At 48.6% G+C, this 128,560-nt stretch overlaps 5 protein-coding genes across 9 annotated transcripts in view; 1 reads left to right on the top strand and 4 right to left on the bottom strand.

Annotated features, from left to right (window-relative positions):
* Positions 1–10,744, bottom strand: part of LOC117056085 (zinc finger protein OZF-like) — a 12,639-nt gene extending 1,895 nt beyond the window's left edge. Inside the window, exons 1-3 of the mRNA XM_033166151.1 lie at positions 10,660–10,744; positions 6,617–6,774; positions 5,611–5,737 (exon numbers count right to left, since the gene is read on the bottom strand). Of these exons, the coding sequence (XP_033022042.1) occupies positions 5,611–5,737; positions 6,617–6,640 (151 nt within the window). The 5' untranslated portion in view covers positions 6,641–6,774; positions 10,660–10,744. The remainder of the gene's footprint in view (positions 1–5,610; positions 5,738–6,616; positions 6,775–10,659) is intronic.
* Positions 10,745–28,329: 17,585 nt separating this feature from the next.
* Positions 28,330–42,168, bottom strand: LOC117056087. Of its 5 annotated transcripts, XM_033166153.1 has the most exons (15): positions 41,924–42,168; positions 38,301–38,369; positions 37,962–38,030; positions 37,148–37,222; positions 35,838–35,906; positions 35,499–35,567; positions 34,683–34,757; positions 33,373–33,441; positions 33,034–33,102; positions 31,666–31,734; positions 31,312–31,395; positions 30,338–30,412; positions 29,813–29,881; positions 29,462–29,542; positions 28,330–28,578 (listed from the first exon to the last, which is right to left on the bottom strand). In XM_033166153.1, exons 1-15 carry the CDS (start codon positions 41,984–41,986, stop codon positions 28,345–28,347), a joined length of 1,239 nt encoding a protein of 412 aa, XP_033022044.1. In that variant the 5' UTR covers positions 41,987–42,168; the 3' UTR covers positions 28,330–28,344. The 5 variants fall into 5 exon arrangements, with proteins under 5 accessions (XP_033022044.1, XP_033022047.1, XP_033022049.1 ...); XM_033166156.1 differs by lacking the exons at positions 29,813–29,881; positions 30,338–30,412; positions 31,312–31,395; XM_033166158.1 differs by lacking the exons at positions 30,338–30,412; positions 31,312–31,395; positions 31,666–31,734.
* Positions 42,169–50,022: 7,854 nt separating this feature from the next.
* On the bottom strand, positions 50,023–69,089 carry LOC117055460 (protein KRBA1-like). Its single transcript, XM_033164996.1, has 14 exons — positions 69,002–69,089; positions 68,654–68,818; positions 68,328–68,489; positions 66,655–66,828; positions 65,770–65,928; positions 65,370–65,534; positions 63,235–63,465; positions 60,839–61,126; positions 59,463–59,639; positions 56,490–56,654; positions 55,236–55,418; positions 53,541–53,846; positions 52,324–52,467; positions 50,023–51,290 (listed from the first exon to the last, which is right to left on the bottom strand). Exons 1-14 carry the CDS (start codon positions 69,087–69,089, stop codon positions 50,317–50,319), a joined length of 3,381 nt encoding a protein of 1,126 aa, XP_033020887.1. The 3' UTR covers positions 50,023–50,316.
* A 2,144-nt stretch (positions 69,090–71,233) lies between these two features.
* On the bottom strand, positions 71,234–111,311 carry KRBA1 (KRAB-A domain containing 1). Its single transcript, XM_033166054.1, has 14 exons — positions 111,103–111,311; positions 110,859–110,991; positions 89,344–89,497; positions 87,569–87,673; positions 86,186–86,275; positions 85,205–85,357; positions 84,030–84,173; positions 82,115–82,288; positions 79,505–79,711; positions 78,090–78,311; positions 77,098–77,271; positions 75,172–75,291; positions 71,936–72,091; positions 71,234–71,490 (listed from the first exon to the last, which is right to left on the bottom strand). The coding sequence occupies exons 1-14, from the start codon at positions 111,309–111,311 to the stop codon at positions 71,234–71,236; spliced, it is 2,298 nt and encodes a 765-aa protein (XP_033021945.1).
* A 1,549-nt stretch (positions 111,312–112,860) lies between these two features.
* LOC117055886 (zinc finger protein 398-like) lies at positions 112,861–125,513 on the top strand. Its single transcript, XM_033165804.1, has 6 exons — positions 112,861–112,957; positions 114,689–115,075; positions 120,140–120,266; positions 121,246–121,359; positions 122,551–122,664; positions 124,023–125,513. The coding sequence occupies exons 1-6, from the start codon at positions 112,934–112,936 to the stop codon at positions 125,387–125,389; spliced, it is 2,133 nt and encodes a 710-aa protein (XP_033021695.1). The 5' UTR covers positions 112,861–112,933; the 3' UTR covers positions 125,390–125,513.
* Positions 125,514–128,560: the final 3,047 nt, after the last annotated feature.

Raw genomic sequence — 128,560 nt, 5'->3', positions numbered from 1 at the left:
GGCAATTTCAAAAGTCTATATAGGAGCTTGCGTGCCTTTGTTGGGGGTCTTTTGCTTGCAAGACACCCTGCTGCAGCAGTTTCTAATAAAGGGAGAACGCCTTGCTTTGGGAGATTCTGTATTGTCTCTATTTTATTCATAAGTGCTCTTGAGAGGAGGGGAGCCCTACAAAGGCTCTCCCCCGGGTTCGTGGACTCCCTTCTGGGGTTGAACCTAATTTTTATAACAGAACTGACTCCCTCGGGAGGCAATCAGACTCTCCTTCCTTGGATGATTTTAGGCAATGGCAACCAGGGATTATTTAGCAGTGATTCCTGCACTGCAGGGGGTGGACTTGATGATCCTTGGCAGTCCCTTCCAACTCTACAATTCTGCGAGAGGCACAGGGAGCTTGCAGGAGAACCAGCCCAGATCTCTGTGAAATGGGAAACCCTAGAATTGCAGATTCCATCTGGTCTAACCCCCCAAAATGCAGGAATCGCAGATGAAGAATCCCTGACAGGTGGGCAGCCAAACTCCGAGGAAAGAGAGTCCGTCACCTTCCCCCGTCGAAAAGGTCAACTTGCCGTGCCCAGCCTCACGGGGTTGTTCCAACATGGAACAGACAATAAAAGTCGGGTTTCTTCAAGGAGAGAAAGCGGGAGATCACGGGTTCTGCGTGTAATCCCGGGTTCAAATTCCCTGGTCCTGCATGGGGTAACTGTGGCCCTGAAGGACCAGGTGCGCAGCCTGGGAGTCATTTTGGACTCCCAGCTGTCCATGGAGGCGCAGGTTAATTCTGTGTCCAGGGCAGCTGTCTACCAGCTCCATCGGGTACGCAGGCTGAGACCCTACCTGCCCGCAGACTGTCTCGCCAGAGTGGTGCATGCTCTGGTAATCTCCCGCTTGGGCTACTGCAATGCGCTCTACGTGGGGCTACCTTTGAAGGTGACCCGGAAACTGCAACTACTCCAGAATGCGGCAGCTAGGCTGGTGACTGGGAGTGGCCGCCGGGACCACATAACACCGGTCCTGAGAGATCTTCATTGGCTCCCAGTACGTTTCCGAGCACAATTCAAAGTGTTGGTGCTGACCTTGAAAGCCCTAAACGGCCAGCTCCGAGGGCCTTCTGAGGTCCAGCTCCGAGGGCCTTCTGGCGGTTCCCTCCCTGCGAGAAGCAAAGCTACAGGGAACCAGGCGGAGGGCCTTCTCGGTAGTGGCGCCCGCCCTGTGGAACGCCCTCCCATCACAGGTCAAGGAGATAAACAACTACCTGACATTCAGAAAAAACCTGAAGGCAGCCCTTTTCAGGGAAGTTTTTAATGTGTGATATTTTTGTATCTGATTTTTGTTGGAAGCCGCCCAGAGTGGCTGGGGAAATCCAGCCAGATGGGTGGGGTACAAATAATAAATATTATTATTATTATTATTATTATTAAAAGCTGACTGCAAGATCTCAGGTGGCCAGTGATTTGGACTTCCAGTTATGGAAGACCCCAGAAACGATACTGTTACGAGGTTGTCTGGGAAACGTATGTGAAGGGTCCAGTTTCAGAGATGCGAAGGGCGGCAATATGAGAAGAGGGGCTTCTCCGGGGTGGCCCCCGGCTTGTGGAATGCTCTCGCCAGGGAAGCACGGCTGGCGCCACTGTTGCCTGCTTTTAGGCAAAAGCATTTTGTATTTAGCTAGGCTGAGGGTAGCTGTGTACGCTCCTCTTGGAAGCGGGCTACACGGGCTGTTGTTTTCCACCTGCCCAGGTTCAAGGTGTTACTCTTAGGGCATAAAGCCCAAGAAACCTTGGGGCCAGTTTGCCTGCGAAATCGCCTCACCCCACACGCAGAACGGGCACTGCCAAAGGTGCCACACAATACCCGCTCTCCCTTTGGAAGAAATCAATCTTTTGGTGCAACGACACTTTGGAACTCCCTGCCTATTGATAACAGGCACCGTTGAGCTACTCTTTGGCACCTGCTAAAAACATTTTTCATTTAGATGAGCCTGCCCAGACATGCAGAATGTTAATTTACATTTTTAATCTGCTTTCAGTTTTTGAATGTTTCAAAGTGTTGCTTTTACTGATAAAATATTGTTTTATTCTCATTGTGATGCGTTTTGAGGTTGTTTGTTGTTTTTTTACAATCAGGTGGTGTAGAAACATAATAAACACACACATACCGTATTTTTCGCTGCACCTCGTTTTTAGAGGAGGAAACAAGAAAAAAAATATTTTTCTGGTTTTCCTCCTCTAAAAGCCCTGTTTTTTTGAGGATCAGCTAAACGTTTTGCAGCTTTTTTGCAAAGGGAAAAGCCCTGTTTTTTTGAGGATCAGCTAAAAGTTTTGCAGCTTTTTTGCAAAGGGGGAAAAGCAAAGCTCCTTTTGCAAAGGGGGAAAAGCAAAGAGGAAAAGCTCCATTTTTTATGGGGTTCAACTCACATTTCTGCAGCTTCTAAAGGAAAGGGAGCCTTTTCTACAGTTTCCAGACAGATAATCTAATCAACCAGTCCCATGTCGCTGGGGAAACAAACAACCTCCCTCTGCAGCACATTCAACAATTGGGAGGGTGGGGCTGAAAGGGAGCCGGGACTCTTATCTCTCTCCCGATCTCTTGCTGATCAGCTGCTGAGCGGGGCCCTTTCAACACCCCTTTTTCTCTTTGTAAAATAAAAATCATGACCCTCTTTTGGCCCCTGGGCAATTCAGCTCCAGGGACCACCATTCGCTCCGTAAGACGCACAGGTATTTCCCCCTAATTTTTAGGAGGAAAAAAGTGCATCTTATGGAGCGAAAAATATGGTGTATATATATATATATATATATATATATATATATATATATATATATATATATATGCAGTATTTATTATATTTATATACATAAATATAAGTATGTAGACAGACAGACCGATAGATATAGGTGATGGTAGATAAATAGAAAGATCCGCTTCTCTCTCAGCGGAGCCCTGTAAAGGGATCCTCCCCTTGCTAGGAAGAAGCGAGAAATATTCCCAGTGAACCAGCACCGACAAGTTACATTCCCCGGAGAACAGCATGTACGGAGCACGTTATGTCAGCAAAATGCCCTGGTTCTTGTCCAAAGGATCGCTGCGGCTTGGACCACACCTTAAGAACAAGGTGGGAGCCCCGCCCAGAGAGCACACATCTTAGGAACATTAGGTTGAGGTCTCTCTAACCGCAAGTGAAGAAACCGCTGATCTTAGAAGGAGATTCTGACTAAACCTCAGGAAGAACTTTCTGACGACGGCAAGAGCCGTTCAACAGTGGAAAGGTCTCCTTTAGAATCATAGAATCATCGAATCCTAGAGTTGGAAGAGACCCCAAGGGCCATCCAGTCCAACCCCCTGCCAAGCAGGAAACACCATCAAAGCATTCCTGACAGATGGCTGTCAAGCCTCGCTTAAAGACCTCCAAAGAAGGAGACTCCACCACACTCCTTGGCAGCAAATTCCACTGTCCAACAGCTCTTACTGTCAGGAAGTTCTTCCTAATGTTTAGGTGGAATCTTCTTTCTTGTAGTTTGAATCCATTGCCCCGTGTCCGCTTCTCTGGAGCAGCAGAAAACAACCTTTCTCCCTCCTCTATATGACATCCTTTGATATATTTGAACATGGCTATCATATCACCCCTTAAGCTTCTCTTCTCCAGGCTAAACATACCCAGCTCCCTAAGCCGTTCCTCATAAGGCATCGTTTCCAGGCCTTGGACCATTTTGGTTGCCCTCCTCTGGACACCTTCCAGCTTGTCAGTATCCTTCTTGAACTGTGGTGCCCAGAACTGGACACAGTATTCCAGGTGAGGTCTGACCAGAGCGGAATACAATGGTACTATTACTTCCCTTGATCTTTAGAAGGTGGTAGACCAGCGGTCCCCAAACTAAGGTCCACGGACCGGATACGGCCCGAGGGACTCAGTTATTTGGCCCACGGCAACCCCCGCCGCCCGCTCTTACCGGCACAGCGCGGCGCAGCTGCCCACTTCCAGGTCGGCGGAGCACCGGAAATAGTTTGTGTGCATGAGCAAACGTCAATTCCGGCGCACTTCCGGGTCTGAGGAGGCCAGTGCGCATGCGCAAAAGCTATTTCCGGTGCTCCACCGACCTGGAAGTGCGCCAGAAATAGCGTGCACGCACGCGTATGGGCACGCGCTCCCCCACCCTCCGGCCCGCCGCACGACGGTGCTGGAGGAGCCGGCCCAAGGCCTGGTAAGTTTGCTGACCCCTGTGGTAGACTCTCCTTCCTTGGAGGTTTTTAAGCAGAGGGTGGGTGGCCATCTGCCATGGATGCTTTAGCTGAGGTTCCTGCATTGCAGGGGGTTGGACTAGATGACCCCTGGGGTTCCTTCCAACTCTACAATTCTATGATTCTATGCTCATTTGAAGCTGCTGCTAGGAGCTGTGGCTAAAGCAGATACGGGAGCAAATTCCTCTTTCCCCCACTTAGCCCCCTCTCCATCCCAGTTGGCAAGTTCTGTCGGAAACTCACAGGCAGCAATTTTTGAGCGCAAACCACTTTCAAAACAGAGCTGGGCCCGAAAAATGCAGGCAGCTTTGAATAATAAAATTGTAAAGCTGGAAGAGGCAGGCAAGAGGCGGGAAAGCAAAGAGAAACACGACCCATGTCTCCCTTAATCAGGAAGAGAATTTTGGGGAGATTTTAAGGAGTTTTACGCCTAGGCCAAAATGGGCAACCCAGCCAGACGGGCAGGGTATAAATGGTAAATATATTACCATTTATATTATTATTATTATTATTATTATTATTATTATTATTATTCTCTCTGTACTGGAAGATTTAGGAATGGTTGTTGTATATGAGCTGCAATGGGGGGGCATTTACGGAAACTCATAGAAATCCTTGTCTTAAGGAGATTTTAAGTAAACATTGGATGGCCAGATGTCAGGGGTTCTTTAGCTGTGACTCCTGCATCGCAGGGGGTTGGACTAGAGAAGCTTTGGAGGTCCCTTCTGATTCATTCAATGGTTTTATGTATAGTGCTTAGATCTGGGCATGCTGACCGGCTCGTGCTAGAAAGTGGAGATGCTAAAGGGAGAGACATACCACCGCAATGGAGACCCTGGTGCTTGTTGGATTAAATCTGGATTAACTCCCAGGCTTCGGCCAAACTCCCAGAGACCCTCTCTTGCCGTCTTCGCTGCCATCAAAGTCCGGGATCTGCAAGGCAGCCTCAGCGAAGACCACAAACCCTCACAAGCTATATTGCCCCAAGCAGCTGGAGAAGCGAATATTATCTCCTGCCTCGCGTTTGTTGCTGAGGGCCTTTCTCATACGTTAACTACGTATACAGCAGCCTCCATTTCTATTTGGACTACAATTCCCATTGTGCTGGCTGGGGCTGATGGGATTTGTATTCCCGGACATCTGAAAGGTGCCAGGTTGGAGCAAGCCGACAGCGCCAATATCGGCGGCTGTGCCTTCACTCCTGCGCCTTAAAAGGGGAAGTTTTAGATGCCCGGTGTCTTGTTGTGCTTTTAGATTTGTGGGGAGCCGCCCAGAGTGGCTTCCGACAGATTATTATTACCCATACAGAATTTCCCCCGTGTTCTGCCCCGCAGATAAGGACACCCGGGAACCCGCCATGAAAGGGGCATTTACCCAGAGAGATGAGCATTCGGTAGTTTTCCATCATCATCTCCCAGTGCAGCTCCCTCTGCCAGTCCTCCAGCACCTCCCATTCTTCGGGGGAGAACGAGACGGCAACGTCCTCGAACGTCACCATGTCCTGCAAAGACAAAGGCGGTCAGAGCGGCTCCGGAAGCCTCCGGGGTCAAGCCATTCCTTGCCAGGCCACCTGCCAGCTAATTCCAAGCTAATTCCCCCCCGGTTCCGTTGATTAAAGAGAGATCCGCATTGTCTACATTTGTTCCAGGTAAAGTACCGTATTTTTCGCTCCATAGGGCGCACCTCGTTTTTAGAGGAGGAAACAAGAAAAAAAGTATTTTTTCTGGTTTTCCTCCTCTAAAAGCCCTGTTTTTCTGAGGATCAGCTAAAAGTTTTGCAGCTTTTTTGCAAAGGGAAAAGCCCTGTTTTTTTGAGGATCAGCTAAATGTTTTGCAGCTTTTTTGCAAAGGGAAAAACCCTGTTTTTTGAGGATCAGCTAAACGTTTTGCAGCTTTTTTTGCAAAGGGGGAAAAGCAAAGCTCCTTTTGCAAAGGGGGAAAAGCAAAGAGGAAAAGCCCCGTTTTTATGGGGTTCAACTCACATTTCTGCAGCTTCTAAAGGAAAGGGAGCCTTTTCTACAGTTTCCAGACAGACAATCTAATCAGCCATTCACATGTCGCTGGGGAAACAAACAACCTCCCTCTGCAGCACATTCAACAATGGAGGACGGGGCTGAAAGGGAGCCGGGACTCTCATCTCTCTCCCCATCTCTTGCTGATCAGCTGCTCAGCGGGGTCCTTTCAACACCCCCTTTTCTCTTTGTAAAGTAAAAAGCATGATCCTCTTTTGGCCCCTGGGCAATTCAGCTCCAGGGACCACCATTCGCCCCATAAGACGCACAGATATCTCCCCTTACTTTTTAGGAGGAAAAAAGTACGTCTTATGGAGCGAAAAATACGGTGCCCCTCCAGGACGTTGCCAGGCCCCCACAGTTCCTCACCTGAATCACGACGTCTTCTGCCATGATGCTAGGTCCCTCTGAGGGCCGGATCCGGGAACAGGTGCGAAGCTGACCTATTGCTGAAGGACACTCCTGACACCCCCAGTTTGCTCAGCAACCAAAACTTGGGGAGCAGACTTCAGTGCAGATCAACAGATCTGGGGGGTCAGAAAAGAGAGGCATGAAGAGGCATGATAAGCAGCTGGGAAAGGAGAAGAGGAGGTTTTTTTTGGGGGGTGTACATAGGCGCTGTGGGTTAAACCAGAGCCTAGGGCTTGCCGATCAGAAGGTCGGCGGTTCGAATCCCCGCGATGGGGTGAGCTCCCGTTGCTCGGTCCCTGCTCCTGCCAACCTAGCAGTTCGAAAGCACATCAAAGTGCAAGTAGATAAATAGGTACCGCTCCGGTCGGGAAGGTAAACGGCGTTTCCGTGCGCTGCTCTGGTTCGCCAGAAGCGGCTTAGTCATGATGGCCACATGACCCGGAAGCTGTACGCCGGCTCCCTCAGCCAATAAAGTGAGATGAGCGCCACAACCCCAGAGTCGTCTGCAACTGGACCTAACGGTCAGGGGTCCCTTTACCTTTACATATTTATTTTAATAATTTTATAAGCTATATGACTTTGTTGCTCAATTCAATCCTATTATTATTATTATTATTATTATTATTATTATTATTATTAATACCATACCTTCTTCCCTGACAAGACTCAAGGCAGGTTATGTATGCAAACATCTAAAAACATCTGGGGGGGGGACATTTAAAAGCAAGTAAACTTTGTTGGAAGTAAAACAAAATGCATGTATAAACTCTGTTAAAACCACACAGATAATTGCATGGCACCAGCCCAATCATAGGATTGTAGAGTTGGAAGGAAGCCAAGGGTCATCTAGTCCAACCCCCCGCAATGCAGGAATCTTTCACCCCATGTGGGGCTCGAACCCACGACCCTGAGATTAAGAGACTGAACTATTAAAAGCAGTCGGTTCCCCAAGGCCTGTTGGAACAAGGAGGTCTTCACCTGCCGGCAGAAGGACCGCAAAGATGGAGCCTGATAGTTCCTATTCTGCCTGCCCCAACCTGGTCCTGGCTGATGGGAGTTGTAGTCCGCAGCAGGCCGTGCAAATCCGGGTTAAATCATCCGAGCGAATTCACCGAACTTGCTAAACCTTTCCTATCCGGTTGCAATGTCGAGAAGCTCCCTAGCTTCACACCGAACGGAGGAAGGGGTTAAAAGAAACTGCAGACGTTGCAGAAAAGAAAGGTAATAATTGCTGGGACCCAACTTTCCTGCTCAACTGGCTGTCTTTCCTCTCCTACACCCTCCAGGACTTGGGAAGCTGCCTAAAAAGGAAGTCAGGACGTTTTGCCCAGATAATCTCCTCTGTTTTTGGCTGGTGGGGGGGCTCTCCAGGGGAGGGGCTGTAGCCCAGCGGCAGAGCACCTGCTTGGCATGCAGAAGGTCCCAGGTCCAGTCCCTGAAAAAGATTCCCAGGGGGCACTGGGAGAGATAACCCCTCCTGCAAACCCAGAGAGATGCTGCCAGTCAGTGCAGACAGCTCTGGGCTCAATGGACCCAACTGTCTGCCGGCAGAAGGCGGCTTCCGTTGCTCCTACAGGTTGCAGAAAGGGTCTTTCGCATCATTTGCTACCTGCTGCGTCCTACCTGGAGACATCAGGGGGCTGAACGTGGGAGATGGAGCAAGCTTTCTTCCTGCTGCTCCTGGGGGTGGGACCCGAACCGGGGGATTCTCAACCGACGAACTCAACATCTCTGACCGTAAGAGCCATTCGACGGTGGAGAGGGCTCCCACAGAAGGTGGCGGACTCTCCTGCCTTTTTAAACAGAGGTTGGACGGCCATTCGCCTGGGATTCTTTAGCTGCGAATACTGCATTGCAGGGGGTTGGACTGGATGACCCCTGGGGGACCCCCTAATACTCTACAGTTCTATAGTTCTAAAGGCAGGAGCTGCAAGCTGCCTCCCTTGACTGCCCAGGTCGCTTGCCGCTCCTGACCTGGGCACACACGCACCCCCCTTCCTTGCCCATCCTGAGGGGGTGGCACATCCCCATCTCCCTTCCCCCTGCACCAGTGGCCTCTTGCAAGCCCTGGAGGCCCCAGAAACATACAATTGCAGAGTTGGCAGGGTCCCCCAAAGGTCCTCTAGTCCAACCCCCTGCAATGCAGAGGCTTCCGAAGCCCTGGCTCTGGGTGCAAAGGCAGGGAGGCTGGTGGGACGCAGATGGAGAGACACCCACCTGCTCTCCCCCCCCCCCAGCCTTTGATGGACTGAAACAGGTTCTTTCTCCACTTAGTCTGTTTCATAGAATCATCGAATCCTAGAGTTGGAAGAGACCCCAAGGGCCATCCAGTCCAACCCCCTGCCAAGCAGGAAACACCATCAAAGCATTCCTGACGGACGGCTGTCAAGCCTCCGCTTAAAGACCTCCAAAGAAGGAGACTCCACCACACTCCTTGGCAGCAAATTCCACTGTCCAACAGCTCTTACTGTCAGGAAGTTCTTCCTAATGTTTAGGTGGAATCTTCTTTCTTGTAGTTTGAATCCATTGCCCCGTGTCCGCTTCTCTGGAGCAGCAGAAAACAACCTTTCTCCCTCCTCTATATGACATCCTTTGATATATTTGAACATGGCTATCATATCACCCCTTAACCTTCTCTTCTCCAGGCTAAACATACCCAGCTCCCTAAGCCGTTCCTCATAAGGCATCGTTTCCAGGCCTTTGACCATTTTGGTTGCCCTCCTCTGGACACGTTCCAGCTTGTCAGTATCCTTCTTGAACTGTGGTGCCCAGAACTGGACACAGTATTCCAGGTGAGGTCTGACCAGAGCGGAATACAGTGGTACTATTACTTCCCTTGATCTAGATGCTATACTCCTATTGATGCAGCCCAGAATTACATTGGCTTTTTTAGCTGCTGCATCACACTGTTGACTCATGTCAAGTTTATGGTCTACCAAGACTCCTAGATGCTTTTCACATGTACTGCTCTCAAGCCAGGTGTCACCCATCCTGTATTTGTGCCTTTCATTTTTTTTTTGCCCAAGTGTAGTACTTTACATTTCTCCCTGTTAAAATTCATCTTGTTTGCTTTGGCCCAGTTCTCTAATCTGTTAAGGTCATTTTGAAGTGTGATCCTGTCCTCTGGGGTATTAGCCACCCCTCCTAATTTGGTGTCATCTGCAAACTTTCCCAAGTTTCCAGCGGATGTTATGGGGGTGGAGTTAGTTTTTTTGGGGGGGCTGTATGTGCAATATACTGCAGGTTGTTCTTCCGAAAATGTTAATGTTTAGTGCATCATTTGAGACACACACACACACACACCCGTGCAGCGTAATGTATTTACGATTATTGCTATAAACCCTTGGAGACCTTTTTGCAACACAGGCAACTCATAAATGAGCGGATATGGTACCAAATATCTGTGACTCCTGTGATGAGCTGTGATTCCTGCACTAAATTGGGGGGGGGGGGTTATTTTTGGACTAGATGACTCTGAAAGGTAAGGAATCTCTCCCTTCCATCTCTGCATCCCTGCGATTCCACAAAATAATAAAAGATGCAAGAAATAACCCTGGTTAACAAAATAGTAGCAATAGGCTGAAACGGTGGCATTCGAATTCCTCGAAATGGCAAATGCACTTAGCAATGAATGCCAACGACAAAGGACTGGGACAGTCTGTGAAATAATAAGGTGACCCCATGAAAGGGTGAAGGGAGCAAGAAAGAGGAAGAATAAATAAAACAGAAGCAGACTAGAAAGGGCGGCAGCGAACACGAATTCCTCGAAATGTCAAATGCACCAGCAGCAGAAATAATGAAGCAACAGAGTAACAGCTGCCACACCAGTTCTATGGAATAATAATGAATGCAAACATTAATAATAATAATAATAATAATAATAATAATAATATGCTCCATCTGTTCCAGTTGGGGGAGGGGGCCCAGAATATTGGGGGGCCTTTCTTCCTCCCCCTCCCTTCTTCCTCCCCCTCCCACCTCCCTGGCCCCCCAAAACTCACCCTCCGGCCCCAGAGCCACCTCCAGCTTGAGCTCCCTTTGTTTTCTCCCAGCTCAATGCTTGGCAGTCCTCCCACGTCCTCTCTCTCTCCCCCTCTCTCTATGGTACCCCCCTTCCTCTCGTGTCACTTCCTCTCTTGCCTCTCTAGGAAGTTGCCCTCCCTCATTTTAACCCAAAGAGCACCCCATCGCTGCAGGCACCAAGGGAAGGCTGGAGAGATCACCCAAGGGCGCCCTCTGCTGGGCTGCAGGGAGAGGGCAGCCGGCCTCATCCAGGTGTGCTCCAGTTGCCTCAGGCGGCAAAATGATGTGATCCTTTTTTTATTCGTAATTTTTTTTTGGGGGGGGGGGGTGTTTCAAAGTGGCTTGCAGCGTTCGGATGCGCAAATAAGTTCAAAACCTGCATTACAGAGAACCGGCACATTTGCAACACTTTCAGCAGCAGTTTCTCAAACTTTTTCCTTTTTTTGAATTTTTATTTATTTATTGAAGTTTTCACAATACAGTAAAAGAAACAAACTCATCTCCAGGAAAGAAAGAAACTAAAGAAAGGAGGAACAGTTTGGAAAACGTTTACTGAATATATGGGTGAAAATTATTGTGTATATTTAAAAACGCTGGCGGCACTGAGATAAATTCAACAGTGTAGATACATGTTTGTAGTAACGGAATACTGAATGGTTTAGCTTATGTAAAATATGCAGGGATGTATGGTATGTAAATTGAACCACGGAAAGAGAGGAAGGGAAGGTGTCGATTTAAGAGTGTTTAAATGAATATTCTAAAATATTGAAAATTTTAATAAAAGCTATATATAGAAAAGAAAGAAGCAAAACAGGTGGCAAATACTTTTTATTTCATTTTTATATGGGCAAGTGTCGGGATTCCAGAGAAGGAGAGCAACTCGAGAGCAAGCAGATCCCTTGCTTAAGCCCAGTTGCTGGATTCTCCAAGGCTTCTCTCATTCTGCAGAAAAGAATCCAGAGACTTTTAAGAAGGACGGCAAATTGCCCACGAATACACCGTTGCTCACGTAGCATCCACAATGCCTTCACCGCCAGCCCCAGGTGACCTTCAGGTGGCTTGGAAATGTTGCATGTTCTTCTTTTTGCCTTTTCTTATCATTTGCGGCAACCATTCATTGGCCTTTTGCTGCTCACCGTCCTCTGTGACGTTGTGATGGCTAAACGGCACCTCCAGAGAATCGGAGCCCCTACTCTTCCGGCTGCTTCTTGGTTTCTTGCTGGAGCTGCCCTGTGCCAGGAGACAGGAAGGCATGAGGAAATTTATTTATTACTTACATATTTAGAACACTTTGTTCCCTGCTCTCCAGCCAGAGTGACTTATGTACAATCGAAACAACACAATCCTTACTTTCAGGATCACAATCTGGGGGGGGGGGGAATATATACCGTATTTTTTGCTCCATAAGACGCACTTTTTCCCTCCTGAAAAGTAAGGGGACATATCTGTGCGTCTTATGGAGCGAATGGTGGTCCCTGGAGCTGAATTGCACAGGGGCCAAAAGAGGATCATGCTTTTTATTTTACAAAGAGAAAAGGGGGTGTTGAAAGGACCCCGGTCAGCAGCTGATCAGCAAGAGATCGGGAGAGAGATAAGAGTTCCGGCTCCCTTTCAGCCCCGCCCCCTTGCCCAGGCCTCCATTGTTGAATGTGCTGCAGAGGGAGGTTGTTTGTTTCCCCAGGACATGTGACTGGCTGATTAGATTATCTGTCTGGAAACTGTAAAAAGGGCTCCCTTTCCTTTAGAAGCTGCAGAAATGTGAGTTGAACCCCATAAAAACGGGGCTTTTCCTCTTTGCTTTTCCCCCTTTGCAAAAGGAGCTTTGCTTTTCCCCCTTTGCAAAAAAAAAGCTGCAAAACTTTTAGCTGATCCTCAAACAAACAGGGCTTTTAGAGGAGGAAAATCAGAAAAATATTTTTTTCCCCTTGTTTCCTCCTCTAAAAACGAGGTGCGCCCTATGGAGCGAAAAATATGGTACATGGCACACAAGGGGAAAGGGACTTGGAGGGAAGAGGACTTACATCACAGGAGCCTACACAACACACAAACACTGTTGTGTATGTACAGGTGAAATTCGAAAAATTAGAATATCGTGGAAAGGTTCATTTCTTGCAGTAATTCACCTTAAAAGGTGAAACTAATAGATGAGATAGACGCCTGACATGCAAAGCGAGATACGTCAAGCCTTTATTTGTTATAATTGTGATGATTGTGGCGTACAGCTGATGAGAACCCCAAATTAACAATCTCAACTTGGGGGTTTTCATCAGCTGTGCACCATAATCACCACAATTATAACAAGCAAAGGCTTGACATATCTCGCTTTGCATGTCATGAGTCTATCTCATATATTAAACTCCATTGGCTAATGAAAACAATTGCTTACATAAATGGACTTTTCCACAATATTCTAATTTTTCGAGTTTCACCTGTAGGTTTTATTCTATTTGCTTTTTATCTTATATTTTGGAAATGTACATCCAGGTTGTTGTTTTTCCTTTCCATTTTTGGGGGGGCCCAAGTGAGTGGGACCCTAAGCTATAGCTTGTTTAGCTTATACGTAATTCCGGCACTGCCGTAATCTAACCTCTATCTTAACAGAGCATAGATAGCAGGATTACCTCTCTGCTTCCTGTGCGGCTGGGGAACAGAGTCCTGTTGCACCCCCAGCCAAGATCCCTGTTTTTGTTTGCTCCTCTCTCGCGGCGGACTTTTTCTTCTCTCTCTTTTACTGGAGCGCTCTGTGAGGGAGGAAAGGAGAGGGCAGAGTTGGAGACACTGGCGGAGGAACGGGGGCAGCGGGGGGGGGGCACACCGCCCCCGACACCATCGGAGAGGGGGGTACCATCGTGGCCGCCCCCTGGGACATGCGCCGCGCACCCCCCCCCCACTGCCTCGGGTGCCACGCCCCCAGGACGCATGCCACGTCCCCAGGATGCATGCCACGCCCCAGGATGCATGCCACGCCCCAGGATGCATGCCACGCCCCCAGGACGCATGCCACGCCCCCAGGATGCATGCCACGCCCCAGGATGCATGCCACGCCCCCAGGACGCATGCCACGCCCCAGGATGCATGCCACGCCCCCAGGACGCATGCCACGCCCCCAGGATGCATGCCACGCCCCCAGGATGCATGTCACGCCCCCAGGATGCATGTCACGCCCCCAGGATGCATGTCACGCCCCCAGGACACATGCCACGCCCCCGTGGACTGCATGCCACGCCCCCAGGACGCATGCCACGCCCCCAGGACGCATGCCACGCCCCAGGATGCATGCCACGCCCCCAGGACGCATGCCACGCCCCCAGGATGCATGCCACGCCCCAGGATGCATGCCACGCCCCCAGGATGCATGCCACGCCCCAGGATGCATGCCACGCCCCCAGGACGCATGCCACGCCCCCAGGATGCATGCCACGCCCCCAGGATGCATGTCACGCCCCCAGGATGCATGTCACGCCCCCAGGATGCATGTCACGCCCCCAGGACACATGCCACGCCCCCGTGGACTGCATGCCACGCCCTCGATGCCCATGATTTACATCATAAGAGCCTACACAACACAAAACACTGTTGCTGGATGTAGGTTTTAATTTAATTTGCTTTTATCTTGTATTTTGGAAATGTACCTCTATTTTGAAAACCCAAAGGAGGTCCCGGTGCTTAAAACCCTAAATTAATTATTTCCCAATTTTTTGGGAATTATAGGGACAGAACTACCTAAACTGTATAGGAACTTGATTCATGTACCAGAGACGAATGGTTGATGAAGATGATGGACTACGACGAAATGGCAAAATCGACGGGGGAAATAAGAAACCAGGAAGAGAAAAATTTTAAGAAAGAACTAGCTGTACCCGGCCACGCGTTGCTGTGGCTCATTTGGTACTGGAAGGAGACCCCGTTTTCAGCCTGCCTCCGCACAGCTTCTCCCGTTGAACTCCCACCTGCCTCCATCAAAACTGCTGCCTCCGTCCCCCCCCCCGCGCACACGACCAATGAAATTACCGCGTGCTGCTTTTGCGTCCAGCAGATGGTGCCGTTTTTGCCAAAAATCGAGTTTTTACCTGCCACAGGTGTGACATTTATGTAATATTTTTACATAAAAACACGGCAGGAATGGAACCCAACGTTGTGTCAAAATTTCAAAGCGATCGGTCAAGGACTTTCTGAGATCTTAGATTAGTAACAAACGAACATTTACGTTTTTATTTATATAGATGGGGAAAATTTAGAATGTATTTAAGAGAACACTGTAAAGAACTAAAAAACCTTGGCAGGATTTGAGTAATGCTTGTAATGTACAAAAAAAAACCCTATGGTAAAAATAGATTATTTTTTCTTTTTAAAAATAGAGAAAATAAGATACTGTAAGCTTTGGGGGGGGGGGAGAAATTGATAATGGTAACCGTGGAAGGATGGAGGGGAGTAGAAGGATTCAGGGAATCATAAATGATGATGTGGATGTTTAACGTTTGAATTTAAATTTGTTATGTAAAATTTAATAAAAATATATTTTAATTAAAAAAGAAACTTATTCATGTATGCGACTATAGCTGCAAGAATGTTACTTGCCCCAAAATGGAAAGAAGTCCCATCAAAGGAAGAATGGATACAAAAACTTATGGAATATGCAGAAATGGCGAAACCTAACGGAAGAATAAGAAATCAAGATAACATTTTGTTTTGTTTTTTTATAAAAGAATGGAAATGGTTTGTTGAATATTTACAGGAAAATTGCAAACAGACAAAAACATTGGCAGGGTTATTGTCATAACCTAAAGTTTTATAAGAGTATATATTTAAAGAAGATGAATGAATGAACAAATTAAGTTAATTCGGATAGGCAAAAGATATTAAATATAAATTTAAGGAACCGCAGAAAGAGGGGGAAGGAAGTTTGGAAATGTCGAAATGATTGCAAAAGGAGCGAAGTGTATGAGATCGAGTGAAATATAGAAACTTGAAAAGAAGAAATAAACAAAAAAAAATTGCCATCAGAAAATTAAAATAGAATATAAGAAGATAGAATTGTGATTTTTTGTATTTTTTGTATTACTGTTAGGAATAAGGCGATAGATATAAGAGTTTAGATTAAGATTAATTGTAAAAGAAGATTTAAAGGAGTTACAAAATTACTACTACTACTACTACTACTACATTTGAAATGAACGCAGAAGAGAGGGCGTGAGGAAGTCCCCCAAATAAGATTTTAAATTAGATTAAAACAGTTAAATAATTGTTTCTTTTTTCTTTTTTGCTTTTTGTAGGTGTGTTTTTATGTATTCGTTTCATTTTTCAGTTTGGTATTTTGTAGGTGTATTGTGTTGTGTATGTATTTTTTCTTGCATGTTGTTTAAAATACCAATAAATTCTTATAAAAAAAATTAAAATAAAACCCTAAATTAATGGAGTGTCCTGTATACTAAAAGAGCACTTCCGCCCTTACAGACCAGTGGGTTATGGTTCTTCTACGGCTCCATAGTTTGCAAAAATTGAGCCGTGGGGCTTGTGAGGCTCAGCTGAGGAATTTACTACCTAAGGCAGGAGATGGAGATGGGAGATTATCAGTCTGCAAAACTCTCAGTCTCCCTCCCTCTCTCTCTCTCTCTCCAGGCATCTTCCTTTGGATGCAGCTTCAGAGGGAGCCGGCCGAGACAAAACATGTTTTGGAGCCTGTCCGATATGCAGGATTGCGACTGGACCCTGTCCGCATTGTGGCCGCGATCCCTGGGCTCATCTGTTCCTGGCTAGCCATCATGGATTACCAAGAGGATATTCCCTTCAGGAGCCAGATTAAGCCCTGGAGAGGACAGAGTGTCCCGGGGGGGTGTGTGTCCAGGGGGGGGCCTGCCCCGTCTGAGCATCTCGGCACGGAGAGGGCTGTGGCTCGGCGGGAGGGCGGGTGCCGTGCATGCAGAAGGCCACAGGTTTCGAGAAAAGCCTTTGGCCGTTTCGGTTGGGTGAAAAGGCGGGCAAGAGGGGACGGGATAGAAGTTTGCAAAAAATTATTTGGAGGAAGATTGGAAAGAATTTAAAATTTATTTGGAAAAGTCTTGCAATATTTAGTATCGCCTAAGGAAGTAGATAGAACTTGGGTGGTGCTGTGGGTTAAACCACAGAGCCTAGGGCTTGCTGATCAGAAGGTTGGTGGTTTGAATCCCCGTTTGAAGGTGTACGCCGGCTCCCTCGGCCAGTAAAGCGAGATGAGAAGAAGAAGAGGAAGAAGAGTTTGGATTTGATATCCCGCTTTATCACTACCCGAAGGAGTCTCAAAGCGGCTCACATTCTCCCTTCCCTTCCTCCCCTACAACAAACACTCTGTGAGGTGAGTGGGGCTGAGAGACTTCAGAGAAGTGTGACTGGTCCAAGGTCACCCAGCAGCTGCATGTGGAGGAGAGGAGATGCGAACCCGGTTCCCCAGATTACGAGTCCACCGCTCTTAACCACTACACCACACTGGCTCTCCAGTGTGAGCGCCGCAACCCCGGAGTCGTCTGCGACTGGACCATAGTTGCCAACTGAGCCCCCTTTGGCCTGATCCAGCTGCGTCTTGTTATGTTCTCGTGCCAATCCCCAACACCCCCAGGTAGGGCTCGGAGAGACCCAAACCCCAAACCCTGGAGAGCAATTGCTCCCAGTCAGTGTAGACAATACTGGGCACGATGGACTACTGGTCTGACTCAGGATGAGACATCTCTGACGTCACGCAACAGCCCAGACACTCACCAAGTTCGTCATGAGGCCTCTGCTGAGGGCGGAGAGGCTGCCAGTTCGGTAAGCGGTCATTCTGCTTCTCTGGCGCTGGGTTGTCCTGGGAATCCGCAGCGTTTCCAGGTCTCTCTTCCCGGGGTCGTCCTGCAAGATCAACAGGAAATAGCAGTGGTGTCAAAGGGTCTCTGATTAGGATTTCAGCATCGTTGGGTATGGAGAACCTAAGGAAAGCCTGGCTGCTGGATCAGGGTCCCAATCCTGTTCTTGCACCCTGTTCTCTCAGCGGGCAGCCAGATTCCTTGGGGGGGGGGAGCTTCCCCACCCAGTGCCGGATTTGCGTATAAGCTGAACAAGCTCTAGCTTAGGGCCCCACTCTCTTGGCGGCCCCCCAAAAAATTGAAGCGAAGAAAACCCCTGGGTGTACATTTCCAAAATATAAGATAAAAAACAAATACAGTACTGTAAAATAAAACCTGCATACAGCAACAGTATTTTGTGTTGTGTAGGCTCCTATGATGTATGTAATATCACTGGTTTGCTATTATAATTTCATATTCTAGCAAGTTTCTAGAGACTAGATCAGGGGTCCCCAAACTAAGGCCCGGGGGCTGGATCCGGCCCAATCACTTTCTAAATCCGGCCCGCGGACGGTCCAGGAATCAGCGTGTTTTTACATGAGTAGAATGTGTGCTTTTATTTAAAATGCATCTCTGAGTTATCTGTGGGGCATAGGAATTCGTTCTTTTTTTTTCCTTCAGAATATAGTCCAGCCCCCCACAAGGTCTGAGGGACAGTGGACCGGCCCCCTGCTGAAAAAATTTGCTGACCCCTGGACTAGATTATGAGTCTTTGTAAATTGTGTTTCTTAAAGAACTTTTGTTGTTGCCAAATGCCAATGCGTTTGCATTATTAAGTTTGTCGTGAATAAAAAAATCATTTTCAGTTGGTACATTTGTTAGGACAACTAGAATGTCATGAAAGACGCTTGCCATCTTTCCAGCTCTCCACAAAGTTGGCGCATGGTTTTGTGGGTCAACGGGGACTCTGGTGGCACCTGAAACACGGAGGGTGGCAGCCAACCAACTCATTCCCATGCGTGCCAAAATTGACACCTGCACAGCAGAACATCTCCTGCTCTCCCCCCCCCCCCGCCTTAAAAGGTAAAGGGACCCCTGACCGTTAGGTCCAGTCACCTAAATTTGTGGATTATTGGAAAGAAAATTGCTGTCAACTAAATACGTTGGTAGGATTGCAAGAAGCTTTGTAAGTTATGTTATAAAAAAAAACCATTGCAGAGATGGGATTTTAGTGATATATTTGGATGTTATGATTTTAAGCAGTGGTTAAGTAGTGAAAATATAGAAATTAGTAATGAATGTAAGAAAATCACTTGGAAGGTTTGAAGGAAGTCTTGACCCTAAAAAGCCAAAATGTAATGGAAATGTTATAGGGGAAATGTAATGGAAATTACTATCGTATTATTGTAAAATGAATGAAAATGATTTGGCAAAAAAAAAAAAAATATTGAAGATACTCCCCCCCCAAACAAACATTACATCTTGTTGTTGTTTAGTTGTTTATTCGTGTCTGACTCTTCATGATCCCATGGACCAGAGCATGCCAGGCATGCCTGTCTTCCACTGCCTCCTGCAGTTTGGTCAGACTCATAGAATCCTAGAATCCTAGAATCCTAGAGTTGGAAGAGACCCCAAGGGCCATCCAGTCCAGCCCCCTGCCAAGCAGGAAACACCATCGAAGCATTCCTGACAGATGGCTGTCAAGCCTCCGCTTAAAGACCTCCAAAGAAGGAGACTCCACCACACTCCTTGGCAGCAAATCCCACTGCCGAACAGCTCTCACTGTCAGGAAGTTCTTCCTCATGTTTAGGTGGAATCTTCTTTCTTGTAGTTTGAATCCATTGCCCCGTAGCAGAAAACAACCTTTCTCCCTCCTCTAGATGACATCCTTTTATATATTTGAACATGGCTATCATATCACCCCTTAACCTTCTCTTCTCCAGGCTAAACATACCCAGCTCCCTAAGCCGTTCCTCATAAGGCATTGTTTCCAGGCCTTGGACCATTTTGGTTGCCCTCCTCTGGACACGTTCCAGCTTGTCAGTATCCTTCTTGAACTGTGGTGCCCAGAACTGGACACGGTATTCCAAGTGAGGTCTGACCAGAGCAGAATATAGTGGTACTATTACTTCCCTTGATCTAGATGCTATACTCCTATTGATGCAGCCCAGAATTGCATTGGCTTTTTTAGCTGCTGCATCACACTGTTCATGTTGGGAGCTTCGAGAACATATTACCTGTAAAAATACTACGGTATGTCATGCGGCCTCATAAATACCGAATGATCCCAAACATCTCATACCCTCCAACACTTATCTGATGATAAATAGGGCTGTCCTATTCAATAATAATAAAAATAAATAATATTTGTACCCCACTCATCTGGCTAGGCTTCCCCAGCCTCTCTGGGCTGCTTCCAACATATATAAAAACATAATTAAACCTGAAACCTTAAAAGGCTTCCCTATACTGGGCTGCTTTCAGATGTCTTCTAAAGGTTATATAGTTGCTTATATCCTTGGCTCGGGGGTCGCACAACTCCACACACACTAAAATTTTACTGATGAAAATACTGGTGAAACTCGAAAAATTAGAATATCATGGAAAAGTCCATTTATGTAAGCAATTGTTTTCATTAGCTACTGGAGTTTAATATATGAGATAGACTCATGACATGCAAAGCGAGATATGCCAAGCCTTTGCTTGCTATAATTGTGATGATTATGGCGCACAGCTGATGAAAACCCCAAAGTTGAGATTTTTAATTTGGGGTTCTCATCAGCTGTACGCCATAATCATCACAATTATAACAAATAAAGGCTTGACATATCTCGCTTTGCATGTCATGAGTCTATCTCATATATTAGTTTCACCTTTTAAGTTGAATTACTGAAAAAAACGAACCTTTCCACAATATTCTAATTTTTCGAGTTTCACCCGTAGGGATGTCCTCAGGAACAGCGGGACATTCCTGGATCAAATCAAAAACCGGGACGGCTTCTGTAAATCCGGGCTTGTCCCTGGGAAATAGGGGCACTTGGAGGGTCTAACATCCGCCCCCCCCCCCACATCAAACCAGAAACTCCACAAGCACGGTTCAACTCCCAGAACTGGAACCAGCTTTCTTCATAAGCGACGAGACGGGGAAAGAGGTCTGTGGGACCACCGGACACATGGAAAAACCCTTTCACCCCACGGAGTACAAACCTCTGTCTCTGGAATAGCATTGGGGGACTCTGCCCCATATCCCCCATCAGAGAAAGTCACAAGAGCCAAGGTGACAGCTAGGCTCCAGGACAGCCAGGGCCCCATCTCCGAGGGTCCCGCGAAGAGGGTCTCTCCCAGGATGCTTGCTCCGACTCCTCTTGCTGATTTATGTCCCCCTGTAGCAGTCAGGAGGGGATGACTCACGGAGGCGGCGCCAGTTGTTAAACATTAGCCAATGCAGCAGAGAGAAATCCTGATGGTGTTGATGCTCCACTGGGGTTTTTCCATTTGACCCCACACCTGGGCCAGGTGATGGGCCAGGAAAACTTGGAACATGGGAGCAGGGTGGTGAGGAAGGGGCTTAAAGGGTTAAAGGTGGTGGACCCTCCTTCTTTTTAAGCAAAGGTTGGGTGACCTCTGTCAGGTAAGCTTGAGCTGAGATTCCTGCATTACAGGGGGGTGGACTAGAGGACCCTTGGGGGTCCCTTCCAACTCAAAATTTATCACTCTAAGACATACCCTCCAGCATTCCTCTGATTGTAAATAGGGACATTTCTCACGCCCCACAAACTGATCCTTCTTGTCTCCCCATTTTTCGTCATCGTCCCTCGCCCCTGCCCCAGAACATTTCATTTCAGAAAGCATTTTTTAGGGAAGGTTTTAATGTCTGAAGTTTTATTCTGTTTTTAGTGTTCTGTTGGGAGCCGCCCAGAGTGGCTGGGGAGGCCCAGCCGGATGGGTGGGGTATGAATAATAATAATAATAATAATAATAATAATAATAATAATAATATTTTTAAAAGGCTCATTGTGCTCCAATCTGCTCCCCCTTCCTTCCTGCCCAGGGTGGCCCTACCCTGTGCCTGCCCCTCAAAGCCCTGGTTATTATGTACACCAATAAGAAATAACCCAAGAACTCAGGCCAATACAGTGGTACCTCGGGTTAAGTACTTAATTCGTTCTGGAGGTCCGTTCTTAACCTGAAACTGTTCTTAACCTGAAGCACCACTTTAGCTAATGGGACCTCCCACTGCCGCTGCACCATCAGAGCACGATTTCTGTTCTTATCCTGAAGCAAAGTTCTTAATCTGAAGCGTTATTTCTGGGTTAGCAGAGTCTGTAACCTGAAGCGTCTGTAACCAGAGGTACCACTGTAGTGAGAATAATCCCTACTACCAAGCCAAATATAAATAGCAAAAACAGAAATACATGTTGCCATACAGTTGTTATAATAAACTTAAAGCTACAAAGACATTCACAAAATAAGTATTTTGACACAATATATCTGAAATATACTCGGAGTCAAGTGTGAATTTCATGCTCTTTATTCAGCTCATAGTAGCAAGGAATGAGTGTTTCCCCAAAACGTCTGCTATATGTACATTATTTTACACAATAGGCCCCACGTGATTGGCTAATTCTGGGCTACTCCTCTAGGCCAATCAGGTTGCGGATTCACTTCCTCCAGGAGCCGGATTGGCTGCTCTTACAGGCCAATCAGGTCGCTGATTCACTTCCACCTGGAGCTGGATAGGGTGGCTCCTGCGGACCAATCAGACTGCTGCATTCTGGATCCTATTGTTCTGGGATTCAGCTCAGTACATAACAATATGGATGCAGCGTTCACTCTCAGCTCTAAGACACGCAGAGAACAATTGGGTACACGCCGACCTCCTTAAACTTAGGTGAGGAACCATATCACTCTATGCTGTTTTATGATTTTCAATCTCAATTCATGTAGCTAGTATATATATGCATTTTCCTGCAGTGTTTAATCCTTCCAGCTGATGAAGGTAGAGACACCGAAACAGGGTCCTGTCCTGGCTTCTGACTTCTGGCTTTGTATTGTTATGGAAAAATCCCAGGTGTGGAACTGCCCAGCCACCTGGCCCTTAGGGATAGGCCCACTGGTTTCTGCGGAGTTAAATAAAAGAAGTCCAGCCACTGGAGCAAGGACAAGACAGGGTTTATTGCGCAATAGGTTACAGTCAAACTGCACACCCAGAACAGTGTTACAAGAACTTTTAAAACTCCTATCATATCCCAGAATACAGTTTGGAAACATCATCACTACATCATCACTACATCACGAAAGGGAAGGGTCATACATGATTGGCATATAGGAAAGACAGGAAAAACAAGATTAGCATATGGGGGAAACAGAGCAATATCAGGGAGATAGCCCTGAGAAGTGTGAATGGGTGTTAAGTATTGGCAAGGATACCTTGAGCACTTATCTGGGAGAGAACAATGGGATTCTGGTTGAGGGATATTAGCCTGAAACACCCAGAGATTACCTGCTGAGGCATTTCCCTGTGTACGTGGTCTCTCGCCTACTGGATCATGGCAGAGAGATGGGTCCCCTTAAGGGCATCACTCCATACCCCAAATGAGTTTACTCAGGAGAAGACTTTGCTTAGGTGACCCCCCCCCCCCCATAATTTCCGTAACATTGCTTTGTTGTTCAGTTGTTCATTCTTGTCCGACTCTTGGTGACCCCCTGGACCAGAGCACGCCAGGCACCCCTATCCTCCACTGCCTCCCGCAGTTTGGCCAAACTCATGTTAGTAGCTTCATGAACACTGTCCAACCATCTCATCCTCTGTCATCCCCTTCTCCTTGTGCCCTCCCTCTTTCCCAACACCAGGGTCCCATGGACTGCAAGATGATCAAACCTATCCATTCTTAAAGAAATCAGCCCTGAGCGCTCACTGGAAGGACAGATCCTGAAGTTGAGGCTCCAGTACTTTGGCCACCTCATGAGAAGAGAAGACTCCCTAGAAAAGACCCTGATGTTGGGAAAGATGGAGGGCACAAGGAGAAGGGGACGACAGAGGATGAGATGGTAGGACAGTGTTCTCGAAGCTACTAACATGAGTTTGGCCAAACTGCGGGAGGCAGTGAAGGATAGGCGTGCCTGGCGTGCTCTGGTCCATGGGGTCACAAAGAGTCGGACACGACTGAATGACTGAATAACAACAACAACTGTATGGCTACACGTATTTCTGTTTTTGCTTTTTATATTTGGCTTGCTAGTAGGGTTTATTCTCACTATTGAATGCTACTTTGGCCCGAGTTCTTGGGTTGTTTCTTATTGGTGCCCCTCAAAGCTGGCACGTCATGTGGGGCTGGGCCTCACTGGCCGCCGGCGAGATCTCCTCTCCTCAGCCGTTGTCCAGCAGCCACTACGAGTGGCCCAAGGAAGGAGATCGGCAGCAGCAGCCATGGAGAGGCTAAACAAGGCTCCTTTGCTCCTCTGCTGCCATTTCTTCAGACAAACACTGACTCATCCTCCTGCCTGGTTGCCAGAGGCGTCTTAGCCATTGAGCCTACTGGCGCAAGGCGCCAGGGCACCATGGCCTGGAGGGTGCCTCCGCCCTCCTGCCCCACCAGCAGCGCTGCCCTCGCCCACCTCTTCTCGGGCTGCGGATGCAGGGAGGCACGGCAGCCAGGGCTCCCTGGACGGCAGCGCTGCGCCCCAACCGGGCTCTTGAGCAACGGCCATCGACTGTGGTGTGGGGGGCTCCTAGAGGGTTCTTCCCGGGGGACACTGTGTACGTCCGGAACTATGGGCCCGGACAGGGTTGGGTCCCAGGTACCATTGCCCGCTGTACAGGTCCGGTCTCCTACGAGGTAGGGTTGGAGGGGGGTCTGGTTTGGAAGAGACACCTTGACCAGATCAGAACCAGGACACCTCCGAACAGGGAACTTCAAGCGGAACCAGAGGACAGAGAAATGGGTACTTTGGGAGAATCTGTGCCCAGGCCAGGGTGGGAACCAGATGGGTTGCAGGTGACCGAGTTACCCCAGCAAGGTGACTTCAGGCCGGAGTCCTCAATGGTGCCATTGGCCATGACCCCTTCAGAGCTGGCCTCCCCACTTAGACCGCAGGTACCGGAGGAACCTCCTGGGTCACCCATTCGGGCACAGGAACCACGACGGTCCCAGCGGGAGCGGAAAAGGCCAGCACACTTTGATGACTATGTTTGTTCCTTTTGTTAGGAAGTTGGGGGGAGGAGTGTTATGTATTGGGTTTAACACATGTTATGATTCTAACCAAGCGTAGAAGCATAGGTGGACGAAAGTTCTAAGGGCAAGAACTGTCAACTGCCAACTGGCAGTTCTTGTTGGGGCTTTCAGAGTGTGCCCGCTGTGCCTGGCCCTGCCCGGTGGAGCATGAGTTCGCCATCCCCTCCGGCTGCCCGCTGCGCCTGTCCCTGCCCGGCGGAGTGTGAGTTCGCCATCCCCGCCCACCGTGCCGTGCCCTCCAGCTGCCCGTCGCGCCTGGCCCTGCCCGGCGGAGCGCAAGGGGCGCTGGAGGGATGTACTTAAGATGGCCCTGCCGGCCACAGTGCTGGGGGGGGGGAATAGGGACATTCCGGGGTCAAGTCAGAAGCTGGGATGGCTTCCGTAATTCCGAGACCGTCCCTGGGAAATGGGGACACGTGGAGGGTCTGCTCTCAGAGCTCAATTACTCTGAGGGGGTTAGGTGAAGACAAGGAAACATTTCCTTGTGGGTCCCAGCAAGGCCAGAAGCCTTGCACACCTTACGAAGGACAGCACTGGAAAATTTGGAGATGGGAAAAGGATTTCTGCACATTTGAAAGGGATTCTGTGTCTCGGTTCAAATGTTGCTTCTGAAACTGCAGGTTGGGTACGCTTGTCTGTAAACACGAAGCTGGATCAAATTTCTCCCCCTTCCCTAGCTGGGGTTAAGCCCCATGGAATTCCATAAGACCTACTTCTGAGTAAACACGGATAGGATTACAGTGGGCACTTGGTTCTTAAACGCCTTGGTACTCAAACAACTTGGAGCCCAAACACTGGAAACCTGGAAGTACCGGTAAGTGTTCCGGTTTGCGAACTTTTCCCCAGAAGCCGAACGTGCTCCGTTTTGTGTGTTACGCTTCCGATTTGAGTGCCACACTTCCGTTTGGAGTGTTATGCTAAGATCTGCCTGTTTTTGATATTTATTTTGTGTTTTTGCGCCTTTTTCTTTTCGTTTTTGTGACTGTGCGGAACCCGGTTCAGCTACTGATCGATGGATGGATTGTGTGACTGCAGTACATTGTTTATTGCTTTCATTTTACGAATCAGTGGTCTCGTTGGATAGTAAAATTCATGTTAAATTGCTGTTTTAGGGGTTGTTTTTAAAAGTCTGGAACGGATTAATCCGTTTTGCATTCCTTTCTATGGGAAAGTGAGTCTTGGTTTTGGAACGCTTTGGTTTTGGAACAGACTTCTGGAACGAGTTTGTAAGCCAAGTTACCACTGTATGCTGTAAATCCCCTCACCCCGGCATGTTCCAAAATTCCAGAATCCTCCTCCCCATCTGCTATTCTATTTTTTTAAAAAATAAAATATTGAAATTACTGATTATTTATTGCATGTTTTGTTAATTAACTAATAGACTTCTTACATGTCAAAATGTCTTCCAAGTATACAATCAGTGATAACACATAATTTGAAAGGGACACTGAAATACTTCCAGCAACATGTTTAGCTGCGATTCCTGTGTGACAGGGGGTTGGACTAGATGACCCTTGGTGTCCCCTCCACCTCTATGATTCTATGATTCCAGCTCATCCCGTGTCAGGTCTGGGTGGGGGGCTCAGGCTTTGGGAGGCAGAGTATCTTCTTCGCTGGAATCTCCCTCGGACTCCGAGTGGCTTCCGATCCAAGTCTCATTTGTGCTCCCCTGGGCAGGCGGGGCCACGATCATCAGCCCCGAGTAACAGCCCCGGCAGACAGCCCGGGTACCCGAGCGCTGCTTCCCCCTGGCCCGCGCTGGGGCGGCCCCCCTCGCGGACCTCTTTGTCCTGGCTTTGAACATCCACTCCTGCAGGGAAAGGGGAAATAGGGAGGTGGGAGACCCCCCAGCAAACTTTACACCCACCCCTGCACCCACCCAACCGCTTTGATCGGCGGAAAACAACTACAGGTTTCACTTCACACCTGTTCCACACCTGAAAGCAGCACGGAGCCTTTGGAACTCCCTGCCTCTTGATGCCAACCAAGCACCTTCGCCGTGCTCTTTTTGAGACCCGCTTAAAACATTCTTCCTTGGACAAGCCTGTCCGGAGGCTTAGAAAGTCAGTGTTTGTATAAATGGAAACAAGAAGAATTACCGACAGAAGAAAGAATGGCAGAGGAAGTTAATGGACTACGCAGAATTGGATAAGATGACAGGAAGAGTTTGAAACCGACAGGACCAGAGGTTCTTAGAAGATTGGAAGAAATGTGAGAATTTTTTGGGGGGGGGAATTGTAAACAACAAAATTACGATAGTGGGTTTGCAGGAAGTTCTGTAAGGTGGACTATATGAAATGTTACAGGAAAAAATTAGGAAGATGATAATTGGTTCTAAATTATTAAAAGTAATAGTGAAACTATGAAATTACAAGATTAAGATATGAAAATTGGAAGTCTTTAGACATGGTTGAGGGAAGTCCAAAAAATATTGTATAAGATATGAAGGAATGTTAAACGATGTTTGGAAAATATATATATAGTCAGTGCTTGTTTCAGCCTTCTTTTAGTATTTAACTTTTTGCATGTTTTCAACTCCCATCGTGGATTTGTAATCTTTATCTTTTGTAAACTGCTGTTTTTATTTTAAAAAATTCAAGCAATATATAATTTCTACCAAACAAACAAGCAGACAAACAAACCCAGTACGGAATCTGCGGAGACGATGAGCATGATGGGAAAGCCTGAGCTCAATAGTTTCATATGATTTATTAAATCATTGGGGAAATTACTGAGAGGGCACTAAGAGGCAAGGGGGTGGCACTGGGGCACAGGAGGTGTAAATGACCATTGGGTTTTAAAAGAGGATGGAGGAGGTACCTATTGGGATATGTGGTGGAATTGTAACGTACCAGTAATAAAAAAATTCTGGGAAATGATATATAATGAAATGAAAAAAATGTTTAAATTAACCTTTGTTAAAAAAAACCCAGAAGTTTTTCTATTAGGAATTTTAGGTACTGAGATCCCAAAAGATCAAAAGACACTGTTCATGTATGTTACAACAGCCACTCGGATGTTGCTAGTCCAGAGATGGAAGGAAGAGACAGCCCTGACCAGAGAAGAATGGCAAACCAAGTGGACGGACTCTGCCGAAATGGCAACATTAACTGGGAAGCTCAGGGACCAAGACGACAATAAATTTAAAAAAGAATGGGAAATGCTTATAACGTATATACAGAATTATTGCAAACAGGTTAAAACATTAGGAGGGTTCTAAATAAACTTGTGATGTATCAGAAAGAATAGATAACTTAGGAAGATGAGAATGATTGATATGAAGTTAAAAATAGAATTAAGAGGGCCCACGGAGGGGATGGGGGGGGGGAAAAGTCAGGAGATTCAGAGAAATCTCAATGTGTGGAATGTGGATGATCTTTTGATGTAAATTTATCTCTCTCTCTCTCTTTATTTTTGAAAATCTAACTAAAAAATTATAACAAAAAATAAATAAAAGAGGGTGGAGGAGAGGCCTGTCAACGGCCACTAGCCACAAGGGCCATGCGTTGCCTCCATCGTCAGAGGCAGAGGTGCTTCTGAAATACCTGTGCCTAGGAAGTGCGCCACAAACACAGGGCTGGATGAGTCCCTACTCTCTCCTGCAGCCTCTGGAAGGCTCAGATTTGACATCCCCTCAACCTGGAATAATCCCCTTCCTTGCCTTCATTCCCAAAAGGACTCCTCTTCCACCCGTGAATGAGAGCCTTGCCAAGCTGGCCAAACATCTCTTAGGCTGGACTCCCCACAAGACAGGGGTTCCTTCTCCCACCCCCCACCCCAGGCCCAGACATACCTGCAACCTTCGCTCCAGGGGTGGCAAGGTGGACAGCTCAACCACAAAGTGACCTGGGTCTTCCTGCACAGGGACCTGCAATGCAGGACGGTATAATGCTTAGGCCAAGTGGAGGGATGGGGGGGGGGAAGAGAGCATTTCCGGAGAGACTTCCCCCCCCCCAGCTGTCCATCTTCTGTCCTTGGAGTGGCAAACCAGCTGTGGGTTAAGACGCAAAGCCAGAAGCAGCTGGCTGTGCAGAGCGCTGATTGGCTAGCCTGGGTGGCAGTCACACAGCCATTCCCCGCCCACAGGGGATATTTTCCAAAACCCCATTTAAAACCCTGAAGAACTGTCATTTGAGAAAGAGGTATGAGCATCTGCACAGAATGGAATCTTTCCAACCATTGCAGTGCTACCTTGGTTCTCAACAACTTGGAACCCAAGCACTGCAAACCCAGAAGTAAGCGTTTCGGTTTGAGAACATTTTTCGGAAGCCGAACATTCTCCGTTTTGAGTGTTACGCGGAGGTCTGCCTCTTTTTGATATTTGTTTTGTGTTTTTTGCGCCTTTTTCTTTTCGTTTTTGTGACTGTGTGGAACCCGGTTTAGCTACTGATTGATTGATGGATTGTGTGACTGCAGTACATTGATTACTGCTTTCATTTCATGGGTCAATGGGTCTCGTTGGATAGTAAAATCCATGTCAAATTGCTGTTTTAGAGATTGTTTTTAAAAGCCTGGAACGGATTAATCTGTTTTGCATTGCTTTTATGGGAAATGCACCTTGCTTTTGGAACGCTTTGGTTTTGGAACGGACTGCCGGAACGGATTAAGTTTGAGAACCAGTTTACCACTGTATTTCTATGGTTCTTCCTTCATTTACCTTTTCAAACCTGCTAGCTGCCCGTCTGTCTCTGTGTCCACAGAGGGGCAGCTCAGGGAAAACTCAGCACCTCTCCTCCTCCCTTTGGGCTTACCGGATTAAGAGCTGAGTAACAACCAGATCTGGAACAATACGTCCGCCTTGCTGGTGAATCTGTTTCTCCCTGCACCTGCACCTTTTCACGGAGGGGAAAAGACCATCAAAGTGCTGTCCCACAGCCAGCCCATCGCTCAGGCAGGAACAGGCAGGGGGAAATCTCCGCGCTGGAGCCAAAACAGAGCCAGGGACAGGCAATGTTTCCAGGCCACCTTCTTGGGCTGCCGGATTGTGAAGCTGACCCAGCGGATATCAAGGGTGCTTTTACTGGCAAGGGAGTGAGGGATCTCCGGACAAGGCCGGGGGGCTCCCTCTGCCCACCTTCCAGCCCCCACAGCCCCAGACATACGTGGAGGCTTGGCTCCCCGCCTGGCATGATGGACTCCTCCACCGATCGGACGTTTCTCTTGGAAGCCTCCTGCGGAAGGAATGGGATTTGGAATGCCATACAATTGCACAGGGGTGCGGGTGGAGCTGTGGGTTAAACCACAGAGCCCTAGGGCTTGCTGATCAGAAGGTTGGCGGTTCAAATCCCCACGGAAGGGTGAGCTCCCGTTGCTCGATCCCAGCTCCTGCCTACCTAGCAGTTCGAAAGCACGTCAAAGTGCAAGTAGATAAATAGGTACCACTCCAGCGGGAAGGTAAACGGCGTTTCCGTGCGCTGCTCTGGTTCGCCAGAGGCGCCTTAGTCATGCTGGCCACATGACCCGGAAGCTGTATGCTGGCTCCCCTTCTTTCCTTCATTCTCACAAGGACTCCTCTTCCACCCGTGCATGAAAGCCTTGCCAAGCTGGGCAAACATCTCTTAGGCTGGACTCCCCACAAGACAGGGGTTCCTTCTCCCAACTCTCCCCCCCCCCAGGCCCAGACGTACCTGCTGGCTTTGCTCCAGGGGTGGCCAGGTGGGCAACCCAATCCCAATGTGATCTCGGTCTTCCTCCACAGGGCCCTGCAATGCAGGATGGTATAATGCTTAGGCCAAGTGGAGGGATGGGGGGGGGGGAGAGCATTTCCTGAGAGACTCCCCCCCCCCCAGCTGTCCATCTTCTGTCCTTGGAGTGGCAAACCAGCTGTGGGTTAAGACGCAAAGCCAGAAGCAGCTGGCTGTGCAGAGCGCTGATTGGCTAGCCTGGGTGGCAGTCACATTGCCATTCCCCGCCCACAGGGGATATTTTCCAAAACCCCAATTAAAACCCTGAAGAACTGTCATTTGAGAAAGAGGTATGAGCATCTGCACAGAATGGAATCTTTCCAACCATTGCAGTGCTACCTTGGTTCTCAAACGCCTTGGTTCTCAAACAACTTGGAACCCAAGCACTGCAAACCCGGAAGTAAGCTTTTCGGTTTGAGAACATTTTTCCTGAAGCCGAACATTCTCCGTTTTGAGAGTTACGCTGAGATCTGCCTGTTTTTGATATTTGTTTTGTGTTTTTGCGCCTTTTTCTTTTCGTTTTTGTGACTGTGTGGAACCCGGTTTAGCTACTGATTGATTGATGGATTGTGTGACTGCAGTACATTGATTATTGCTTTCATTTCATGGGTCAATGGGTCTCGTTGGATAGTAAAATCCATGTTAAATTGCTGTTTTAGGGGTGGTTTTTTTAAAGTCTGGAACGGATTAATCCGTTTTGCAATGCTTTTATGAGAAATGCACCTTGCTTTTGGAACGCTTTGGTTTTGGAACGGACATCCGGAATGGATTAAGTTTGAGAACCAAGGTGCCACTGTATCTCTATGGCTCTTCGTTCATTTACCTTTTCAAACCTGCTAGCTGCCCGTCTGTCTCTGTGTCCACAGAGGGGCAGCTCAGAGAAAACTCAGCACCTCTCCTCCTCCCTTTGGGCTTACCTGATTAAAAACTGAGAAACAACCAGGTCTGAAACAGCGCCACCACGGAAGAACCATTGCGGATGAACCTGTTTCTCCCTGCACCTGTCCATGGAGGGAAAAAGACCATCAAAGTGCTGTCCCACAGCCAGCCCATCGCTCAGGCAGGAACAGGCAGAGAGAAATCTCCGCGCTGGAGCCAAAACAGAGTCAGGGACAGGCAATGTTTCCAGGCCATCTTCTTGGGCTGCCGGATTGTGAAGCTGACCCAGTGGATATCAAGGGTGCTTTTGATGGCAAGGGAGTGAGGGGTCTCCGGACAAGGCCGGGGGGCTCCCTCTGCCCACCTTCCAGCCCCCACAGCCCCAGACATACGTGGAGGCTTGGCTCCTGGCCTGGCATTATGGACTCCTCCACCGATCGGACGTTTCTCTTGGAATCCTCCTGCGGAAGGAATGGGATTTGGAATGCCATACAATCGCAGAGGAGTGCGGGTGGAGCTGTGGGTTAAACCACAGAGCCCTAGGGCTGGCTGATCAGAAGGTCGGCGGTTCGAATCCCCGCGGCAGGGTGAGCTCCCGTTGCTCGGTCCCAGCTCCTGCCAACCTAGCAGTTTGAAAGCACGCCAAAGTGCAAGTAGATAAATAGGTACCACTCTGGCGGGAAGGTAGACAGCGTTTCCGTGCGCTGCTCTGGTTCGCCAGAAGCGCCTTAGTCATGCTGGCCACATGACCCGGAAGCTGTATGCCGCCTCCCTTGGCCAATAAAGCGAGATGAGCGCTGCCACCCCAGAGTCAGACACGACTGGACCTAATGGTCAGGGGTCCCTTTACCTTTACCTTTACAGTTGCACAACAGGGCATTGCATTTCAACAATGTATAATGCTGAGACGAAGATCCCAAGCGGAGAAAATGAAACTTTTCCCGAGCGGCTCCACCAGTCCTCCATCTCCTCTCCTTTGAGGGATGGCCCTGCTGTGGATTCACAATCTCTTGAGACACAAACCCAGAAGCCACTGGCTCCCCCTGCGTCAAGGAGAATTTGGCAGCGCCGAGGGCTGATTGTCTAGCCTTGGTTGCCGTCAGACAAAGCTGTGCGGCATCCGAGGCAGGGATTCAGTCTGGGCGGCAGGCACACCAACTTGCCCCCACATTTGAAAGCAGCACGGACCCTACGGAACTCTCTGCCTCTTGACGCCAACCAAGCACCTTCGCCGTGCTCTTTTTGAGACCTGCTTAAAACATTCTTGCTTGGACAAGCCTGTCTGGATGCTTAGAAAGTCAGTGTTTGTTTCAGCCTGTTTTATGATGTAACTTTCCACATGTTTTCAACTCCCATAGTGGATTTGTTATTTAATCTATTGTTTCATTTTTTGTAAACCGCTTTTAATATATATATTAAAAACAGGCCAAAAACATCTGGAGGGCCGAGTTTGAGGAAGCCTGCGTTAGATCGTAAAAATCATGTGAAATTGCTGTTTTAGTGGTGGTTTTTAAAAGCCTGGAACGGATTACTCCGTTTTGCATTGCTTTCTATGGGAATAGGCGCCCTGCTTTTGGAACGCTTTGGATTTGGAACAGACTTCCGGAACAGATTAAGTTTGAGAACCAATTTACCACTGTATCTCTATGCCTCTTCCTTCATTTACCTTTTCAAACCTGCTAGCTGCCAATCTGTCTCTGTGTCCACAGAGGGGCAGCTAAGAGAAAACTCAGCACCTCTCTTCCTCCCTTTGTGCTTACCAGTTCAAGAGCTGTGAAACAACCAGGACAGAGCCTCCGCCTTGGGGGTGAACCTGTTTCTCCCTGCACCTGTTCAGGGAGGGAAAAAGACCATCAAAGTGCTGTCCCACAGCCAGCCCATCGCTCAGGCAGGAACAGGAAGGGGGAAATCTCCGCGCTGGAGCCAAAACAGAGTCAGGGACAGGCAATGTTTCCAGGCCATCTTCTTGGGCTGCCGGATTGTGAAGCTGACCCAGTGGATATCAAGGGTGCTTTTACTGGCAAGGGAGTGAGGGGTCTCCGGACAAGGCCGGGGGGCTCCCTCTGCCCACCTTCCAGCCCCCACAGCCCCGGACATACCTGGAGGCTTGGCTCCCGGGCTGGCAAGATGGACTCCTCCACCGATTGGACATTTCTCTTGGGAGCCTCCTGCGGAAGGAATGGAATTTGGAATGCCATACAATTGCACAGGGGTGCGGGTGGAGCTGTGGGTTAAACCACAGAGCCTAGGGCTTGCTGATCAGAAGGTTGGCGGTTCGAATCCCCGCAATGATGGGGTGAGCTCCCGTTGCTCGGTCCCAGCTCCTGCCAACCTAGCAGTTCAAAAGCACGTCAAAGTGCAAGTAGATAAATAGGTACTGCTCCGGCGGGAAGATAAACGGCGTTTCTGTGCGCTGCTCTGGTTCGCCAGAGGCGGCATAGTCATGCTGGCCACATGACCCGGAAGCTGTATGCCGGCTCCCTTGGCCAGTAACGCAAGATGAGCGCTGCAACCCCAGAGTCAGACACGACTGGACCTAATGGTCAGGGGTCCCTTTACCTTTACCTTTACAGTTTCAACACTGTATAATGCTGAGACGAAGATCCCAAGGGGAGAAAATGAAACTTTTTTCCGAGCGACTCCACAAGTCCTCCATCTCCTCTCCTTGGAGGGATGGCCCTGTTGTGGATTCACAATCTCTTGAGACACAAACCCAGAAGCCACTGGCTCCCCCTGCGTCAAGGAGAATTTGGCAGCGCCGAGGGCTGATTGTCTAGCCTTGGTTGCCGTCAGACAAAGCTGTGCGGCATCCGAGGCAGGGATTCAGTCTGGGCGGCCGGCACACCAACATGCCCCCACATTTGAAAGCAGCATGGACCCTACGGAACTCCCTGCCTCTTGACGCTAACCAAGCACCTTCGATGTGCTCTTTTAGAGACCTGCTTAAAACATTCTTGCTGAACTCAATAGTTTCATATGATTTATTAAATTATGGGCAGTGGGATTACTTGGGGAGTAGCACTTAGAGGCAAGGAGGTGGCACTGGGGCACAGGAGGTGTTAATGACCATTGGCCATTAAAAGATAGTGGAGGAGAAGCCTATCGACAGCCAGGAGCCACAAAGACCATGTTTTGCCCGCATAGTCGGAGGCAGAGATGCTTCTGAAATACCTGGGCCCAGGAAGTGTGCCACAAACAGAGGGCTGGATGAGTCCCTACTCTCTCCCGCAGCCTCTGGAAGGCTCAGATTTGCCATCCCCTCAACCTGGAATAATCCCCTTCCTTGCCTTCATTCCCACAAGGACTCCTCTTCCACCCGTGAACGAGAGCCTTGCCTAAGCATCTCTTAGGCTGGACTCCCCACAATACAGGGGTTCCTTCTCCCAACTCCCCCCAGGCCCAGACATACCTGCTGGCTTCGCTCAAGGGCTGGCAAGGTGGGCACCTTAATCTCAATGCGACCTGCATCTTCCTGCCCAGGGCTCTGCAATGCAAGACGGTATAATGCTTAGGTCAAATGGAGGGGTGGGGGGAAAGGAGCATTTCCTGAGAGAGACACCCCCCCCCCCCAGCTTTCCATCTTCTGAGAGCCAGTGTGGTGTAGTGGTTAAGAGCGGAACACTCATAATCTGGTGAACCGGGTTCGATTCCCCGCTCCTCCACATCCAGCTGCTGGGTGAACTTGGGCTAGTCACACTTCTCTGGAGTCCCTCAGCCTCACTCACCTCACAGAGTGTGACTGTAGTACATTGTTTATTGCTTTCCTTTCATGGATCAATGGTCCCGTTAACTCAGACTTCCTCAAACTCGGCCCTCCAGATGTTTTGAGACTACAATTCCCATCACCCCTGACCACTGGTCCTGCTAGCTAGGGATCATGGGAGTTGTCGGCCAAAAACATCTAGAGGGCCGAGGTTGAGGAAGCCTGCGTTAGATAGCAAAAATCATGTGAAATTGCTGTTTTAGTGGTGGTTTTTAAAAGCCTGGAACGGATTACTCCGTTTTGCATTGCTTTCTATGGGAATAGGCGCCCTGCTTTTGGAACGCTTTGGATTTGGAACAGACTTCCGGAACAGATTAAGTTTGAGAACCAATTTACCACTGTATCTCTATGCCTCTTCCTTCATTTACCTTTTCAAACCTGCTAGCTGCCAATCTGTCTCTGTGTCCACAGAGGGGCAGCTAAGAGAAAACTCAGCACCTCTCTTCCTCCCTTTGTGCTTACCAGTTCAAGAGCTGTGAAACAACCAGGACAGAGCCTCCGCCTTGGGGGTGAACCTGTTTCTCCCTGCACCTGTTCAGGGAGGGAAAAAGACCATCAAAGTGCTGTCCCACAGCCAGCCCATCGCTCAGGCAGGAACAGGAAGGGGGAAATCTCCGCGCTGGAGCCAAAACAGAGTCAGGGACAGGCAATGTTTCCAGGCCATCTTCTTGGGCTGCCGGATTGTGAAGCTGACCCAGTGGATATCAAGGGTGCTTTTACTGGCAAGGGAGTGAGGGGTCTCCGGACAAGGCCGGGGGGCTCCCTCTGCCCACCTTCCAGCCCCCACAGCCCCGGACATACCTGGAGGCTTGGCTCCCGGGCTGGCAAGATGGACTCCTCCACCGATTGGACATTTCTCTTGGGAGCCTCCTGCGGAAGGAATGGAATTTGGAATGCCATACAATTGCACAGGGGTGCGGGTGGAGCTGTGGGTTAAACCACAGAGCCTAGGGCTTGCTGATCAGAAGGTTGGCGGTTCGAATCCCCGCAATGATGGGGTGAGCTCCCGTTGCTCGGTCCCAGCTCCTGCCAACCTAGCAGTTCAAAAGCACGTCAAAGTGCAAGTAGATAAATAGGTACTGCTCCGGCGGGAAGATAAACGGCGTTTCTGTGCGCTGCTCTGGTTCGCCAGAGGCGGCATAGTCATGCTGGCCACATGACCCGGAAGCTGTATGCCGGCTCCCTTGGCCAGTAACGCAAGATGAGCGCTGCAACCCCAGAGTCAGACACGACTGGACCTAATGGTCAGGGGTCCCTTTACCTTTACCTTTACAGTTTCAACACTGTATAATGCTGAGACGAAGATCCCAAGGGGAGAAAATGAAACTTTTTTCCGAGCGACTCCACAAGTCCTCCATCTCCTCTCCTTGGAGGGATGGCCCTGTTGTGGATTCACAATCTCTTGAGACACAAACCCAGAAGCCACTGGCTCCCCCTGCGTCAAGGAGAATTTGGCAGCGCCGAGGGCTGATTGTCTAGCCTTGGTTGCCGTCAGACAAAGCTGTGCGGCATCCGAGGCAGGGATTCAGTCTGGGCGGCCGGCACACCAACATGCCCCCACATTTGAAAGCAGCATGGACCCTACGGAACTCCCTGCCTCTTGACGCTAACCAAGCACCTTCGATGTGCTCTTTTAGAGACCTGCTTAAAACATTCTTGCTGAACTCAATAGTTTCATATGATTTATTAAATTATGGGCAGTGGGATTACTTGGGGAGTAGCACTTAGAGGCAAGGAGGTGGCACTGGGGCACAGGAGGTGTTAATGACCATTGGCCATTAAAAGATAGTGGAGGAGAAGCCTATCGACAGCCAGGAGCCACAAAGACCATGTTTTGCCCGCATAGTCGGAGGCAGAGATGCTTCTGAAATACCTGGGCCCAGGAAGTGTGCCACAAACAGAGGGCTGGATGAGTCCCTACTCTCTCCCGCAGCCTCTGGAAGGCTCAGATTTGCCATCCCCTCAACCTGGAATAATCCCCTTCCTTGCCTTCATTCCCACAAGGACTCCTCTTCCACCCGTGAACGAGAGCCTTGCCTAAGCATCTCTTAGGCTGGACTCCCCACAATACAGGGGTTCCTTCTCCCAACTCCCCCCAGGCCCAGACATACCTGCTGGCTTCGCTCAAGGGCTGGCAAGGTGGGCACCTTAATCTCAATGCGACCTGCATCTTCCTGCCCAGGGCTCTGCAATGCAAGACGGTATAATGCTTAGGTCAAATGGAGGGGTGGGGGGAAAGGAGCATTTCCTGAGAGAGACACCCCCCCCCCAGCTTTCCATCTTCTGAGAGCCAGTGTGGTGTAGTGGTTAAGAGCGGAACACTCATAATCTGGTGAACCGGGTTCGATTCCCCGCTCCTCCACATCCAGCTGCTGGGTGAACTTGGGCTAGTCACACTTCTCTGGAGTCCCTCAGCCTCACTCACCTCACAGAGTGTGACTGTAGTACATTGTTTATTGCTTTCCTTTCATGGATCAATGGTCCCGTTAACTCAGACTTCCTCAAACTCGGCCCTCCAGATGTTTTGAGACTACAATTCCCATCACCCCTGACCACTGGTCCTGCTAGCTAGGGATCATGGGAGTTGTCGGCCAAAAACATCTGGAGGGCCGAGGTTGAGGAAGCCTGCGTTAGATAGCAAAAATCATGTTAAATTGCTGTTTTAGGGGTGGTTTTTTAAAGCCCGGAATGGATTAATCCTTTTTGCATTGCTTTCTATGGGAAAAGGCGCCCTGCTTTTGGAACGCTTTGGATTTGGAACGGACTTCCGGAACGGATTAAGTTTGAGAACCAAGGTGCCACTGTATCTCTATGGCTCTTCCTTCATTTACGTTTTCAAATCCGCTGGCTCCCAATCCGTCTCTGTGTCCACAGAGGGGCAGCTCAGAGAAAACTCAGCACCTCTCCTCCTCCCTTTGTGCTTACCAGTTCAAGAGGTGTGAAACAACCAGGACAGAACCTCCGCCTTAGGGGTGAACCTGTTTCTCTCTGCACCTGTCCATGGAGGGAAAAAGACCATCAAAGTGCTGTCCCACAGCCAGCCCATCGCTCAGGCAGGAACAGGAAGGGGGAAATCTCCGCGCTGGAGCCAAAAGAGAGTCAGGGACAGGCAATGTTTCCAGGCCACCTTCTTGGGCTGCCGGATTGTGAAGCTGACCCAGTGGATATCAAGGCTGCTTTTACTGGCAAGGGAGTGAGGGGTCTCCGGACAAGGTAGGGGGGCTCCCTCTGCCCACCTTCCAGCCCCCACAGCCCCGGACATACCTGGAGGCTTGGCTCCCGGCCTGGCAAGATGGACTCCTCCACCGATTGGACATTTCTCTTGGAAGTCTCCTGCGGAAGGAATGAAATCTGGAGTGCCATACAATTGCACAACAGGGCATTGCCTTTACCGTTGTATAATTCTGAGATGAAGATCCCAAGGGGAGAAAATGAATATTTTCCGGAGAGGCTCCACCAGTCCTCCATCTCCATCTCTTCTTGGAGGGATGGCCCTGCTGTGGATTCACAATCTCTTGAGACACAACAAAATGAAACAAAAAATTCCTTCCAGTAGCACCTTAGAGACCAACTAAGTTTGTTCTTGGTATGAGCTTTCGAGTGCATGCACACTTCTTCAGATATCTTCAGGTATCCGGTATCTGATGCTCTTCCGATATCTGGTATCTGAAGAAGTGTGCATGCACTCGAAAGCTCATACCAAGAACAAACTTAGTTGGTCTCTAAGGTGCTACTGGAAGGAATTTTTTTAATTTTTTATTTTGTTTTGACTATGGCAGATCAACACGGCTACCTATCTGTATCTTGAGACACAAACACAGAAGCCACTGGCTCCACCTGCGTCAAGGAGAATTTGGCAACGCCACTCTGGCTGCTTCGATGTGGTGGGTGTCGCCATGATAGTTCAACAGAAGAGCCTATGCTCTTTGCCTTTCCTTGGGGCCGTCGCTATGGGGCTCCTTTGAATCTACCACGCTGCTGCTGATTGGGGTTTAAGGCTCTCCTTCACTAACTCTCGGCTTGCCGATCAGAAGGTCGGCGGTTCGAATCCCCGCAATGACGGGGTGAGCTCCCGTTGCTCGGTCCCTGCTCCTGCCAACCTAGCAGTTCGAAAGCACGTCAAAGTGCAAGTAGATAAATAGGTACCGCTCCAGCGGGAAGGTAAACAGCATTTCCGTGCACTGCTCTGGTTCACCAGAAGCGGCTTGGTCATGCTGGCCACATGACCCGGAAGCTGGACACCGGCTCCCTCGGCCAGTAAAGCGAGATGAGTGCCGCAACCCCAGAGTTGGACACGACTGGACCGAATGGTCAGGGGTCCCTTTACCTTTACCTCATTAACCCTCTCCTGCATCTTTTTTTGGTATCTGAAGAAGTGTGCATGCACACGAAAGCTCACACCAATAACAAACTTAGTAGGTCTCTAAGGTGCTACTGGAAGGAATTTTTTAAATTTTCATTTGACTATGGCAGACCAACACGGCTACCTATCCATTCCTACAAAGACTCATTTTTCCTGGTCCGGGCAGACTCTGCAGGTGAGCCTGAGCTCTGGCACTGAGCTGCAGCCCCTTTCACGAATTGCTGTCCAGAGTTCCTGGAAGAAGGTGCGCGTTATTGCACAAGCCCTGCAGGCAGCATCAGGGTCAGGTAAATATCAGAAGAGGTGCTGGACAGTCCGTCCTCTCCCTTCAGGCCCCTGGGCTTTCTGGGAAGCTGGCATGGTGCAGGATCCAGGAAACCAGAGAGTCACCCAGCCAGAGGCAACATTCTGACGTCTGATGGATTCTTTGCTGTGGCTTAAGATGGGCTCTGCTCCATGGGGTCACGAAGAGTCGGACACGACTGAACGACTGAACCACAAGATGGGCTCAGACTGGCGGGTCATATTGGCTGTGCTGGGGCTCAGTACCGAGGAAGAACCGGCAACAATAAAGGGCATCGGAGCATGCACAGAGCGCTTTCGCCTCTTCTTCGCTGAGAAACCACAACCGATGCCACTTCGGTTTCAGAACTGGAGAGCACAACTTCCACGGTTGAGAACCCAGAATTTCATTTGGTTAGGAACTAAGAGAATAAGAAGCATCTGGCTGCTGGATCAGGCCATGGACCCATTGAGCCCAGTATCCTGTTTTCACCGTGGCCAGCCAGGTGCTTATGAGAAACCCACAAGCAGGATCCGAGCATGAGAATAACTCCTGTGGCTTCCAGCAACTGGTATTCGGAAGCCTTGCTGCCTCCTCATAGAATCATAGAATTGTAGAGTTGGAAGGGACCCAGAGGAGCATCTAGTCCAGCCCCTTGCAATGCAGGGATAAAGCGTATTTTGTAAAATGCACTTCGCGTATTATGTATTCTCATAGGTGTCTAAGATGAAATATTATCTGGAAGAAGCACCATGGACAGAATAAATGCCGCACACAGGAAGAGCAAGGATATAGTTTGAGTGCCTCACTTGTAGTTTTAGAAATCATTTAATGTGTCAATGCGAAGGGAAGTTGTTAATACTGCAGTTGTTGTATAAGGGATTATTAATGTAATTGAAAATAAGAAGATGTTGGAATGCAGAAATAAAGAAAATAATAAAACCATCAATTCTAGCATGTGGGGGGGGCCCACCTTATCTAAATTATATAATTTGGTTGAATGATAGGTATTACTAATTGTATTATAAATTGGAATTGTTATGATGAGGCTATTATTGGGTCGTGGTTGAAAACTAATAGAAATAATTATGAAAAAGACGAAATGTTATCTTGACTGTGGTCTTTTCTAGGTTCTTGTAAAGCCATCCAAGTTGATGGCCATCGCTGCCTCTTGTGGGAGGGGGTTCCATAGTTTAACTACCTGCTGTATGAAGTAGTATGTCCTTTAGCCCGTTCTGAATCTTCCAACCTTCCACTCGGTGCCTACGAGTTCTAGTCTTTTGAGAGAGGGAGGAAAAGTTTTCTCCGTGATTTTACAAACTTCTCTCATGTCGCCTCTTCCTCCCCTTATCTCTAAACTAAAAAGAGAGGAAGGGGAACTTTCCTCTGTCCGCTTTCTGTTCTCTGTGCACATACATTTAAAATACTATAAGAGTACTAGCAGCATTATGGAAGTGAGAGCTGGACCATAAAGAAGACTGATCACCGAAGAATGGATGCTTTTGAATTATGGTGCTGGAGGAGACTCTTGAGAGTCCCATGGACTGCAAGAAGATCAAACCTATCCATTCTGAAGGAAATCAGCCCTGAGTGCTCACTGGAAGGACAGATCCTGAAGTTGAGGCTCCAGTACTTTGGCCACCTCATGAGAAGAGAAGACTCCCTGGAAAAGACCCTGATGTTGGGAAAGATGGAGGGCACAAGGAGAAGGGGACGACAGAGGACGAGATGGTTGGACAGTGTTCTCGAAGCTACTAACATGAGTTTGGCCAAACTGCGAGAGGCAGTGAAGGATAGGCGTGCCTGTCGTGCTCTGGTCCATGGGGTCACGAAGAGTCGGACACGACTGAACGACTGAACAACAACAACAACAACAACCCACAGTTGGAGATAGCAATGTTTCTGAATCCCAGTAGCCACAGGAGGGGAAAATGCTCTCAATGGAAGGACAGATCCTGAAGCTGAGGCTCCAGTACTTTGGCCACCTCATGAGAAGAGAAGACTCCCTAGAAAAGACCCTGATGTTGGGAAAGATGGAGGGCACAAGGAGAAGGAGACGACAGAGGATGAGATGGTTGGACAGTGTTCTCGAAGGGACTGGCATGAGTTTGGCCAAACTGCGGGAGGCAGTGGAGGATAGGGGTGCCTGGCGTGCTCTGGTCCATGGGGTCACGAAGAGTTGGACACGACTAAACGGCTAAACAACAACAATAACAGCATTGCAAAAAAAAATAAGCTCACCTGCCCTGTGCCAACAGCTGCAAAGGCGAAGAGAGAGACCAGGACCAGCCGAAACGTCTTCATGGCTGCCAGTTTGACTCTGCATTCAGAGCCTAAAGATGGAGGGGGGTGGTCATGAGGACTCTGGGAATGTCCCTCCCTCTTTCGCTGGCCCTGGACCTTGACTCTTCATTTCCCGCAAATTTGAGGGGGGGTTGGACAAGCGGGAACTCTCTGCCATGAGGACCTCTTAGCAAAAACAACTCCCCCCCCCACCTGTTGAGCTCCAAGTTTCTTTCTAAAAGTATTTATATACTGCGAAAAGTCAAAGCATTGAGCAAAAAACAAACATAAAACAAAACCAAAGTAAATAAACCACAGGCACAGAAAGCAGTGACTGGAGCTATTTATTGTTAAACAAGACAGGGTTACCAAACATGGACCCTGTTATACCAAGGGAAAGTACTGAAGGCGTTCAAATGCCCTAAATCACTCTATCAGCCATCTATCTGGCACTTAAAGGTATATAATGAAGGAGCCAGACGGACCTCTCTGGGGAGAGCATTCCCCAAACGGGGAGCCACTGCAGAGAAGGCCCTGTTCTCGTGTTGCCACCCTCCTAACCTCTTGAGGAGGAGACACAGGAAGGAGGGCCTCAGAGGGTGATCTCGGGGTCCAGGGCAGTTCATACGGGGGGAGGCAGACCTTGAGGTATTGGGGTTCTGAGCCATTTAATGCTTGATAGGTCAAAACCAGCACTTTGAATTGGGCCCAGAAACACCCCCAGTGCCCCTATTTTCCAGGGATTCCCTGATTTAGAGAAGCTGTCCCGGCTTTCTGATTTGATCCCGGAATGTCCCACTTTTTCTTAGGACGTTCCTATTTTCATTGGAGAAATATTGGAGGGGATGGAGTTATCCAACCCCCCGAGCTGTCAGAAGGCAATCCTGTATAGGGAAGTTTTTAAATGTTTAATGTTTTATTACATTTTTCTATATGTTGGAAGCTGCCCGGAATGGCTGGAGCAACCCAGTAAGATGTGTGGGGTTTAAATAGTAAAGTTATCATTATGGAATGGGACGTCCCTATTTTCATCGGGAAAATGTTGGAGGGTATGGTTTCATAAACAACTGTATATAAAACCAGTGCTCTTTTTTCTTAAAAAAAAATGTTTAGGGGTACTCTCATTTTTCCTACTCATATTGAAATATTGCCTCTCAATGAGGCCAAACTCAGATACACAAAATGTTTAGGGTTATGCGTACCCCCAGAAAAAAGCACTGCATAAAACCATGTGATAAAAACCTTATTAAACAGTTAACTTACATACAAAACCAGCCTAAGCAATTTACGGAAAAATTGGGGCTCTTTGAAATGTTTTAGAATAATAAGTTTAATGATAATGTTCAACCTCAGCAACAACAATTTCATTAATTATACTTCAACCATCTGGCTGCATTGCCTCGGCCTAATGCTGATGTCAACTTCTTGAATCAATTCTAGGTATCTCTTTAAGGATTTTGTTGCCATTGTTCACTTTATTGAATCCAAATCATTTTTTTGGGGGGGGAGTTAAAATCAGAAATCATACAGCTATGGTGGAAAGTTGTGCCCTTAATTGCCTTCTTAAGCCTGAGGGAATAGGAAGGCTTTTTAGCCGGTGTTTAAAAGTTGGCACAGAAGGCACCTGCTGAATTTATAGTGGCAGAGAGTTCCACAGGATTGGGTCAATGACACCAAAGGCCCAGTCTCTTGTTGCCAGTGACATTCCTGCAGATGATCTCAGTGATCAAGCTGTAATATAAGGGTTTGGGCGTTGCTGTCTGGGGTTGATGGGAACTCTAGTCCAAAACATCTGGAGGGGAAATATATAGAGCCAGACCCCCACCCACCCACCCAAACTAGCGGGATTGAATATTTCCCCCTGGAACAACATAGGTTCAAAAAGCAAAGCTAGCAGCAGTGAGGCTGAGCGTTGCACAATTCAGGAAAGATATGAAAGGCAGTTGCAAAACCTTGCTGGTTCAGCAAAATATGGAGCATTGCTTCAGTGGGAAAATGGACAAGGAAATTAAGAATGGCCGGGGGGGGGGCGGAATTAAAGCCACATTTAACTCTGAATGGCTTTGACTTTGCTATGTACACCAAGAAATCTGACATTTTTTCGTAGGTTTAAAAGTAGAGGTGCGAAAACGCCATCGTTGCAATACGCTGATCTTTGGAACTTCGGACTGTTTGTTCGTGCTGTAATACGTAAAATGGCCTCAATCATGCCAGAACCAGATCAAATAAAACCACTGGGGGAAATCTTATAAGCAGAACGTTATCTAATGATGCGCCTTGGTAGGCCTGGCCAAACAAAAATGTTTTTTTTAGGAGGTGCCGAAAAAGAATAGTGAAGGCACTTGTCCGATATCAATAGGCAGGGAGTTCCAAAGTGTTTTAGTGCTGCCACACTAAAAGATTTGAGTTGTTACAAATGGCAAACAGGGGTCATATGGAAACGTCAACAGTGCCAATTCCGTCGGTCGAAGTGGCTGAATGGGGGCCCCTGGTGTTAAGTTGTGGGTGGACACAGCAGACGACACAGTGATTTCCAAACAGCTCTTGTTTATTCTCAGGCTGGAACAGAAGTGAGCTGAAGGGCTCAGCAGCCTGCTTATATAGAACTCAGCTACAAAGCAACAGTAACAACTTTCTGTAGTTACCCAATCCCTGAACGTCACTTTCAATCCCACATTTGCATGTGCGGACCTGAGTGAAAACTGCAGCAGAATGAACTATATACACACACCCCTAGTGGCCTAGGGTGAGAACTTCAATACATAACACCTGGGATAAGGTGATCTTGCAGGTAAATTGGTCCCAAGTTGTGCACTAATAGCATAACCTCCAACATCTTGCGACAAAAAACTGGGACACCATTTTCCATGAGATTGCAAAAGAACAACAACACCCAATGCTGCTTTTAGGGGGCACGACACCCAAAAACACATGTTTAGGGGGGCGCTGTATGAAACCACGGCTCTGAAAAAAGGGTGAGATCACAGCATGAGATTGCGGCAGCCCAAATTCCCACATTTTGGGGGGAGGAAGGGGGGAATGGGATGTCCCGGTTTTTCCGGGACAGTTGATGAGTATGTAATAACAGCTTGAATTTGGCCCAGTAGCAAATAGGCATTATCTCTTGAGCACAGACGTCATCTGTTGACAAGGCCTCGGTCATGTCAGCAATCGTGCTGCAGCATTCTGCGGAGGCTCCTCCGTGTCAGACTCAGAATGTTCACTCTCAGGATAGTTGGTTCCTGGTAAATGGCTGGCCAAATGGCAGAGGTCTCATTGTGGAATCTCGTCTCCCTTGAGCTTGGGGAAGACATCGTTTCCATCTTCTCTGTGGGTTCCACCCGGTACAGATTCTCTCCTGTTTCGATTATGAACCTCTAACAGGTCACCTCTTCCTCGCCTCACATGCATGTAACTGTCCTTCCTTCCTTCCTTCCTTCCTTCCTTCCTTCCTTCCTTCCTTCCTTCCTTCCTTCCTTCCCTCCCTCCCTCCCTCCCTCCCTCCCTTCCTTTTCCAGCAACTGGTACAGTAGACCCTCGGTTCTCAAACAATTCCGTTGACAAACGTTTCGGAGCCCGAATGCCAAAAACCCAGAAGTAAATGTTTCCGTTTTCGAATGTGCCTCGGAAGGCGAACGGCTTCCGCTGCATGTTTTCCAATTTTCTCAATTCAATTTGCCGACAGCCCTCGGTTTCCGAACATTTCAGAAGTCGAACGGTCTTCCGGAACGGATTACGTTTGAAAACCGAGTTTCCACCATATTTCAGAATTTACTGCCTCCAAGACAACGTGGCATTTTTTTCCTGGTGCAACTAAAGACAATAGCGGGGGGCTTTTGGGTTTTATTCCTCCCCACGGTCTCAATGAGCCAACTTGTCTATCTCCAGTTTTCATATCCAGGAGTGCAGGAAGGGAAGACAGCACCATCTAAGCCCCGAGGAGGCGAAGCAAGTCACCCAGAGAGCCAAAAATCTTCTGATGAGTTGTGGCTTGCTGGAAAAGGTTACAGCTGTCCTTCCTCGGAGAAAGGAGGCAGGTGACAGGCTGAGGAAGTGATCCAGGCCTAGATATTTAACAGGGACAGTTGTTAGGAGAGCTTTATTCCCCACACCAAGTGACAATTCCCAGAGGGGATAAGAAAACCACAGAATGGTAGAATTGGAAGAGACGCCCCCCCCAAGGGTCATCTAGTCCAACCCCCTGTGATGCAGGAGTCTCAACTAAAGCATCCATGACATGACATGGATGGGTTGGATGCAGAGGAATGGGGAACCCTCCCCCCCCCCCGAAGAAGGCTCAGACCCCAGGGAGGTGTGGTGGGATAATGATGGGTGGTCAGAGGGAGAAGACTGGGAAGAGGAGGTGTTGGAAGCTGAAGAGGCAACAGGGCTTAGTGAGCGGGGAGAGTCTGTGGCAGAGAGCAGTCCAGACTTCGCAGAGTCAACCTCTCTCTAAGAATCGGCGCCCCAAATGAGATCTTTGGTAGAGTCAAATATTACAGCAGCCTTGTAACTACCTCCAGAAATAACATGGCAGCCCCTGTGTCTACACAGGCCTCTTGGTAAACTGAGCATCTTCTCTGCATGCAGGTTCAAATCCTACTGGAATCTCCCGGCGGGGTTGGGAATGGTTCATGTCTGAAATCCTGGAGCGCTGCTGCCAGTCAGTGTAGACAACAGTGAGCTTGGGAGACCGGTGGTCTGACTCGGTATAAGGCAGATCCCCCATGTTCCTTAATATGGGTCCCAGGATCAGTTCCCAACTTACCTGGAGAAAATAAGTCTCAGGTGGCAGGTGAGAAGAACGACCCTTTCACAGCTGCTGCCAATCAAAGTACAGGGTGAGTCTCTTAAAAGAGGCCCAGTGGAACATGTGTGCTCTGTATCCACGGGGCCTCTTTTAAAGGACTCATCCTGTATATACTGGGTGACATGGCCTGGTTGGACACAGAGGAATGGGGGGGGGGAGGAACCAGCTTGGGAACTCCCCCTCCCCCCCCCCCCCGGGAAGAAGGCTCAGAGCCCACGGAGGGGTGGTGGGACAGTGATGAAAGGGTCAGAGGGAGAAGATGGGGAAGAGGAGGAGGTGGAAGCTGAAGAGGCAACAGGGCCTAGTGAGCGGGGAGAGTCTGTGGCAGAGAGCAGTCCAGACTCGGAGGCAGAAACTGAGGCAGGAGAGGAGGGCGGCCAAGAGGCAGAGATGGGTCTGGCTGGTCCAGAGTCACGGATATCTCCTCCTCCTGCTGCGACAAGCTCTCCTCCTGCCTTGTCTCCCAGAACTAGGAGAGGCATGAACAGGGCGGAGGAGAGGTTGGCCTCATGCAGGCGCAGTCTCCCCTGGAGAGGAGGGGACTTGGGCAGCTGTGCGGTGGCAGGGTCCTGCAATCTCAGCAGCTACTTCAAGGGGGCAAGACCTGCCGGAGTTGCTGTGCTCATTAGGCCCTACACTCCTGTCCAGAATCTGCTTTTGCTCATAAAGAGTCAACTCCAACTCTGGGAAGGGAACAGGGGTCTCCTGACCACTCTCAGAACCCACAATTCCTTGGGGGAAGCCATTAATGGAGGAGGAGAGGGCTACGGATGGCACCTAGCCCTGATGGCTCTGCTCAGCCTCCACAGTCAGAGGCAGTGATGGTTCTGAATCCCAGTTGCTGGAAACCACAGGAAGGGAGCAGGCTCTTGCGTTCGAATCCTGCTTGTGTGTTTCCTACAGGTATCTGGTTGGTCATTGTGAGGACAGGACGCTGGACTGGATGAGCCATTGGGCTGATCCTTATGTTCTTTAGATAGATAGATAGATAGATAGATAGATAGATAGAGATACACACACACACATTAAATTTTATTTTACAACACAAACACACTCATACAACTAAACATAAAAATAATAATAAACAAATAAAAAGGAAAAAGGAAAAAAGGAAAAGGAAAAACAATTATCAAAATAATATACAAAAATACAGAGCGAAAATAGGCAACAGGCATATACCATATTTCAGTTCTTTTCTTCCAATTGACTTCCTTCATCCTCAGCACGGTTCTATTTTTATTTTTGGTAAACTGTTTCCATCTTATTTCTTTCTTACCCCTTTTTTCTGTTTTTAACTTTTACGCCATAATTTGTTTTGCAGAAGTTAATCGAAACAAGTCCAAGTATTAATTTGGGGGCACTGCTTTTTAAGGTATTCTCTATATTTTCCCCATTCTTTTTGGAATTTTTGCTTGGGCCGCTGACCCCTATTAGCGTCTGTCAATTTAGCCAATTCAATATAATCAAATAATTTGTCGCCATTCTTTTTTTTTTGTCGTCATTGATCCTTTCCCCCAATTTTTGGCAACTAGTGTTCTCGCAGCCCTGATCCTTACGTCCTTACGACAGTTTAAAGTTGTATCCTAGAACTTTAAACGTATTGTGTGAAAGTGGCCTGAGATGAAGCAGTAAGGTTTTTCTGAAGAACTCTTGTCATTTGTATGCATCAATATGACATAGGCCGATCATCTCTTGGGGTGATCTTTGCCTGGTGGAGCTGGAAATTCTGGGGTTCCATTCCCCCCCCTCAAACAGCACCATGGAGGTGATCCCTGGTTTGCAGGACTGCTTCAGGGGAACACAAGGGTGTCCAAAACGACTCTCCAATGATGCGCCCAAGACAGGAAATTGCCTGGCACAGTAGGCAGAGAGGGGGGGTCTGCGTCTGCTCCTATTAATTCACGGCAACTTGAGGCTGAAGACCGGCAGAAAACCACTTTAGTTCCACTTGAGGGAACCGGGTGCCTGGGGAGAAGATCCCGGGACTGCTGCCAACATGTTTTCCTTGGCAATCGTCCTGCACATTTAACAAACCTCAGACAGGATGCAGAGATTCAGTAAGCGAAGGGGGATTTCAGAACTCCAGGGCTGGGGATCAGGGAGCAAATCTGCCCCATGTGAGGGGTTTTTTATTGTCTTTTGGTTTTGCCTGCTGTAACAGGAAGCTGATTTTTGAGACGGAAGCATCAGACGAAAAGGTTGACGCCTCTACCGGAGCCAGCCCTCGTTCCATCTATCGGTGCCCATCAACTGCGCTGCTCGGAGGGGGCGCTGCTGAGGGCATGTCATGCCCCAGAGGTGCCCTCGTTTGGGTGGGATTCCTGCATTGCAGGGGGTTGGGCTAGATGACCCTTGGGGTCCCTTCTAACTCTAAAATTCTATGATGCTACTAGAAATCAGGCTTCTAGTGTTGCTGCTTCAGCCCCCTGGAATCGGTTCTCAGGAAAACGCCCAAGAAGGGAAGTTCTCTGTGTGGGTAACCTTTGGCCCTCCAGGTGTTGCTGAACTACAGCTCCCATTATCCCTACTTGCCGGGCCTGATGGGAGTTGTAGTTCAGCAACATCTGGAGGGCCAAAGGTTCCCCACACCTGACCCAAAACACCTATGAGCCTCATGACTTCCACGCCACCCCCTACATGGGTCCTTAAAACAGAATTTAAAAAGTACATATCAGTACATTCTCCACAATTTTCATTCAGAGAATCTCACAAAATGGTTACACAAACTGTTTGCATGTAAATTTTTAATGATGAAAATAAATAAAATATTTCAACAAACAAACAAACAAACACCTATGAGCCACCCAGAAGCTGCACACACCCTCCAAAAATAACCCTTCTAAGAGGCACAGATATTTTCCCAACTTCATTTCTTTATTATTCAAGTTCATTTCTTTAATATTCATATTTATAGCCCACCTTCTCCACAAAGGCTCTGGGCGGGCATGTTAACAACCACACCTAGAAGCAAAGTACCCATATAAAATATTGGTTCTTTAAAAAATATAAAAGCAACACGTTTTAAAAACACACGTTGACCCTGAATTGTCGCCAGCCGGCCGAGGCCTGCCCAGACCAAAAGGTCTTTAATATAAACACAAACAAAGGGCTTCACTGAGCCTTAAGAGGAAGAGAGCTCGGCCCCCACAGCAAGGGGGTGCCCCCCAAAACCCTCCTTGGTGTGTCTGGGCTGTCGTATATTGGATGGATGGTGCATTTAAGGGGGGGGGCAGTATTCTTAGCCTGAGAGACCACAACGGGGCACCCTCAAGACGGCAGACCTAAGCTTGAATGGCGTCCAAAAGATTTTGCCAAGCAGCTCCGGAGAAAGAAGCAGGAATGTGGGGAAGGACTCCGGAGGCAAAATGGCGCCCACAGCAGCCAAGTGGGCTGGCAGCCGAGCCTGACCAGCTGGAGGGGTGAAGGGCAAGATACATGGCCACCAATAGTTTGCCGCCTGAGGACAGGCCCTACCCAGAGCAAAGGGCAGGAGGAGCAAGCCAAGCATCACCACCCTCTGCCAAGAACCCTCTGTCCTGCATCAGGGGTTGTCGTCGTGCCGCTCGCAGCTCCCTGCGGAGTGGCACCCCCCACGATGCACCGGGCCGGGTGGCGTTTCCGTGCCCCAGTTCCCCATCCCCGGCCCTCTGGGATGCCGGCTTTCTCTCTCGCCCCTCAGGGCCCCCGAGCCAGCCAGAGGCTCCCGTAGGCCCGGCGCCCAGGCGTAGCAGCAGGAAGGGTGCCGGGAGCCGAAGCAGAGGTCCGCCGCCCACCGGGTCCTTCGGAACGTCCCAAAGGGGACCCTCCTGCGCTGCGAGAGCGAGGAGCAAAAGTCCGGCAAGATGGTGACCTGCGCGCCGGCGTAGCTGAGGGGCCGCCCGCGGGCCGCCTGCAAAATGGCCGCCCTGTCTCCCGAGCGCAGGAGCTGGAGCACCAGGGGTCGGGGCCTGCCGCTGGGGTCCCAGGACGCGCCCCCTTGCACCCGGCGGGCGCTCTCGATCTCCAGGGGCGGGGCTTCCGGGGGCAGGCCCAGCAGGGTGGGCAAAGTCTTCTGCAAGAAGGCGACCGCGTCGCTGCCTTCGCTCCCCTCCGGCAGGCCGAGGACGCGCAGGTTGTTGCGGCGGGAGCGGTTCTCCAGAGCGCGGAAGCGACCCTCCATGCGCCGCACGCACTCGCTCAGGCTGTGGTTCTCCATGCGCAGCGCCGCCAGCTCGAGGACCCAGCCCCGGGCGTCCTGCTCCAAGCGGTCCACGTGGCTCTGCAGGCGGGAGACGTCCCTGCAGACGGCGCTCATGTCCGCAGAAAGGCGGTCCAGCTTCTTCGACAGCGCCGGACCCATGCCGTCTTCAACCTCAGGGCGGCATTCCTGAGGTTTGCCGTTCCCCCAGGTGCAGAGGGCCGGATTCGGGTCTACACCGAGACCCCTTTCCTTGCGCAGATTTCCTGACTCGGCATCACCTTGCAGTTTGCAGCTGTAGGACGAGGTGCCTGCAGTTTGGTCCTCACCTCCCTGTGCTGCAATTGGAGGATTTAAAAAAAGCATGTAAGAAACGGCCCTCAGTTCCTTCTTCCTAGATCTTTTCCTCCGCTATGTTCTGGAGTGGTTGGGTGTAACCCCAATTGTGAAATATGCATCCAGAACTCGTCTTCTTCAGCCCAACTGAGAGTTCTGGAAATTCTGCTCAACATCTTGTGACATTTTAGATCAGGGATGCTTTTATATGTGGAATCTTCACAACGGTGTGCATTGTTGATATTTTCACTGTTTGGTCGCTTCGAGATGATTTGCAGCAGTTATTATTTATGAATTACTTCCTGTAAACCAGTGTTTCCCAAATATGGGTCTCTGGCTGTTTTGGGACTACAGTTCACATCATCCCTGACCACTGGTCCTGTTAGCTAGGGATGATGGGAGTTGTAGTCCAAAAACAGCTGGAGGGCAAAGTTTGGGAAACACTGGTTTATAGGAAGTACCGTATTTTCCCGCATATAAGACGACTGGGCGTATAAGACGACCCCCAACTTTTCCAGTTAAAATATAGAGTTTGAGATATACTAGACCGCAGATTCTCCACCCGGCGTATAAGACGAACCCCAACTTTTGAGAAGATTTTCCTGGATTAAAAAGTAGTCTTATACGCCGGAATATACTGTAATTCATAAATAAGAATACTGGCTGGGGGTGCTATTGTTTTGCTGGTTTCATTTCAATTATCTTTCAATGAAGGGTGGTATAAAAATCAATAATAATAATAATAATAATAATAATAATAATAATAATAATAATACAAAATAAACAGAAGTTGCTTGCTCGTCTCCTGACCTAACTATGTGTGCGCACTATGCATATATCCCAAACCCCCAGATTTTTTTATTTACGGTTCCCATCAACCTCCGCCAGCCCTCCTTGCTTTTCAGTCCCAGATGGGCAATATCCTACCAGCAGACACAACTGAGAAATGACCGACAGGACTGTGATATTTGCCGAGGCTACAAAGGCTGCAGCTTCTCAAGCTTCCCGATTCACGGCTGTCCTTTGGGGACTTACCTGCCCCCAGCGACCTTTTCACCCCACTCTTGGGGGAGCTGGAATTGTTCGGCCTCGGAGCACCGAACTTGAGCGCAGCGGATCTCCCGCTCGAGAGGCAGAAATGCCCGTTTCGCTTGGGGCAGCTGCCCCAGGGGGCGGCTCCTGAAAAGAACGACAAGAGAGAGAGTGGGAATGTGTAGAGATATATATGGAAAAACATGGGTATGGAAATTAAGTTTAACATAAACGTAAAAGGAAAGACTCACAAGGGCTTTGTTCAAAATTTGGAAAATTTCTTAATTAAAAAAAATAGAAAAAATAATTGGCAAAAAAACAAAAAAACTAATCCCTCTCAGCCTAACCTAACTAACCTACCTCTGTCTCAATGTATCTGAAGATGTGTGCATGCACACAAAAGCTTATACCCAGAACAAACTTATTTAGTCTCTAAGGTCCTACTGGACAATTTTTTATTTTTATTTCTTTATTTTGACTCCCTCGCAGGGTTGTTGTTGTGAGGATAAAATGGGGGGAGTGAAAGTGTGTGCGCCACCTTGGGCTTCCTTCCTTCTCTCATAACACTGGAACTCATGGGCATCCAGGGAAGATGAATGCTGGAAGATTCAGGACAGATTAGAGAAAGGACTTCTTCACGCAGCGCAGAGTTAAACTTTGGAACTCCCTGCCACAGGAGGCAGGGATGGCCACCAACCTGGATGGCTTCGAAAGAGGACTGGATAGCCCAGAGATGGAAAGATAAAGTCTCAACCAGAGAAGAATGGTTGACAAAGAGGATGGACCACAAAAAAATGGCAAAAATGACTGGAAAGATTAGAAACCAAGAAGATAGTAACTTTAATAAGGAATGGAGGGGGGGGAATATGTTACATTGGAGAACACTGTAAACAACTAAAAACTTCGGCAGGATTATAACAACACTTGTAATGTAACAAGAATTATGGTAAAAAAATGGGATTTTAAGAAAAAATGGAGAATATTATATGATGCAGTTGAAAATGATTGTCAATAGAACCCATGGGGGGGTAGGGGGGTGTCTAAGGATTCAAGGAATCCTATATGTATGATTAGGACTACTGTTTGAATATAAATGTAAATTATAAAACTGAATTATAAAATAAAATAAAAGAGGACTGGATAGATTTAAGGAGGAGAAAGCTATCGATGGCTGCCAGCTCCACAGTCAGAGACAGTAATGCTTTTGAATCCCATAATACTACACAGAAGGGGAGAGTGTGTTCTTGTGCTCAGGTCCTGAGCACATCCGGTTGGCCCCTGTGAGAATGGGACGCTGGGCCACTGGCCTGATCCTGCAGGCTCCTCAGAGGATTTTAAGACTCTGCAGCTGCTGCACCCCTCCTGCTTTGCCAGAGGCCGTGTGGACTCACCTTGGTGCCCCCCGGCAGCCTCGGGGGTCGGGCTCCTGTTCCCAGCCTCTCTCTGTGGACTACTCAAGGGCGGGGTGGCCGGGCCACTGCCCACCGACCGTTCCTTCAGGCGGCTCCTCTGACCTGTTTGAAGCTCTGCAGGGGGAGAATATTGGGCTCAGACTTTTTGCACCCCAAGATCCGTTTCGGCAGAGGGCTATCATTGAGGGGGGTCACCAACCTTTTTTGACCTATGGGCACGTGTGGGTTTTTAGAGTATGCCACCGGCACATAGTTATTTCTGTCCCTCCCTGCACCACACAGAGAGAGAGAGTCAGAGTCAGAGAGAGAAAGAAAAAGAAAGAAAGAGGGAGGGAAGGAAGGAAGGAAAACATAACACCAGTGCTTAAAGACCTACAATGGCTCCCAGTATGTTTCCGAGCACAATTCAAAGGGTTGGTGCTGACCTTGAAAGCCCTAAATGGCCTCGGTCCAGTATACCTGAAGAAGCATCTCCACCCCCATCGTTCAGCCCAGACACTGAGGTCCAGCTCCGAGGGCCTTCTGGCGGTTCCCTCCCTGCGAGATGTGAGGTTACAGGGAACCAGACAGAGGGCCTTCTCGGTGGTGGCTCCCTCCCATCAGATGTCAAGGAAACAAATAGCTATATGACTTCTAGAAGACATCTGAAGGCAGCCCTGTTTAGGAAAGTTTTTAATGTTTGATCTTCTATCGTGTTTTTAATGTTCTGTTGGGAGCTGCGGAAACCCAGCCAGATGGGTTGGGTATAAATAATAATAATCATCATCATCACCACACAAACTTTGCTTTTCCAAGGACTCTGGGTCAAAGTCAGATCCGATAGAATCTGTGCCTTGAAAACCACACAGAGAAAAAAACAGAATGTGGGAAAGAATGTCTCTCTTCCCCACTTCCTCCTTCGCCTCTATGTACTTTCCTCAACCCTTCACAAATAAAGGGGTGATGTAGCTGCTCAGGGACGCAGGTGGTGTTGTGGTCTAAACCACAGAGCCTAGGGCTTGCCAATCAGAAGGTCGGCGGTTTGAATCCCTGCGACGGGGTGTGTTCCTGTTACTCGGTCCCAGCTCCTGCCCACCTAGCAGTCTGAAAGCACATCAAGTGCAAGTAGATAAATAGGTACCGCTCCATCGGGAAGGTAAACGGCGTTTCCGTGCGCTGCTCTGGTATGCTAGAAGCAGCTTAGTCATGCTGGCCACATGACCCGGAAGCTGTACGCCGGCTCCCTTGGCCTATAGAGTGAGATGAGTGCCGCAACCCCAGAGTTGTCTGCGACTGGACCTAACGGTCAGGGGTCCCTTTACCTTTAGGTGCTCAGGGGCTTTCTGGACACCAGCGGGAGATGCCCAGGGTGCCATGACACCTACTGGTGCCCTGTTAGTAAGCTCTGATTTAAGTGTACGCCTGCCCTACCCAGAATGCACAGGACAGGTGACACCATCCGTCTCCACCACCACTGCCTGCCCTTGCCACTGCCTTGCCAGAGGTGCAACCCCAGAAGCTCACCTTCCTGGGCTGCCCTCCTGGCCTCCGCCTCCTCTTCCTTGGCACGTTTGCACCTCAGTTCTCCCCATGTGCTTCTGGCCGGGGAACTGCTGGACGATGGGCTACATGGACTGGGGCCCCGGGCAGAGATCTCCTTCAGGCACCTGAGCAGGCCCTGGAGAGGGCTGCTCTCACTCGCCCCTTCTGCACAGAGAAAGGCAAAAACCCATTACAAGGCAGATCTCAAAATTCAGTAGATCCGAGGGCCTTTGTTACTGAAGGCCGGCAGCTCCTGAGCGGCAAATTATTTCAGTGCATGCCACTTTCTTCCCTAGCATCCTTCTCCAGAATCCGGCTTTCCTATGTGGCCTGTAGACAGATCTTTTCCCCAGCTGTGATGACCACAAATCCTATGGCAGGAGCAGAGGTGGTTTTCAGGGCTGCTAGCTGGCATCACTCTGTGCTGCCCAGGTCTGGATGAAGACCTTAAGAGGCCCTAAGCACTCTAAAGATTTTGGTGCCCCCATATATATCAAATTCAAAATATAAGCCATAGTAAACCCTCAAATAAAATGTTGTTTTTTTTCGAGACAGTGGAAATTTGGAAGAAGGAATACAAAAATCAATGTCAGAGCTAAAAAGCTAATCTAAATAAAAACACAGACCCGAAAAGGAAAGAAAGAGATAGGAAGATGGAGAAAGGATACAGGGGAAAAGAAGAAAAGAAACAGGAAAAAGAGAACTTCTGATTTCTTCATCTGTCAGCTACCCTGTTTCTCCTAAAATAAGACATGGCCATAAAATAAGCCATAGCAGGATTTCTATGCATTTGCGAAATATAAGCCGTTCCCCAAAAATAAGCCATACCCCGAAAATAAGCCATAGTGGCGTGGTACCTCCCATTAAAACAGCCTGGAGAGGCGTGGCTATGCAGCGTACCGATGCGACACGGTTAAAATAAGACATCCCCTGAAAATAAGCCATACTGTGTTTTGTTGAGCGAAAAAATATATAAGACGGTGTCTTATTTTAGGAGAAACACGGTATATATAAAAATCCAACAACAAACCCACTCTCTATAGACCAGCATTATATTCAGTCCTCAAAACCAAATATCACAAGTTCCTTCTCTCTTTCACGCAAAAAGTCTGTATGTTTCCAATCTTGACCATGGCTTCTCTCCGATTAAACATGTCAACTTGGATGTGCCATTTTGGAAGCTTACAAAAGCTGCCCTGGCCTCCGGAGCCAGGATACTCCAGCAGAGACCCTCACCTTCCTCGGCCGAAGAGACGCCCGCCTGCACTTCCCTTTCCTCCGAGCTGCCCTGGGCCTTGCTGGGCCGCGGCTGGAAGCGACAAAGAGGGTTGGCAGGCCTTTCAGCCAGGAGATTTGCCAGGCCTCGGAGGCAGGAGCCGCTTGGTGCCCGTTTCCTCGCAGCTGCAGGAGCAAAAACAGGGGAAGAGGAGGGGAGTCACGTTTGAGCATCTTGGCGGCAGAATGTCCCTCTCTCCACCCTCTGCCGATCCGGAGACGAGGGAAGGGCCAGCGCAAGACATTTTGATGCCTAAGGCAAATCAGAAAATGGCACACACACACCCAGGAATTGCAATTTGTTAAAGGCGGCAAGAAGCACAGTGTTTGAGGCCTGCCAGTCCCAATTCTGCTGTCTCCTTCTCTGCCCTATGACAGCCTCTGCGGGGAAGCTGAAGACTGAGGTACCCAGCAGGCACACAACCCTGCAAGGGTGCATGAAGACTGCCCCTTCTTTCCTTGCCAGGTTTGCTGCCAGGCTAATGAGTGGGCCGGCCCTGAACGAGGGAGACAGCTGAGCTGCAGAACTGACCAAGGCTCTCTTGGGTACAGTGGTGCCTCGCAAGACGAAATTAATTTGTTCCGCGAGTGCTGCCGTATAGCGGAAATTTTGTCTTGCGAAGCACAGTCGGAGGAAGCGCGGCTTTATGGGGGGGGGAACCGCAAAACGTTTTCGTTTTGCGAGTCGCAGCCATAGGGAAATTCGTCTTGCGAGTCACCCTTTCGTTAGCGAATGCCTTTCGTCTGCCGAGTTTTTCGTCTAGCGAGGTACCACTGTATTGCACTATCTGGCCTGCTTTGGAATATGGAGTCTGTGTGGACACAGAGACTTGCGTGTTTCAACATTCCTATTATTACATTATCATTAAATGTATGACCTGCTTTTCACCAGCAGGGATAAAACCATTTATAGTTTGTTTGTTTGTTTTTGTGTTTGTGTGTAAAATTAAATTTTACAATTTAGAATACTCAGTTAAACATCCTAAAAATATCAAAGACTTCCCTTCCTCTCTTATGTTTTCTCTTTCCATGGTTCATTTTGCATATCATAAATTCCTGCATATTTTACATAAACCATTCAGTAATGCATTATTACATCCATCAAAACTTATTTACACTGTTGAATTTATCTTAATGCTGCCAGCATTTTCAAGTGTACACCATTTCCCCCCCTAAACATTTCCCAATCTTCTCTAAACATATGTGCTTCTTATTCTTTTATTCTACATGTTAAGTTCACGAGCTGCGCATATTCCATCAGCTTGAGTTGCCGTTCTTCTTTAGTTGGGACCTCGCTCGTTTTCCATTGGAATAAAACCATTTTAAATTAAGAACAGTTAAAACTGATGGTATACATATGTGGATAATATATATTATTATTTGACTTCACTGCTCCATTGTCTCCCGAGAGAGATGGATGCCAACTGCCAGGAAACCCCCCTCACTGCAGCAGGTAGCGTCCCCGGGTCATTTGCAGTACAGGGAACCACCCTCCCCTGTACGTAGTTGGTCGTCCTCCTCGAGCGGAGGAAGCGACCGCTCCTCCAGTGGGGAGGGGGAGATGGAAGCAGGAAGTCGGGGCAGGGGCTGTGACAGTGTTAGAGAGCCTCAGCACCAAGCAGGAAGCGGGGAACAGGGTCCTTTTCCCGCGCCCCGATTTCGCAGGGAGGAAGGATGTGGAAGGGGGAGGCGGGGGTTCAGGATCCCGCGCCTCTTATGTTGGACCAAGAACCGGAAACGGACATTCCCGGACTCTGCAGAGGGATGAGCTGGACGTCTTTACTGTTACTCCACTGTAAATATCTGCACAATAAAGAACTTAGTTTGTAGAAGTTCGGAGTTAGCCTGATTTCCTCTTGAGCAACCACTGAGAGTCCTTACACCAACCAACCAGATCTTACTAATAATAACAGTTATAGGGGAGCCATCTTCAAATATGTGAAGGGCTGTTGCATGGAGGAAGGAACAAGCTTGTTTTCTCCTGCTCCAAAGTGTGGGACCCAAATCAACAGATTCAAATAGCAAAAAAAGGAGATTCCAGCTAAAGATTCCAGCTAAACCCCAGGAAGAATCTTCTGGTGGCAAGAAGTGTTGGTCAGTGGAATGGTCTCCATTGTGAGGTGATGGACTCTCCTTCCTTGGAGGTTTGGATGGCCATCTGTCAGGCATACTTCAGCTGAGATTCCTGCAGCTCTATGATTTACTGCACTGTTCTGTTTTTATTGCTAACAGGCATTGTTTTCAGTCGTGATAAGTATTATTTCAGACTGTAAAAATTAAGAAAGGAATGGAAATGTGTTGAAGAATATATTGTACAAAATCATTCTACAGTATTAGGAAACTCTGGATAAGTATAGAATGAAGCCATTAAGTTGAGAAGTTATGTTTTCCACTCTTTTGTTTAATAGGTGAATGATTTATTAAATAAAGCACAGACAAGAACTTTAGTAGGAGACACAAAGAAGAACTTTAGGAAGTCATTTTATTTTAACTTTTTTTTTCTTTTCTTCCTCTGTCTTTTTTTGAGTTTTATTTTTACTTGATTGTGTAATTGTATTTTTATGTAATGATGTGGTTGTGTAATTGTCTTTTGTAATTGTGTAGACTGTGTTTGTATTATTATCTGTATTATCTTAAAGAAATTTCAATAAAACTAAAATAAAATTTCAATAAAATTAAAAATAAAAATAGGTGAATGACTATCATAATAAATAAAAATGAACACAATGTTAGATGTTTTTATTAAGTAATAAGTTGGAAGTCACACGGGCATTTGGGTATAAGGGGAGGTGGTTGCAGGGTCAGATGTGGGGAATTTGCAGAAATAATATATTCATGTTATGTACAATGATGAAGGTGTGTGGCAATTAATATGTAATGTGAATTAATTGAAGGGGGGGAGTATTATTTCAGACTGTGCTGCTGCTCTCTCACCTTCCGCCTGGGGATGCTGAACCCGACCTTCACGGAGGCCCTGATCCACGTTTCTCTCGGGCGTCCTACTGAAGGAGTCCTGGGCTGGCGTGCTGGGAGGCCTGGGTGGAGCGGCTGCTGCTGGATCTTTCGGACCAATCTGTGGTTCGTGGAAGAGGATGTCGTCTGCTGGAGGATCTGCAAAAGTCGCACATTCTCATCAAGCCCAGGAATGAGATCCTGCCTGTGTGTATGTGTTTTAACTGATTTTTTAAAATCATTTCATTCTTTTTGCAAACAGCTTTGAGGTTTTGTAACAGTAAAGTGGTATATAAATCTTGTGAAATGAAGAAAAAAAAAGAGCTTCAATGCACCATTAGAGTGTCGGACTAGGACCTGGGAGACCAGGGAAAAGCAGCCATCTTTGAGGTCTAGTTCTCTCCCTCCCACTTTCCCTGTCCCAGCCCCCCAAGAACTGAAGCTCAATCCAGATCAGACAGAGGCCCTGTTAGTGAGAGGTTCCCTAGACAAGATGGCTGGGAGGTCACCTGCTCTTGATGGGGTTCGCAGCTTGGAGGTCCTCCTGGATCCTTGGCTGTCACTCGAGGCTCAGGTGGCCTCAGTGGCCCGGAATGCCTTCCATCAGCTTCGGCTGGTGGCCCAGCTACGCCCCTATCTGGACAAGGATAGCCTAACTACTGTTGTCTTTGCTCTGGTATCCTCAAGGTTAGATTATGGCAATGCGTTATATGTAGACCTGCTTCTGAAGACAGTTCAGAAACTTCAGCTGGTGCAGAATTCAGCGGCCAGGTTACTCAGCGGAGCAAGACGGTTTGAGCATATTGCACCAATCCTGGTCCAAAAATGCACTGGCTACCGATTAGTTTCTGGGCCCAATTCAAAGTCCTGGTTTTGACCTATAAAGCCCTAAAGGGCTCAGGAGCGCAATACCTCAAGGACAGCCTCTTTCCATAGGAACTGACCCAAACCCTGAGATCATCTTCTGAGGCCCTTCTTCATGTGCCTCCTCCTCGAGAGGTCAGGAGGGTGGCAACACGAGAGCGGGGCCTTCTCTGCAGTGGCTCCCTGTCTGTGGAATGCTCTCCCCAGGGAAGTTTGGCTGGTGCCTTCATTATACACCTATAGGTGCCAGGAAAAAATGTTCCTCTTTAACCAGGCCTTTGGTTAATGACCTCCTGTTTCCTTTCAAATATGTTTGTGGGGTGGAGGTTACTGGTATGGTTTGGATGCATTTTGGGTTTATCTTGTATTTTTATGTTGAGAACCCCACTGAGATCTATAGAGGATGAACAGCATACTAATTAATTAATTAATGGCAAGGTCCCGGTCCCAGGTCAAACCCACCACCATAAAAGGCTACCCACAGCTTCACTTACTTGTGGGATGTGATGCAACCATCCCTTGCAGGGATCCCCTGGGTGCCACGTCGCCCGGACTCTTGGCATCGCCAGGTGGGATGTTGGAGGGAAGCGGCTGGCTCATGGCGATGTTGTCTAAGCATCTCTCCAGGCCACCGAGTGGGGAGGCCGATGGCGCTCGGCTGCCCATGGTGACAAGCTCTGGTTCTCGGGTGGAAGGAAGCCCCCTTTCCTCCTCTGGAGCGAGCAACGCGCTCTGCAGCCTGGACTCCATCCCCTTCTGCCGCAAAGTGTCCAATCCTGTATCTAAGAAGAACGAAAACAATTCTTTAAAAAGATAGTTGAAAAGACTCTTCTTAAAAACCTAAAAATTCCCTTAAAAGAATCAAGTCTTCAAAAAAGTTATATGATCTAAGAAAGTCTCTAAGAAGTCATCAGACCCTTATATATAATGAGAAGGAGGGGAGGGAATGGGTGATTGGCTAATGGGTATGGTAAGTCTGTTAGTGATCATTAATGACAGTTGGTCCCACAATAAAAAGAAAAAGCTCTACCTCTCTTTCAAATCAGAACTTGTGAAGAGTGTCTGGAGGTGGTTGGAAGATGGATGGCAGCTAACAGATTGAGGTTGAATCCTGACAAGATAGAAGTACTGTTTTGGGGGACAGGAGATGGGCAGGTGTGGAGGATTCCCTGGTCCTGAATGGGGTCACTGTGCCTCCGAAGGACCAGAGGCACAGCCTTGGAGTCATTTTGTTTGTTTTTTTTATAGAGATTTTATTATTTTTCAATAAAACAAAGAAAAAACATAGCATCAACATAAACATAAACACCATAAAAACATAATATGTAACACAATAGAAACAATAACAATATGAACAAACATAAAGAAAAAACATATACTAACCTTAACTAACACTTATCTTTGTACTTCTCTTATTACATTCTTCAGCCTTGGAGTCATTTTGGACTCACAGCTGTCCATGGAGGCTCAGGTAAAGTCTGTGTCCAGGGCAGCTGTCTACCAGCTCCATCTGGTACGCAGGATGAGACCCTACCTGCCCGCAGACTTTCTCACCAAAGTGGTGCATGCTCTGGTTATCTCTCGTTTGGATTACTGCAATGCGCTCTATGTGGGGCTACAGTCACTTATCAAACAGTCGACATAGAAACAAGATTCCGAGGAATCTCCTGGACGTCCCTCCTCTCCTTTGTGGATCCTATTATTAATCATTTGCTCCTGCATCTTTTATAATAATCTAAATCTTTCACCTCTCCATTGTGTCCAAAATTCACCCTTAAAACTACAAGTGATATTCTAATCCTACTAACAATTTTAACTGTTATTACAATAATCCTGCCAATGTTTTTATCTGTTTGCAATTTATCTGTAAATATTAAATAAACCACTTCCATTCTTTCATAAAAAGTTTGTTATCTTGATTTCTTATTCTTCCGGTTAAGTTTCGCCATTTCTGCATATTCCACAAGTTTTTGCATCCCTTCCTCCTTTACTCGGACATCTGCTTCTTTCCACTTTGGGGCAAATAGCATTCTTCCCACTGTAGTAGCATACATAAATACATTTCTATACCATTTAGGTAGTTCTGTCCCTATAATTCCCAAAAGAACAAAGGTTATTTTATTTTTTTTTATTTTTTATAAAGAATTTATTGGTTTTTTCCATAACAAAAAATACCATCAACCACCCACATTTATACAAAACAAAAACAAACATAACCACAATTCTTCTTCTTTTTTTCACACACAATGAAAAAAATTCTAGTTTCAAATCTTTACAGTTGACTTCCCCTGCCTTCTCTCCTTCGGTTCCAAATCCAGATTCTACTTTAATAACTTCGTCTCTCAAAAAAGATTTAAATTCAAATTTAAACAAACATCTTGATCCATAATAGTTGGTAACATAACTTTATACCTTAACATATTATTCTTATATCAAATCTAAACTATTCTTCTTTCCCTTAAACTGCTGCTAGTAACATAGAAATTTAAAATATCCCTTTTCTTATTAAAAAATAAAATAAAGCTTAAAGTCCCATCCCTCCGATTTCAGATTACCATAACAAACCATTTATATTCTGCACTTAACACATTTCACCCTATCCCCCCTCTGTCCAATGTCCTTCTCCATCTTACACCGGAACCACTCCTCAAATTGTCCTCTTTTCTTGAACCTCCACAGAACCAGACACAGTCTCCAACACCCCTTTCAATTCATTATATATCATTTCCCAGTAAGCTTTGACCTTACTACAAGACCACCACATATGTTAAGAAGAACCTTCTTTCTTTCTCGTCACATTTCCAACACTTATTTGATTTAGATTTATGAGTCCAAGCTGGTCCTCAGCCACTCTGCCCAGAATGGATCCATCCCCATCTCCATCACCCACCTTGAGCGCAGTCCCACCAGAGGCTGCTCCCGGGACTCTGGCGCTCGCTCTCGCTGCAGCTGGAGGCGGACGAGGAGACGCTGGGCGTGTTCAGGTAACTCGGCCTCTGAATGGGGATCTCCTTCAGGCAGCTCATCAGTCGGTCGAGGGGGGAAGCTTCCACCACGGCCTCCGCTGCCACGGAGCCAGAGGTGCTCGTGGGACGTGGCGGGATGCTGTTTGTGGCAACACCTGGAGGGAAGAAAAAGGCGTTTGGAGCAGAGGAAGCAGAGTCGGACCCTTGGCCTATCCAGCTCATTACTGTCTTTTTTTAATAAATAATTTTTATTCAATTTTCTGTTTTGCAATTTAATATACTGATTTAAACACCATTGAAATTATCAATGACTTCCCTTCTTCTCTTTCCATGGTTCATTTTTCATCTCATAAATCCCTGCATATTTTACCATTCAGCATTCCATTTTTAGTTCTATCAAAACTTGTTTGCACTGTCGAATTTATCTTAATGCTGCCAACGTTTTCAAGTGCACACAGTCCCCCCCCCATATATTCAATATACGTCTTCCAATCTTCTATAAACGTATGTTCTTCTTGTTCTCTTATTCTATACATTAAGTCTGCAAGCTGTGCATATTCCGTCAACTTGAGTTGCCATTCTTTAGTTGGGACCTTCCTCGTTTTCCATTTTGGGGCTAACAAAACATGGCCTGCAGTAGTGGCATACATAAATAACCGTTTTTGACACCTGGGAATTTCTGTCTGAATTACCCCCAACAAAAAGGACTCAGCTTTTTGGGGGGGGGCGGAGTACTTTTAAACATGTTTTTCTTTTCTGTTTCCAAAAATTTATTAGTTTTTTAGCAATACATAAACAAACATTACAAACAATAAAAAACATTACAACAAAATACAAAAACAATTAACAAAAACACTTATTTAACTATCTATCCTTCTTTTATAACATTGTGAATTGACTTCCTCACATCCTCTCCGTCTGCATTCCTTAAAAATCATCTTTAGTAATTTCTTTACCTTTTTATATTCTCATGTTAGTACGCCAATCATCTTCTCTTATCTAATAACCTTAACATTACTTCATCTATTTCTACACCTTATCTAAATTCTATATCTGCTGCCTATCTAGTCTTCCTGCATATTTTAAATACTAATCTTTTAAACATGTTTTTCAATTCATTGTGGATTATTTCCCAATACTCTTTTACCCTTTTACAGGTCCACCAGCTCAGTACTGATTGGCAACCATCAGTCTTTCTCAACCTTGGGTCCCCGGCTGTTTTGGGACTACAATTCCCATCATCCCTGGCCCTGCTAGCTAGGGATGATGGGAGTTGCAGTCCAACAACAGCCGGGGACCCAAGGTTGAGTAAGACTACTTCAGCTGGCAGCAATGGCTCTCCAGCGCACTGTCTCGCCAGGGTGGCACATGCTCTGGACTACTGCCATGCGCTCTACGTGGGGCTACCTTGGAAGGTGACCCGGAAATTGCAACTAATCCAGAATGCGGCAGCCAGACGGGTGACTGGGAGCGGCACCAAGACCACATAACACCAGTCCTGAAAGACCTACATTAGTTCCTGTGACGGAAAAGTTTGATTTTGCTGTAAGGATAACATATATGCCTGCGTTCTGAGAGTCTGTCTCTGTCTCTGCCTGCAGTGGTTAGAGAAAGAAGGATTAGAAATGGCAGTTAGCTGAGAGAGTGTACAAACTGTTAACTCTCTGCATCTGTATATAGTAATCTACGTGTTTATTACTGCTTGCAACAATAAACACTAGTTGTAGCTTTCAAGCCTCCTGACAGCTGTAACAAACTACTCCTTTAGGTTTGTATTGTTTAGGAGTGGCCCGCCTTTCTTTTTTTAATTTTTAAATATCTTTATTAAACTTCATTTAAACATTTAAGTGTTACAAAACAAAACAAGAGGAAAAAACCAGAACAAACTGTTATAAAACCCCAGAAAGTGGGAAAAGGAAGTCAAGTTTTGAAATGTTAAAATGATTGTAAAATGATTGAAATGTACAAAACTGAAAACCATAAATAAATAAATAAAAATTTAACGTCATATGTTCCCCCTGATGTTCTCCTGCAGATTCCTCCCTGCTCCTTTTGTTACCTCTGTCCCACCGCCTCTGCAAAGACGCCTCCGTCCTCCTCAGCTTCTGGGCAGAGAAGTCGCTTCCCGTAGGAACGGCGTTTGGGCAAGAAACCCCACCAAGAGGGATCTCTTTCAAGCACTTCTCCAGGCCTTGAAGGGGTGGGATCCCTGAGGGAAGAGCTCCTGTTTGGGAAAGGCGAGCAGCGGGTGAAAACCAGGTAAAATCCTGTTATATCCACAAATCCCGCACACAAAATCATAGAAGGGGGTTCCCCAGGGGTCATCTAGTCCAACCCGCTGCAACGCAGGAATCACGTCGGGGAAAAAGGCCCGGCAAGCTGCATCTGGAATAAATGGTGCAAAATCATTTAGGGGCGGGCATGGGTGGGGATGACTGAGGAGCTCAGCCTCGTCTTACCTGCCTCCTTCGCGGGACTTTCTCCCGCACCCAATTTCCCTTGTCCGTCGGTTGAGCTGGTGGCCACAGAGCGGAAGAAGTGGCCGCTCGGGGTGCCAGGGAGCTCCTTCGAGTTGCCCTCCAGCACCATTTGCAAGGGGGTGCCGTTTCGGCTGAGACCTACGGCGACAGGGGAAGGAAAGAGGTATTCTTCTGGGTTCGCTCTCTAGCTCCCAACAACCCGCTCTCTCAACTGCGCTCGAGTTGCAAAAGGAGAGCAGACAGTAACCATCTATTTTTGGGATTGCAGATCAAGTCCAAGCGGGCTACAGATGCAAAACAGAACCGTTTTTTCATCAGGGGCATGGGGGGGGCACATTTAGAAAAACAAGGGGGGGAATCTTGATTCTTTTGGTTTTATGACTTCTTATTTTTATTCTGTGTGGCTTATTTAACATACGCCGCTTAGAAAGCGTAATAATTTGTCGTATTGTGAATCTCTCAGTGCATAATCGGTGCATAGTTGATCTGTGGAACTCCCTCCCACTGGAGGCAGGGATTGGCCACCAACTTCGATGGCTTTAAAGGGGGATTGGACAAAATTCACGGAGGAGGAGAGGGCTATGGAGGGCTCCTAGACACAATGGTTACTGCTCAACCTCCAGGGAGAGCAATGCTTCTGAATACCAGCTGCTGGAAACCAAAGGAAGGGGAGAGTTGCTCTTTTGCTCGGATCCCACTCGCGGGTTTCCCACCCACTGGCATCTGGTCATACACCTGTGAGTATGCCCAGCCCTTTTAAAGCTATCCAGGTCGGTGGCCATCTCTGCCTCCTGTGGCAGGGAGTTCCACAGTTTAACTCTGCGCTGCACAAAGAAGGAACTTTCTGTTCTTTTACCGCCTCACCTTCCTCCTTCCGGGTCCACCTCCCTGGTTCCGGGGTCCACCGGTGCAGCCTGTCCGGGGAGCTGCTGATGGAGGAGCTGACGGCTGGGGACCACGGCTGGCTGGGGGGGTTCTGGGGCAGCTCCCTCAGGCACCGCTCCAGGCCTTGCAAAGGGGTACTGTTCCGGCTGGGTCCTACCGAGAAAGGGCATGCAAAGCTGTGAGCTGGCTACACAACTGTACCGTGCTGCTATTGATTTGTTATCTGGGTACCAACTTTCATTACAAGAAGAAATACCAAAACGGTCAAGGAATCATGGAATCACGGAGTTGGAAGGGACTCATAGAGTCATCTAGACCAACCCCATGCAAGGCAGAGACAGTATCTTAAGGACAACAGCAAAATGACACTCAAACCGATTACAGAAACACAGCTACCTGGAATAAAAAATTACAGTAAAACAACAGGTTTGAAACATGCATAATTAAAATATATAATATATAAGTACATTAAAACAGCGTAACAATTAACACAGTAATCGTAAAATTATTACTACTAAAAGAAATACTTCCCTATGCAGGGCTACCTCCTTCAGATGTCTTATAATAGTCATATACCGTACTTTTCGCTCCATAAGACACACCTGAACATAAGACACACCTAGTTTTTAGAGGAGGAAAGGGGGAAAGCCCTGCTTTTTTGAGGATCAGATGAAAGTGGTGCAGCTTTTTTTGCAAAGGGAAAAGCGATGCTTAAGGACCAGCTGAAAGTGGTGCAGCTTTTTTTTGCAAAGAAGAAAAGCCCCATTTTTATGGGGTCCAACTCACAGTTCTGCAGCTTCTAGTCCTACAGCCATTTCTATAGTTTCCAGGCAGATAATCTAATCAGCCAGTGACATGTCGCTGGGGAAACAAACAGCCTCCCTCTGCATTCAACAATGGAGGCCTGGGCAAGGGGACGGGGCTGGAAAGGGAGCCTTATCTCTCTCCCTGATCACTTGCAGCTTCCTTTCAACACCCCCTTCTCTCTTCATAAAAAAAAGAGCACAATCTGCTTTCGGCCCCTAGGCAATTCGGCTCCAGGGACCATGCATTCGCTCCATAAGACGCACAGACATTTCCCCTTACTTTTTAGGAGGAAAAAAGTGTGTCTTATGGAGCGAAAAATACGGTAGTTGTTTACCCTGGGGGTGGTCGGGATTGCCTAGGAGGCGCTAGGAGGTATTGAGGCCCTGAGATGTACATGACTATCGGACTTTTAAAAGCTGGCATTGCTGGATCAAGTGCACTTAATTTTGCTGAATTAAAGAAACTAAACAGTTTTCATTGGATTCCGAATAAAAGTGCAATTAATTGCTCCCGTTTCTATGTATTATTGTCGCCCTTAGTGGGGGTCGTGCAAGCCACTGTTCTGAACAATGCTTTTGTGTAGGGCAGCGAAGGAGTTGCTGGAGATGAGCTGATGGAACCAAGGAGAAAGCCCCGCCCCCCCAAAAAAAAGTTTGGGAACCACTGAAATAGAACAACGATCAAAGAAAGAGAGTCGACATGAGGGGAATGCTTGAGTCTTCAGAAACCGACGGAATGCCAGAACTGATGGGGCTCCCAATGTTTCAGCAGCAAAGGTATTCTTCGACATTTCAGGCTGGAGATTTCCATCCGCCCCCCCCCCAACCTTGATGCTCCCCACTCACCTTCCTCCCTCCTCATCCACCTCCCTGCCTCTGGGGTCCACCTGTGGAGCCTGTCTGGGGAGCCGCTGACGGCTGGCGAAGAGGGCTGGCTGGGCGAGCTCAGGGGGAGCTCCTTCAGACACCTTTCGAGCCCCTGCAGAGGGGTGCCGTTCCGACTGAGCCCTGCGGAAACGAGGGGAAGCAAAGCTGGGTCAGGACAGAGTTCAAATATTCTGCCCAAGGGAAACGATGGCGCTGTTGGTGCTTGGTTGGCGGGTGGATCTGGGCCGCGACCACAACTGCCCAGCCTCACCGGCTCCCGGCAACATCCCCCAGCTGAGTCTCACCTTCCTCCTTCCTCGCCCACTTCCCGTTCGCGGGGGTCCTCCGGGGGAGCCTGTCTGGGGAGCTGAGGGTGGAGGAGCTGACGGTCGGCGAACAGGGCTGGCTGTGGGTGCCAGTGGGGACCTCCTTCAGACACCTCTCCAGGTCTTGCAAGGGGGTGCCGAGTCCTGGGGGTGGGGAAGGAGGGAGAGAACAGTAAGCCGGCTCTTAAACCACAAGGCCTGAAGCTCAATAAGAACATCAAAAGTGTCTGCTGGACCAGGCCAGTGGCCTGTTTACTCTGGCACCCTGTTCTTACAGTGGTCAACCAGTTGCTCCACCCTTTCTTTTTGCCCCCCGTTTTCTGAAACTTCCCAACTCTTCCATATCCCTTTTGAGAGGAGGCGCCCAGAACGGCACCCAGGCTTCCAAATGTGATCGCACCATAGACTGAGACATCGGCAGCTCTGTTTTCAATCCCTTTCCAAATGACCCACAGCGTGGAATCTGCCGGTTAGGAGAGGCTCACGAAACGCAAGGAGGGAATGGTGAACTGGCGGAGCAAACTGCCCCCTGACCTTCTCGTGAAGCCTTGGATTTCCGCCATTCTGTGTCTGGACCCCGGTGGCTGCTGGCGCACACGGCGGACAGGCGAGGCTGTTTGGTGGGCAATTCACCAAGGAAGGTTTCTGGCCCTCGAGGGAGAAAACTCTCTGGAAGAGGGTCTGTCGGAAGAAACGAAATCAGGAGGCCATCAGACGGCCATCACTGCCCCTCACCGAATGAGTGGGGGTGCCTTTCCCCAACCTGGCGGCCTCTAGAAGTTCTGGACTACAAATCCCATCAGCCACAGCACCGTATTAGTAAATATATTATTGGTTTATAAAGACCTTAATAACTTGGGACCAGTTTGCCTACAAGATCCCTTTACCCCATAGACACCCACTCAGCAGCTTCCATTGGAGGAACTGGCGCTCACATTTGCCAATACTCGATGGTTTGTAGCGTGACCTCTGGAACTCTCTGCCTATTGATATCTAGGCAGCTGCCTTCACGGTACTCTTTTCGGCACCTGGTGGAAACTTTTTTTAAAAAAAAATATTTTGTGGGAATACGTTTTAAGGTGCTCCAGCACCTGTTCGCTTTAAGGTAACCTTCCGCGCATCGCACGGAAGGCAAGGAGATCCGGCAGAGGTTGCTGTCTGGATCCCTCCGCGCTTGGGGCAAAGCGCGCCAAGACAAGCTTCATTAACGGTCAGTTAAGAGTTTCCCGCCCAGAAACTCACCTAGATACAACGTTGTGATTGGTTATTGACAATGTTATGACGATGTTCAACTTCCTAATAAATAGCCCCTGCTCTCTGTAGCGGTGTGGAGTGCGCGCGAGACAAGCCAAGAGAGAACATCCGTGCGAGACAAGCGAGAGAGAGAGAGCGCAACTTCACCTCTGACTGCAGTCTCTTAGTCTTTATTTCTTTTATTTCAAAAAGTTTATTTGGCCTTCTTAGTCAGTGTTTTTCAACCTTTTTTGGGCAAAGGCACACTTGTTTCATGAAAAAAATCACGAGGCACACCACCATTAGAAAATGTTTAAAAATTTAACTCTGTGCCTATATTGACTATATACAAAGTAATTTTTCAATTTTTCCCGCGGCACACCAGGTAACATCTCGCGGCACACTAGTGTGCCACGGAACAGTGGTTGAAAAACACTGTTCTTAGTTTTGGCCACCTCTTCTATTCTTTCCTTTTTGGAACCTCAAGCCTTCGTAACTCCAGAGGAGCCTTCGTGACTCCAAGGAAACCTTCAGAAACCTTCGGAACCCCAACAACAATCTCACAACCTTCCGATTCATAACCAGCGGACCCATTCACAGCCAGTGGGAGCAGGCACTCCGGAATTACTGGCTGTCCCAGATGCTGGTTATCCCCACATTATTTATTTGGTTTTTAAATTTAAATTTGACAATCACAAACGTACAACATAAAGGCAAGATTCCAAAGAATCTCCTGGACTTCCCTCCTCCCTTTTGTGTGTCCCAAGTGTTATTCCAATCCTCCTGAGGATTTTAACTGTTTACAATGGTTTTTAAGGTAAATTACAAATTTTCTCCATTCCTTATTAACATTTTGGTCTTCCTGATTTCCGGTTCTTCTGGTCATTTTTGCCGTTTTGGCATAATCCATCAACTTAACTGGTGGAAACGTTCTTGATTAGAAAAGCCTGCCCAGATTTTTTAGCCTGCTGTTACTTCAACTTTCCGAAAATCTGAAAGTACTCTTGTCAATCTGGCTCAGGGATATTTTTTTTCTTTTTCAAACCACTTCAAGACAGTTGGTTTTCTCGCAGCGGAGGGGTGTACAAACTTTACGAAATAAATAAAAATAAAGGTGACAGTGTTGGTTGGGGGCTGATGGGTGTTGTAGTCCCCGGCAACTCCAGACCACAAAGAGAGAGCACAAACCAAACCCTTACCGCAGAGAGCAAGCGACGGAGGGGTGTTGCACTGGGAGTTGCCTTGCTCTGCCTTCTCTGCTGCAGCCGCATCGCTGTGTGGTTCTGCAGGAAAGCAGAAAGCAGAGTCAGAGTCAATCTGGTGCTTTTAAAAATGGGTGCCAGGCCACCCAGGCCCACTTCTAAGACTTGAGAGGCTCCCTGCCACCTCCCAAGCCTCTCCCACCCTCGCCCACCACCCAGAGGGCATACCTAATCTTCCTCTCTTTCCTCCTTTCCTTCGCTCTTTTCCTCCTCCTCCTCCTCTTTTTACAGCCACGGCTCGGGAGGGCTGAGGCCTGGGGTCAGGGATGTCCTTCAGGCAGTTCAGGAGCCCATGGAGAGGGCTGGTCACTGGGCTCCAGGCTGTGTTGGAAACGAGGGACGGATTGCGGGATTGGAGAGTCGGAAGGGACCCCCAGGGGTCATCTAGCCCAACCCCCTGCAATGCTCACCATGCAGCAGAGCCAGGAGTCCCCGTCCCCCAATGGAAAGCAACAGGGTACCCGGAGGCCCTTCCCATCGCCCCGCATCCTGGGAAGAATCTTGCATGGGAGCTGCAGATCCGACACACCCACCTTTAACCCACCTACTCCAGGTAGCTGGGGAGAGAGCCCCCCAGGCAGGCCAGAATCAGCCCCCTTGGTGGAACACAGGACTTGGCTAAGTGTGGACAAGCGTAGATCCCTTCTGCCTTCTCCAGTCGCTGCGAGTGTGTCATTCGTCTCTTCAAATACCCTCCCACCCCATGTTTTCTGAACCAACCAGTCCATCCATCCCACCGCCCCACCCTGTCTGGACTCTGCCTCACCCTCCGAATATGGGACCCACATCCCCAAGTCCATCCCTGTCTCCGGGCTGCTATGAGAGAGGGATCCGTCGGGGAGGCTAGGTGCCAGGACTCGCTCCTCCTCGGAGACTTCCTTCCGGTCTCGCACAAGGTCCTCAGATGGTTCTTCCATTTTAACTGTTGCAAAGAACCAAAGGGGGGGGCAAGGTCAAAGTGGAGCCAGCCCTCATCTCCCCACACCTGCTACCCTGCCTGAGAATTCCCAGTACTCCAAGGCAAACCATATACAGATCGATTCCTTTGGGAGGAACAGAATCCAAACATACATTCACACCCCTGAAGGCCCTAGCTCAGTGGCAGAGTATCTGCTTTGAGAGAGTTAAGCTTGGTGGATCAGGGGAATGCTCTGTATGTAGTGTATCTTGAGTTCAGTAAGGCTTTTGACAAAGTCCCTCATGATATTCTCATGAGGAAGCTGGTAAAATGTGTGGGAACGTTTATATAGTTTAGCAGAGTTTAAACGATCCCCTGTTTGAGTTTATGCAGCGACAAGCGGGTTGCTAACTCGTTTGAGTCCTATCAATAACTATACCTTCCTGGTTGATAATCCCTTTCTGTCCCTTTTAAAGAAAACACACATGAATCTGAATCCTATTAACATAAAGTCCTTTACTTTCATATTCATTCAGGTTTACAGTTGTTCCTGAAGGCAGGCTTAGGTTACATAACAGATAAACCAGGGGTAAGCAACCTAAGGCCTGTGGGCCGGATGCGGCCCAATCACCTTCTCAATCTGGACCACGGATGTTCTGGGAATCAGCGTGTTTTTACATGAGTAGAATGTGTCCTTTTATTTAAAATGCACCTCTGGGTTATTTGTGGGGCACAGGAATTCGTTCATTTCCCCCCCCCCAAGAAAAATAGTCCGGCCCACCACACGGTCTGAGGGATGGTGGACCGGCCCATGGCTGAAAAAGGTTGCTGACCCCTGAAACTATATACTAGATAGTAGTGAGTCATGAGAAGACTGCATCCAAGCAGTTACTGTGGCGGAATAATGCCTGCTGATGATTCAGGTTCATCATGGGTTAACCTATCACTCCCATTTTAGGTAGGTGTTCCCTGGGAGGCGGAGCTAGTTGACATTCTAAAAGGAGGGGGAACAACCGTTGAAAGGCAGTTGGGGGTTTGGCAGTTGGGGGTGGAGGGTCAGAGAGAGAGAAAATGGGAGGTTAGGCTTTGGGGAATGGGAAAAAAGGTCATTACCATTGCTAAAGGGATGCAGGAAATATTATAACAAAGCTGAATTACATGAGAAGAAGAGTTGTACCAGTAATAACCCGAGACATCCATGTTTTCAAGTTGCCTAATAAAGTTAAATGTGCTTAAATGTTCATTGACTCTGGCAGTGTATCAGTACCTTAAGAGGTGCGACTGAGAGGAGAGAACAAAGCTTTCCTGTGGAAGAGGAAAGTGTTTGCTTATTCTCCTGTCATACAGAGGGCTGGACAGTGAAGCCAAGTGTGCCACTTATTTGCCTAAAGGGAAGGCAAACTGCAGTAGTTGGGAACCCTGGTAGGGAGATCCCATAGGTGGCAAGAGGTTTTCAAACGTAGAGCCCTGAGGTACCCCAGAGACAACTCCCGTATGAACACTGAAGGATTCACCCTAGTTGTCAGTGAAACCTAGGGAGAGTCACTGTTGGGGAAGTATTGAAGGGGAGGGAATAGGATCCCTCACAGTTACCAGTTAACACTCCTTACAGCAACCGACCAACTGACAAAACTGCCTGCCACCTAGAGGCAGTTAGTCTTCTCTGAATGTTGGACTTGACTGGCAGAAGAAGAAGAAGAAGAAGAAGAAGAAGAAGAGTTTAGATTTGATATCCCGCTTTATCACTACCCTAAGGAGTCTCAAAGTGGCTCACATTCTCCTTGCCCTTCCTCCCCCTTCTGTGAGGTGAGTGGGGCTGAGAGACTTCAGAAAATGTGGGTTGAACGAGGTAACTCTTAGATGGATTTTTAGCTGATTGACTGACGAAACCCAGAGTACTCATTAATGGTTCCTCGTCATCCTGGAAAAAAGTGACAAGTGGGGTGCCGCAGGGTTCTGTCCTGGGCAAGTTGTTGCTGAATGTCTTTATAAATGACTTGGATGAAGGAATTGAGGGGATGCTTGTCAAATTTGCAGACGGCACCAAACTGGGAGGGGTAGCTAATGCCACAGAAGACAGAATCAGAATTCAAAGTGACCTTAACAGATTGGAGAACTGGGCCCAAACTAACAGAATGAATTTCAGTAGGGACAAATGTGAAGTTCTGCACTTAGGCAGGAAGAACCAGATGCACAAATACAGGATGAGGGACACCAGGAAAAGGGTCTCGGGGCCTTGGTGGACCACAAGCTTGACATGAGTCAACTGTGTGATGCAGCAGCAAAGAAAAGAAAAGAAAAGAAAAAAGCTAAGGTTATTCTAGGCTGCATCAACAGAGTTCTAGTGCCCCGATCCAAGGAAGTCATAGTTCCTCTCTGTTCTGCCTTGGCCAAACCACACCTGGAGTCATGTGACCAGTTCTGGCCACCACAATTTGAGAAGGATGTTGAAAAGCTGAAAGGAGGGAGACCAAGATGGTCAAGGGTCTGGAAACCAATCCTGAGGAGGAAGGGTTGAGGAAGTTGGGGGTGTTTAGCCTAGAGGAGACTGAGATGTGATACAATATCTGAAAGAATGTCGCATTGAAGATGGAGCAAGATGTGTTCTGCTGCTCCGGGGGGGTGGGGGGGGTAACCCCAACCAATGAATTCAAATGACAAGGAAGGGGATTCTGGAAGAGAAACCAGGAATAACTTTATGATAGCGAGAACTGTTTGACAGTGGAAGGGGCTTCTTAAGAAGGTGGTGGACTCTACTTCTGTGGAGGTTTTGAAAACTGAGGTTGGATGGCCATCTGTCATGGATGCTTCAGTTGAGATTCAGTTGAGGGGGTTGGACTAGAGGACCATTGGAGTCCCCTTCAAACTCTGCAGGTCAATCATTGTATAATTAGGCATAAGGCTGCTTCCTGCTGGAGAAATACTCTTCCTCTGAGCTATGGCCCTCTTCCTAATTTCATCGGACGCAACACAATAGTTGGCCGATCTCATCCAAAGTCTTCCGAATGCCTCGAACTGCCAGAAGGAGCTAGATAAAGTCAACTCCCTCGCCTTTGACTCCCCCACCAAACCCCACCCTGCAAAGTCAGCAAGCGGAGTCTTACTTTTGATGCCCAGGTCCTCGGCCGCCCCCTCGTTGCCTGGGGCTCCACATGGACTGAGAGGATGGTCAGGTCTGTCCGGGTACTGAAGTGAAGGGCTGCTGCTCCTCGCTTCCACTTTAACTTTCCCCCCAAAAAAGGAAACCACAAAGGCTAAGCCAGAAGCTGCAAACACACCCGCAGCAGAAACAGCCCGGGGTATCAGCAAATCCTCATGGCTGGCAATGGCTCTCACATGGATGTGGCAAAAACAAGAGTAATGAATGGCGCAAGTGGGAATTTGTCACCATTTAAAGGTACTGTACAATCGCATCACAAATGAAGGATGGCTGGTTGAAATTGCACAATTATTATTTTTAATTATGCTTCTCAGGTTTATACATTTCACTAATTTTACAATCAATTTAACATTTCAAAACTCGAATTCCTTCCCCCTCTTCCAGCGGTTCCTGAGGTCATTTCCAGGCCCAATTCAAAGTCCTGGTTTTGACCTATAAAACCGACCGCAATACCTCAAGGACCGCCTCTTTCCATATGAACTGACCCAGACCCTGAGGTCATCTTTTTAGGCCCTTCTTCATGTGCCTCCTCCTCGAGAGGTCAGGAGGGTGGCAACACGAGAGCGGGGCCTTCTCTGCAGTGGCTCCCTGTCTGTGGAATGCTCTCCCCAGGGAAGTTTGCCTGGTGCCTTCATTATACACCTTTAGGTGCCAAGAAAAAATGTTCCTCTTTAACCAGGCCTTTGGTTAATGGCCTGTGTTTGTGGGGTGGGGGTTATTGGTTTGGTTTGGATGCATTTTGGGTTTGTCTTGTATTTTTATGCTGAGAACCCCACTGAGATCTATAGAGGATGAACAGCACACCAATTAATTAATTAATTAATTAATTAATGGCAAGGTCCCGGTCCCGGGTCAAACCCACCACCATAAAAGGCTACCCACAGCTTCACTTACTTGTGGAATGTGACGCAACCATCCCTTGCAGGGATCCCCTGGGTGCCACGTCGCCCGGACTCTTGGCATCGCCAGGTGGGATGTTGGAGGGAAGCGGCTGGCTCATGGCGATGTTGTCTAAGCATCTCTCCAGGCCACCGAGTGGGGAGGCCGACGGCGCTTGGCTACCCATGGTGACAAGGTCTGGTTCTCGGGCGGAAGGAAGCCCCCTTTCCTCCTCTGGAGCGAGCAACGCGCCCGGCAGCCTGGACTCCATCCCCTTCCGCCGCAAAGTCCCTTCCATCTCCGATCCCGCAGGTCCATTCTGTGTCCAGGGCAGCTGTTTATTAGCTCCATCTGGTACGCAGGATGAGACCCTCCCTGCCCGCGGACTGTCTTGCCAGAGTGGTGCATGCTCTAGTTATTTCTTGCTTGGATTACTGCAATGCGCTCTAAGTGGGGCTAACTTTGAAGGTGACTCGGAAACTACAACTAATCAAGACTGTGGCAGCTAGACTGGTGACTTGGAGCAGCCGCCGAGACCACACAACACCAGTCTTGAAAGACCTACATTGGCTCCCAGTACGTTTCCAAGCAAGAAATAACTCCTGCCTATAAGATCTCCTGCCTGTAAGATACCGGGACAGTCTCCTGAGATCTGGGAGAGGCTCAAGGAGTGTGGGATGCCGGTCATTCGAAAACCTGAATGCTGCGTCCGAACGGTTTCCCCCTTGCCCCCCTCCTTTCACCCTCTATCACTAAATCAGGGCAGACATCGACCCACAAAAACCCAAATTGCTGTTTGCTCCAACTGAGCGCTAAAGAGCAGTTTCCCCCGGGGGAAAGAAGAAGCACGAGTGTGGATAAACCCAGAATTAACCACATTAGAGCTATGAGCCCATTTAACCTCGTCCCCTTCCGCCAGTTGCAGGATTTGGCCACAGGAAACATGTCCTCCACGAAGTGGAGGGATCAGTAAACAAACCCCACAGCTTACCCACTGCAAAGATGTTCCTGTCCTTTGCCTCTGACCGGCTTCTTCTCCTGCCTCCTTCAGTCTGGAAGGTGGAAACACGACCTAAGGGAGCAGCCGGAGGGCTGGATCCACCTCGTGCAGCAGCGTTTTCCGGGCTAGGGGCAGACAGTTCCTCATCCACGGCTTCAATTTTAACTGTGCACAGAAATAAGGAATCAGGGCCATGTCAGATTACCAGTACCACCCCCAAAAACCCACCAAGGTGAAATTGGGTCCCTAACACCTTGAGTGTTTGAGACCCATCAGCTACCCTCACCTGGTTTAGCCGGCCAGTCGAGGCTTTGCTTATTTGCTAATTAGTGGACCAGAGTACTATTTCATTTATTATTTGAGTACTGATCATGTTGTTTGCTCCTATTTATATGCCTGGCATGCTTTCTCCACCCTATGGATGTTACGTTATAACATTTCCCCCATTCCTCCGCCCCCCCCATGGTATTATGTATTGTACATTTTGCTTTGCTGTTAGTCACTTGGCAAATCATCTTCTGAGGTCCTCCTTTGTGTGCCTCCTCCTCGAGAGATCCGGAAAGTGGCAACATGAGAGCGGGGCCTTCTCTGTGGTGGCTCCCTGTCTGTGGAATGCTCTCCCCAGGGAGGTTCGCCTGGTGCCTTCATTATACACCTTTAGGCGCCCGGCAAAAACGTTCCTCTTTAAACAGGCCTTTGGTTGAATTGATGGACATCCTATACCCTTTAAAAATATGGCTCTTATTGTTCTTATTTTGATTTTCTATAATGTGATCTTTTCTGTGAACCGCCCTGAGACTTCCAGGTATCTGGCGGTATATAAATTCAATCAAACAATCAAGCCATTGTAGAGCTGGAAGGGACCCCCAAGAGCCATCTAGTCCAACCCCTGCAACACAAGGAAGTCCAAGCAAGGTGCCAGAACAGACCGGAAGGAACTGCTGGGCATCCTCAAACCCGAGTGTGTTTTTGTTCAGACCCACCTTGGCCAGGGAGAGACCCACAGGTCCCTTCCCTCATCTTCTGCTGCAGGGCTGGCTGCTGGCCGCTGCTAGGGTTCCTGCGGGATGTGTGAGAGGGCTGGTGGACGATCAGTTCCTTCAGGCACTTCAGCAGCCCTTGCAGGGGCTTCTCCTCTGCCGCCGTTTCTGAGAGAGAAGAACAAGAAGCTGCGTCGTCGTTTGGGGAAGGGCCGCCAAGACAGGCTGGGAAAGTAAGTTAAAATAATAATAATAATAATAATAATAATAATAATAATAATAATAATAATAATTTATTATTTATACCCTGCCCATCTGGCTGGGTTTTCCAAGCCACTCTGGGCAGCTCCCAACAGAATATTAATAATAATAAAAAAGCGACAAAACATCAAACACTGAAAACTTCCTTAAACGGGGCTGCCTTCAGATTGTGGGATATGTCCGTCAAATCCAACATTCTAAGAGAGGACTAACTGCCTCTATGTGACAGTCAAAACAAAAAAAAAAATTCTTTCCAGTAGCACCTTAAGAGACCAACTAAGTTTGTTCTTGGTATGAGCTTTCGTGTGCATGCACACTTCTTCAGATACACTGTGCATGCACACGAAAGCTCATACCAAGAACAAACTTAGTTGGTCTCTAAGGTGCTACTGGAAAGAAATTTTTATTTTGTTTTGACTATGGCAGACCAATACGGCTACCCACCTGTAACTGGAACTATGTGACAGTCAGTTTGGTCCGTTAGTCTGCTTTTTAGGACTCACTAATATCTAATATATACTTTATATCTTTTGTAACCTAAGTATGTACTCAATGAATCTGACAGTAAACTAGTTTATTTTGTTATCATTCAGATTCATGTGTATTTTTCTTTTAAGAGGGACGAAAGGGATTAACAACCAAGAAAGCAAGAAGGTAGAAGATATAATTATTACAAAGGACTCAGGCACCACTCTGGCAAGACAGTCTGCGGTCGGAGGGGGGGGGGCGGGTCTCATCCTGCATACCAGATAGAGCTGGCAGACAGCTGCCCTGGACACAGAACTGACCTGCGCCTCCATGGACAGCTGTGAGTCCAAAATGACTCCCAGGCTGCGCACCTGGTCCTTCAGGGGCACAGTTACCCTTTGGAGGTCTTTAAGCAGAGGCTTGACAGCCATCTGTCAGGAATGCTTTGATGGTGCTTCCTGCTTGGCAGGGGGTTGGACTGGATGGCCCTTGGGGTCTCTTCCAACTCTAGGATTCTACCCCATTCAGGACCAGGGAGTCCCCCACTCCCGCCCGCCCCCTGACGCAATCACAGAAACGACTTTCTGACGGGAAGAGCTCTTCGGCAGTGGAACAGGCATCGCAGATCACATCCAAATGAACAGATCCGTTCCTTTGTCCCAAACTTCCTCCTTCCCGAGATTACGAACCTTGCGTGAGGCTTGGGTGCGAGCACTTCGAAACGCCTTCTTGGCAGGCTCTTGGATCCAGGGACTTGGGCCGCGCCATGTCTCCCCCAGAAGAGCAGCTTGATAAAGAGCTACTGAAAGATGCACCGAGAGCATCAGCCGACTCTGCTCCTCCTTCCTTCCAGGAATTTAGCAGAGGTTTGTGGCTGGGATCTGCAGCAGTTTCTGCTGCAACAAAAGAAATCAAGCAATGTGGGAATACGTTTTAAGGTGCTCCTGCACCTGTTTGCTTTATGTTTTTCTTTAAGGTAACCTTCTGCACATTGCAAAGAAGGTAAAGGATCCGGCAGAAGGTTTGCTGCCTGGATCCCTCCGCGCTGGGGGCAAAGCGCGCCAATTTAGCCAATGTAACGGTCAGTTAGGAGTTTCCCGCCCAGAAACTAGCCTAGAGATTGGTTCATGTTAATGTTGTGACGATGTTTAACTTCCTAATAAATAGCCTCCGCTCTCTGTAGCGTGTGTGGAGAACGTGCAAGACAAGCCAGAGAGAAACTGAAAGAGAAACCAAGCCGCACAGAGCAGTTGAGAGCTTCTTCACCATTGACTGCAGTCTCTTAGTCTTTATTTCTTTTGTTTCAAAAACGTTTATTTCAGTGTTTTTCAACCACTGTTCCGCGGCACACTAGTGTGCCGCGAGATGTTGCCTGGTGTGCCGTGGGAAAAATTACTTTATATATAGTCAATATAGGCACAGAGGTAATTTTTTTAACATTTTCTAATGGTGGTGTGCCTTGTGATTTTTTTCATGAAACAAGTGTGCCTTTGCCCAAAAAAGGTTGAAAAACACTGGTTTATTTGGCCTTCTATGTTTTGGCCACTACTTAGCTTAGCCTATCTTTCCTATCCGGAAACCTCCGGAATCTCCGGAACCTTCAGAAAACTTCGGAAACCTCCAGAACTCACAACAACTGCCTTCAGATCATAGCCAGCGGACCCTTTCACGGCCAGTGGGAGCAGGAACTCCGGGATTACTGGTCGTCCCATCTGCTGGCTATCCCCACAAAGCAATGCATTGCATCAGGGTTTGGCCTGTCCTGCTGAAAGTTTAGGTGTAACTCTTTCCATTAGATGGAAAGAAGATAAAATCCAGACCAGAGAAGAATGGCAGAACAAGTTAATGGATTATGCCGAAATGGCTAAAATGACCGGAAGAATCGGAAATAAAGGAAGACCAAAATTTTAATAAGGAATGGAGGAAATGTATAACCTATCTGAAAAACCATTGTAAACAGTTAAAATCGTTAGTAGGATTAGAATATCACTCGTAGATTAAGGACACAATGGAGAGGTAAAAGATTTAGATTATCATAAAAGATGCATGAGGAAATTTTTAATAACAGGACCCACAAAGGAGAGGAGGGAAGTCCAGGAGATTCCTTGGAATCTTGTTTCGATGTCGTCTGTTTGATATGTGACTGTAAAGTTTTAATGTGAAAAACCAAATAAATAAATGTATGGGGGAGAAAGGAAGACTGGGCACAACTCAGCGGTTTGCGTGGGGTAACAGGGGGCGTCCTTTTAGGAGCTGAAACTTAATCGTTCTTCGGTGAAGGGTCTTATAAATATGTTTCTGGGTGTGAGGAATTCAAATCCGCTATTATTTTTGTGATTGGACACATTTAGCTTGGCAACCCTACATTTGATGAAGAAGCACATTAAGCGCTTTCGGAAAACCAAAGAATTTTAATTGTACCTTCTGGAAATGTCAGGTAATGCTAAATGATAATAAATAGGTAATAAATAATAATAATAAAATATATCCTAGAACTGCAGGTACTTGGCAATCATTTTTAATGATTTCTATGTCATTTTACACACATTTTACATACCAAGCAAAACTACATTGTATTAATCTAAACAAAAGATCTGTTGAATTTCCAAGTCACATTACAACTTTTTAGCACTTGTTTTTCGAAGCTGGAAGCTGAATAAATTCAACATACCCTAATGGGCTAATGGAGTGGGGGGGGACCCCCAGCTCCCCTGGAGCTTTTTTCTCTATGCTGACCTCTCTCTTATCTCCTCGATGTTTAGAGGGATAAACCTTAGGCTGCATCCAGCTTTTCGATTCCCTGCTCCTCTTCCTTTTATAAATGTCAGAACAGAAGAGGAGTTTGCTGGGTCTGGCCAATGGCCTTTCTAGTCCAGCCTTTCTAGTCCAGCACCCTCTTCTCACAGTGGCCAAAGAGATGTCTGCGGGGAAACCACAAGCAGGACCCGAACACAAGACCCCTCTCCCCTCCCGCGGTTTCGAGCAACTGGTATTCAGAGGCATAGCCCTCTCCTCCTCCATGAATTCGTCTAACCCTCTTTCAAAGCCATCCAAGTCACTGGCCACCACTGTCTCTTGTGGCAGGGAGTTCCACAGTTCGACTCTGTGCTGCGGGAAGGACTTCGTTTTATCTCTCCTGAGCCTTCCAACCTTCAGCTTCACGGGATATTACGAACGGGGAAGGAAAAAAGGAAGAAATCTCTATCCCTTCTCTCCATGCCAGTTTATCAATTTCTGCCATGTCGCCTCTTTGAATTGGACTGTGGCAAAAACCAGGGGGTTCCCTCTCTCGTTCATACCTCCATGGGGGCGTTCTCCGGGACCTCCTCTGTTTGGCTCCGCCTCTCCCGTGGCCAGAGGCTTGGTGGGCGTGGCTTGAGGAGGAGCAGCAGCCCTGTCCACAGCCCAGTCCTTCCGTCCTCCATCATTTGTACCGTCATCGAGGATGGGGGACCCTCCCGCCGTTGTGTCTGCTGTAACGACAGGAATACCAAATGGTGATTTGTTTAAGGATTTGCGCCAGTTTTCCCTCTTGCTACCAACATGTTAGATCCCCGGCTGTGTTAGGGCCCTAAAACAGGAATTCTTGTGATATAGGGCTCCCGGTAACAGCAGGTGGACCCATCCCTTGGTCCCTCCCTGGTGGAGCCGCCATCCCCAGATACCTCGCTTCCTCCCCTGAACCAGGGTGGATTTGATTTAAATCAAATAGATTTAAATCACTATTCAGTAAGATTTGATTTAAATAATCTTTTTTTTACAGAAAGATCCATTCTTGCTGGTATAGTCTTAATATTTACAACCAGAGGAAGGTTTCATTTTTGGAATAATAATTTTTCAGAGTAGTTTTTACAGTTATATCAAAAATCACTGATTAGGTTATACTATTGGAAATACATAGACAGATAATTATGACATTACTAGTGGTTTAAGCCCATTAAAATAATGGGCGCTAGAACATATGTGGTAAACATGCATGCTTACTCAGGAGTAAACAATGGGACTTAACTGCAGGTAAGCATACATGGGATTTTGGGAAGCCTGCATAGGAGCAGACTGCAGCGCTATGAAATTTTGTATTTAATTACCAGCTGAGCAATATGCCTCCCTTGAGGGCGCAGCGACCCACCCAACCACCTTTGAGTGCATATGCCTTTCAGTTCGAGAACTACAGCCCCCACAACCACTTGCGCCAGTTTTTCCCCCCCAGGCTTTTCAGGGTGGGGAGAACGGAAAGAGGCTGCTGTCTCTATGCTGCTTCCTTAAGAGTTTTAGCAGTCTGCCTTTTAGAGGAAGAGAAAGAGGGGAGGGGGCTGTGGATTGCTGCCGAGGCTGAGTTCCATACTCGCTTGGCGATTGGCTAAGGAGGCACGTGAGGGAAGCAGCTCGGAGTGGTGAGCGTGTCCTCTGCCACCACCCCCCCCCCCAAGACAGCGTTTTGTTGCTCCGTTTGTTTTTATTTTTTTATAAAAAAACCCGGGCTGCCTAACGACTGGGCGCGCGCCCTGCAGCCTCTCCTCGCCGTTGCTAACCAACTCCGCGGCCCTAGCAACAGAAGGCCGCTCCCCCCACTGGCCCCGGCTTTTCAGCTTTTTCCCCCAGGCTTTTCAGCCTGCCTTTCGGAGGAGGCGGCGGGGGGGGGGGCTGGGGATTGCGGCGGCCTCGGCCTCGGCCTCCTAACATTCCTCTCACCTTTGTAGTGAGTTGTTCTGTGAGAGGCTAAAGTAAATGAAGTTGTACTTCAGGCTCCAGGAGCGTGGCAGTGGCGTCTCCTGCTCTTCCACGTCGGTGCTCCACGGACGGGCTGCTCTGTGCTGTTCCTGGGCCGCTAGCCTTCGAGGCTCGGCTTTCAGTGGCGACAGCAGCAGCGTGGCCTCCCTCCTCAGCCTCCCCTCGTCCTCTGCAGCCCCAACGTTCCGATTCAACCGCCCCGCTTAAACTGCCGACGCTGCTCGTGACCCGATCTCTCTCCATCCAATCCCTGTGTCCCTGGGGCACATGCTCAGTTGCGCAAACCCAGAGACACACGGACTGGACGCAGAGACACTTGCATTTTATATATATAGATTGTGAGGTTTAATAAGTTAACTGTTTATATTTGGACAACTTTTCTGCTGTACTTTATTGGAAGCAGGAAAAAATCAATTCCTTAATAACAATTGAAACAATTAATTTAACTAAAGAAGCAACAAGGCCCTTTCTGCTCATACCAACCTTGGATATGGGAATCCTGCCCGTCTCCCTCGGTGGCGCTGGCCGGTGTGCCAGGATGGCTGGGAACGCCCAAGGTGGCGGGCTCTGCCATATCTCCCTGCCGGCCCAAAGGGTGCAAGCTCTCCAGCGGTGCTTCCCTTTTAACTGTAAGAACAAAGCAAATTGACGGATCAGGACCTTGCACAAGGGCCCCCTTGGAGGATTTATGGATCACGATGGGATCCTTCCCTGGAATATGACAGAGAGAGCTGGCCGCAGGGTCCGATTCTGCCTTGGTCAGACCACACCGGGACTCCTGTGTCCAGATCTGGGCACCACAATTTAAGAAGGTTGTGGACAATCTGGAAGGTGTGCAGAGGAGGGCGACCAAGATGATGAAGGGTCTGGAAACCGAGCATGATTGTGGGATATGTCAGTCAATTCCAACATTCTAAGAAAGGACTAAATGCCTCTATGTGACAGTCAGTTTGGTCTGCTGGTCAGTTAGGCTGCTTTTTAGGACTCACTAATATCTAATATATACTTTATATCTTTTGTAACCTAAGTATGTACTCAATGAATCTGACAGTAAACTAGCTTATATTTTTATCATTCAGATTCATGTGCATTTTTCTTTTAAGAGGGACAAAAGGGATTAACGACCAAGAAGGCAGGAAGATAGAAGATATAATTGTAAAAAAAGGACTCAAATGAGTCAGCAATCTGCTTGCTGCTGTGTAAATTCAAATAAGGAAACGTTTAACCCTGCTTTATTATCTATATGATGAAACTGAGCCTGATGAGGAACAGTTGAAGGAGCTGGGCATGTTTAGCCTGGAGAAGAGACGACTGAGAGGAGATACGAGAGCCATCTCCCTATATCTCAAAGGATGTCCCCTGGAAGAGGGAGCAAGTTTGTTTTCCTCTGCTCTGGAGGGCAGGACTCAAACTCATGTCTTCAATTTACAAGAAAGTTACAACTAAACATCAGGAAGAACTCTCTGTCAGTTAGATTTTTGAAGGGACTCCCGGGGAAGGTGGTGGACTCTCCTTCCTTGGAGTTTTTTAGCAGAGGCTGAATGGCCATCTGTCATGGATGCTTTAGCTGAGATTCCTGCATTGCAGGGGGTTGGGATAGATGACCCCTGGGGGTCCCTTCCAACTCTACCATTCTATGATTCTGTGAATTCGCTCACCACTGCTGGCTGGCGCCTCCTTGGCAGGAACCTCAGCTTCCATGGCGTCCGGGGTGAGGTCTCCGGCGGCCTTCGTGTGTCCGTAGAGAAACTCTGGGATTTCCTCCACCAGCTTCATGAGAGCGCAAAGGTGGAGGCTGCTGGGATGCTCACCTGTTTGGGAAGCAGGGAGAAAAAAAATTCACCTTTTATTTCCACGGACAGGGAAGATGAAGTCCTCTTCTATCAGGTACACACAGCAAATTTTGACGCTGTATCTGAAAATGAGAGCTGCTTTACAATTGAGCTCTATTTATGGGGGTGAAAAGGGGATTTTCCACCAAGCCGGCTGAGATAGGGATCATTTCCCCATGCAGCATGGCTCATTCACACGAGCAGCCTACAGCACTTTCTCCATCAAGCTAATGTAACCCATTCTGGGCACCCCAGTTTAAGAAGGATGTTGACAAGCTGGAGCGTGTGAAGAGAGGGGCAACCAAGATGATCAAGAGTGGCTGGGGAAACCAGCCAGATGTGCGGTGTATAAACAATAAATTATTATTATTATTATTATGGAAACCAAGCCTTATGAGGAACGGTTGAAGGAGCTGAGGATGTTTAGCCTGGAAAAGAGGAGATATGAGAGCCATCTTCAAATATCTCAAAGGCTGTCACACGGAAGATGGAGCAAGCTTGCTTCCTCCTGCTACGGAGGGTAGGACTCGAACTCATGGCTTCAAGTTACAGGAAAGGAAATCCCAACTAAACATCACGAAAAACTGAGGGCAAGAGGCATTTGATGGTGGAACGGCTCCCTCAGAAGGCAGTTGACTCTCTTCCACTGGAGGTTTTTAAACATGAGGCTGGATGGCCACCTGCCAGGGGTTCTTCAGCTGCGATTCCTGCACTGCAAGGGGGTTGGACTAGATGACCCTGGGGGGACCCCCTTCCCAAGTCTACGGTTCTGTGATTCCAACACTCCATTCCTCTTCCCACTCTTACCGTCCTGGTTGCTAGCTGGGGTCAGGCAACTCTCTCCCTCCTCATCCAGGTCCTCCAGGTCCCAGGGTCCCTCCAGCTCGGATGCGTCCTCTGAAAAAAGGAACGGTTCCCCTAAAGCAGAAAAGAAAGCCTAAGGGAGCTTCCCTCAATCTGGTGGGCTTCATACGTTTTGGACTGCAGTTCCCCTGGCGCCAATCTGGGAGCAGCGCCGTCGGAAGCCGCTTGGGCACCCGGAGTGGCAAACCTGGGGGCACCCAGGGGCAGGGTGTTGCTCCGTAGCGCACATGCGCAGCTACATGGTAAAAAGCCCCTCTCTGCAGCTTGCTCACAAACCTGCTTGGGGCATTATTTGCTTCTTCCGGCTTGGGTGGAGGCGAGAGGCAGGCCCGAGCCGGAAGAAGCAAAGCGCGTGCCGACCGAGCAGGTGAGCGAGCAAGCCAGCCGCCGCCAAGCGAGGCTGTTTGCTGGGCAGTGGGGCTCGGATTGGGAGTTGCGGGGGGGGGGGCGCTGAGTGTCACCCCCTCCAGGGTGGCACACGGGGCGGAACTCCCTCAACGCACCCCCTTGCTCCGCCCGTCTGGGAGGCTCCTCTATGTCTGTCCTTTCTACGGGGCGGAGGGGGGAGGGGGGAGGCTTTAAAAATAATCCTAGCGCCATTTTGCTTTTTAAAAAAATAAAAGAAATATATAATGAAGGGATATATTTGTAACCCAAGTCTCCCCCGCTGCCACCCGTCTTGGCAAAGAACCCAGCTCTGGCAGGGGCTGGTTCCCAGAAAAAGCTCTTGAAAGGGAAACTACCCACAAATCCCCTCCAGCGTGGACTGGAACTAGCGTTAGACTATGGAACTCGCTGCCACTAGAGGCAGCGGTGACCAACATGGATGGCTTTAAAATAGGATGGGACAGATCCGTGGAGGGGAGGGCTATTGACGGCTGCTAGTAAGGACGTCTCTGCTCTACCTCCACAGTCAGAGGCAACAATGCTTCTGAATTTCAGCTGCTGGAAACTGCAGGAGTCCTACTTGCTGGTTTCCCACAGGGATCTGGCTGGTTGCTGTAAGAACAGGATGCTGCATTAGAGGGGCCTGATTCCAGCAGGACACTTCCTATGTTCTTATGTTAACCTGCAAACTAATGGGGTTTTTCATTATTTGAGGCTGAAATGGACCTCTGCTCTCTGGGGCTTACTTGCGAGTAGGCATTATAGACGGACCTTGGCCATGGGGACGGGAATAGCTTGTTGAAATAAATGCTATTTTAAGTGACGTAGGTTTTTAATCCCTTGCCAAAAAATAGCGGAAAAACAATGTCCCGGCACTGTTAAAGGTTTCTGATGCTGTTTGTGTTGTATTTTCTTCCACCACGGAAAAGGATTTCTTACCGCTGGCTGTGTCCTCCCCATCAGCCCCGCCAAGATTCTGGTCCTCAATATTTCCTTCCGGCTGATTGATGAAGGATGACAACTCCACCAGAGGAATAGAACGGCCTGTTTGCAAAGCAGAAAGGGGGAGGGGGCTAAATTTGAAACTGGGAGCTCAAAGCCAAGTTACACCTAAGGATGCCAGTAAGGTTTTCTGGGACCAGGAACAATGTATATTTGGGGGGGGGGGAGTATTTGATCCCCTGCTAAATTTGCCCGTTTGCCCTCTGACGAAGTAATGACCAGTCCTTAATTTTAATGGTAGGTTTATTGTAGCTGTGAGAGACAGAATAACCTTACAGGGGGAAAAAATCGTGAAAAATTAGATATTTGAAGCAGAACTAGTTTGTTTAATTGGCTTTAGCTAGATGATGTTAGATAAAATAGTATATAAGAAGAGATGTTATAAATGGCTTAGGAATGTTTAGAAATGTTTAAGGTTATGTTGTTTAAGTAATGAATTATATATGATTAGCCAGTATGTTAAAGTATATTAAGAATAATAGTGAATGTTTAGAAAATAGTTACAAAATTACCAACGTATATTTGTATTGAATGCAGTCGAGAGATCGGGGGAAGTCCCCCAAAGAAGATCTGAAACTAGAACTAAACAATGATTTTGTTTTTCAATGTTTTTGTTTAGGTATGTATAAGTTTTCTTTTGTTATTTTTTATGTTTTTATAATGTGTTTGATGTTTTTTTATGTTTTGTTAATTTTGTTTCTTTATTTGTATGATGTTTTTGTTGTTTATTGTAGAAAATAATAAAATCTTATTAAAAAAAAAAAACCTTACGGGGAAAGGCACGTTAATAAATCAAAATAATTGCAATAATGACCATAACACTCCCATTTGTTCAAATGGAGCATATGCAGGAGGAATGTCCAGCCAGATACCTGGGAAAAACTCTGGGAAAAATGACTTGAAGTTCACAGCATGCTATTCTTTGAAGGAGAACTACTTGAAAATGATTTACAGGTGGTGTTTAACTCCGAGTAGACTTGCAAAGATGTACAAGACAGAATCAGGCAAGTGCTGGAGATGCGAAGAGGTGGAGAGAATTTTGTTTCATATGTGGTGGACTTGTAAAAGGATAAAAAAATGTTTAACAGTACTTTAAAAAAAACAACAACGGAGTCCTTTCTGTTGAGGATAATACAGACTGAAATTCCCAGGTGTCAAAAAAGGTTATTTATGTGTGCCACTACTGCGGCCCGTGTTTCGTTAGCCCAAAAATGGAAAATGAGCGAAGTCCCAACTGAAGAGGAATGGAAACTTAAGCTGAATGTTTATTGACTATATGGGAAATAACTGGATTACAGCTGAAAACGGTGGCATCATTAAGATAAATTCAGCAGTGTAAAAAAAGTTTCGATGGATGCAATAATGGAATGCTGAGTGATATAGTCTGTGTAAAATATGCAGGGATTTATGATATGCAAAATGAACCATGGAAATAGAAGAATGGAAGTCACTGATATATTAAGGATGTAAAAATGAGTACAGTAAATTGTAAAACAGAAAATTTAATAAAAGAGAGAGAGAGAATGTTCAGCAGGATTGGGCCCTCTGCGCCTCTCCTATGCAACCAGCCTCAATGGGTCCCAAATCCATTATATAATGGCGGGGAGGGGGTTCTGCTTGTCTCTGTATCCCGCGGGACACAGGGGCCACCCCAAAACAAGGGGGCAGGGCAGCCCTTTCTGCAAGGGCGATGGCAGCACGCGAGGCCTTACCCACGGAAAGAAGCAGCGTGAAATTCTCCAGCATCACTTCCTGGTGCAGATCCTTCTGCCACCCGTCCAGCATGGACCACTCCTCGCGGGAGAAGCTGATGGCGACATCCTCTAAGGTCACCTCCTGCCGCGGCGCATCAACCGGGGTGGGGGTCTGTGGGAGAAGCAGCCTCAATTAACCAAGATGCAGAAGTCAAATGGATGCATGAAGGGGTTAAAACCATAGAGCAAGGTGTCCTGCCAGGCTTAGCGAATAAACCCACTTCCCCTCACCTGGGAAGGAACCAGGTAATCGGGTCTTTGCTCCCTCCGCAGTCAGAAGCTCAACCTGGGAAGTGGTTCGAGATGGTTGCGCCAAGCTCATTCGGCTAGAAAAGCGAGATGAGTGCCACAACCCCAGAGTCATCCGCGACTGGACCTAATGGTCAGGGGTCCCTTTACCCTTACCTTTTACAACCGTAAAACGAGCCGGGTCCTAAAAACACACACCTCAGGCATCAGAAGCCGGGTTCTAGAGGTGTGTCTTCAGCATCCTATGAAAGCTGTGCAAGGAAGGTTCCAGGTATACCTCTTTCGGGAGGGAGTTCCACAGTTTAGGGGCCGCCACAGAGAAGGCCCTGCCCTGGGGGGATGCCCCACTGTGAGCCTCTGAGGGAGGAGAAATTATTGAGAGGCAGCACCCAAAAGGGTCTGTAAGGAAGGAGGATTCTGGAGGACAAAGCCTGCATCACTTTGCTTCAGGGAACGAAGTCGACCCGAGTGTTCCATTCTCACACAGTTCCATAACTGCCACCTTGGGGACAGCATCATTTAATTGGTTCCACGGCAGTTGGCAAAGGCAAAGGAGGCCGGAATGTTTTGCCACGTGAATCAAATCTCTTTTTTATTTTTAAAATTCTCTTTTTAAATAAATTTATTTATTTGGTTTTTCAAGTTAAATTTTTACAATCACAAACATACAACATAAAAACAAGATTCCAAAGAATCTCCTGGACTTCCCTCCTCCCCTTTGTGGCTCCTATTATTACCGGTAATCGTTTCCTCCTGCATCTTTTATGACAATCCAAATCTTTTACTTTTTTTTTTTATAAGAATTTATTGACCTTTTTCTTATAACAACATATACCCACACCCACACCTACAATTAAACAAATACAAAACAAATAATTGATAAAACAAATACAAACAGTGTCAAGTTTTCTTGTTGCATCTTTTCTTTAAAAAGAAAATTTCTATTTCCATATCTTGACCATTGACTTCCCCTGCCCTTTCTCCTTCGAGTTCATATCCTTAATCTATTTTATAACCATTTCTCCTGAAATTCAAATTCAATTATATAGTTACACACAATTATATATTCAACATTTAACTAACAATGCATTCTCGTAATAATATCTCATCATAATTCTTCTTCCATTGAAATCTTCACCAATCATTTATATCATATCTATCTCTTCTATCCTTTAAACTGCTGCTAATAACATAGTAACTCAAAATATCTCCTTTCATATTCAAACAAAAAATAAAACAGAAAGATTGTTGACAGTATTCACCCTCCGATTTCAAAATTCCATGACAGGCTACCTCAAATTTTACTTAGTGTTTCACCCCACACCCCCTCTGTCCATTATTCTTCTCCTGGTGGCCTCAACACTGAATTTCCCTGTGGCTTCCCTCTCCAAGCGTCCACAGATCCAGGCACAGTCCAAAACTCTCCTTGCCACGAGCTCCAGGATGTCCATCTCGTCGTCTCTCAGCTTCTCCGGTTCTTTGTAGCATTCCTTTTCTTCTTGTAAAAACCATAATTCTCTGTCCCTGGCCCCCGAGCTCACACCTCGGGGACTGGATATAACAAATCTTACCGTCGCCTTGGGACTGCCACCCCCAAAAGGCGAGTTTCTTCTCCGAAGTAGCTCACTCATTTCTCTCCATCTTCCCAGACATCCTCTCAGCTCTTTGGCAAGACTTTCTTCCAAAGTGTTAAAAGTTTTAAAAGCCTCCTCTGTGGGCAATTGGTTCTCTTTCAGACCCCCACACAAGACTTTGACTTTCCTGTACAGCAGTTCCACCTTCAAAGCAGTGAGCCTCTGTTCGTCCGTTAGTCCAGAGTTCAGTACCAGTTCAAGGACGAAGCCCAGCATACTGGTAGAGGGGGAGGAAGTGGGTATCAAATTTCTACTCCTGCCTCTCTGTTCATCGCCATTTTCCTAAACTGGAGCGCAGATACCGCAACTTTAAATGGAGATATTTTCCACTAATTTACTTCCCAAGAAAAAAGTTTGCCAATCTCATGTATCAATTTTAAGCACATTGTAGCAGTCCTGTAGCAGCAGTTGCTCAGATTGGTTAGCTTCTTTAACTCGAAGGGAAGAAGGCAGGCTGCCTTTCTCCTTCCCCCCGGATCGTTCCAAAAGCTCGATTTCTGGTCAAATTAGTTACTCACGACCACCGGGTTCCTTTGGCTCCATTCTTCAAAGGTAGAACTAAGACGCTCACCGCGGGCTTTGTCGCCGCATTTGCATCCCGGTTGGGGCATATCCCCGTAAGCCCGGCTCCGTTGTCCCTTCACCCCCACTCCCCCTTTACAGGGGGGGCAAGGGAAGGGTTCGGAGCCTCCGTGGGCGCAGCCGGGGAGCCCAGGGTGCGGGACGCTCTTCCCGCACCCCAACCGGAGCCCCGCTTTGCGGTTGCGGGGCTCCTAACCCCCGGGATGGATCGGGCGCCTCGCAGCCGAAGCAGCCCCGACCACCCGCTATGGCGTCGCCAGCCGGAAGTCCGACAATCCAAATCTTTTACATCTCCATTATATCCAAAATTCACCATGAAACTACAAGCGTTATTCAAAGACAACCCGAAGCAACTGTTTAAGGATGCATATCACAAGGCGAGAAGATATTAATAATTGGAATATATGCACTGAATGAAATAAAAACGTGGATCAAATCTCGATGCAATGATGGGGTTGGGCTTGATGACCTTTGGGGGTCCCTTCCAAGGCAGCTCTGAATTTTCTTTTTCAAATGATGGACTGGCTGTGATTGGTTACTAGTTAAACATCTGGCTAGTTCAGAGGACAACCTTGAGCTCGGTTAAGATCTTTGAGAACTTAAAGAAGAAAAGTCACTTGATCCAGGAACAGTCCACATCTATTTTGACCTATTCCTGCCTCTTTTTCTGAAGGGTGACACAGACCATTCATAACATAGGGATATTCTTCACAGCCGTGAGCGGGGCAGGGCGGCGGGGGAAGCGAAAACAAGTGACAACAATTAACTACAGCCTTGTTCCCTGCTCCTGCTCAGGCGGCACAGAAAAAGCATTTTTCTTCCTGAAATTCATTTTCATCGTGCAGATCAGGATACAGAATGCAGAATACAGTAACCTGGAGCTCTCCAAACTGTGTGTCGCGACACGTCAGTGCAGTGGTTTTCAGCCAGTGTGCCGTGGCACCCTGGGGTGCCTTGAAAGATGGCCAGGGGTGCCATGAGCAACTCTGGGCTCTGTCTCTCTTTCCTTCCCTCCCTCCCTCCCCTGATGCCCTCTTGCATCTCTGCCTCCCAAAGCCTGCAATAAACCCAGATGCCAACTCTGCTAAACCCGGACAACACCATTACTGGCCCCAACAACATCAAACATACCATCTCAGGACTATTTAATTGCTCATCTTCCAACATTGTGTATGCAATCAAATGCCAACTGTGCCCTTCAGCTCCCTATATTGGACAAACAGGCCAAACCCTACGCCAAAGGATAAATGGACATAAATCTGCAATCAGGAATCACAAGACAGAGAAACCAGTAGGAGAACACTTCAATCTCCCAGGACATTCTATAAAAGATCTCAAAGTAGCTGTCTTAATACAAAGAAATTTCAGAAATAGACTGGAAAGAGAAGTTGCTGAATTGCAACTCATCACCAAACTCAAAACCACTGAGAGACCTGGTCTGAACAAAGACATTGGATTCTTATCTCATGATACATGACAAAGCTTTCTTTAGCCATCTCACCCCTTGCTTTTTCCTTTAGGACTAATTGCAGTCGTTAACAATCATCAACAGGTTTTCCCGCACCCATAAGCCAATCCCCCATTCCCACCCCCCTTCTGAGTAATACCCCTCCCCACTCTCCCACTATATATAAGGGTCTGGTGACTTCTGTTCCAGTGTATCTGAAGAAGTGTGCATGCACACGAAAGCTCATACCAAGAACAAACTCAGTTGGTCTCTAAGGTGCTACTGGAAGGAAATTTTTTTAATTTTTAATTTTGTTTTTCCCAAAGGCTTGCATGGCTGTTTGTTTCAGCAGCCCTGGCTACAAAAGCTCCCCAGGTGAATGGTGCCTCTGGGGCTGGCCAGAGTGTGCTTCCCAGGCCCCTGTGGGGCAGTGTGAGGAGGCACCTCTCTTTGGGACAGAGGGGACAGCTCAGAAAGTGGGGCAACAGCAATGGCTGCCCAGAGGACTCCCAAGGAGAGGGGAAAGGAGGCTGAGGGAACACTCCACAAGGGAGGGTGTTTGTAAAAGGGTGAGAGGCTGCCAGCTCCGCAGACAAGGGGTGGCATAACTGGGCTCCTGAGTCCCACAGGGGCGCTTCAGAAAATATGTACTTGATCAAGGGAGCTATGGACCCCAAAAGGTTGAAAACCTCTGCATTAGTGTGTCGGCTGCAGTGTTTCGGTTTGTTGCGCCAACACTCCTCCCAGGGCAGGGAAGGGGTTAGTTTAACCTCCGGTTTGCTAGTGAAACTGAATAACTGTGTCACGAAATGATGCATGTTTAAAAAGTGCACCACCAACGTGAAAAGTTTAGAAAGCTGTGCAGTAACGGGTAGAATTCTACAGGATGCAGTATTAACGTGTGAAAACAGTCAAGATCCGAGGATCGCCAGGTGGAGACGTCAGGCGCCATCCTGGCACCTGGGCATCTTCCCTTGGTGGCGGGTGGCCAATATGTAGGTGCAAAATGCGCCTGGCGCCTGGCTAATTTCGAACACTGCTCCTGCATAGATTAACCATGTGCTGGGTGGAACTTTCTTTCACCAGTCCTGAATCTCGCAGCCTTCAGCTTCGCGGGACGTCCACAGAGTCACGAGAGAGGGAGAGGAACTTTTCCGCTGTGTCGTTCTGTAAACTCCTATCATGTCACCTGAGCGAGAGCCCCAAATGCCAGCACGAGGCAACGAGATCCGAGCAGACGGGTTCTGCCTTCCTGGCGTGATTAGAGAAGGCAACCTGTTATCAATCGAAATAACAAATGTGTCCGCAAGGACGGAAGACATTCGTTGGCAGGCCAATTCTTCCGCGGGCGGTTCTATCCCCACATCATCCCTCCTGACAGGTTTTTAAAGCTGCCAGTCACCATCAGAAGCTCCCCTGCAGGAAACAATTGCTGGCCCAGATGCTCCACAGTCCAGGAATTAAGCCAACAGTTGGGAACTTGGGGGGGGGGGTGTCAAGGCGTTTCACCGCCACCTCGCTTCCTGCCACCTGCATCGCCCGCAGGAACTGGCAGAGCTTTGCCAGGTAAAAGACCACCTGTTGGAAATGTCAGCCCTTTAAATAGAGCACCCATCCTTTGAATGGCAAAGACAGCGGCATCTGGGGGGGCCAGAGGGGAAACAAATGCATCTAATTTATATCATGACAATTGGTTATGGTTTCCCCAATTGTCTTGATTATCCTTTTTAATGAGGGTGAAAGAGGAGAGCGCAAAATATGGTCTGAAGCTCAACATCAAAAAAACTAAGATCATGGCCACTGGTCCCATCACCTCCTGGCAAATAGAAGGGGAAGAAATGGAGGCAGTGAGAGATTTTACTTTCTTAGGCTCCATGATCACTGCAGATGGTGACAGCAGTCACGAAATTAGAAGACGCCTGCTTCTTGGGAGGAAAGCAATGACAAACCTAGACAGCATCTTAAAAAGCAGAGACATCACCTTGCCGACAAAGGTCCGTATAGTTAAAGCTATCCGTTTTCCCAGTAGTGATGTATGGAAGTGAGAGCTGGACCATCAAGAAGGCTGATCGCCGTAGAATTGATGCTTTTGAATTATGGTGCTGGAGGAGACTCTTGAGAGTCCCATGGACTGCAAGAATATTAAAACTATCCATTCTGAAGGAAATGAGCCCTGAGTGCTCACTGGAAGGACAGATCCTGAAGCTGAGGCTCCAGTACTTTGGCCACCTCATGAGAAGAGAAGACTCCCTGGAAAAGACCCTGATGTTGGGGAAGATGGAGGGCACAAGGAGAAGGGGACGACAGAGGACGAGATGGTGGGACAGTGTTCTCGAAGCGACTGGCATGAGTTTGGCCAAACTGTGGGAGGCAGTGGAAGACAGGAGTGCCTGGCGTGCTCTGGTCTATGGGGTCACGAAGAGTCGGACACGACTAAACAACAACAAATTCTTTTTAAACAGTCTGCAAAGCTTCACCCCAATGTTAGATCCTTTAACAGGGGTCCATAGATCCTGGCACAGCTTGGTAGACACAAGAAGAGCCTGCCGGATCAGGACATTGGCCCACCTAATCCAGCATCCTTTTTTTGGTTCCGGATGCACATGGGAATCCTGCAAGCAAGATCTGAGCACAGGAGCAGCTCTCTCCTCCTGGGGTTTCCATCCACTGGTGTTCAGAAGCATTGCCACCTCTGACCACGGAAGCAGAGCAGAGCCAGCATGGCCAGGAGCCTTCGACAGCCCTCTCTTCCATGCAGTGTCCCAAATTAGCCAGGCGCGTTTTGCTACTGGCGCTGGTGCAATTGCGACTACGTGGAGATTTCTGGGCACCAGGCTGGTGAGCACAATTTAGAAACTTCTGCCTTAGTCCATAGTTAATTCCGTTTCCCTTTCCTTCTGTTTGTGTTTCTCCTTCTTGCATACTGGGACGAGTGAACTGTTGTCAAGGGCAAGCAGGAGTCAAGCAGTGTAGTTGAGATTGTAGAATTGTAGAGTTGGAAGGGACCCTGAGGGTCATTTAGTCCAACCCCCTGGCAAACGAGAAATTCCGTTGTGGCGACTGCAACCTAGATTCAAGCTGGCATTTCAAGAAGGATACTGACAAGCTGGAAGGTGTCCAGAGGAGGGCAACCAAAATGGTCCAAGGCCTGGAAACGATGCCTTATGAGGAACGGCTTAGGGAGCTGGGTATGTTTAGCCTGGACAAGAGAAGGTTAAGGGGTGATATGATAGCCATGTTCAAATATATCAAAGGATGTCATATAGAGGAGGGTGAAAGGTTGTTTTCTGCTGCTCCAGAGAAGCGGACACAGAGCAATGGATTCAAACTACAAGAAAGAAGATTCCACCTAAACATTAGGAAGAACTTCCTGACAGTGAGAGCTGTTCAACAGTGGAATTTGCTGCCAAGGAGTGTGGTGGAGTCTCCTTCTTTGGAGGTCTTTAAGCGGAGGCCTGACAGCCATCTGTCAGGAATGCTTTGATGGTGTTTCCTGCTTGGCAGGGGGTTGGACTGGATGGCCCTTGGGGTCTCTTCCAACTCTAGGATTCTATGGTGCCTGGCTTATACACCTGAGTTTCTAGCACTGCCTCCTTGAATTTGTCTAATCCTTTTTCTTTTTTTTTTAAAGCCATCCATCTTGGGGGCCACCCCTGCCTCTGTCCTGTGGGAGGTAGTTCCACAGCTTAACTATGCGCTGCCTGAAGACGGACTTCCTTTTATGTCCTGAATCTTCCGGTATTCAGCTTCATGCGATGCCCACGCGGTCTGCTGTTAGGAAAGAGGGAGAATGATTTTCGCCGTTCCAATTTTCCATGCCGTACAGAATTCTACAAATGTCTATCGTATCGCCTCTTACCCGTTGTTTCTCTGAACGGAAAAGCCCCAGGTGCCGAAACCTTTCCTCATAGGACAGTCCCCTCCATCCCCCTCGACCGTTTTGGTACCCGCCTGCGAGACAGGCAACACACAGCGATAGCCATGCACTTCTTAAGAAAGCTGCTGCTTGTTTACCATTGCATGTGCCCCCTTCTACAAATAATATTATTATTATTAATAATAATAATAATAATACCCCAATTCCACCTTGGAGCCTCTGTAAGCACTCAAGACGCAGCCGGGAGTTTTTTGCTGCAGCCTAGCGATCGCTTCCCTCGGTGATGCCTGCTGACGTCTCCTTGCCAAGCTCGTTTCCCGTCTCCCTGGGGACGGCACACGGCTGATGTGAGAGCTGACGCATCCTGGCACAGCATAGGTGGCATTCTCAGTTCCGAGGAGTCACTTTTTTCGAGGTCTTAATTCCAGGAACCTCTTTGGCTCGGCTCCCGGAGCGGTGCATGACAACTGCCGAGGGTGCCCTGGTCACCTAAGGGTGACACCTAACGTGCGAAGAAATGCGTGTTTTGATTGCAAGGGGGCACGGGATGACAGCCTTTCCTCTCTCACCTGCAGGGAGAAATCTGCCCCGAAGGTCCTACGCCCAGCCCCGCTCTTTGGGTACAGCAGCAGTTCAGGGGTGAGGAAGGAAGAGAAATGGCTAGCAGCGGGGTGAGCTGTCCACCTCTTTGCAATAATTCAGCAGCAATTCAAGAACGGCTGGATCCGGTCAATATAGTACCACTATATTATGCTCTGGTCAGACCTCACCTGGAATATTGTGTCCAACTCTGGGCACCACAGTTCAAGAAGGATACTGACAAGCTGGAATGTCCACGAGTGAGTGACTGGCCCAAGGCTTCATAGCAGAGTGGGGAATTCGAACCCTGCTCTCCCAGGCCCTAGTCCAACAACACTCTGACCACTGCACCACACTGTCCCCTAATTTAACCATTCCAAACCACACCAACGCTGAAAAGATCCGCTACAGGCTGCAAGTGATCTCAACAGAAACCTGGGCAGATCTGTCGCTAGCCGTTTCTCGCAAATCAGGAACAGTTACAAGGTGGGGCAGAAATAGTTTGCATCCGTCCGTCGGCTGTCAGTCTTGAGCCTGTTTAGTCAAAAAGGCTGACCCTTTCGTACACAAACACACCGCAGCAAAGTTTTCCCCATCTGTCGCTCCCCCTTTTTAACAAGCGATTGTTTTAACAAGGGTAATACAGGTGAAACTCGAAAAATTAGAATACCATGGAAAAGTCCATTTATGTAAGCAATTGTTTTCATTAGCTACTGGAGTTTAATATATGAGACGGACTCATGACATGCAAAGCGAGATATGTCAAGCCTTTGCTTGTTATAATTGTGATGGTTTTGGCGTCCAGCTGATGAAAACCCCAAAGTTGAGATTGTTAATTTGGGGTTCTCATCAGCCGTGCGCCATAATCATCACAATTATAACAAATGAAGGCTTGACATATCTCGCTTTGCATGTCATGAGTCTATCTCATCTATTAGTTTCACCTTTTAAGTTGAATTACTGAAAGAAATGAACCTTTCCCCGATATTCTAATTTTTCGAGTTTCACCTGTAAGTTGCTGGGCCACATCACAAAAGTATCCCCCAAAAATTCCCGAGAAATTGTGAATCTGTAATGCCCATTTTAAAGCAACCTTGGAAAAGCTCCAGAATTCAGGTTTTGCAAAGAAGCCAAATCTGTCCTCTACACAAAAACGACTAGAAAAAAACTAGCCTCTGTCTTGGTGGGATTCTTGCAATCGGAGACACATATCTTGCAGAACCCAACTATGGGAACTGCGGAAAGTCGGACAACAAAGGAATCAACTCTCCCTGGGGTGAAAGGCTGGAGTTCACCGAGAGGCGACCTGCCTTATACTCATCAACCGAGGGTTGATTTTTAACCTAAGAGGGGCTAGGGGTCACATCTCTCTGGAAGCTGTTTTCTTTGCTGGGGAAAGCGTTTCCTGCAACCTCAAGTGCACAGGCACTGAGGCAAAGGCTCTCTGCACGTGCTCAGACACGTTCTGGCCTGAATCATAAATGCACATGCTCCAGGCAGTACGTATGTTTGGTGATGAAATTGGCTCCCAGGCTACGTTTGGTGGAGTCTAGAACAGGTCAAGGCTTTGACAGCAGGCCTTGGCACAGCTCAGTCATCCTGTGTCGGGGTTTGGGTGCTGGAGCTCCTCGTGCACGGCCTCAGACTGGTTATGCACGAGGTACCAGTTGCGGGGAAAGCGGCCAGCGTTCCGCGTGCTTTTGAGCACGGTCGCCGGCCAAGCCTCACAGTCTGAAGGATGATGAGTAAGCCAATTGAAGACTCTGGTGGTGTGTGAGTTCCTAATTGCCTTCTTTAATGAAAAGTTGCCTCGTGAAATAAAATATATACCCTGACTCTGAATAGGCGGACCAAATTAAAGAAATTAAATTTTTTACTTTACTCCCCCCTTTAACCCCAAAGGAAGACAGACACCGGTTGTATCTTTAGTGGCTTCGGCAGAACCCGCGTAGGCTCGTCCCCTAAGCTAAGTTCTCCTAAGCTTAAAGACCCTGCGCGCCCAATCTTCCGCGAGGCTAACTAAATAAACTAAAACCGAAATATCTTCCGCGGGCCTAACCCTAGGCTAACCTAAAAGAACCTATCTAAAACTAAAACCGAATGATCTTCCGCGATCTAACTCTAACTAAAGAAAAACCCATCCAACCCATCCAGCCCGCTCCTAGTCCCTTAAACTAAACTTGACTTCAACTAAAACCCAACTAAAAGAACATGAACGAACTCCTCTGCCTAAGCGGGGTGCCTCTGCCTTTTATTAGGGAACAAACGTGACATCATCATTAGTACTTTAACCAATAAAATCACTGTTGCTGCCCTCCAAAAAGGCGGGAAGCAAGTTTAACGCTCATTAACAACTTTGAACATGACCGGATCTACAAAATAAAGGCGGATTAATCTCATAAGTGAACCACACTATTCATTCATGCTTTCACTTTCGCTTTTACGCGCAATTATACCAAAAGTAGACCTTGAAAAACTTATAAAATAACCAAATAAATGTGAATCCATGGCGGATCCGTGAAACGTATTCCGACATATCATCTTTCTTTTTTTGTTTTAAATTAAATTATTTTTGATTTAGTTATATAAGAAAAGAAGGTTAGAGATATAATAAGCATTTATCTGACACAAACATTACCATTTGTTTTGATATAAACCTTGACATGAAAAGGCAAACGTCGACAATGCCGACAGTGTCCACGCCAAAGTCTACATCAAGACTGTGATATAAACACTAGCAACATCATCAACATCCATCCCTTTCATCGGAGGAAATATTTGTACAATAATGTAGCAATAAAGTCATGAAAATAACAAACCACTAGCCGAACATAAAAAGTGATCGATCCGATACACTGTAAACCTTTTAGGCATATATAAATACTTCAATATGTAATGTAATACAACAAATCATCTCATAAGTATGTATACTTTCGCGTGCAGCGTAAAACAACAAATTACTCCCCAAACACAAGAGAGGACCTGATGCAGGTCCAAAATTAAAAATAACGGATAACGACTGCCCAAACATAAGAGAGGTCCCGATCCGGGACCCAAAATTAAAATATAACAAGAGCTGGGGCTACATAGCCTACCCAGACCCCTCCCCCATTTTTTTTTATTTTTTATTTGGAAAACTGAGGAAAATGGATAAGGTAACGGAAAAGGGTTGTGGCTCTGAGGCTACAGAATCGAAGGAACTTTCAGGAAGGCAGATTCTGGACTTACCACAGCGACCACAGGTAACGGGGAACTAGGGTCCGATTCCAGAGAGGGGATTTAAGGCACCTAAGTACAAGTGGTTTTCGCCACAAGAGGGGATTTAAGCTACCTACATAAAGGTGTCCCAGCCAGGATGAGGATTTAAACCATCTACGCAAGGGTTTCCAGCGAAACGAAATGGGAATTAAACCAACTACATAAAGGTCTCCCATGAACAGCAGGAAACAAGGTGAAGGGAAAAGCTGGGAACCTGGTTTACTGCCAAAGGTAGCATATAGAGGGGAATTTTTTCAAAGAAAAAAGGGGTACCAAGAGGGTAGGACACCACCAGACTTGACATATATATCTTGAACAAATCCGAGAATGACCAATACTTTGACCAAAGGAAATATTTTCAAATAAAGTATATAAATGTTACCACATTTTGAATTACAACTTTTGCAAGCACAACGAGGAGATTTAGGATCATTGAAATAAAACATATAAGCATGAATATGTCTATGACTAGAACTGCACAAAGACAATGTTTTGACCTTACATAAGCATTTCCATATCATCAAAATTGTGACACTCTAAATGGGAACCATTTCAGAAAAGCTTTGTATATATAAACATCCATATCATCAATTACCAAGCTATAAGGAAAACACATGTAACATGCGAGGCGGATATTTCAAGAAGCATACAAAGGTAAATATGCAATTTTTACAAGTACAATATAAAGTATAAGACAGGTTTAAAACTGCAAAATGGTGTTGGAGAGGAGGATGAAGACGATGAATGAGTTGCCGGTCGTCTTCTTCTCCGACTACACACGACCATGTAGAAGAAATAGTCCTGGAACTCAGGAAAAGTTCATGGAGCTCAGGAAAGTACTGAAACATTGAGTTCTGAAGAACCAACAATACCTGTAGAAGAAAGAAGGTTAAGCAAGCAAATCAAGGTGATCTGCTAGTGAATGCAGGTAAGAGAATAACTGGAACAAATCCAGGCAGCCAGGAACCAAAGGCCACCCAGAGGCAAACAAAAGGCATAGGTTGAGGATAGTTGAAGAGTTGCTGCATTTGACAGGAAATTGAGAAGTTAGCGAGTAGCTAACAACCAGAGTTAGACATCACAGCTTGCAATGAAAAGGGAGCATTGGATTTCACGCAAAGTTTGTCCAGCGTGTCTTCTAGAGAGGAATGAATGTTGAACGCACAAACAGGCGTGAGAGGTAAGGGTTTTTTCCACAGAAGCAAGGACAGTCCTCCGCCGAGAGGATTAAGCAACAAAGGGCTGTCGTTGAAAATGCAGGCTGGCAAGTACCACGCAGGGCTACATGACTTGACTTTCAGGTGAAGAGTTCCTTGCGGAAGACAGTACTTCTGAGCACAAGGAGGAACCGTCTGAAGAGCCTGTAGTAGAGTTCTTGGTTGATGCAGGAAAAGATACTCCAGAAGAATACCTGAGGAGACGCGGAGCATATTTGCAATCAGGTAGAGAGCAACAGAAAGCAGGTGAAAAGGGTTTGCGGTTTTGGTTGGAAACAGGTATGCTGCAAGAAGTGATGGCAGCGATCCGTAGACACGGTGAGTACCATTCAGAATCAGCCAACAGAATGCCCATGCGAAAGACAGCACGGAACATAGCAAGGAACGTCCCATGGTTGGCGATTGGATCACTAAGACAAGGGAAAGTTTCAGCGGCGTGAGAGTGCTTGAAGATGCTGCTGAACAGAACTTGTAGACAGGAGAATTCACCTTACCAAGCAGTGAAACTTTCCAGGAGAACTTTGCAATAGGCTTACTGCAAAGGACAGTTTTGGGACTATCAAGGGAACGCTCTAAGGTCAATGACTGTGGAGCTTTATCCATGAGGTACTGACGGAGAGTAAAGGGTTGCATGCGATTCTGGTGTAGCAGCTCTTTGATTAGGGCCTCTGCTGCAGCGAGCTTTTCTGACGTCAGCGCCCATTGGTCGACCCATACAGGGGGTCCTTCCTTCCATGTGAGTGGAAGAGCATGTACTGGCGCTGATGCAAAGGCCCACATCAAAAATGCGTATGGACAACAGTTCTTGCTTTAGACAATAAGTCTCTACCCCAAAGGGTGATAGGCACATCCATAACAAGTGGACGGAGCTGCACCATGGAGCCTGAGTCTGACTGGAAGGTAATCGGATGCACGCTCTGGTGGGCGGGTTCGAAACCTCCGACTCCGAAGACTTCCTGGGTGACAGTCGTTGCCCATTGGTCAGGCCAATCTTTTCTGGCGATCACTGTGACATCTGCGCCTGTATCAAGAAGACCCTTGATCTTTCGTCCACCCATTTCTAAGACGAGATGAGGGCGTTCTTCTGTAATCTTGATTAGCGCCATTGCTGCCTGAGGAGGCAAAGAGTCTACAGGAGCTGTAGGTGTAGAAGTAAGCAAATAGAGTCTGGCAATTTCTAAACCTTTTGTTAGAACACAAGGAACAGTTGAAAATCCTGGAATCAGCAACTGCGATGAATCTGTGATTCGAACTAGGCCTGCAGTCAGCGTGACTGTGGCAGGGAGGCGATCCATCCTAGGCAGAATAAGGCAAATCGAAGTGTCTGGGAATGGACCACGAATGGATGTTGGCAATTGCTGAGCAAACCATGGATTTGAAAAGTAACAGTCCTCTGTTAAGAAGAGTGGTATACCTGGGACAGAAGAAGCTTCTTGTTCTTCGTTAGCAGTGTCTGAAGACATCTTTTTGGCTTCAGGTTTTTTGCACTGCTGAAGTTGGCAACTCTGAAGCTGCTTGGCGTTGAGTTGGCAAACTTGAGGTTCTTCCGTTGGTAAGAGTTGCTGACGCTGTTGAACCTGCTGGCATTCAGTCAGTTGTGCATCAAACTGACAGGATGGAGCTTCTTCTTTGACACAAGACAGTTGAAGTTGTTGTCCATGATAATTGTTTGGTTGTGGCGGGTTGAGCTTAAAAGCTGGAGGTGACACAAAGGTGTGGACATTGTTAACTGGAGTGATGTTTAAACTTCCACAAGAGAGAGCTGTCTCACTTGCTTGCATTCTTTGGCCACATGGAAAGTGATCATCAGCTGGGTTGCTACCTGGATATTGCTGTTTCATCAAGGGCAAATGTCCTTCAATGACAGATTGACCTTGACTCAAAGGTGAGTAAAGCTCAGGTGCTGCGAGGTTGACCTCAGTAGGATGTTTTCTCAACGTTGAAGGCAATTCTGCGATCAAAGACTTGACTGTGATTGCTTGTTGTGAAGCAGGGGTTACATCAGCAGGAACTGAAGGGCGGTCAGCAGAAGGTGAACTGAATGCTGTGTTCTCTACTGGAACCCTTTGAATAGGTAAGGCAGATGATGAAACCTCTGGAACCTGAATGTTTGATGAGGTCACATCTTTTCTCTGGACATCTGAAGAGTAGATATCTCTCTGGATCACTCTTTTTTCCTGATGACCTGGATAAGGAGTAGCGTTGTTCACCTTTCTGGGACGATTGACCTTCATGATGTTCTTGAACTTGCACCCTATTGTTTTACCGGGGCCGGGGCGCGGCCCGCAGAACCGTTTCCCTGAACTGGAGATGAGGTAGGTGATGTGTTTTGTGGATTCAAGCGACAATCGTTCGCCCAATGAAATCCTTTTTGACAGATAGGACATCTCTCTGGTGGCTTGGCAGAAGGCCTTGGCGTTGTTGTGCACTGCGACCTGAAATGCCCATCGCCTCCACACCCATAGCACTTCTTGACTGGCGTAGAGCTGTCTTGACGTGGCATCTGTACCGCAGCTGCCAAGAGCTGTGCTTTGTAGGAGTGGGTACCAACATTCTGGCAGACGCGTAGCATCTCAGTCAATGTGGCATCTGGACGAGCTGCAACTGCTGTTAGGGCATTCTTGCAGTCATCATTAGCATTTTCAAAGGCAAGTTGTTTTGTCAGCATGTTTCTGGCATGACGATCTTCTATCTGGCGTTCCACTGCAACAATCAGGCGATCCACGAAGTCCCCATAAGGCTCTTTTGGACCTTGCCTAACTGCAGCGAATCCTGATACTGAGCTAGCATCTGTGCGATTGGGTAGTCTGCGCCAAGCTTTGACTACAATGTCTGCTATGGTGACGAGTGCAGCATCAGGTATGGCTAGCTGTTGATTGAGATTGGAGTAATGTCCTGATCCTGTGAGCATATCTTCTGTGGCAAGTGGCGTTGCACGTCTGGCTGCTACTTCTTTCCACTCTTGCAGGCACAGAAGAGCATCTGTAGGCGACAGGAAGGTGCGAAGTATCAACTTCCAATCAGATGGCAGAAGTCTACTAGTGGACAGTCCTTCAAGTAAACTTCTAGTATAAGGAGCTTGAAGTCCATTTTCGCGTATGGCTTTTCGTAGTTCACATAGTGTTTCAAAAGGAATAGCTTGATATCTTGCAGGTTGTCCTCCATTGGCACGAATCACTGGAAAGATGTGCATTGGATCAGCACTAAAGTCTATTTGTCCCAAAGCTGCTTCCAAAGCTTGAGTTCTGCAGATGGGTTGCATTGCTGTTGGATCTGTAGGTGGCATCAGTGAGTTTAAATCTTCTTGATGCTTTCCAAATGATGGGCCACTAGATGGCGCTAAAGAGTCTTTGACATCTGGATGCCTTGAAGATGGCTGACTATGAAAACAAGATGGCTGACTTGAAGTTGGATGAAGACAAGATGGCTGACTTGGAGTTGGATGAAGACAAGATGGCTGACTTGGAGTTGGAGCATAAGGTTGTTGGCTCTGTACTGCAAGTCCTGGCATCTGGATCATCATTGTTTGGCTTTGCTCTTGTCTTGGAATCTGCATTGGCATCGGAGGTGCTGAAGGGTTGGTAAATTGCTGTTGTGCTGCTTGCATTGAAGCTTGGATTGCTGTTGATTGGAAGTCAGCTTGCTGCAAAACTGGAGCTGCTGGCTTGAGCGCGGCCTGCAGGGCAGCAGGGTTTGCTGGCAAAAAGGCTGCTTGCTGCTGCTGCTGCTGGATCGCTGGCAAAAGCGCGGCTTGCGATGGAGGAAGCGGGACCGTTGCTTGGAGCGAGGTCCGCGGCTGCTGCTGACTTGAGATCGCTGGCTGGTAAAAGGCCTGCGATGACTGCTGAGCGACTGGCGGTGGGGCAGTCCGCGGCGGGGCTTGAAAGGCCGACGGCGTCTGCTGCACCGGCACAGGCGGCAATGAATCTGGCAACGACAAATTGGACAAGGGCGAGTGCGTGTACGACAACGGGGCCTGAACTGGCTGCTGCGAGGGGGCCGAAAATGGCACAACCGCAAGCGGCAGCACAGGGGCACTATTAAAAGCAGTATTTCCCAAATTCACTGTTCCATTAAGCAAAACATTTCTTGGAGCGATCTGTTGAAAGCAGTTTCTTACTTTGCTCCATACTAATTGTACAGGAATTCCGATTTTCGGGTTGGCCATAAATTCTAACCCGATCCTTTCCCATGAAGCTAAATCTTTCGTTCCCTCCTTAGGGACCCAGGGACAAATTTCCCCAATGGTTTTAACTAAAAGCTCTACTTCTGATTCAGAGACAGGGTGACCATTTCTTTTCAAAAGGTACAATAAATCTTCACAAAATTTTACTTGAGCAGTTGAGAGTGAGGAGCCCATTTTTTAAACACTTTTCCAAAACTTTTCCTCCCCCACCCGTAGGCTTCTACTAGGGGACACCGGTTCTACCCGTAGGCTTTAACCGAAAAACCTGGCACCCGTAGGCTTTAGCCAGAAAACCTCCGCCCCCACCCGTGGGCTACTACTAGGGGCTACCGGCCCTACCCGTAGGCTTTGACCGAAAAACCTGGCACCCGTAGGCTTTTGCCAGAAAACCTTTCCCTCCCACCCGTAGGCTTTTTCGGGAGACACCGGCCCTACCCGTAGGCTTTGACCGAAAACCCTGGCACCCGTAGGCTTTTGCCAGAACCCTTCCCACCCGTAGGCTTTAGGGAAGACCTTATCCTGCCCGTAGGCTTACACTAAACTCCTTGCCGCTCTACCCGGGGACCCCTTGGGGCAAAAATACACGCGCGCAATTTCTATTTACAGTACTTTGGGCAAGCGGTGGATTCGCGCTACTGCAGCGAAATCCTGGATAAACCGGGCCGTTATACCTCACCTCTCAATGTCTGTTTCCGAGCCACTTCCGATATGTTGCCTTCAACCGGAGTCTTCGTGGAAGCGATTTTTGACTACGCTTTGCCTCACACGGGGCACCACTTGTCGGGGTTTGGGTGCTGGAGCTCCTCGTGCACGGCCTCAGACTGGTTATGCACGAGGTACCAGTTGCGGGGAAAGCGGCCAGCGTTCCGCGTGCTTTTGAGCACGGTCGCCGGCCAAGCCTCACAGTCTGAAGGATGATGAGTAAGCCAATTGAAGACTCTGGTGGTGTGTGAGTTCCTAATTGCCTTCTTTAATGAAAAGTTGCCTCGTGAAATAAAATATATACCCTGACTCTGAATAGGCGGACCAAATTAAAGAAATTAAATTTTTTACTTTACTCCCCCCTTTAACCCCAAAGGAAGACAGACACCGGTTGTATCTTTAGTGGCTTCGGCAGAACCCGCGTAGGCTCGTCCCCTAAGCTAAGTTCCCCTAAGCTTAAAGACCCTGCGCGCCCAATCTTCCGCGAGGCTAACTAAATAAACTAAAACCGAAATATCTTCCGCGGGCCTAACCCTAGGCTAACCTAAAAGAACCTATCTAAAACTAAAACCGAATGATCTTCCGCGATCTAACTCTAACTAAAGAAAAACCCATCCAACCCATCCAGCCCGCTCCTAGTCCCTTAAACTAAACTTGACTTCAACTAAAACCCAACTAAAAGAACATGAACGAACTCCTCTGCCTAAGCGGGGTGCCTCTGCCTTTTATTAGGGAACAAACGTGACATCATCATTAGTACTTTAACCAATAAAATCACTGTTGCTGCCCTCCAAAAAGGCGGGAAGCAAGTTTAACGCTCATTAACAACTTTGAACATGACCGGATCTACAAAATAAAGGCGGATTAATCTCATAAGTGAACCACACTATTCATTCATGCTTTCACTTTCGCTTTTACGCGCAATTATACCAAAAGTAGACCTTGAAAAACTTATAAAATAACCAAATAAATGTGAATCCATGGCGGATCCGTGAAACGTATTCCGACAATCCTGTCAAGAAAATGCATGGCGAACCCCAAGAAAGCTATGATTGCAACTGCTGCACAGCACGGGGTTGGACTAGATGACCCCCTGGTGTCCCTTCTGACTCCGCAATTCTATGATTCTGTGAAAAGCAGGCCAGGAAAGAAAAAGGACTCCCAGGTGGTAATAGGGGCAACATGGAAGAAGTTTATAACGTTATGCATGGCAGGGAAAAAAGATTTTCTCCCTCTCTCAGAACACTCAAACTGGTGGACAAAAGTGGGATATAAATGCAACGGATAATGAAAAATAAAAATGTTGCTGGACGGCAGCACTCATTATCCTCAGGTCAGCAAGGATGGGACTCTGGTCCAACAACATCTGGGGGTCCAAGGTTGAAAGGCAGCTGTCTCAGGGCACCGTCTTAAGCAGGTTTACTCAGAAGCAAGCCTCTCTGTGGCCAATGGGGCTTATAGCTGTCACTGCAATCCTGCTTGCTCAGGAGTAAATCGCACTGAGCTCAAGGGAGCCCCATCTTCGGGTATCAGTGGGGAAACAGACCAAACTAGCCCAGTTGGAACGGAAAAGCACAACTCCATCATGTTACAGGGTTTGTTTGTTTTTTAAGAGAGAAAAATATTCAGGAGACCAGAGATTTAATGGGACGCAGGTTCAGATCCAGCACAGAACCATCCCGTAAAGAACAACACTATTCCCCAACCTTTTTTGGCCACCAGCCCCTGGCTCCATAAACTCATCCCCAATGCCCCACACCCTGCCCTTTTAAAAAAACATTATTTAGAATTGCGGTTTGCGAAACCCACAAAGGAAGACAGCAACAGCACAACATTCCGACGAGTAACGCTTAATTGCACATTCATCCAAAATCCAATTTAAGCTATGATGTTTGAATAATGCAACAAAGCTGATGCCTGAGATCGCTCAGTCGGTAGAGCACGAAACTCTTAATCTCAGGGCCGTGGGTTCGAGTCCCACGTTGGGCAAAAGATCCCCACACTGCAGAGGGAATCCCTCAGGGGCTCCTTCCAGCTCTATGATGAGTTTGATCTGCTGAGGTCAGCTTTCGGGAATCTGGTAGCCACTTAAACCTCCAGCAGCGCACGGAAATGCCGTTTACCTTCCCGCCAGAGCGGTACCTATTTATCTACAACTCTGGGGTTGCAGCGCTCATCTCGCTTTAATGGCCAAGGGAGCCGGCGTCCAGCTTCCGGGTCATGTGGCCAGCATGACAAAGCCACTTCTGGCAAACCAGAGCAGCGCACGGAAACGGCGTTTACCCTCCTGCCGGAGTGGTACCTCTTTATCTACTTGCACTCTGACGTGCTTTCAAACTGCTAGGTTGGCAGGGACCGAGCAACAGGAGCTCACCCCATTGCGGGGATTCAAACCACCAGCCTTCTGATCGGCAAGCCCTAGACTCTGTGGTTTAACCCACAGCGCCACCCGTGTCCACACATAAGAACAGCGTATATTTTAATTTGTTTATTGCATTTATATGACACCTTTTCCTCCAAGGAGCTCAAGATGTAGTTATTCCCCTCATCATTTAACCTCCAGAATAACCCTGTGAGGCAGGTTGGACTGACAGACAGAGGAAGTGACTGGCCCAAGGTCACCTAGTGAGCTTCACCATGGAGTCAGGATTCGAACCCTGGTCTCCCAGGTCCCAGTCTTACCATTATGCCACATGTACTGACTGTGGTGCCTAACTGGGGTTTGATCCTTTGGAGACCTCCCATACCAAAGAGGCAGTGTAGTGCAGTGGTTAGAGTGTCAGACTGGGAACTGGGAGACCAGGGTTCAAATCTCGACTCAGCTGTTAAGCTCACCAGGCCACTGTCTCTCCGCCTAACCTACTTCACAGGGTTCTTGTGAGGATAATGTGGGTGAGGGAGCATCAGGAGCTATCTATTAGGGATAGCTCAGTTGGCAGAGCATGAGAATCCTAATCTCAAGGTCATGGGTTCGAGCCCCATGTTGGGCAGAAGATTCCTGCATTACAGGGGGTTGGACTGGATGACCCCTGGGGTCCCTCCCAACTCTATGATTCCAGGTCAGTAGTGAAGTTTCTCTGTCTGGCATGCAGAATGTCAAACCTTCAATCCCTGACGGCATCTCCGGGTAAAACTAAGACTCTGGAAAGCTGGGGAACACTTGTTGCCAGCCGGATCTGCCTCGCAGGGTTGTCGTGGGGGTTAAATGAGGACTAAGACCTGGCAGAGAGCAGGGTTCAAATCCTACCCCACATGGCCAGGACGCTCCGTGGGTGCACCCTTGGGCCACGCAGGGTTGTTGTTGCGAGGATAACACTGGGAGAACCACGCGCACCCCCGGGAGCTCCTTGGAGGAGAAAGCAAATGCACGAAATATATAAGAGGCGACGGAGGTTTTGCAAGGGAAGAAGGAGACCCTTTGCCCAAACCGGCGCAACAGGGCTCGTTTCGGGGAGCAGCGCTGCTCCACCCGCGGCTCCCCCCTTCGCCCTCCCGGGTCTCTCTGCCGCCCATTGGGGACACCCCTCACCTGCCAAGTCCGGAGCGCCCGTGGAAGTTGCATGCATGGCACCGCGTTGCAATTGCATTGCATTGCGCTCCATGCGACGTCTGCACGCGTGCATTGCCTTGCATGTCTGCAAGGGGGTCCCCGTCCCCCTCCGCGGTCAGAATAATGCGTCCCCGCCTCCGGCACGGATGCAGCATTGCAAAAATTAAAAATAAAAAACCGACGCAGCCATACCTGGGGGGCAGCCTCCGCCTCCGGAGCTCGTCCAGCGCCGACTCTGCGGGGATCCTCCCCGGGCTCCATCCTGCTCTCCGATCTCCGCGGGGGCGCAGGCAGGCTGCGCGGGGTCTGCGCGGAAGAGCCGCCGCTGCGCTCATTCCATCGCAGGGAGAGCTTCAAACAAAACGCCCGGCGCAAGCCCGGCCCGCCAGGCGACGCTGGGAAACGTAGTTCCGCGCACTAAGGGCGAGGGGACTACGGATCCCGGCAGCCCCCGCCGCCGCCGCCGCCTCCCGGGGATGGAGGGCGAGAGGCCGGGTGGATGGATGAGTGGCAGAAGCTCAGGCGGCCGCCAAGCCCTGGCCGAGAGCCCGGGATGCGCAGGCAGGAAGGGCCTCCCCGAAGGAGGAGGGAGGCGGCGCACGGGGGTCTCGCATTCGCAGAGCGCGAGGGAACCCCAGGGGTCATCTAGTCCAACCCCCCCCCCCACAAAAACAATGCAATGCAGGAATCAAAGTCAGTGCCGGATTTACATATCAGCTAAACAAGCTATAGCTTGGGGGTCCCCAAAAAAATTAAAGGGGAAAAAAACTGGATGTACATTTCCAAAATATAAGATAAAACAAATAAAATAAAACCTACATGCAGCAACAGTGTTTGGTGTTGTGTAGGCTCCTATGATGTAAGTCATGGACCCTGCCTGCTCCCCAAAATATCACTGGTTTGCTCCTTTCTATATATAGGGTGCCTACATTCTGCATGGACTGGTTGCATGGCCACATGTGCAAATGGCTTGTGATACCCATTAGGTCCATAAATTACCATATAGCATAAATTCAACACACAAAAAAACAGCTACGGTTTGTTTTTGACAAAGGACAGCTGGACATCTAAAGGGCCCCATTACCTTCAGTAGCTTAGGGCCTCATGAAACCTAAATCCAGCCCTGGTCAAAGCTGTAGAATCTCTGACAGGTAGCTTGTCCAACCTCTTGTTTAAAAACCTTTGGTGAATCATGGAATCGTGGCATCGTAGAGTGGGGAGGGACTCCTAAGGGTCATCTAGTTCCACTCCCCCCCCCCCTTGCAATGCAAGAATGACAGCTAAACAATCCCAAAAAGGTTTCAGTCTGAAATGAATCGTAGAACTGTAGACTTGGAAGGGACACCCCTGGGTCATCTAGTCCATCCCGCTGCCATGATGCAGGAATCGCAACCAGCACATCCCTGAAAAGATGGCCATCCAAACTCTTTGTTTCAAAACTTCCGAGGAATCGCGGAATCGTTGAACTGTATGAGTTGGAAGGGTCCCTCAAGGGTCATCTAGCTCAACCCCCTGCAATGCGGAAATGACAAGCATCTGGGATTGGTGGCTGTCCAGCCTCCGCTTAAAGAGGAAGGAGAGTCCACCATTTTCCGAGGGAGTCCCTTCCACCCCTGTCGACCAGCTCTTACCGTCAGAAACTTCTTCCTGATGTTTAGCCGGAATCTCCTTTCTTGTCAGCCCAGTCCATGGGTTCAAGTCCTCGCCTCCAGACCAGGAGAAAGCAAGCTTGCTCCTTTCTCCACGTGAGAAGCCCTTGAGATATTGGAAGACGGTTCCCATATTATTTCCTCTCAGACTCCTCTTTCCCAGGCTAAATGTACCCAGGGCTCCTTCAACCGTTCCTCATCTGGCTTAGTTTCCAGACCCTGGGTCATCTGGGGGCGACTGCAGAACGGTCTCCCTCGGGAGGTGGACTCTCCTTCCTTGGAGGTTTCTAAGCAGAGGCTGGGTGGCCATCTGTCAGGGATGCTTTAGCTGAGATTCCTCCATTGCAGCGGGTTCGACTGGATGACCCTCGGGGGTCCCTTTTCCGATTCTAGGATTCCTGCTTCTTGCGCTGTGGCATTTCGAGCCAGGCGCTCCTCCGGCCTCCGGGTGGCGCTGCCGTGCGCCTTGGGGGCGGGGAACTCCGCCCGCGCCCGCGCGCATGCGTACTCTGCGCGAAGACGGACCGGAGAGAGAGAGAAGGACCTTCTCGCTTCGGGGACCAGTTGGCTGGGGAGGGGGCGCGCATGCGCAGTGGCTTCACCTAGCGGGCGCCGGCCATGGCTGAGTGGACTCCTGCCCAGGTGAGAGGGGTTAACCCTGCGCTGCCCGGGTGGGAGGCAGAGGAGGGGGAGGGGCCTTCAAAAAGACCCCCCCCCGTTGGTCACCATTTAAAAGTGGGAGGGGGCCGGCGAGGAGGATCTGCAGAGGACTCCCCCAGGTGTTTTTTTTTGGGGGGGGACACTGGAGCCCAGATTGGTTTGGGGGCTGCCCCCCCTCACTGCATCCTTTTTTGGGGGGGGTCCACAGGTGCCAACTTGAATAAAATATTGGGGGGGGGGTCCAAGCAAGCCCCGCCCCGCATAATTGATCACCAACACGCACCATTTGAATGGCAATGGGCATCAACTTTTGGGGGGTGGGCTGGCCCCCTCAAATATTTTATTGTGGGGGGGGCAAAGGGACCTTAAGCCCCCTAGGAGTTGGCTTCATGCAAGGAGGGGGGGACTGGTTGGTGGTCTGAGGCGGGGAGGGGTGATAGGGTGGCAAGCTGCCCAGAGTGGCTGGGGTATAAATAAATTATTATTATTATTATTAGGAACCCCCTTCTTGGCTGATCGTGTATTTCGGGGTGCAAGAGGGGTGAGGTTTGAGAGAAAGGCGAGGTTTCAGCCTCTCTGCCCCAGGACTTCTATTTTTATTCACTCTGTTGCATTGATCTCCCACCTTTCTCTCTTCCCTACACATACACACACACACACACCTCAAGGGGGTGGCCGTGGTTCTCCCCACTTTTTATCCCCGCAACAGACCTGCGAGGTAGGTCGGGTCGAAAGAGGCAGCGAATGGCTCCCAAGGTCACAGACAGCGAGCTGCATGGCCAAAGCAGGGGAGGATTTGAACCCAGGTCTTCCCTACCCTGAGCCATTGCACCACACTGCCTCTCTCGTGATGGGCATATCCCCCCCTCCCCCCGAAAAACAGTTTCTCCTCATGACAACACTGCGAGGCAGGTTAGGTGGAGAGGCGGTGACTGGCCCCCGAGGTCACATCCGGTGAGCTACACAGCCAAAGTGGGGGGATTTGAACCCAGATCCTAGTCAGACACTCTCTCCACCCCTGGCTCTCTCATCTCCTCACAGAGGATATACAGCCCTGAATCTAGTCTTCTTGCTCATGTGAGAAACTTGATCCCTCTTTTGGCCATTGCTCAACTAATGAAATACCATAAAATTCATATATAGCCAGTCAGTAAAATATCCTCCTTAAAAAATAATAATCCATAAACATAGAGAATATATATATAGCACAGCTCAGGTTCTCTGGTCAAACAGGACATTAACTTCAGAAGCAATATTATTATATAGTGGAGAAATATTAACAATAATCTAAGACATACAAAAAGTTAAAATGACACTAGAAGGAAGCTGGCTTCCACTTTCTTAATGCCGAGGTCCAAAGAATATCATTGTTAGCAAGCGCCCAAACAGAGTACAGCGAAGGTGCCTGCCTGGCGTCTAGATGCAGGGAGTTCCAAAGATCTAGTTTTTGCAAATGCTGACAAAACGTTGCCATTCTGACGCCAGTTCTCCGTGCCAAGCGGATGTCACAGTGATTCCGGCGCCATGGAAAGCCCCCCCCCCCCGCCTCGTCTTGCCTCTGTGTCTCCGTGGTCTGGTCTCCCCCTTCTTCCTGACACTCGTCTTTCCACTTCCTTCTTCCTTTCCCCTCCCTCTCGCCTTTCTTCCTCCAGCTGCCCCCCCCACTCCTTCGCGAGCACCCTTGCTCTGGTCTGACCCCCTTCTTGCCCGCAGGCTTGGGAATGGGAGGTGGAGCCGCAACACCTGGCCTCCTTCCAGCCTCCGGCCCTCTTTGACCAAGCCGCAGAGAGGGAGATCTACCCGACGGCCGAGATCTCCCTCTGGACCGTCGTGGCTGCCATCCAAGCTGTGGAGAGGAAGGTGGACTCCTATGCCACGCGGCTCCTCAACCTGGAAGGCCGGACGGCCACAGCCGAGAAGAAGATCTTCGAGTGCGAGAAGACCGAGCTGGAGTTCAGCAACCACGTGGCTGCCCTGGGGACCCTCATCCAGGAGTACGGCCTGCTCCAGAGGAGGCTGGAGAACATGGAGAACCTGCTCAAGAACCGAAACTTCTGGATCCTGAGGCTCCCCTTGGGACCGAAGGGAGAAATCCCTAAGGTGAGAAAGAAATACCGTATTTTTCGGTCAATTAGGTGCTCCGGACCACAAGACGCACTTGTTTTTTAAAGGGGAAAAACCAGGAAAAAATATTTTCCTGGTTTTCCTCCTCTAAAAAACAGGGAGGGGGGCGCTGGAGGGGAAGCCCCTTCTCCCTTCACAGAGGTTTCTCCCCTCCTCCCCATGTCCCTTTAAAGCAACAGGGGATAAGCCTGCTTTTGGCATGGGGCGCAGGGTGGTGGAGAAAGCAGCAGCATCCCCACTGTTTCCTCCACCACCCCATGCCTTGCACCGATCCCAAAAGCCTGCTTTTGGGATTGGCGGGCAGCGCGTGGGGTGGTGGAGGAAATCCTCTACCAACCTCCCTGCCGCCCACCGATCCCAAAAGCAGGCTTCCCGCCGCCTCCCCTCATCCCCCGCCGCGTTCGGCGGGAGGTGGGGGGAGGCAGCGGAGATGTTGGTGGATCGTGCCAGCAGCTCCGCTCGCCGAAAGAAGCTTCTTTCGGTGAACAGAGGTGCTGACATGATCCAGTAACATTGCCACTGCCTCCCCCACCTCCTGCCGAACACAGCAGGGGATGGGGGGAGGCAGTGGGAGCGAAGCCTTCGCTCCATAAGGCGCACAGGGATTTTCCCTTCCTTTTTAGGAGGGAAAAAGTGCGTCTTATGGAGCGTAAAATACGGTAAGAAAGAAATGAGCTTATAATAATAATAATAATATTTTTTTATTTGTACACCGGCTTTCTATCTTACAATACTCAAGGCGGTTTACAAGCAGAAGAAACAAAAAATGTACATCTTATAACAATCTAATGCAATACAAAAATGTGACAATCAAACAAAACTTTAAAAATAAGCAACCTACATCAAAAGGTAGCATTCAACAATTATTAGAGTAATATAAAATAATATCAACATATAAAAGTTAAACAGAAATTCACCCAATATTTACAATAAACAATTTCTAATCAATAAAACAACGGCAAGCCACGGTACATAAAATAATACAATACAAATTGAGAAGCAGAGACTGGAGGGTGGGGCAAGGCAGGTGGAAGGAGGCCTTGCCTGATGGAGTCTCTCCCCTCACAGTTCTTCCTCCAGGACCAGCTCCCTTATGAAGAGTCACAGGGCCAGAGGGTGGGGCAAGGCAGGTGGAACATGGTAGGTTCAGAAAAGGGCCGCCAAGGTAGGGTTACCAGATGCCCCTGTTTCCTGGGGACAGTCCCTGGATTTGCGAATAAGTCACCGGACAAATTCCATCCCTGGTATGTCCCTGGATTTCATCTGATGTCCTCAGGAAACGCAGCAGCAGCAGCAGTCTCAGCAGGCCAGAACAGTTGTGCTCTGGCTGGCTTCAGGAGCTGCCTCCACCATATGATAGTTGGTGCAGGGGCTCAAAGATGCAGCTTCCGGGCTGCCTCCACCCTCCCTGACCCCAGCAGCTAAGCTGTGAAGGGACACTTCACGCTGCCTATCGGAGCAGCCTCCCAACTCCTACTTGCGTGCAAGCAGGAGCGGGGCGGGGGATCTCTCAGTTAGGCAACGGGAAGCCTCCCTTCCCAGCTGAGGGATCCCGACCCCCTCCTGCTTGCACGCAAGTAGGAATGCGATTGGGGCTGCTCCGATGGGAAGGGAGGCGTCGCGCTGCCTGAGGGATCCCCGCATCCTCCTGCTTACACGCAAGCAGGAGTTGGGATGGGGCTGCTCCGAAAGGCAGTGTGAAAATCTCCCTTCCCTCTGCCACCGCCATGGCTGCAGCATCAACGCCCCGAACATGTAGTATTTGTTTATTTATATATATATATATTTAAAGTGTACCTGGGTTCATTGAAAAAAAATCTAGTAACCTTATCCAAGGGGATAGAATGACACACCTGTGAATCAAGAGGGGACACGGGTGGCGCTGTGGTCTAAACCACTGAGCCTCTTGGGCTTGCTGATCAGAAGGTTGGCGGTTCGAATCCCCGCGACGGGGTGAGCTCCCGTTGCTCTGTCCCTGCTCCTGCCAACCTAGCAGTTCGAAAACATGCCAGTGCAAGTAGATAAACAGGTACCGCTGCGGCGGGAAGGTGAACAGCGTTTCCAGGCACTATGGCACTCCTCACAGCGTCCCGTTGCGCCAGGAGCGGTTTAGTCCTGCTGGCCACATGACCCAGAAAGCTGTCTGCGGAGAAATGCCGGCTCCCTCGGCCTATAGAGTGAGATGAGCGCCCAACCTCAGAGTCGCCTTTGACTGGACTTAACCATCCAGGGGTCCTTTACCTTTACCTTTACCTATGAATCAAAGAATTCTAGAAAGGTAGAGTTGGAAGGGACAACAAAGGTCATCTAGTAGAACCCCCTGCAATGCAGGAATCTTTGGTCCCTGACGTGTGTGCCATTGCCCCAGGAGCTCAGGTTTTCGCTCCCAATAGGCTTTCCAGCAGAGAGCCACTCTCATCCCCACCATGCCCAGGGGAGGGAGGGAGTCCAGGAATTTTTATTCATTAAAAGTGCATCACAGACAATAATCACTTTAACCACTAGATTAACCAACAAAAGACTTAGTTGTTGAAGTGCCACGTGGGTATTATTTGTCCGCTGGATAGCTCTCCTTCCCGTTGGCGTCGGGCTGGAGAAGGCAGCTAAAGAGATTTAAACGGCAACCAGCTATCTCAGCCTGCGTCTGCAGAATGAGCGGGGTGAACAGAGCGGGTCTAAGAATCTGATGCGTGGTCTGGCTGTGTGCTGATGGACACATGGAGGTGCTAAGTTGTTTTATTTTCTGTGTCATAAAGTTTATATACCACTTGATGGTTAAAAACAAACAAACAAGCCACCCTCAAAGCAGTTTACAGAAAAGGCAAAACAATCAAATTATCACGAAGAAAAATTAGGAATAGGAATAGGAATAGGAATAATTTATTATTGGCCAAGTACATTTTCCAACATACTTGGAATTTGTTTCGGCTACATTGCAATGTAAACATACAGACACTGTTCCTCTCACAATACAAAGAAGCAAAGAAACCCCACCCATATTTTACCTCCCCTTAAGCTATACAACTATGAATTTAACAATGGCACAAGGGAAAAAACTATTCTTGTGCCTGGCCGATTTTGTATATGAAGTCCTGTAGCGACATCCAGATGGAAGTAAATCAAGCAGATGATGACCGGGATGTAAAGGATCTGCTACAATTCTCTCTGCTCTCTTCCTAACTCGGGTAGCATAAATTGTCTCTATTGAAGGCAAGCTAACACCAATTACCCTTTCTGCAATCCTTACAGCTCGTTGGAGCCTTTTCTTGTCTCTCTTGGAGGCTGTACCGTACCAAGCTGTTATAGAATTACAGAGAACAGTTTCAATGATGCCTCTGTAGAATTGGGTCAACACTTCCTGGGACAATTTAAATTTCCTTAGTTGACGCAGGAAATACAGCCTCTGGTGGACCTTTTTAATAATACTATTGATGTTGCTTGACCAATTTAAGTTATCAGAAATTATAGAGCCCAGGAACTTAAAGGACTCTACTACTAGAACCATGTTACCAAGAATGGAAAGTGGTGGCAGAACCGAAGAGTGCCTTCTGAAATAATTTACAGCATTTGACGAGTTGAAATACCAGCAGACTAAAAACAGGTTGAGACTCCCATCAGGCTAGGATGGTCTAAGCAGAAATGTTTTTAGAGGCACCGAAAACATACAGCGAAGGCGCCAGCCTGATGTCAACGTTGCTATTACTATCATTATTGCTATTGTTAGAATTTATTATGCGCCCTTCGCCCCAAGGTCCCAGGACAGGTCACAATGATTTAAAAGCATCCTTAATATGGGAACACAGCATTAAACACGGTGTAAGAAAAACCGCAAAAACATACGCCTGAAGGGTCAGAGGCTGGGGTCAAGGGGTGCGTCTCGAGCATCCACCGAAAGCTGTACAGTGGTACCTCTGATTGCGAACGAGATCCGTTCTGCGCATGCCCGTGCGGCGAAACCCGGACGTAAACACTTCCGGGTTTGCCGCGTTCTTGACCTGAAAAAAACGCAACATGAAGCGTTCGCAAGAAGAGGTATGACTGTACTATGAAGGCACCAGGTGCACCTCTGGGGGGGGGGAGTTCCACAACTTAGGGGCTGCTACAGAGAAGGCCCTATCTGTTCTCCCAAAGAGAGCAACCCCCCCAGGGGCGTAGCAAGGGGGAGGCGAGGGGGGCGGGCCGCCCCTTGTTCCATAATGGTGGGGGTGACAAATTATCAAGGAACAATTACTGCCCTACTAGGGCGGTTCATAATTTTTTTTTTAATGCCTGCTCCAAAGGTCTTACTATACTAGGGATTATATAGCTATATATGAAATTTCATGCATATCGGTTAATATCTTGACCCTCCTCCACCAAAATAGCTGTTTCCTTGGCTGTTTTCCCTATGTCGTGAAGGCTGAAATTTCAGTTCAGGGGAGCACTTACTGTTCCCAACCCTAACCCTGGGGAAAGCCATCGAATTAAACTTTAATTTGATTTTGAGATGTTTTTAGGAGGTAATTTAATTATTTGATTTTATACCAATGTTATGTATCTGATGTTAGCCACCCTGAGCCCGACTTTGGCCAGGGAGGGCGGGATATAAATAAAAGTTTTTTATTATTATTACTTATTATTCCTTTTTAAGAAAATACGAAATAACATAAAACAATTTTTGCGGGGGGGGGGGGTTGGAATTAATTGGGGGGTTGACAAGAAATTTTCTGCACCGGGTACCACCCGGCCTTTCCATGCCTGGGGGGGGGGGGTGTGACAAAAAATGTTTTGCCCCCGGGTACCATTTTACCTTGCTATGCCCCTGCACCCCCCCCCCCCCAGATTTGGCACTCAAGAGGGTCTGTAGGGAAGGAGGCGATCTTTCAGGGGGGAGGGCTCTCCTGCACGGATCCTGCTTATGGACTTCCTGTGCGAGAACAGGATGCTGGAGTGGATGGACCAGTGGCCTCATCCAGCAGGGCTCTTTTCATCTTCTTACGACGGCAGCCGTGATGGAGGGCTTGGTCAGCTTTTCTGAGTCACGGGGGGCTCTGGTTTTAGGTTCCCGTCACCTTTGATGAAGACGCAGCAAGCTTCTCCACCCAGGAGTGGGCCAGTTTGGAAGACTGGCAGAAGGAACTCTACCGGAATATCACCAAGGGGACCTACGAACCGCTGATCTCCCTGGGTAAGTGGCTGGCCTTTCTTTCTCTTCTCTTTGTAAAGTTCTTTATTTCATTTCATTTCCTAACATTCACAAAACAGAGAGAACAGTCGTGGCAATGGACAAATATTAAGAGATGAAAAATAAAGCCCCGTTTAGGGAAGTTTTTTATGTCCGATGTTTTATTGTGTTTGTACTCTTCTGCTGGGAGCCACCCAGGGTGGCAGGCGTATAAATCATACTATTACAGTCGTACCTCGACTTATGAGCAACTTGACTTATGTAATTTTTGAGTTGCGAACGGGTCCCGGAGCTAAAAAAAATGGCCGCCGCTTCCGAAATTTTCGAGTTATGAAGGGAAAGTGGCGGCACGATACCTCTACTTACGAAGATTTTAATGCGGTTTTTTTCGATTTGCGATGTTTTTTTCCGACGCTAGATGGTGATCTTCGACTTACGAATATTTCGACTTCCGAAAGCTCTTTCGGAACCCATTCTTTTCGTAAGTCGAGGGACCACTGTATTATTATTATTATTAACTACAAAATAGGCACGCAGCATGCGCAGAGCTTCGCATGGCTTAAAATAAGTCCAAGTAAAGTCTTATCAACGTTATCAGAGCATCAAAGATAGTTCCAGATTTGCTAGGCTTGTAACGGGGGTTGTCTTGAAAACGATGGTTCTGCTGCATGTGTCGTAAAAGAACGCCAAATGAAAATGTACCTGGAGGTTCTATTCCTTGTCAAAACCTCGAATTCTCCACGATAGCTCCGTTGCAGAGCAAGTGTTACCAGATGCCTAATGTTAGGATTTGGCGTTGTTCTCCGCTGAATTGCAATTACTGTTTGTGCTGCTCAGATCATATGCAAGACCAGTTCTTTGGACGAGAGGCTGGCATTCCTTAGAAGAAGGAATGGAGCTGCCGGGTTTGTTGTCCCGTCTGATTTCCCTCCACTGAACAGTGACTATCAGCACCTGCTTTCTGATCTGCTTCCCCAAACAGACTCTGCCATTTCCAAAGCTGACATCCTCCCACCGATGGGACAAGCGGAGCCTCCCCGTGCCACGGATCACGAATTTGTGGGGGGCAAGGGGTTCCCTGCAGAGCCCAGAGCAGGTGAGTCGAATCTGGAAGGTGGCCGATAAAGATTTGCCATCGTGGTTAAAGCATCCGTCCAGCTCTGTCACTTGTGGACGGCACAGAAAGGTGGTGGGGGAATAAATTGAACGGGAATGAAATATGCAAACAGTGAGTGTAGGGCTAAAGTGGTACAGGTCTGCCGGGACTCACACCTGCCCAGAAGGTACATTTGCAAACATTAAATCCTTGGAGCCTAATCTGTCAGGGGAACCTCCGGAGGCAGCGGAGAGCCAGCGGAGGTGGAGAGAGGGACCCCTGATGCTGAGAGTACCCAGCACCGCCCGAGAAGCCTGTGGGAGCGAGAGACAGGAAGAGAGCAGCTCCGTGGTGGAAGGGCTGTTGGATGCTGCGGGGTACGAACACCCAATAAGCAGTTCAGGAACGGAGGGGGAGCTTGTAGTCCCGTTGCCCCAATTACGTAGGGGGCTCAAACGGAAGGGAGGAAAGGAGGAGATTTGGGGTCCCCAGGTTTCTCTGCTGGAAGCACTCGCAAAGCGCCACTTCTGGGATCTGAGAGTGACTAAGACAGTCATGGAATTTAGAGCTCTGTATACCTGAAGGAGCGTCTCCACCCCCATCGTTCAGCCCGGACACGGAGGTACAGCTCCGAGGGCCTTCTGGCGGTTCCCTCCCTGTGAGAAGCCGAGGTTACAGGGAACCAGGCAGAGGGCCTTCTCGGTGGTGGCGCCTGTCCTGTGGAACGCCCTCCCATCAGAGGTCAAAGAGAAAACCAACTACCAGACTTTTAGAAGACATCTGAAGGCAGCCCTGTTTAGGGAAGCTTTTAATGTTTAATAGATTATTGTATTTTAACATTCTGTTGGAAACCGCCCAAAGTGGCTGGGGAAACCCAGCCAGATGGGTGGGGTATAAATAAATTATTATTATTATTATTATTATTATTATTATTATTATTATTATTATCTGTATAATAAACTGATGTAAATATACAGATCCTGAGTCACTGCGTTTTACTCGTGAGGAGCACAATAATCCCCTACATAATCCCAGAAGTGAGAGGGCTGGCGGACATTTTCAGGGGTGAGGAAAGGACATGCATAATCTAGGCCAGCATCTCAGTCAGTTTTCCGCCAGTGTTGCTGCTTGTCTCCGAAACCTGCAAGCGTTCTGCATCCGTTGCAATGCGCCTGTTGCTCTCGTTGCCAGAAGCGGATCCCCTGCCTTGCAAGGAGGACCTCTTGACCTGGATTAAGCAGGAAGAGCTTCCCGGGAGAGGGAAATGGGACCTGGAGCGAGAGATCCCCCCAGTTCTCGGCTACGGTGAGTGTGCCCAGCATTAGAAGTCATTCTTGCATTGCTCTTGGGGTGACTTCCAGCTCTACAATTCTAGGTATCTGTGATTCTGTGCCCTGAAAGGCAGGGATCTGGCTTCCAGGTTGTCCTGTTGTTCCAAAATTTTTTTTAAAAAAAATCACTCCTCCTTGTTTACGTAATATCTAAATTATGTCTGCACTGGTTTCAATATTAACTGGATCTTATTACCCACCACAGGGTAATAATAATAATAATAACAACAATTTTAGTATTTGTATGCCGCCCATCTGACTCAGTTTGGGCACCTCCCAACAGAATATTAAATACACGCTCAAACATCAAACGCGGGTGGTGCTGTGGGTTAAACCACAGAGCCTAGGGCTTGCCGATCAGAACGTTGGCAGTTCGAATCCCCGCCACAGGGTGAGCTCCCGTTCCTCGGTCCCAGCTCCTGCCCACCTAGCAGTTCAAAAGCACGTCAAAGTGCAAGTAGATAAATAGGTACCTCTCCGGCGGGAAGGTAAACGGCGTTTCTGTGCACTGCTCTGGTTCATCAGAAGCGGCTTTGTCATGCTGGCCACATGACCCGGAAGCTGTACGCCGGCTCCATCGGCCAGTAAAGCAAGATGAGCGCCGCAACCCCAGAGTCGTCCATGACTGGACCCTAACGGTCAGGGGTCCCTTTACCCTTTACCTAAAACATCAAGCATTACAAATTTCCCTAAAGAGGTGTTTTGCTATCCCATGCTGGCGAGATCATTTTAACTGGAGGTGCCACAGAGACCTTTTTCATGAAAACCTGGGCACAACCACTCAGTTATAGCCCTACCCCCCCCCCCAAAAAAAAATATATATATTATTGTTAAGAGGATGGGGTGTTCACTAAAACCTCTTGAGCTCCCTCCAAAATATTTCTGATATTTCTGTTCCAAATGAGGGTTGTTGTTTTGCCCGGTGCTGACGAACAAGTCTCGGGGAGACCTTTTCCTGGAGGGGGTGGCTCTAGCGTAGGAAGCTGAGTGTTGGAAGATTCCGGTCAGATGCCATGAAGCCCTTCTTCACCTAGTGCATAGCTAGTCCCTGGAACTCTCTCCCACAGGAGACATTGATAGCCACCGACTTGGTAGGGCTTTAAAAAAGGGATTAAATAGATTTGTGGAGAAGGGCTACCAGTCGGAATCCTAGTCGCCAGAAACCTCAGGAGGGGAGATGGTTGGTTTTGCGTGCGAATCGTGCTTGAAGTTTTCCCTTTGGTTGGCCCCTGTGAGAACAGGATGCTAGACTAGATGGGCCACTGGCCTAATCCTGCAGGCTCCCCTTCAGGTCCTTAATCCTTGCCTGTCCCTTTTTTCTGCCTCCCCCAGATGACAGCGCCACGATCAAGCGTGAAGAACGTAATCTGAGGGCGGCTCCCAAGCTCCCTCTGCCCGCCCAGGGGCTGCTGCTGCCTGGGATGGCCAGCGAAGACGTCTTCCAGGACCCCAAGCCGGACGGAGGCTGCGAGAGGCAGGGCTGTCCTCAGGGGGAGAAACCAGGCCCTCCTGCACAGAAGCCCGAAGAAGAGCGCCCCCCGAGGCCAGGGGGCTGCTGCGAAGGGCCAGAGGCGGCAGCCCCTCCAGACGCCAGCCCCAAGGGAGACCCCTTCCCCTGCGGCAAGTGCCGCGACGGCCTGGCCTGCGAGCAGCGCTTCCCCTTGCCCCAGAGCGCCCACACGGGGGGCGAGGAGTACAGCGGAGGCGCGGCGGCTGAGCCCGGCCCGCAGCAGGAGCCCGGCGGTTCCTGCGCAGACTACAAAAGCGGCTTCAGGGACCACGCCTCATCCCAGGCGGCGGAGAGACTCCACACCTGCTCGCTGTGCCCCAAAAGCTTCCGCCTGAAGACCAGCCTCCTGATCCACCAGCGGACGCACGCGGCGGGCAAGAACGAGAGCGCCTTCGTCTGCGGCGAGTGCGGCTGCGGCTTCAGCCACCAGGGCCAGCTCACCCGGCACCAGGCGGTCCACGCCGAGCGGCCGCACCAGTGCTCGGAGTGCCCCAAGGCCTTCAACCGCAAGTCCAGCCTGGTGGTCCACCTGAAGACACACCGCGAGCGGCCCCGGCCCTTCCACTGCCCGCAGTGCGCCAAGACCTTCATCCGCAAGCAGCACCTCGACGACCACACCCGCACGCACACGGGCGAGAAGCCCTACCAGTGCCCCGAGTGCGAGAAGCGCTTTGCCGAGAAGTCCAAGCTGACCAACCACTACCGCATCCACACGGGCGAGCGCCCCTACTGCTGCGGGCAGTGCGACAAGCGCTTCGTCCGTGCCCACCACCTGGTCAAGCACCAGAGCAGCGTCCACCAGGCCGGCGCCAAGCCCCACGCCTGCCGCGAGTGCGGCCAGAGCTTCCCCCACGCCCAGGCCTTCGTCAGCCACCAGGCCAGCCACGCCAACGGCGAGAGGCGACACCGCTGCACCGAGTGCCTCAGGACCTTCGCCCGCCGGAAGTACCTGCTAGAGCACCAGCGCATGCACACGGGCGAGAACCCCTACGCCTGCCTCCACTGCGGGAAGCGTTTCCGCTACAAACAGTCGCTCAAGCAGCACCTGCGGCTGCACGGCGGAGAGCAGGCACCCGCGGCACCCAAGCCGGGACCCGAGCAGGCCCTGGCACCCAGCAGCAGCAGTGGCAGCAACAACGCCCCACTGGAGAAATCTCTCTTCCCCGCCAACCTTTCCAGCGGGACCTGAGGGCAAACTGCAAACAGACAGCGCCCCCTCGGCCAAACGGACGGGTGGGCCAGAAAGCCAGAATCCCATTTGTGACCTTGAACCTCCCGTTGGCATACGTGCCCGCCGGTGGGGATATATTTTTGCCAACCGGGGCAGATGAGCGGCCGTCCGAGCGCTTTCGCGCCATGTTTCGTTTTCTGGCGGCCGCTGAAACCGTCTCAGCGTTCAGTCTTGGGTAGCAGGATGCCCGAGATGCGGTTGTGTGAATCGGCCCTGGCCACTCATTGCTCTTCGGCCTCACAGCTTCCTCTGCCTGTGAACGTCCACAGAGAGGGGCGGGCAGGTATCGCGGGCTCCCAGCTCAGATCCTCGTGTCCAGCAGCCTTGGAGAAGCTACACACTCTCTCTCCAACCAGCCTGCTTTACAGGAACGGCGCTGCGGAAAGGAGATTTGAAGAAGAAGAAAAGGCAGAGAAGTTTGTGCATCAGGGCTGACCCATACCAGGACAACAAACTGCGGAGAAATACAGTGCGAGTGGAGCCTTCTGACTGGTGGGGCATTAGAAATAGGCCCAGGCAGCTCTGTGGGGCACGTTGGACTGCAGCGGTTGTAGGGAAAGAGGGTGGATCCACTGGAAACCCTCCAGCAGCATTTCCCACCCCGCCAGATGTTTTGGACTCTGGCTGCCACTGGCCACGCTGCCCAGAACTGTGATCCAAAACAGCTGGAAGCTCCCAACGCCTTGTCACAGGCTGAGCCAAACAGCTGACGTGTTTCTGATTTGCCAGCCTGCCGGAATGTGAAATCAGCTCTCCTGCAAATAGTTTTGCCTGGGCACCAAGAGACCAACATTAACCTGGCTGTTCCTACAAGCTTCCCTCTGGGGCACAGCACCTGGGATCTGCTCTGCCCCATAGCTTTCCCCACATCACGGTCTACCCCCACCCCCCACACTCCTTTGTCCCCATTTTCCTGCCTAGATCACCCTGTGCTCCAAAATCTACAACCCCGATGGGTTTTTCTCTAGGTTTTTGGTGCATTTCCTTCTTTTTTTTAAGAAAAAAAAGCACGGGCTTTTACACATCCCCTGGTTGTTTTAAGTCTGCTCTGCTTCGTCCCCTCTGCCAATTTAGCAGGTTACGTGATTTCTGGAGCAGCTGCTGTTCGGAGTCTCTCTTTCGCTGCACGCGTTTCGTGACAAGGCAGCCTGAGCGGTCGTCGCAAAACCGAGCCTGGGGGCATTTGCAGGAGGCAAAGAAGAAACCAAAGATGTAATGAAGGAGCCGTCTTAGAGAAACACTGGGCTGACGTGTCCAAGAGGCCCCAATGCCAGGGCAGGTCGAGAGCACTGGGCCACCTTCCATCCCAAACCTGCCCATTCTTCTGCACAGACTGGAATACATATTTAAGAGAAGCACACGGCGTTTTGGGGGCCAGGCACTCCTGCTCAGCAGCCTCAGCTGCAAAAAATTGCAATTTTAACTTTTACCTTTTTTAAAAAAACAAAAACAAAAAACGGGGGATATTAATAAAGATTTTGTATCGGTTCTTTGGATAATGGCTAAAGCTTGAGTGTTTTTGCTTTGAAAGGGAAAAGACAATTGGAACCCTCCTTAAAACATCATGAGGGGTGCGGGTGGCGCTGTGGGTTAAACCACTGAGCCTAGGGCTTGCCATTCAGAAGGTCGGCGGTTCGAATCCCTGTGATGCCATTGTTTGGTCCCGGCTCCTGCCAACCTAGCAGTTGCAAAAAAAAAGGGAAAGTTGACAGCTACGGCCGTTCCCCAATGCAAAAAAAGGAAGGTTGACAGCTCTGCATGGGGTGAGCCCCCGTTGCTCAGTCCCTGCTCCTGCCCACCTAGCAGTTTGAAAGCACGTCAAAGTGCAAGTAGATAAATAGGTACCACTCCGGTGGGAAGGTAAACGGCGTTTCCATGCGCTGCTCTGGTTTGCCAGAAGCGGCTTAGTCCTGCTGGCCACATGACCCGGAAGCTGTACGCCGGCTCCCTTGGCCAGTAAAGCGAGATGAGCGCCGCAACCCCAGAGTCGTTCACGACTGGACCTAATGGTCAGGGGTCCCTTTACCTTTACCTTTAAAACATCATATATTCCATGTAATCTAAGTGAAAACGCATGTATATTGGAAACAGCATTGGTAAACACTAAACCTCTGGAAACCCTTTATGAACCCTTTATAAACCAGAAGCACTTACTAGATTGGCTCCAAACTGCCTTGCTCAAACCCCAGCTCTCCATGGGCCTCAAAATTCGGTGCAAAGGCTCTGGGTTTGCTAGGTGCTGTTTATGCGCCATTTCCATGCTCTTTCGGGGCCATTTTTGCCCCCTTGTGTGGCACTTCCGGGTTCGCAGCGATGTGCACCATTGTGGTCGCACGTGACACGGGACGTGTGTAAATGGGGGGTTTGCTGTATTGCGAGGCGGGATTGCTTATCCATCGCCCGCCCTCCGCCCTGACTTCACAGCATCGAAACACAATATCAAAAACAGTTTAAAACAGCTGACAAGCATTAAAAGAGAAATACGGTAGGTCCGAAACCAGACACCTCGAGGTGGGAAGCCAGGGTGGAGGCGAGGGGCGTCTTCAGCATCCTCTGGAAGCTGTGCAAGGAAGGTGCCAGGCACATCATATCTTTTGTGAGGGGAGTGCCACAGTTTAGGGGCTGCCATAGGGAAGACCTTGTACCCTCTGGGCCTCTACCACCTTGGTCTCGGCATCCAAGAGGGTTTGTAGGAAGCATTTGGGGCATGAGTCATACAGGACTCTAAAATGCCAGCATGTGCACCTAGAAATGAACTGGCAAGCAGCGTCACTGTTTTAAAACAGGTTACAGGAGATCAAGATGGAACCCCAGCCAGTCATTTGGCTTCTGCCTTTGGGACCAAGTGTGGTTTCCAAGTCTTCTTCAAGGGCAGCCCCATGTGGGGAGAGTTGCAACAGTCCAATCTGAAACGTCGTATAGTCATGTCCGACTCTTCGTGACCCCATGGACCAGAGCACGCCAGGCACTCCGGTCTTCCACTGCCTCCCGCAGTTTGTTCAGACTCGTGTTGGTAGCTTCGAGAACACTGTCCAACCATCTCGTCCTCTGTCGTCCCCTTCTTGTGCCCTCCATCTTCAGGGTCCTTTCCAGGGAGTCTTCTCTTCTCATGAGGTGGCCAAAGTACTG

The sequence above is a fragment of the Lacerta agilis genome, chromosome 12 (genome assembly GCF_009819535.1).
Source record: "Lacerta agilis isolate rLacAgi1 chromosome 12, rLacAgi1.pri, whole genome shotgun sequence".
Classification (NCBI taxonomy): domain Eukaryota; kingdom Metazoa; phylum Chordata; class Lepidosauria; order Squamata; family Lacertidae; genus Lacerta; species Lacerta agilis.
The sequence above is the reverse complement of the archived record's forward strand: the minus strand, read 5'-3'. Positions and strand labels throughout refer to the sequence as shown.

Excerpts from the sequence above, each read along its gene's own strand:
- LOC117056087 (XM_033166153.1), bottom strand. The coding sequence starts at position 41,986 with ATGAAGACGTTTCGGCTGGTCCTGGTCTCTCTCTTCGCCTTTGCAGCT. Across the intron at positions 34,758-35,498 it reads GTTTCACAGCTCTTGAACTG|AGCCCTGGGCAGGAAGATGC; the intron begins GTAAGCACAAAG and ends CTTGCATTGCAG. Across the intron at positions 31,735-33,033 it reads GTTTCACAGCTCTTGAACTG|GAGGATTCCAAGAGAAACGT; the intron begins GTAAGCACAAAG and ends TTCCTTCCGCAG.
- LOC117055460 (XM_033164996.1), bottom strand. The coding sequence starts at position 69,089 with ATGTCTCAGTCTATGGTGCGATCACATTTGGAAGCCTGGGTGCCGTTC. Across the intron at positions 65,929-66,654 it reads GTGGACCCGGAAGGAGGAAG|GTCTCAGCCGAAACGGCACC; the intron begins GTGAGGCGGTAA and ends CTGTCGCCGTAG. Across the intron at positions 52,468-53,540 it reads ACACTCTCCCCTTCTGTGTA|GAGCCGCCCCCTGGGGCAGC; the intron begins GTATTATGGGAT and ends CGTTCTTTTCAG.
- KRBA1 (XM_033166054.1), bottom strand. The coding sequence starts at position 111,311 with ATGACCCCTGGGGTTCCCTCGCGCTCTGCGAATGCGAGACCCCCGTGC. Across the intron at positions 82,289-84,029 it reads GCAGGATTCCCATATCCAAG|CAGACACAACGGCGGGAGGG; the intron begins GTTGGTATGAGC and ends CTGTCGTTACAG. Across the intron at positions 79,712-82,114 it reads CGGAGAACGCCCCCATGGAG|CAGAAACTGCTGCAGATCCC; the intron begins GTATGAACGAGA and ends CTTTTGTTGCAG.
- LOC117055886 (XM_033165804.1), top strand. The coding sequence starts at position 112,934 with ATGGCTGAGTGGACTCCTGCCCAG. Across the intron at positions 121,360-122,550 it reads CCCTGCAGAGCCCAGAGCAG|AAGCGGATCCCCTGCCTTGC; the intron begins GTGAGTCGAATC and ends TCTCGTTGCCAG. Across the intron at positions 122,665-124,022 it reads CCCCCCAGTTCTCGGCTACG|ATGACAGCGCCACGATCAAG; the intron begins GTGAGTGTGCCC and ends TGCCTCCCCCAG.